This window comes from Marmota monax, unplaced genomic scaffold, assembly GCF_021218885.2.
Source record: "Marmota monax isolate L192 unplaced genomic scaffold, Marmota_monax_Labrador192_F-V1.1 WCK01_AAM20220418_F8-fsc00174, whole genome shotgun sequence".
NCBI lineage: Eukaryota > Metazoa > Chordata > Mammalia > Rodentia > Sciuridae > Marmota > Marmota monax.
In genome coordinates, this window is record NW_026694860.1 from 3,225,188 (window position 1) to 3,351,899 (window position 126,712).

Below are 126,712 nucleotides of genomic sequence, written 5' to 3' on the forward strand. Positions count from 1 at the left end.
CTTTTCGTGGCCTGCCTGGAGCTTCAAGTTCTAGACCCGACACTGTACACTGACTTTCACCTCTGGCCTTACACCCACGTGTTCACTCGCTCCCTCAGCCTGTTCTTCCCTAAGTCCTTGAACACCCTGCCGATTACTTACTTCTGTCCTCCAAGTTCTGCTTTTCCAAGTCGCACGGGTTCTCCAAGTGTTAGCCTAGATGCCACTTAGTGTGATGTCTTTTCTGGCAGACCCCCCCATCCCCACCCCGCCCCGTAGCCCCTTCACCATTCATCTAATTAGATTTCCCTAAATGTGCTACCAGAACACCCTTCGTGTCACTTAATGCCATTTGTGCTTGTCTTATCATTTTAAATGTCTGCAAGCGCCACCTGGACTTAGCACACTGCCTTAACTTTGAATAACTTTGAATGAAGGTAATGAATGAATGAATGAATAGGGAGACTTAAACTGGATTTTACTTGCCACCATCAACATCCTATCGTCAAACTATTTCAGGTGCTATCACTGGCATGCCACCCCCACAGAGTTGGCAAAGTCATGAAGGATAAGGGTCTCTGCTGCAGCGTCTGCCACGCACTCAGACACTGTGGAATATGACCGCACAACTAGGCTTTGGACTGGTCTTTCCACCTGGCGTTCTTCTGGTTCCCAGGTTCACGTGTGATGGAACAGGTGGAGCCCTGGCAAGGCCGGGGAGCGAAGAAGGGAGCTCCCCTGAGGGGAGCCCCGGTCCCGCCTCGGGTCACCGCCTGGGAATACGACTCCCTCTTCTGGGGGCCAAAGCGCAGAGCGGGGCGGGGCAGGGCGGGGCGGGACCGGAGACGCCCCCGCCCGACTGGGCGCTGGGCCGCCCCAATGGGATTCGGTGCCGGGCAGCGGCTGCGCCCCATCCAGGCGCCGCGCTGGGCCACGGAGGAGGCGGCCCGGCTGGGGCAGCGGCGGCGCAGGGCCCGTCGAAGGGAGGACGAGCCTGCCAAGCTGGCTCCCGGAGGGGCTATGGTACCCCGCGCCCGCGGCGGCGGCGGCACGCTGGCTGCGGCTCCAGGACCCGGCCTCCTGGCCCTGCTGCTCGCTGTCTGCGCCCCGCTCTGGCTGCGGGCGGAGGAGCTCGGTGAGTAGAGCGCATCTGGCGGACAGGGGGACCCTGGGCGCTGCGGGCGGGCTGCGGGGCAGGCCCGGCCCCAGAGACCCAGCGCGGGAGGAAGTCGGGCTGGCTGCCTACACTGTTGGCGCTGGCTCTGCCAGGCCGCGGCTCCGGGGTAAAATAAGTTACTGCATTCCGATCGCTCCCCCACAAACTCCTTCCTTCCCTACCAAACAAGAAAATCAACTTGGCGCCTCTCCACTTTCTCTTTCCTGTCTCCCAGCCTAGATCACAGTTTCCAGACTTTCTGACTCTGCCGGCCCGGTGAGAAGTGACATGGCCCAGGGGTCGCCTTAGGGGAGAGTCTGTGCAAGGGTCGGTTCTCTCCAGTCTCCTTTTGAACAACTGCTCAGGCTGGGCGACTGGGCCCTCCCAATGCCGCTCCTCCCGCGCGGCGCTGGAATCCTAGCGTGTGCATTTGTCTGCTCCTGCTGAAAGGTTGGGCAGGGTACCCCCCCACCCCGCCCCCAGGTAGACCTCCGATCAGGCAGCCAGACCGTTTCTCCTCACGAGTGTCCTGCTTGGCTCGGATCCTTCTAGGTTATTTGAGAGTGTCACCTCCTGACCAGACTACCTTTTCTCCAGACCTGACTTCAAATTGGAACTCATTAACCCACAACCGACTTTACCTTCTCTCTGTCTACCAGATTGAAGTCGGAAACTAGTTACCAGCCCTAGGTGACTCTACTTCATTAATCCTCCCTAATTAGTTCTTTTTTGATAGACAGCTTTCTGTCAGGTTTTTTTTTTTTTTTCAGCTTTTGTTCCTTTCCTCTCCTCCCCTGCTTTTGCCCCTGTATAACAGGTTATTTAGCAGCAGGTAGTCTATGTAGAATAGTTGACAGCTCCCGTCACCACTGTGCTTTTTGGTGAAACAAATTTCAAAGCTAAACCAAATGCTGGCACTTTTTCCACTAAATCATCCATCCATTCCAGTTGTTAGTGGTTCCTGAGTTTTCTTGCATACCTATTAGTCAAAAGACTAACCCCAAAGTTACTTTGTTGACAGTCATCATAACACTATACTAGCATGTGGTAAAATTTGTAATAAATATGTAAAGTTTTACTAAATATACAGGATTTTTACAATGGACGTTTGAACTATTAGAGGTTTTTTTTTTTTTTTTTTTCAGGTCACTGCTGGAAAATGCATCTTTTATACTGTACATTTTTACCAATTTATCCAAAAGTATGTCTCCACACTAATCTGGCCAAAGCTGTCACTTTTCTTTCCATGTGGCCATCCAGGCTGTTAAGTGGGCACAGGGTAGAATAGTTCTCTGGGAAGTGTGATTGTTTAGATTCTTACTGAGCTTTAAATTTGAGACTTTATTGTCAAAGATTGATGGAAGAGAATATTGTCTTTTGGGTTTTTGCAAAACATTCTATATAGTTAGGAATTTTTTTAAGACAGTAAAGATGGAGGTATGTAGTCACACACAAAAGGTAAAGTTAGGACTGAGGATGTACCTCAGTGGTAGAGCACCTGCTCAGTGTGCCAGGAACCCTGGGTCCCATCCTCAGCACCTTAAAAAAAAAAAAAAAAAAAAAAAGTAAAGCTTATATTTGGGTCCTTTACTGAAAAACATCTTCAGTATAGAAAGAAAAATCTCTTATTTAAGCAAAGAGGCATAGTCAGTGTTTTGTTGTTTGGGGTTTTGTTTGTTGTTTTGTTCTGTTTTTCTTTTTTTAATTTTATTTTTTACATCTGTGATTTTTCAGACTAGCACTTGGTCATGTAGTTTTCAAGTGTTCATAAGTTTAAGCATGCATACTCTAAAAGTTGAGGTATGCTCTTGGCGAGTAGTTGAATGGTGGTCATACATGATATCAGGTCTCTCATTGTTTAGAAGAGGGCAGCTTTAATGTAATAGCCTATTTCTTGTGAGAAAAAAACACAATATATATATATATATATATATATATATATATATTTTTTTTTTTTTTTTTTTTTTTTTTTTTTTTTTTTTGTATTTTACCTTTCTTATTCATGGATTCAACTTAATGTGAGGCTTCTTGGTTCTCCAGGCTCCCCAACCTATCTGATAATTAATCTCTCTGGAGGCTTTAAAAAGCCTCTGTCCCTTATTTTAAATCAGATTTCTAGAAGGTGGGGCTTGGGAATTTGCAATTTCACAAAGTTCCCCCAGGTAATTCTGATTCAAATCACCTTTGAGATGGTGGAAACAATTTCAAATGTTAGGGTTGGGCTGGCTGAAGGGCTACCATTTGTGTAATAGATAATATTAGACTTTTATTCATTTGTTATGTTTCAGGAAACAAATGTCATAATTTAACTCAAACATTTATAAGCCTAATCAATGAAATTATTTTGAATTTTTGCATGTTTGTTAGGGTCTGGTGACCCTATGAAGTTATGCTGGTTTCTTTGTGTGACTGCTGCTTGATATAGATCATGCTTTTGTTGAATTTATTTAAAAAGTGTCCATCCCTCCTGGTGTTCTCTGTCTGCTAAGCCCTAGGCACTTGGTGAACAATGTGGGCTGACTTCAGCTTAATCTTTCACACTGTTCTTCTGGACCCACTTAAGTAAAATTAGATATTTGCATAGACTATTTCTCGTGATTTTTGACCTTCCATAATATGACATGTAAATTGATCACTAGTTTTGATTCAATTTGTATAAATCCATAGGATTGGGTTTAGTCCTGCTTTACTACCTTCATGTAAGTTTTGTAGAATAAAATATCCTTAATTATTTTGTTGTATTTGCACAAACTAAAAATCTCTAATTTTTTCTTTACAAAAATATTTGCAAATGGGTACTAAGAATTTCCTTCTTTTGATTTAAGTAGTGGGGGAAAATAAAAATAATCAGTTGACCTCTGAAGAAACTTTTAAGTGTCAGTTGAAACCCTGGATGCTTACAATTGCTCATTTGTTACTCTTAGAAGGTCTGCTCTTCAGTCTTCAGTCATATATGTGTGGTTAGACATGGGTTCCACTGATATCTGCTGTTTTAGGTGAGTGGCTTTTTAAAAAGTAAGTACAAGTTTATTCTGGCACCTTCTACACTAGTGTATACACTCCCCCCAGACTTTCCCTGATCTTATCTGTCTAGGAAAAAGTCTGAGATTCAGTCAGCCCAGGAGTCTTCTGAGTTCCTGAGGGCAGTGACTGGGACTGTCATCTTTGTCTTTCTAGCATCTGACAGAGGCACTCAATAAATATTTCTTGAGTTGAACTGAACATCCTCTTTGTGTTCAGGAGATATTTTTAGACCATTTCCTAGTTAGTAGAAACTAAGTAGTAAAGAGCCTACCAAAGTTCTTTATGAAGGTATGTTTGCAGTGTCCACTAATTAATTTTTCAAGCCCAGCTCTCTTGCATGCTTATTTCTACATGTAAGGATGCCTTTTAAATGAAGTATAGCAGAAAGGAAAGAATGTGTCAGCAGGACAATATGTACCATGTCTCTTGGTTTTAGTAGACATAATTTGCAACACTCAGAAACATTAAGAAAGACATTATGTTAAAGGATTCAGTGAACAAGTCAAAGGAATTTTTTTGTTCATGGTATAAGGGGAAAAGGGAAGGAGAGAGGGAGAGATGTTATAGGGAAGCAAGAGAGCTCAAAGCATGTTATTAAAGCAGGATTTGAACTCTGAATCATGCCCTGTACTGAATTTACTAACTTTTCATCTCATAATTTAAGCCCTTTAACCTTGTAGTACTGAGACAGACTTGAAACTCTCCTGCCAGTGGGGGGAGTGGGGGGAGTGGGGGAGTGGGGGGGTGGGGGGGGTGGGAATCCCTACAATACTGGAAATAAGTAAAACTTCTGACATTTATGAGAAATTATGTTTTTATTTTTAAGATGCATGGGGAAGTTTAATTAATTGCAGACTATGACAAAGGTTTGATCAGGTTAAGGCAGAAAAATAAAAGAAAGCTTGGTCATGGCAGTACATCCTATAGAGTTTGGGATTTGTCTCTTTGTGTTTCCTAAAGCTTAGAGTGAACTCTATACATATTAGAATAATAGATTGTTTTCTTTGTTAAGGAAATATTGCACATAACCTGTCTGGTATTGCAATTAGTATATATTTAAAGCTCAAAAATTTCAGCTACCTTACTCAGCATTACTGTTTATTACTATTAGTTTAAAAAATATTAGGGCTTCTGCCTCCTCTGCCACCTCTCTTACCTTATTCCCTGCCATGCACCCACATATTCAGGACTGTCCAGCCATACTGGCTTTCTTGCTATTTCTCCAAGGTGTCAGGCACCCGTCTACCCTTGGGGTCTTTGCAGAGGTTGTTCCCTGTGCCTGAACCAGTCTTCCCCCAATATCCACATGGCTCCCTCCTCCTTGAGTCTTTGTCCATAAGTTGCCTCTTAGAGAGAACTTTCCTTAACCACATGAAACCTTCCATTCCCAGAACACCATCTTCCCCTTCTCTTCTTTCAGTTTTTTTTCTAGAGCACAAAACCTCTTCCAATAGACTATGTCATTTACACTTTCATTTGACTGTCTTCCCCCTACTAGAATATAAGGTCCACGAGGAGGTCTGTGCCTTGCTCCATTAAAGACTCAGACCTGACTCATTGAGAATTAAATCCTGGAAGCAGCAGAATAATGAAACTGTATCTAATTCAACTGTTGTTTGTAAGTAAAAGGACTGAAAGTAAGGATTTAAAATAGAGAAACTCATTCTGGTTGTATGAGAAGTCTGGCATTTGGGATGCAAAGAAAACTATTTTTTTAGAATTTCAGGTCTTCTTTCTTTCTTTCTTTCTTTCTTTCTCTCTCTCTCTTTCTTTCTTTTCCTCATTAAACTGTGAAGTAATTTTGTATTTTTGCAACTGAAGAGTCATGTCATTGTCATGTTCCAGATGTCCATTCTCTGCTTTGTATATATTTTTAAGAAGTAATTGTTTGCCTTGTGGGGTAGAGGAAACTTACTTGATTGGGGGTGGGGTGGAACATATGGTGATTTCTAACCCAATGTGAAAATGAAGTTGAAACTGTAAGCCCTGGTACACTGAACCAACTACCAAATTTGCCTTTTAGCAGGTTTGAAGAGGAGGGATTGTTTGGAGATTACAGAGGGATTGAGGGATTCTCTCAAATTCATGAGAGCAAAAGTGAGAAGAAGCCTCTTTTGGGGGGAAGGGAGGTACTGGGGATTGAATCCAGAAGCACTTAACCACTGAGCCACATTCCCAGCCCTTTTTGTATATTTTGTTTAGAGCCAAGGTCTTGCTGAGTTGCCTAGGGCCTTGCTAAATTGCTGAGGCTGGCTTTGAATTCTCATCCTCCTGTCTCAGCCTCCCAAGCTGCTGGGATCACAGGCATGCGCCACCATGTCCATCTGAGTAGGATTCTCTTACTTTACCACTAGCACCCAGTACAGTGCCTGGTGGAGAACAAGCTCCCAAAAGCTGTATCCTGAGTTAGCATTTGCTGAGGCAGTCATGTTTTGGCTGAGGTTTGAAAGAATGAGATAAAGGCTAATATACACTGTTCAATTTCAGCAGACATATTTAGGACTATTATGAAACCTCAGAGAACATTGCACATGTATTCAAGAAAATAACTGAATTCCAACTCTGAAAAGGGTTGAGAATCTCTGAAGTCTCTTTTGGGCATCAACTGCAAACTGCCATGAGTTAGGTTCTGGCAGTTGTGAGAATAAAAGAGCAGGTGGCACACTGATCTGGACCAGGTAATTCAGTGTACCCCTAAGATCTGCAGTGAGTATAGGACAGCAGGGACCTGTTTCACCTCAGTGATCATTTAGAGATACTATTTAAGCATTTGTGATGTTTGTACTGTGTTAACCCAAGTTGTCAGATATGTGTGCACACACTTATACACTGTTTATTGTCTACTATTTATTTTTATTAAATATCAGATAGACATGAAATTATTTATAAAGTATGTGTAAAATATAAACAACAGCCATAATACGTGGATACCCAATCTACTATATGCTCTGCACATTTTTTATCATATTTTTGTTTGGTATTATTTAATGAATTTGTTCATTAAATTATACAGGTGTACATGCTTTTATGCTCTGTTTCTTTCAAACTAACTTATAAAAAGATTCTAACCATAATATTTGGAAAAATTCTACAGATATTTATTTTTATAATTTGCTTTTAGCTAAACCAAAAGATTTATTTCAAAGTCATTTACTGCTTCCTACTAATATCCAATGGGAAAGGAGAATTTTCATCTTGACTGACACATCAGCTATGAATCTTGTCAAGAGTTTTATCTTTGTATTATACAAATAACTCTTCCTTATGAAATTAGAAGTAATTTGCTCATCCATACTTTGAGAAAAGTACATAACTTTAAATATATTAAGCATCAAAAAAAGGTAAGGTGTATTTCTTAATCCTTTTTAGATGAGATTCTTAATTTATATTAAAGGGGTTGAATGTCAAATATTAGACTATTTGAAGTCTGAGAACCACATTTGGTTTTATATTCAACATTTTCCAACTCAAATTATAACCACTATTATAGCCTTTTTATTCACTGCCTACCATATTTACATCTTACTGCAAGGAGAAAGAACACAGTCTTTGTTCTCTTTCATCACAAATGAAAATCCTTGCAAATTAGTATTATATGGCTCAATTTTGCAATTGAGCATGCTTAGTGGATGTACCTAAAACTTGTATGTAAATTACTTTTTATGAAGCACTGTATTTTTGAACCAAAAAAAAAAAGAGTTTTCATTATTATTTCTGATGAAGAACAAGAGAAAAGGATATTAAAACTTTAAAGTCCAGTTAAGTTTGAATTACCAGTGCATAAAATTTCCTACAGGGGAAATAGGCAAACAAATCTGTGTTTGCCATTTAATTTTTAAATGGTTGAGTGGATTTAATTCAGTCCTTTTATTGAGTCTCACAAAAGCAAGTTCAACTCAGATTGAAACATGGTTGATTTCAGTTCAAGGAGTAAACAGGGGAGACTTAATAGCCCGTGGGATCACCGGAACATGAGATTTATGTATTGAATTGCTCCTACTTCAGGGACTTTAGAATGGAGACTGCTTGTTATGAGAATAAAATGAACCGAGATTTGCCTTTTTTCAATTTTCTGCTAGCCCCTTGGAAAGCCAAAGAGTTAAATAGGAGATGACCTAAACCTATAGGTAGAGAAATGGCTCTGTACCTGCTGTCACAACTAGCTCAGCAGAGTCTAAAAAATCTTTCGGGACTTCAAAGTCTATTATGAAGAAACTAAAATTCTATGAAAAAATTTATAACATTTTTATCCTTTTTTTTTTTTCCTACAGTACTAGGGATCAAACCCAGGGACCCTCTACCACTGAGCTATATCCCCAGAACTTTTTATTTTTTACTTTGAGACAGGCTCTTACTAAGTTGCCCAAGCTAAGTAGCTGGGATGACAGGCATGTGCCTCTGTACCTGGCTCCTTAAATATTTCATTTACATCTTTAAACATTTTCTTACATGACTGCAATGCCATGAGCACACTGAAGAATACTGAATTTACATTATCTAATTGTCAAGTCCTATTCAAATTTCCCATTTCCTAAGCATCATCTTTTATACCTTTGATTTGTACAAGGAAGGTCTCAAATTGCAGTTAGTTATCCTATCTCTTGAATCATTTTCAGTCTTCCACTGACCCTCACCTGCATGTCCTTTCTTTTCCTGAGAGGAAGCCAGCTTCCCTGTCCTATGACACAGCTCACATTCTGATGGTACTGACTGCTTTCTTCTCATTGGTCATTATCCCCTATATTTTTTCTGAAAAACCTGAAGTTAGACTTAAAGTCTTAATTAGATTGAGGTAAACATACCAAGCACTTCTAATTAAAATAAGATGCACATATTATTTTTGTTGTTGTTGTCATATTTTTAATGATGCTGAGAATGATCCATGATTTTAGGAAGTGACAGTTTGATTCCTCCATTATATTGTTGCCTTTTCTCCTGAAGACCTGCAAATACTTTGTAGAATGATAGTCTTCTAGTTAAACTACTTCCCTATCAACCTTTCATTCAATGGCTTCAAGTGTGCAGTCACTTGTGATTGCTTGTCCCGTTGGCTTATCCATGGAGATACATTTTTTTAATCTTTATTTTATTTATTTACTTATTTTTATGTGGTGCTGAGAATCAAACCCAGTGCCTCATATGTTAGGCAAGCACTCAACCACTGAGCTACAACCCCAACCCATGGAATAAATTTTTAAACCCCTGTCTTCATATGCATCTAGATTTATTATGTGTGTGGTTTTTAAAAATATCTAATTTAGTCCCAGCAATTCTAAGAATATTAAGGGAACTGAGATCCAGAAAGCTTGAATCATTTCTCCCAGGCACATTCACTTCATGTGTGCAGGTGTGGACTCTGTGAATTTTAATTCTTAATATGGTCACTTGCTCATCACAGAAAGAAGCCTACTATATGCTCATGTCCAGGGGAGAGCAAGTTAAAGAAAAGAGGTTTTGTTGGAGATGTAGCTCAAAGATATGACATACCTGAAGCCCAGGGTTCCATCCCCAGCATTAATAAATAAATAAATAAATAGATATATAGTAAAATTAATTAACTAAAAGAAAGAAAACAAGTCTTGAAGGAACAGTGTCAGAGCATTATTTATGCAATAAAGTTGTTTTTGGTACCAGGGATTGAACCCCGGGGTGCTTAACCACTGAGCTATATCCTCAGCCCTTTTTATTTTTTATTTTGAGACAGAGTCTCACTGAGTTGCTTCAGGCTGCGCTAAGTTGCTGGGGCTGGCTTTGAACTTGTGATCCTCCTGCCTCATCCTCTCAAGTCACTGGGATTGTAGACATGTGCCATCTTGCCCAGCTTATGCAGTCAAGTTTTAAGTTAATAGTCTTTGGTTTTTCTCAGCAGTCATCACATTTGCTACAGAAACAATAACATATTTGAAACTTCCAATTGTAGCTAATTTATTTGCTTCTATCACATTGTAATAAATTCAGCAGGGTAGAATACAGAATGTGTTGTTTTCCAGGCTGTGGAATGTGATATGAGTTTTATTTAGTTTATTTTTTTCTTCTCAACTTGTATTTCATACCTTATTATATATGCTCTCTTTCCCTACTAAGATTTGCTATTTTCTGACTAGTAAATATTGATGACACTTTTCTTATTTATAGTACATACACTTATGTGCCTACAAACCTTCTTATTCCATTTCTTGGTGTATTTTCCACTGTACACTCAAGTAATTCCTTGAATTGACATTCTCGTCCAGGTGTCATAAATGCCACCCTTGTTTAAATATAGATCCTGGATCTTATTATTGCCTGATTTGGACTTATAAATGAAATCTAGAATGAAAATAAATATTGGAAAATTGAAAAGCAGATGTATTCCAATTTTAGGAAGAGATGTTAAAATATAAAACTGATATATCAAGGACATTTTACTTTTAAAAAGATTCACCTCAAGGGGCTGGGGCTGTGGCTCAGTGGGAGAGCGCTTGCCTAGCACGTATAGGCACTGGGTTCATTCCCCAGCATACATAAAAACACTAAATAAACAAAATAAAGGTATTGTGAACATCTACTAAAAATATAAAAAGTATAAAAATATGATGATCTACTCTCTCCCTTGTGAGTGTCTTTAAAAAAAAAAAGGTTCACCTCAAGATTCAAATCAATATTGAGGACTTTTTTAAGTTTTTTCCTACTCAGAGTATACCTTACAGGGACCAGCAGAATAGTAATTACCAAGAGCTTTTCAGAAATGCAGAATTTCCAGGCCCTGCATAAGATCTCAAGGTGCTCAGTGTGCAGAATGAAGTTTGGGAATCAGCACTTTGATCTACTGACAGCTTCATTTACAGAGCATCTTTTAGGAGCCACAGCAGTGCTAAGCAAAGTGAACAATCTTTGTTGGAGGTGAAACAGTCACCTCTCATTAGGCTGTTCCCTTAATAGTCTAGTGAAGAGTACTTAAATAATTAAAAAGACAGTGATGGGATTTCTCATATAAGTTTTATAAGAAACCTTGAATTAAACATGACTATTTTCCTCAAGTTAATTTTGAGATAAAAATTATATAACTGCAAATAATGAAATGTATTGTTGGCTTGAATACCAGTTGTGCTGCTCAGCAGAAATACAAGCTTGGGCAGTGCTCTAAATCTATCTGCCTCAGTTTCCTGACCTTTGAGCTGGGTGACTAAGGTAAAGATACCCTTAGAGTATAGTGATTCTGTCCCACTGTCTCTGAAGTCAGACCAGGCAGGCTCAGATCTCAGCTCAGCCACAAAGGCTGAGTTATTCTGCCTCTCAGAGCCTCCATTTCTTCACATGTAGAATAGGGAGACTCGGAGGGACACATGGTGAAGAAAGGGTGTGTAGGCTTCAATTTGTTGCATTGGAAATGTCCTGTCTTATAAGCTATAGGATATACACTTTGCTGTCCAAGATATCACTGTCTATATGTATGTATCTGTGTGTATATATATATGTGATATTTTTTAAAAAGTATCAATATCACCTGTCAATTATGATTATAAAGATCAAGATAACATAAAAAGCCTCCAGAATAATCTGTAGGTATTACCTTTTACAATAAATGCATGATAAATGCTAATTCTTGGCAAAGACCCTCTCAAAATTAATTTTATAATTTTCCTCCCATTCCACTAACTTTTTGGTTCTTAATGATTTTTTTAAACAATAAGTGTGAAAATGAAAACACATGTGTGTGAAGGGAAGATGTTTACCAACTTAATTTCTATAACTGATATAACTTGGTATTTAGTAAATTGTATTTTCTGACTTCAGACAGAAACAGTGTCAGTGTCTTTATCTGAGTATTGGTGGATCCATGTTTAACATGAAACCAAGATTAGAAAACACAACATGTTATAGAGTCAGGAAAGACTTCTGAATTTATCTTCAACTTAAGAATCAGCAGTTTGGACATTACGTCAATATCCTGACATTATTAGTAAAGGTCAGTGGCCACTTTTCTCTGACTTCCTTATTCTGAGCATCTATTCAACATAGTTGTCTTAGACATTTTTTTTTGCTGCATAAACAAGTTCTTTTTCCTAAATGTTTATCTGTGAAATTAAGAAACTTCTTTTTAACCAATGTGTCTAATTTGTTGTCAATGCCTCCAAAGCACTTGTCACCTAGTCACAGTGTGGAAACTCTTGCTTTTGAATATCAAATCACATAGTACAATTGCAATGTCATTTTTAGAACTCTAAAAGCTGAAGTCCACTTCTCCACGCTGGATCTAGAACCTCAGAAGCCCCATTCTGGGATCTCTCTGTGAGTCCCACTTGTCAGAGCCTAGTGCAGAAGTTCACCAATATGTTCCTACTCCCAGGAGATGCCTGATGAGGAAGGAGCCTCCTGGGAAATACTGCAAGCTGTCCTCCTCCCCTATTAGAGCTTCACTGTGCACTGCTAGGGCTTTGAGATGCACTGTGGTGGAGGAAACAGGTTTATTTATTTACCATACAGCTCCTTTTTGGGTAAAAGGGAACAACTTCCTTATACTTCTCAAGGACTTGTGGTACTAGTACTCAAGGATATGCTGACTAGCAGGAATTGGGCATTATATTACTGTTGGAGAATGCATTCTTATTAGACTTTTAGATTTTCTCAGCAGTTTAAAGCATTGAGCACTTCCAACCTCATTTATCTTTACCACACCCTGTTATGGTTGGTAATTTCAAAGATGAGGAAAATGGATAACAAACAAAATGGGTAACTTCTTAAGATCATACAACCAATGAATGATGGAATTTGGGCAAAATCAGCTAATTCAAAGCAAGAGTCTTTATATTCTAATATTTGTAGTATGTTGAAATAATACTAATAGCAATTTAAAATACATGAAATTCACCCAGCACAGTGGTGCATGCCTGTGATTTCAGCACTCAGGAGGCTGAGGCAGAAGGAAACAAGTTCAAGGTCAGCCTCAGCAACTTAACAAGCAACTTAGTGACACCTTGTCCAAAATTTAATAAATAAATAAATAAAGTTGGGGATGTGGCCAGTGGTTAAGCACCCCTGGGTTCAATCCCTGGTACAAACACACACACACACACACACACACACACAAATTAAATTCTTAACATATGGTTGTCTCTGCTCCTCTGTTTCTTTTAATGCCCATGATAATGCTATGAGTTGGGCACTTCCATGGTCTGCATAGTACACATGAAGTTAAAGCTTGGAGAAGTGAAAAGACTCACCTAAGGCCACCCAGTCAATATTGGGCAGCGCTGTGCCAGAACCAAGGATTGTAGTTCTCTGTCACCTCCCAAGCATAGGGAAATAATTTACAAAATAAGAAAATGATAGGTGTGCAGACACTCCCACAACATCCTTAATTTCTGGTGGAAGTCATGAAACTGGAGAATGACCAAGAACTACAGAATGTTCACTGATTGTACTTATAGTACCTTAAAGAGTAATACTGAATTAGGTTTTGATTTTTTTTAGTGATAAATATGGCTATAGGAAACATGGAATTGAGAATTTCCTTTGAAGAGACTTTTGACAAGTTTCTAGTGTTTCCTTTTACTTTCAAATGTCTTTTGTCTGCTCAGGCAAAATTATTATCATCTTCATTAGATCTTTAGTCATATCATTAGCATCTGTTTTATATGTAATAAGATTGAAAGAGATCACCAAATAGTTTTGCACAATTTAGCTGTGATTTATTTTCAGCATAGTAGTATTATGCCTTTTCCTTTTAGGAAAACTAAAGATTTTGAATAATTGTTCTGTTTTATCATCACGACTTTGTTTTACCTCTCTTTATTTTCACATAGCCACTGAGACCCTTCTGCCTTTCTTTTTCTATTTCTTCTGGCAACATCCAAAATATAAAGTTAAGCACAAATTGGAAAAGAGCAAAGTTTAGAGTATGGCTGGCAGTGAAATTAATAATACCTAGGGAAATCTGTCTGCCTTACCATCAGACAAAGACCTTTGTAATAATTGCAAGCTCGCCTTTGTGGTTGAAAAGATTATAGTCATCAAAAGCTCACTTGATCTTAGACATGGGAAGAAATTTTCTCACACCCACATATGGATGATTGTGTGTTTTCAGACCTGTTGTGACTTGAACTTTAGAAAAGCGAGGATGCAACTGTAATGAAATCATTTTTCTAAAAAAGGTTTCACTCTTATGATATTTTAGAGAGTGCTCTTTTCAAATTGCTGGTGGGAACCCAGTAGTAAATAATGAAATCAACTCATTAGGCACAACCAGTATTCTTTTAATAAACAATGAAATGGAATAAAAGAGAGAATATGACAGTGCCTCACATATAATAAAAGCATCGTATCATTAACTTTTATGTGTTGTTTATGCATGTGTATGCATATGTGTTTACTTGGTTATATGCTAACTATAGCTCATAATCCAAAAAGTTTGAAACTGCCGTCATAGTTTAGAGACTAGTTAGTAAACAATCGGAAAGATAATTTGGCAATATTCATTGTAGTTCACCCAAATCATTTTCTTACAAGTGCAAACTCAGTTTTCTTTTCAATCTTAAGTCATGCTTTCTAGTATTGCAGATCTGAGACCATACTAGGTATATCTTATTTTGCTTTTCTGTTAGTGGAACATGATTTCATATCAAAAGGAAATAGTCTTTTAAGGAAGTTATTGTTTTCCTTTCTTTGTGGGTTGAATTAGAGTAGACTAAATAAAAGGTCGGCTCATTCAGACAAGCATATAGGGTTCATTTTAAGCTTATTTAGAAAATAGTTTATATACCCATACCTCCTGAATTACTGATGTTAAAAGCTAATAGGTAGAGGCATATCCGCTATTTGGAGAATAGATGTTGAAGTCCATATCTCTGGCTTTGTGCCTGCCACTTTACTCTTGAGAATTATTTGTGAATATGTCTCTCATGACCATGGGCTCCTTGAAGTAAAAACTACCATTATCCTAAATTCTGAGCTGTTTGTTGCATGCATTTTTAATGACAGTTTAAGCATCCTGGTTTATGGAGCCTCTTTCCTGTCTGTATTACAAGACTAATGCTGAAAGTAGCTTTAATTGCTATAAAGAGCATTTGATGAATTTGGTGGTTTTAATAATATTTTTTTTTCTGATTTAGATGGATTCATATTATAGAAAATTTAGAAAATAAAAGTAATAAGATGAAAATTGCCTTTAAACTCAAACCATAGAAATAAAGTATTTATTAACTAAGCACTTTTATTACATATCCATGCATGTATTGTTTTAAATTTTAATATTTTTTCAAAATATGATGAATTTTCTTAATATCGCATTGCTTGGCGATATTATAGTTTGTTCTTTTCTAATGAAATTGCTTCCAAATGTTCAGAAATAAAATATTTAACTCTGTGTACAGATCACTTTGAGAGTTGTAAAATATTTATGAGTACTCACAGCTTTTTCCAAAACCTAAATTTTATACATCCAGTTTTATTTTTGTGAGTTGTAGGTGGTTGCTTAGACTCGAAGACCATCTACCCTCAGCAAATGCCAGAATGCAGGCCCATCATGGAGGGAGGGACCACCCTTGAAATATTCTGAAGCAGAGAGCTTTCAGTCTGGGGCAAGGAGGAAATGATACATAGTTTAGTCACCATGTGTTTTGGCAATTAAATTATAGTTCAAAGAAAGGAAAAGATAAACATTGTGTAGTAGTTGCTTTTGAAGAGCAGACAATTCCCTGTGGCGAAACTTCCTCCTTCCCTCTTCTCTCCCCAAATTCCCCCACCTTTTGATGTTAGGTAGGTAGGTGGCAGTTTAATCCAGCTGTCACTATGCACGACAGCATCACTGCAGTTTTCTGTCCACCAGTCTTCCTCCCTACACTGCATGAAACTTAAGCATAAAACCATGGCTTTATTTTTTTTCTTTAAAAATTGACTTTTATTACTTTTGAATTATAATTTCTTTTAGCACTGTGGCCACTCACCATGCAGCTATAGCAACCATCAACATGTCCCCATATCTTATTATTTATACTGTCTCTCCTCTTTTTTGCTAAGTATTTTAAGGCAAATCCCAGTACTCATGTAATTTCAGCCCTATATAACTCAGTAGACATCTGTTAAAATGACATTTTCTAACATAACCTCAATACTCTTGTCACAACTAATAAAATTAATTATTATTCCTGATGTTTTATTATTTAATATGCCAATTCTCTTTTTAAAGGTTTATAAGGTTAGTTTTTCAAGTTAGGACTCAAACAAGGTCCATTTGTTTATTGTGGCTCTTTAATCTCCTTTAATCTAAAATTAACACTTTGATAAGTGTGTTTCTTCATACAATTCAATATGGTGAAAACAATGTCAATTGCACCCAGAATGTCTATAGCCTGGATTCAACTAATGGCTTATTTGCTTATTTGTTTATTTAGACAGAATCTCACTGAATTGCCCCGACTGGCCTCACACTTGCATTTATTCTGCCTCAGCCTGCTTAGTCACTGGGATTAGAGACATGTGGTCCCATGCCTGGCTTTAATGGCATCCTTTTGGAATCAATAAATTTGTGCTTCTATCCCTTGTGTTTCCTGTAGACTGGAAAAAATCGATGAGATTCAAGATCAATTATTGTTGATTCACATGTTTTGCTTTTGGGCAGCAGTGCTTCATAGGTATTGATGTATATTTTATCCTCCAGGGAGACACATAATACGTCTCCTCACATGTAGTCACGCTGAGATCTGCGGGTGAGTTTAGATGATAGCAAGTGTCATCCCTCCATTTTTCAAGTTGTTCAACCTTCTACCAAATAGTTTTATTATCTATGGATAAGATTGCCAGAGTCAGTTACATCTCACTAGGAGCTATCCCTTTTAATGGAAGAATGTTGTAAAAATATCAAAAGGGATGGTCTGATAGGGCAGAAATTCAGGTGTTTTTCAAGATTTAACACAGAAACACAAGTGTTGTTCAATCAAATACAGCAGTGAGACTAAAATGTCTGAAAAACCCACCAGCTTTAAAGAAAGTCAATCTATCTTTTGTTTTCTCATCTATGAACTGGAACATGTATTGTGAGCCCTCTTCAGACAGAGGGCTTCATGCTCCTTAGACAAATGGAAGGAACTGGGATAATGGGTTTGGTATATAGAGGTTTTAGAATAAAATTGGCCTCCTTTATTGGTTCTCATTTCAAAAAGATCTCTTCAATACAAATTTGTATAAATGCTTCATTTAATGAAAGCAACTTAAATAGAAGAAACACAGGATAACAAGAAGCTCAAATAGTAAAGTATTAAAATAGAAATTAAAAGTCCCCTCACTTTTACCTCTACCAGCCAAACTTAAGTGGACTGACCAAAAAAATTAAGTACTATAGGCCCTGTCCTACTAAGCTACACCCGCAGCCCTGTTTTTAACTTTTTGTTTTCAGACAGGGTCTCATTAAGTTGATGAGGCTCGAACTTGCCATCTTCCTGCCATAGCCTCCCAAGTAGCAGGAATTCAGGCATGTGTCACTGTGCCCAGCTCAGATTTTTTTTTTTAACATGTATTTTTTAACCAGATTTTTTTCAGCATGTTATATTTTTTATTTTGAGATAATTATAGATCACATATAGTTGTAAGAACTAACACAGAAAGATGTTGTATACTCTTTTCTAGTTTTCCCAAATGGTAACATCTTGCAAACCATACTACAATATCACAACCAGAATGTTCACATTGATGTACAAAATAAGGAACTTGAGCTGATGGATTCTTAAATATCGTCTACTCCCTTGTCCATGATTCTGAATTAAAGAGTCTAACTGTGAGATTTAGGCTGCCTGAGTGTCAGGATCATATCATGGAAACAGTGCTTCTCTTGTTTTTTCATTTACATGTGTCTGTCTTATTCAGAACATGAAACAGTAGACATTTTCTCTCCCTACTTTTCATTTTCTCGTTTGGCATATTCTATCTAGTCCTGGGACATCATTAGAAGAAAAACTGGATGAAAATTCCTGATGCAGTAAGACCCACATTTAACTATATTGCATTAAAGCTTGTCACAGGAAACTCCATGGTCTATTTCCGTGAACAAGAGTGAAACTTTAATTTTTGATGACAGTTTTCCTTTTAATAAATTGGGACTCTACAGTTGCTTTTCAGTTTTTTGGCAGAACAAAGACTCATAGGGTTTCAGTCTGATAGTTAATGGAAAAGTGGAATTTTCCCAAGGAGCTCCAGGTCCCCAGGCAAAGGATAGGGATGTTAAGGATGGGGATGTCAAAGACAAACCTGCCTTCATCCTGCCAGCCTCTCTGGGTGACAAGCTTCCTCTTGGGTTTTAGAATAGAAGTTGTTGGAAAGAAATAGAATTATAGGATTGAATGAAAATGACACCCTGGGGTGTTCCTTTGTTGTGACATGTCACCCTTTAAAAAATAAAATTTAGAATACAAGAACCTCACACAGTTTGAGTCACATAATTGCTACTCATTTTATATTAGCTTGTGTATCTTTTAAAAAGTTTTCTTTTTCTTCTTTTATTGAGGAGAATTCTAATAGGAAAAAGGTGTTCAAATGTTCGGCCAGGCTCTATATTGGTGGCTTGGAGAAGTTATGTGTATGTTTATGTGCACAGTTGTTTGTACACTAGTTACCCCAGGGTTGCTTTCTCAGTGTGCTCAGTCCTACAGTGGTGGTGGGGCAAATGACAAGGATCCAGTGGGGAACTACCAGAACCAGTTTGTTTCCTTTAAAGGGGCATCCACCATCTCACTAGCACTGTGAGAATGTGATTGTCATGTCTTCCAGTTTCCAAGAGAAACTGTCAGTGCAATTTCTTTGATTTTTGGCTTTGTCTGTTTGTTTGGTACTGGGGATTGAGCCCAGAGATGCTCTACCACCAATTTACATCCCCAGCCCTTTTCATTCTTTTTTATTTTGAGACAGAGTCTCATTAAATTGCCAAGGCTGGCCTTGTGATCCCAACTGGGTTACAGGCATACATCACTGCACCTGACTTATTATTAAAGCTTTTAAAGGAAGGAAAATAATTCAAAATTTAAATCAATGCTCTATGCACTATGTGCTTCTACACAATATGCCTCTCTCTAGTGTAATATTCATTTAAGTCTCAACAATTTTGTGCTTACTGACAACTGCCCAAGAGCCCAGGGAATTTAGTTGTCACTTTAAACTTTACAACCAAGCTTACAACCTTTACCCCAGACTTGCTTCCTTTCTGGATTTACCTTCTTTTCTGTATTAGCATCAGTGCTCCAATCATTTTTCTTCACTCAAAACTTGGATTTTTTTTTCCTCTTGTCTTTCTCTATATAACCAGCCCAAGCTTGAGACTTGATTTTGTCTGTGAATTTCCCATTTTTCTTTCCTTTCCTCCCCACCTTGCCCACTCCCAGTCCTGCTGCTTTTCTAATAAAATTCTCTCTCCTTTCTAGTTCCTAGAGTATTATCCAACCAATTGATCATTTTTTTTTCTAATACCCTGTCCTTATCTCCCTATTGAGAAAATTCTGTAGGTCTTTATTGCCTACCATGTAACTTTCACAATTACTTCTTTAGATCTCAAGATTTCATGGTAGTTTTATCTTAGCTGTCTCTCCAATATTTTCTCCTGGCATTCCATTAGAACCAATTCTGCTTCCCCCACCCAGGAGCTGCCAAGAACCTTGTTCAAGTTTCTGGATAATGGGTGAATCTCTGTCCAAGTTTCTAGATGATGGGTGAATCCTTTTCCTCAGCTTTGGCTCCTGAGTTCAGATAGATTCTGGAGTTGTATAGCTGTTTTGACTATTTGACCTGTTTACCCTTTGGGCTAGAAGCCTCAGCAAGAAGGAAGTGGAATAGTGGAAAACTCCAAATGGGACCTCCTCTAGCTAGGGAAGAGGCAGGGCGGAATGAGATTCTTTGGGTCCTTCAGATTCCCAGTTATGGCTTCTTTGTGGCAGATCTTTGCATGGAGAGACCTTCTTGCATTACCTTAAAGAGATCCTTCTTCAACAGATTTCTGCTTTCCCTCACTCCTGCTGAGGTCAGAAATTCTTCCTCTGTTTTTGTGAAACCACACTAGCCGCAGGCTTTTTGTAATCTGGATGTTTGCAGCCCAGTGGGTTGTACATGTCATTAGATATTTGTGCGATTAACTTGATCACTAATCAACTGGAACAACTTGTTGGTTAATTGATGGACTTCCTTATTCAGAAAGTCTTAAAATAATTCTTGTTTTAGTGAAATACTAATAATTCACTGAAACAGAGTCTGTCTTGCTTTTTTCTTCTTTGTCCCCTTAGGCATTTTGTTTGATCCCTTGGTAGAGAGTGCATGGCATGTAAAATTAGTTATTCAAATGCATGACTATCATCCATTTTACTCAAGTCCATGGGGTAGCTTATGCTATTTTTGGGTCTCCAAAGTCAACGTGTGTCTAGAATGTGGCAAGTAGATTCTTGATATTTTCTAAGGATACATACTGAGTCTATCAGGAACATTCAAACCTGTGATTGTCATTAAATAAAACATAAATATGAAATGCCCAGTAGGCTCACTCTCCAGCTAAGTGACTTGCACCTAAACCAAGTCCTCTCGGTGTAAGCCTGGGATTCTACCAGGGGCATCACATATATATAATATTTCATTTATCAGCACAAGTGTCTGAGATTAGTAACTTTTTTTTCCTGCTTCAAATTATTTTATGACGTTGGTTTTTGGAGTGTTTTAACAAATGAGTCAATGTCAAGGGCCTACTGGACAAATTCAGATGGGTAGATATGTGATAAGAAAAAAAAATAGCTTTTCATTCTAATACACTGTATGAAGCATTTTGATCATCAGTGTTCAGAAGACTAAACTGGGAAGCAAGAAATGAAATAACCTAAAATGATAAATACTGTTTAATAATTCAATCTTCATTGATTAGCTTTTTCTTCTCTCAGAAAAATAAAGGAATAAAATCGTCATAAATAAATTCTGTCAGTTCTCAGAATTAATTGCATTTATGTCTTTTATCTTTTTTTTCTTTACCAGGTGATGGCTGTGGGCACATAGTGACCTATCAGGACAGTGGAACAATGACATCTAAGAATTATCCAGGAACTTACCCCAATCACACTGTTTGCGAAAAGACTATCACAGTCCCAAAAGGGAAGAGGCTAATTCTGAGGTTGGGAGATTTGGACATCGAATCCCAGACCTGTGCTTCTGACTATCTTCTCTTCACCAGTTCTTCAGATCAGTATGGTAAGAAAACAGACTTGGTGTTCCAGCATGGAACATTTGGGGAGAAGGGAATATAATGTGCTAATTAATAGTACAGCCTGGGAAGATAGAAAGAGAAACTTGCTTTTAGTAAACTCTTGGGATAAGTTAGTTGGATGTATTTGCTCATAAGCTCAAACAACAGTGGACATCCAATGAAGAGATGTGTATCTCAGAAGCTTCATTTGAGTTTCAGTCTTGCTGGAAAGAGAATTGGAGATGTGTGACATTTGGCTAAAATGTCTACAGTTCATTCATTCATTTTACCAATGTTTATCAAATAGTGACCATGTGTTTCAGACACTGTAAAGAAATGTAATGTAGCAGTTAAAAAATAAAGTTCTTCTCGTGAAGCTTATACTTGCAGCTAAAGGAAGGAAGGAAGGAAATAAATAAAAGCATCTATAATATGACAGGTGGAGAGAAAGAAAAACAGGGAGTAAGAAAAATAAGGCATCCTATGGTGATGTTGAGTCTGTCTGTTCTACATTAGAAGGCATGGTCACGAAGGTCACTCCAATAAGAGGACATTTGAGCAGAGTTTTGAATGAAGTGAAGGAATGAACTCCACAGGAGTTTTCTGGGAAAGGGAACAGAAAGTGCAAAAGATACTTTCCTAAGTAACTGTTGAAATTTAGCTTTTTGTGCTTCCAGATGTGTTGTAAGTGTATCAGAGTGTGAAATCACAAGTAACAGCAACCCTTTAATCCTAAGCTCCAGAAGATGGTTTGGAGTTAGACAACTGGAAAACAAAGACAAAATTCTATATATAGGTTCTTCTGCATTTAGGAATTTTTTTAAAATTCTGTATTCGTTCAACTCCAATCTGTCACCCATTAGCTCTACAGGTAGTTTCTCAAACACACTCAACTGTTCATCTATCTTCATCCTTTTTCCCAGTAGTTTCCTTGTTCTTAGTGCCTCCCTCACAGTCTAGAAACCCAGTCCAGCCCCAAGACAACTCAGAAGTCCAAACTTGTCTAGCCCACAAAGGTATAAACATCTAAGTTTTTTTTTAATCTTTTGGAATATTATTCCCATTTTAATGATGGTTGAATTATTCTGACAGAGTCAAGGTGGTGGTTTCATACAATTGGTTGTAACTTTTTAACTGGAGTTTGGCACAAATGTGAAAAATGACACTTGTGGGAATGTTGAAGTCCCCTGGAGACAATGATAATTCAGTAACCTCTGATAATCTAAAGTGAACTGGCTCAGGGAGGCACTTGCCAGGGAATTCCTTAGCCAGGGATTCCCTTCAGATGCCAAGGAGGGAGGGAGTGTCAGAGCTTCAGTGTAAAATATGAGACAGCTGCCGCAGGACCAAACATGACTTTCCTACACTGGCCTCTTTGGAGAAGCATCTCCTTGCCTGGAAAATAAATGAGCAGGTAATTCCACCTGCTGACAGAGCAGTGGAGGCTCATCCCTGTTGCCTTGGTGAGGTGGCAGCAGTACAGAGGGGAGCAAATCCTTCCAAAGCAGGACTTGGAAAATAAATGCAGCTTCCCACACCAGGAAGTTTCTCCATCAACTTTGAGGTGTATTCCCAAATATACAAAAAGGAGGAAAAGAATGAGATTAACTACTTCTGTAGTTACATAGGTGAGCTTGGCTTCAGGGTGCTGCACTCCGCATTTCTAGATTCTTGAGTTTTCAAGACATACTTTTCACTAGGAATTGCAATTCATTTGTAGCAGTAAAGCCAAGTAAATTTTTTATTTCTCTTTAAAGTTTTTCTGTATAAAGTTATATTTGTCTTTTAAAAACAGAGTATATGATCAAGGAAATAAATACACTCAGTCCCTATTATGCTGCTTGGCACACACTTGACCCTTTTATATATCTTCTAGAATCCCCCACATCCATCCTCAGGTAAATATTATTAACTTCTTTCTACAGATAAACTGAGGCACAAAGAGATTAGGTAACATGCCCAGGACCATATGGCTAGCTAGCTAAACTAAAGGCTAAAAGAAAGATTGATTTCTTTGTCTTTGTGGCTCTAAGACATTGCTCCCATCTCCCAGTTCTACCACCCAAAGAAAGCCATTGAATTATTACCTTCCAAGGTAGGCCAGCCCATTATTAAGTTATATAGCAATTTTGCCTAAATCACAAGGAGGAAGTAATTTTCTTAGTTGGGAGTGTTCTTAAGATAAAATGTTTAGTGGTACTCAGAATTCTCTCTTTTGTGGCTATTTTTAAGGTTTTCTTTTACCAAAAACACTAACCAGACATCTATTTTAACTGAGTTAAATAGTCCCTTGGTCAGTTTGAATTGCCCTAAGGAATGCAGAAGCGGGTGGAAGCAGAAGTGCTTTGTCTTTCTGTGGGTCCTGTGTGGCAGCTGCCCAGCTCCCTGGGAGGGTAGGATGGTAGAAGGATGGGAGGCACCTCTACATTGGAGAGGGAGGGTTTCACAGGATCAGCATGACTGCAGATGTCTGGCCCTGTGGCCAGCACGGGATCCCAGACATCCATAGCTGTATAGCCTGGGCCAGCAGTGGAGGGGATGCCCCTGAGTTATAGCAGTACATTCTGGAATAGCCTCTCAAATTTTTATATATGGCAGCTCTAACAGTTGTGTATATAGGGCTGAGCAGCTGATTAATTTTAGTTTATCCAGCTCGATAATTTTCATTAACCAACTAATTGTTAAAACCCACTGCCAAGGTATTTTAAGACTCATAGCTGTCAGAATTTTGAATGTAGAGTTAATGTTTTGAAAAAGAATAATGTTTTCTGGCATTAGTGTTTATGAGCTCCGCCAAGAGTGGACATACTTGGAATGTGATTACATTAATCATTGTGAATATGCTGCAGCTGTACAGTTTTATCACTGTGCAGTTAATTTTTAAAAGCTCATCCCCATGTCAATATTGTTTTAAAATGTTTGTTTCATATACTTTGGGCATTTTTAAGATCCACATTCTTGGTAACAAAATGAACTGTAAATAAGTGTCAACAGCCACAACAGCTTTCACAGTGCACTTGATTTCATCAGTGTTAAAAGGTCTGATACAGGGCTAGATGATAATATTACTCTCTTTGTTATGTATATTACAAATGTAGCTTATCTTTCAGGTTCCAGTATCCGTAGAAAGCATATATTTTTTATGAATATTTTAGTTGTAGTTGACATAATACCTTCATTTTATTTATTTATTATGTGGTGCTGAGGATTGAACCCAGCGCCTCCCACATGCTAGGTGAGTGTTCTACCACTGAGCCACAAACCCAGCCCAAGAATGTATTTTTATGTCTATGGCTGAGTGAAGAAACTGTCTCTTCAAAAATACCCTTGAAACACTCAAAAGACAGAAAAATTTATAATGTTAAATGTATCAACTTCATTTTAGAAAATATGTTAAGATTTTTATAGAAAAAACAAGTTATTGAGATATTATAAACATTAATTTCACTTTTCAATAAAAATTAATTTCACATTTCAATAAAAATTTAATTTCTGTGTCTCCATTTCCTCTTCTTTGGATAAGTTTTTTCAAGATTGTGTGTGCTATTATCTTAGCCAAAAAAAAAAAAAAAGTCTTTAAGAAGTATTATACTTTGCTTAGTAAACATTGTCTTTCCTAGTACCAAGGGAACTGTAGATTTTTATTTAAGAGACCAAACTAACTGAGATTTTCTTCAAAAGAAACACTAATGTCCCTTTTTTAGTCTAGGATCCAATTCAGGATTACAAAGCATTTATTTGCCATGCTTCTCAGTTTAACTGAGATTTCCTTCAAAAGAAACACTAATGTCCCTTTTTTGGTCTAGGATTCAATTCAGGATTACAAAGCATTTATTTGCCATGCTTCTCAGTCTCCTTTAATCTAGAATAGTTACTCAGTCTGTCTTTATCTTTTGTATGGTTTAAAGAGTGCTGACCAGTTAGTTTATAGAGTATCTATCAATTTAGGTTTGTTTGATGTGCCCTTATGGTTAAATTCAGATGATACATTCTGGCTAGCATAATATTATAACAATTTCCAATTTCCATTGAAAATTGTGAGGTCATAGATCCCTGCCCCACAAAATAAGAACTAAATCTGCATTAAATTTTCTTGTTTTCCTTTTCACTATCTTGTCAGGTGGACTCTTTTTGCACATTCAAAAATTGTATTGATTTTAGGTTCTGTCAAGCTCAAACATCTTCCTGAGTGGTTGTTTCTTTGTTCTTCAAATAGATCATTATGAGACTTCAACAGGACTCATTTATAAGGTGATTCTTTGTTTTTGGAACATAATTTTGGGAAACAAGTTTACCTTCTATTTGGACATGTAAAATAACAGAAACTTGATTAAGGTAGTAAATCTGTTCTAAGACTGAATACACTTACTTTTAAAGGTGGAGTTTGAAGTTTCAAACAAGTAACCTTTAGTTAAGTAGCCTTTCTTTTAATCCCCAACACCACCGCCAATGGCAGGTATTCCCTGAGCCAGAACTAGCTCTGTATATGGATATTCTCCATTTATCTTTGTGAAATGAGCAGAAAACACCTATTCATTAAATTTAAAATTGTGATGTAGGACTTTAAGAATGCTGCTTTTGTACTGCTTCGCATACCATCCCTCTCCCCACTTTTATGTTCATGATGTAAAATAGTAGGTTGGCTACATGAAACATTAAAATATCTTGGAGAAAAGGGACTGGGGATATAGCTCAGTTGGTAGAGTGCTTGCCTAGCATACACAAGGCCCTGGGTTCAATCCCCAGCTCCACCAAAAAAAAAAAAAAAAAATCTTGAAAAAAATGGGTGCTAACTCAGGCACCTAAATATAAAATGTCTAAGGTTGCTTTACAGAAGAGGAAAGACTGAGTTCATATGGGTGATCTTTATTCTTTTTTTTTTTTTTTTTTGGTACCAAGGGTAATCAACCACTGAGCCACATCCCCAGCCCTTTTTGTATTTTATTTGGAGACAGAGTCTCACCAAGTTGCTTAGGGCCTCGCTAAGTTGCTGATGCTGGCTTTGAACTTGCAATCCTCCTGCCTCAGCTTCCCAAGCCCTTGTACACCACCATGCCCAACAGGTGATCTTAATTCTTAACATTAAAATTTCACTTGCCTTCTGGCTAAGTTCTATCTCCAGTCTTGCTGACCAGAAGAGACCTAGGGATTTGAATTCACTTACAGGTACATTGTGCCACCACTGTCTTTGGGTACCCCAGAGGAACTATCATTTCCATTTTCCTGGTCTCTCAAGAGATTGACTCTTTTCCCTGAAAACTGACCTTTTCCCTATGGATGAAGTTTGGGTTGTTCCTTGACATCCTAAAATACTCCTGGAGAGGTCTTAGCAGGAACCAGATACTGGCCAGTTCTCATAGACCCTTACGACCTCAAAAGGACCTTGTTCAGGCTGGCCTTCAGCTTGGATTCAGTTTTTGTTTCTGACTAAATTTTTATACTTCTCACCACATATTTTTAACTTTGAACAAATTACTTAGCCTTTCTGTGTCTCCATTTCCTCATCTTTGAAATGAGCAAATTATAGTGTCTACCACTTATGGGTGATGGATGCATATGTGTGTACATTTAAAGAATGATGTCTGGCTCAGAATAAGCATTCAGTGACTGTTAGCCTCATCAGCTCTGTCCGTCCTCCCCCGCCCTCTCCTTCTCCCAGTAATCTTGCACATTATTATTCCTTGTCTTAAGATGCTCCTTGGTCCTTCCACCAAGCAGAGACTGAACGGCAATGGCATACCCTACTTTACTCCTGGTATGTTTCAGTGGCCTTAGAATTTGCTCAAATCATTCCAAGCCAATGGCAGGTGTTCCCTGAGCCAGAACTAGCTCTGTATATGGATATTCTCCATTTATCTTTGTGAAATGAGCAGAAAACACCTATTCATTAAGACTATTCATTACGACTATTCATTAAGTATGATTAGCCTGGCTTTTTAAGTTTTTTTTCACTGATAATACCAGGTCACATCTCTATATCTACAGGTTGAGCTTCCCTACTCCAAAATTCTGATATCCAAAATGCTCTAAAATGTAAAACTTGTTAAGCACTCATGACATTCAAAAAGTTTTGGATTTTAGAGCACTTTGGATTTCAAAACATGTTGGCTTTGGGTTTTTAGTTAAGGAAGTTCAGCTGGTAAAATTTTGGCAAATATTCCAAAATTCAAAAGCTTCAGGATCTGAAACACTCCTGGTCAGAGCATTTCAGATAAAGGGCACTAAACCTGTATTTCTTTATGAACAATCCTCCTGGTTTTCCTCTCTCCTCTTGCCAGTCTCCATTTCATCTAAGGTTATCTTGTTAAATATTGTGGTAATAATTCTTCGTTTCAAAAATTGTCAATTGTGCTTCTCTGGCTAAAGGAACTCTCTAGCATGATATCAAGACACTTCTTTCTCTCTTCTGTACTGTCCTTTCCAGCCTCATCTCTAAAACTGTTAACTTCGTGCCTCTTCCTAAATATATCTTACAGTTTCCTGTCCCGATATGTTTTTGCATTTGTTGATGTTTTTGCTCTCATGAGCTCTTTTTCTTCCTTCTCCTGCTTTTCCTGCTCCTTCTAACACACCCACCCACACACACACACACACACACACACACATATATTTCAAGTTCCAAAATCTAGGGCTCCCTGCCCTAGAAACTTCTCAAATGTCTGGCAATTTCAGTCACTATCTTCTTTGCCAATAACCTTTTCTAAACTTTCAGCAGAGTACCCATTTTCAGTTGAGATAATTATTTTGTCTTCTCTACCAGATACGGGGTTCCCTGAACCACAAAGTACCTTTTATTCATCCTTTTATTATCGCTTAATGCTTAGCATAGCCCTACAATTGCAGATGCTCAATCAACATCGGGTTGTACGTAGTTTGATTTTGACAAACATAATATAAAAGTCTGGATTTTTAGAAAAGATGTATTTATTCACACTGTAAGAAGACTCACAGTAAGATCTCTCTATCTATAGACATCTCTTCTGCATTAAAGGACCCAAATGTCCATAAAGTTTTAGGTCTACATTTATTATATGGAAAAACTTTGAAATCGTGTAGAAGGTGCCTGTGACTGAGCACTCAACCATGTGCTCAGTACCCTAGAGTTCCTGACTTATTTCACCCTCACAGTATCCCTGTGAGACAGGTCCTGTTACTAACCACTGTACACAAGGAAACTGAAGCTTAAAGAGGTCAAGAAATATGCTTAGATCACTTAGCAAGATACAAGTGCTCATTTGGCTCCAAAAAATCCACTCTTAAGCACCACACTGTCTGATCCCTTGGTTTGTGCTTTAGAAGACCCCTATTACAGTTCTTATTTATCACTTGCTGGAAGAAAGGGAAACTTCTCCAGGCCTCTCCACAGGTGTATCCTGAAAATAAGATGGGATTATGAGAAATCACTCACAGAATACTGGTATAAATTTAAAACTTAAAAAAAAAATGCTTTTTAGTTAAAATACTTAGAGGAGGCAGGTTGGCCAGGGAGATGAGGAATTGCTTCACTACAGGATCCTACGTGCAGTCAGTTACATTAATCATGTTCTGCTAAATGATTTGCACTGTAGGAAAATCAGGAAGTTCTCTTGCATTTCCTATACCTCCACCTCCAACCTCAATTTTTTAACCATTGTCAGTGACTTAGAAGTACAATGATGTGAAGTCAACTGTTGATGTTCGCACTAAAAAAAAAAAAAAAGAAATGGGGAAAGCAGGAAGCAATAGTAAGAGTTTTGACTCATAATCATAATATTTCTCTGATTATTTTTAGAATGATATATATCTGACATACTGCAATGAGATCTAATTGTAATGTCTCTTGATTTTTTAAAAGCCCAAAGAGGGGAAACAATACATCAGAAGCCTCTATTTTATAAGTAGTTTATGTCTCTCAGACGTATTATTCATTAGAATTATGAGTTTTAAAGATAAAACAAAACTTCAAAGAAATTTTCAACATATTAAAGGTCAAATCAGCTAGAATGTTCCACTCTAAATATTTCATTAACATGATCATATGTGTCCAGAAGAAAGAGCTTTTCCTTCCTCCCAAATACTTCCCAAGACAAACTGTGTCAGTAACTGTCATCTTTTGGGGGACAGCAATAAGCTCCAGTGCTAAGGCACTATTGACCTGGGTCCCTGAACCCCAAAGAAAGTTGCACCTTTGTCTAGGAACCCGCCTGTTCATTTGTCATCTGTCACTGATTTTTGTCTGGGAACCAGAGACCAAAACTCTCTAGGGATACCACTTACATTGTTACGTGACTATGGTTTTAATGGCACAGTCTAGGAATATCCCTTTTTAATGCTAATTTCTCTCCTTTTCAAAGAAAATGGCCCTGAAAATTCTGTAATTTTGCACAATGACTCTACTACAATTAGCAAGCAAGGACAGACCCTGCTCTTGGACTGCATTGAAAAAGCAAATGGAAAATGGACACAAATCTAATGTGTTTGCAGCTTCAGCATTACTGGAAGTTGTTTTATCAGCATGCCTCAAAGCCAGGCCAAGCCCAGAGCCACTTCTCTGGCAGCTGAGGGTGTGCCATGTAGCTGCCTCTGCCAGCGATACTCCCAGGCAAGGCCACTGAGGTCCACCAGGCACGTTCTTAGCTATTATGAAAAATCCATGTGTACTTCAGAAGGAGCTTTGTAAGACTGACCAGGGGTTTTAGGAGGCTGCTTTGTTCTTGTTCCTCTTAATTTATGACAACCCCCTCAGGAGTTAGGTATTTGACTTAGTGTTTCTGTTTCTTACCACTGACAGTGTGGTTATGGAGGGAGTGAGGTTTCTTTGTCTTTTTCTAATGATGTCATAGCACTTTAAAAAACATGTCTCTTTCACAGATGAAACAATAACATAGTTTCATCAATTTCAAGATCAAAACCACACATGGACCTGAATGAATAGCCTGGAACAGTTTTTAATCAAACTCCCATTGCTTCCTAATGCCCAGAGACTTGGGCAGACAGTTCATGGAAAATGCAGAAATGCTATAAATTGCTTCAGAGATTGTCAGAGAATCAAGAGGATTCTGGCCTTGGCAAGGAACAGGCAATTTATTCTTCCTTGTAGGACAGCTCTCTTTATTCATGAATGGAAAGATAAAGGGTTTTCCTCTCAGCTGCTAAGGGAACAGTAGCCCCAAACAGGGGATGTGCGGAGAGGAATGGGGCTACTGGGCTCAAAAGAAGGCAGCTCCTAGGGTTCTTGGCCCTTTATTCCTTTTGTCCAAGGAATCAGTCCATTGTCTACTAGGTCTTGGTCTCTCATGTCTGATGCCAAATGCCACAAAATGTGGTTGCATTTGGTATCACTGACAGTTCTTCCCACAATCCAGGGCTGCCAGTTACATTCCACAAAAGGTAAAAGTTAGATGGCAAGTCCCAGTGTAGTGTGGCCCTGCTGGTTGTAAAGCAAACATCCCTGGAAAGTGCCAGTCTTCTTTTTAGAGGGAACTATAAAAAGCTGCAGTCCATTCTCGCTTTGAATTGAGACAGGTTTGCAAATCCAGTAACGCTGCTTGGGCTAGAAAATATAACCATGGTCAAAATGAGAAATCACTAAGCTTTCATTTCCATTTAAGTTTATCCTTGTAAATGTTTACATACAGGTGTGAACCCTTCTTAAAAGTCAAGACAGAGCATAACAGTGAAGAGACCTGTCTCTACTGTCACTTAGCAATAGAGATAGATTCTGAGAAATGCCCTATTGGGCAACTTTGTCATTGTTCAAACATCAGACTATCGTCATGCAAACCTAGATGGGACAGATCAATCACTTTACACTGTCCTTGATGCAACCCATGATGTGGCAAGCATGAGACGTATGAAGCTGCTGCTGATATCATGTGGCTTACTCTTTAACTGTAAACTTTTTTTTATATATGAATAGAAGGAATACGCTCCAAAATAATGATAAAAATATAAGTAGATAAACCAGTACTATAATTATTTAACATTAGCAAGCATATGTACTGCACATGCTTGTATGCTCTGTACTTTTATACAATTAGTAGCCTAGGAAGTTAGTGTTACCATGTTGTGCTGACATAACAATGGCCACAGTGACACAAGGCAATAGGAATCCCAGCTCCATTACTATTGTATGGGACCACCAAAATGAAAATAGTCTGTCGTTGACCAGAATATTTTTATGCAGTAGATGACTTTACATCCTTTGGGCAGGAGTGGGCTGAGAAAGGCTTTCATAAGAAAAGATACCATCTGGTGAAAACAGAGAACATGGCTTAGGACAGACCAGGGCCTTTCAGTGGTTTCCCATGAATTATTTTTCTCTCTCACAGTCAGTCCCATTTTTCTGTTTTCATCTCTTTTCCCTTTTAATGCTAGGAATGTAGTTACTGATGTCTCGTCTCTAAGGAATCTGCATCTGTCAAGCCTTGAGATGGGATAATTTGGATGTTTTGCTACAGGCCACCCTGTAGCTGGGGCTTCCTCCTATGCCCATGCCAAGATCATTCCATCCTGCTGTTGTGATGGTGGCAATTGTGAGGAAACCATGAAAATGACTCTTGATCATGACATTTACACAAAGAGGGTGTATTCCACTCCCTCTAGGATTCAGTTACATTTTTGCAGCACATTTTTGGTAGATGTGAGAGGGATTGGTGTCTGGGGCATAAGGGTAATTACAGGAGAGTGTGTTTACCTTTTCTTTCTTTGAACTTCTTCCAGAAGTATTTACATGCCCATCATAACTTTGGGAGGATAAAACCAAATTAGAGTTTTACTGTATTACTGTATTTACTGTATTTTTGAGTCTAGGGAATCATATATATTGCACAACTTAGTGTGATAACATACACTTATCTGTGTAAAATGAATACAAGTTTGCAATCTTTCCTTTCAACTTTTCCATAAAAATCTAAACAAAACAAAAACAAAAAAGCAAACATTCCCATTGATAATTAAGTCAAATACATCAATGTAACTCAATTTAATCTTGTAAAAATGCTTGTCATTTGGTCTGGGGCTGGGGTTCAATGGTAGAGCGCTCGCCTGGCACACTTCAAGCACTGGGTTCGATCCTCAGCATCATATTAAAAAGAAAATAAAGGTATTGTGTCCACCTACAACAACAACAAAAAAATACATTAAAAAAATTTTTAAATGCTTGTCATTCAACCTCATTATATTAAAATAGATTTAGTCTCTATTGCTTATCTACAATATTTATGAGCAATATTAAAATGTAAAACATAAAAATCTATATTATCCATTACACTATTTTTTTTTCTTCTCTATTGTTTTCTTCTTGATTTTTCTGTGTTTTTATTTTTTTGGTACCAGGGATTGAACCCAAAGCGCTTAAACACTGAGCAACATCCCTAGCCCTTTATTTATTTATTTGTTTATTTGTTTGTTTGTTTATTTAGAGGCAGGATCTCACTAGGTTGCTTACAGCCTCACTAAGTTGCTGAGGCTGGCTTTGAACCTATGATTCTCCTGCCTCAACCTCTCAAGTCTTTGGGATTACAGGTGTGTATCACCACCTCTGGCTTTCCATGTTGTTTTAAAGTGACAAAATTAAAAATATTTTATTATCCTTTTATTTGGGTTTGGCTTTCATATACTGTTGTAAATAGAAGACCATTTGGATCAATTCAATCAAAACGATATTCGACAAACTGCACCTGCCAGGTGCAATCTGTTGGAGCCAAATGGATGGATATAAAACTTCCTTGCTCCCTGGAATGCAGTCTAAAGAGAAAATAGGCATTATTTGTTTGTTCATTTTTAATTTGTTCATTTATTTATTTAATAAGCATTTATATCGATCTCACTATGTTCTAGGTATACTATTTTAAGTAATTTGCAGCATTTAGTCTTTAATTATATGTGATGAAGTTTCTAAAGAAGGACATGGTCATTTTTTATTTGGAATTAACTATGACTCAATAATAAGGAACAGCAGAGATGCAGGGCATGCAGGTAAGCACCCAGCACGCTTATTCTGTCACATCTCCAGAATGTGAACCCTGGACAGGATAGGAGAGAGATCAAATCCTTCATAGCTGGAGAGAAAGGATTAGTTGATTCATGATCTCCTGGATGTTAAACAGTTCAGTCCCTTTGTTGGTTGTGGTTTGTGTAACAGTTTTATTCACACTGAGTGGAAGCGGTCATTTTTCTTCCTTTCCTTCTCTTTCATTAACTTGCTCATTGTTCTTGTTTTGAGAGAAGTTCATGAAGAATACCTCTCTTCCAAATTTGCATCCTAATCCCTATTTCATAGAGATTATTTTACCTACCTGACTTTTAAGGTGACACTTGCAAGCTAAACTTTTATTTGAATAGTCTTAAGAAAGGTTTTTGTTGTTGTTGTTGTTTGTTTTTTAAGCTCCAAATGTAATTTTGCTCTTGTAAAAGTTCATTGAGATTCTTATTGCTTTTCAAGCATTTTTTTTAAACTACATAATTTATACTATGGTATTACAAGACTTTGGAAATTTTTCTGCTTTTTGTAAACCTATTGTATCCATCAACATACACTGTATGGTTTAAGCAGAAGTTTCTATAAGACAGAGACAAACATGAACATTGTAAGATGAGTAAGATTTTCATCATGCATTGGGCAGTCTTCATTCTGGAATCTCAGAATTTATGAGTTTCTTTGAGCAAATTTAGAACAACCCTAGAATATCTTTCTTGTGATAATATTTTCTTTATTACCTAATGCATCTGTGTTTATTAGTCTTCTGTTTCCAAAATCAAAACCTATCCAGGTTGTTCATGATTAACTAACAACAGCCTGTTGCTTATTAAGGGTAAGCCACTTTACCCCTTAGCCTAGTATTCCTATTAAGTTCACAACTCAGTCACAAATTATCAATCTCCAGGTCAAACAAAATTCCAGAGGGGTAAGGATTAGAATTTTACCTATGTGTTATGTAGTAAATTTGACCCTTTAGGGAAGAAATAACACAAGCAATTTTTTCAGTTGGTGTAAATTTTGAAATGTGCCACAAGTATGCTTTGTTTTAGGTCCATATTGTGGAAGAATGACTGTTCCGAGAGAACTCTTGCTGAATACAAGTGAAGTAACTGTCCGTTTTGAGAGTGGATCCCACATTTCTGGTCGAGGTTTCTTGCTGACCTATGCCAGCAGCGACCATCCAGGTATAGCATAAGAATCAACACAAATCTGTAAATGCTATCTAAGACTTCCTCTCAGTACTTATCACCTTCTCTGGGCAGAATTGTGATCTGAAGTGCACAATTAAGATGTGAGGGAAGAGAAGAAAACAGTCTTCATAAGTAGAGGTGGTTAGATTTGAATGGAATCATTATGTCATAAATGGATCCGTTGACCTATGTGGCCTAAGGTGGATCTAATTTTTTCTAAAAGGCTTGGGTGATACTTCTTCAGGGCTCCCCTCCTGGCCCCGCTAAGGAAGGCCTGGTCTTCTCTGAGTTCTCCCCTAGCTTCCTTTCCTCAGGGGACAAGCCTTTGAACTGGTGACCCCATCTCTACCCTCAACATACCCTAGTGCACCAGCACAGGAGACACCCACAATTTAAGTAGTATGCAGAAGGTGCTGTCACATGGTGTCTTAACCTTGGAGCTAATCTTGAGTGAAAGAGAAGGGAAAGGAAACACAAAGTGAGGAGAGGGAAAAGTGTCTCCTCCTGTCCTGGCTCCTTGAACTCCAGAGTAATTACTATGCAGCCCACTTCACACCCTCCCAGGGTCACAGAGGTGCCCAAAAGTTCTGCCCTCAGTCCCCTCTGGCAGAAATATTCTGGGAAAGGGATGCGCTGTTCATTTCTTTCACAGCTAACTAGATCTGATGGGCCACATGGCCAGTGTTCACTGTATCTTGCTTCCTACGATTCTTGAAAAGGTTTATGAAAAAAAAAATTATTATAGCAAGAGTGGAATATTTAGGGCATTGAAGTAAGTTTATCTGAATTTGTTGAGATCCACATAGTATCTCTGGCTGTGGTGGTATCTCTAATACCAGCTACTTAGGAGCCTGAGGCAGGAGAATCATAAGTTCAAGGCCAGGCTGGGCAACTTACTGAGACCCTTCACAAAATAAAAAGGTCTGGAGGTATAACTCAGTAATAAGAGTGTCCATGGGTTCATTTACTTGTATCAGAAAGGGGAAAAAAATAGTGATTCATAGTATTTTAGCTTCCCAATTGCTGAATATTAGCTTAGTTATGTAAATAACACTAGAAAGCATACTCTTTTTTAAGTGCTTGACCCTAAATGATCAAAGCTGATATGCTGTTGGTGTTCTGGGTAAATACCTGCTTTTGTGTCACTGGAGGCCACTGACTAAATTGTTGATAAAATGTTCCTGGGAAACTGTAGGAACCATGCTGGGCTTTTGAAATTCTTTTCCTCCTGTCAGGGGAGTTATGCACAGGATCTGTGTAGGTATGTAGTGGATAATAACTAACTGGTGTTGGTTTTTCTGTTGAAAATAGATTCTCTTATCGTGCACTATATGATAACACTGAAAAACCTTCCCGGTGATAGAAAAAAGAAAGGAAAGGAATTGATTTCATACTAGAGATAATGTCCTCAGTTTTTGTTTATTTTTAAACAGGAAAATCCAGATAACTAGATAATGAATAAATGCTTTTTTTAAATTGTCTTTTTTATTTAAAAAGAAATCTTTAGAATATGAGTGCCTTAATTTCCACTTAGTTTACTAACTGCAATTATCTTTATTTATGACAGATTTAATTACATGTTTGGAACGAGGTAACCACTATTTGAAGACAGAATACAGGTAAATATAGGTGTCCCAACTGCACTTCAGCCATGTTGCTAGACATTGTTTTCTTTAATATGAAATCAGATAAAGTACTGTATTTGTACTTAAACCATTCATGGTTTAACTAATGCTGAATATTTTAAATGATTTTTAGGGCATTGAAGTAAGTTTATCTGAATTTGTTGAGATCCACATAGTATCTCTGGCTGTGGTGGTATCTCTAATACCACCTTCTTTTTGGACTGAACCCAGGGGCGCTTAACCACTGAGTCACTTCCCCAGCCCTTTTTTGTACTTTATTTAGAGACAGGGTCTCGCTGAGTTATTTAGGACTTTGTTGAGTTATTTAGGGCTTCGCTAAATTGTTGAGGCTGGCCTTGAACTCTGAAAACCTCCTGACTCAGCCTTCCAAGCCTCTGGGATTACAGGCATGTGCCACCGTACCCAACAAAAATAATTTTTTAATACAGCAGAGGTCAGCAAACTTTTTTTATCAAAGGCCAGATAGTAAATATTTTAGAATACATGGGATGGATTCATACAGCATCTTTTGCTATTGTAGTGAAAAAGCAAACATAGCTTAACATGTAAACAAATAAACATTGCTATGCTCCAAATTTTACCAAAATGAGAAGCGGGCCGAATTTGGCCCACGAGCTATAACTTGCTTATTGTTTTACCAAAGAGCCATAATTGAGTCTAGAGTACACATTTTTCCTGATCAGTATTTGGGAGTGACTTTTGTAATTCTTTCATAGGTGAGTGTTGGTAAGGAGGGCTTTATTTTGTCTTTCCCACTTAAAGAAAAGAAAAAGAATTTAAAAAAAAAAAAGCTACTGAGAATAAGGAGATGAAAATTATCATTCCCCGCTTTACTTTAACTGGAATGTCTTCTTAATCTCTTTGATACACATTTCCTCCTCTATAGAATGAAATGGTCTTTAGCAGGATTTTCAACCCCAGCACTGGTGATGCTTCAGGTTGACACTGTGTGGGGCTGTCCTGTGCATTGTTGCACCCCTGGCTTCTCCCCTCTACATGCCAACTGTGATATCCAAGATTGTCTCCAGACACTGTTAAAAGTCTTTCATGAGCAAAAGCACCCCCAACTGAGAACCGCTTGTCTAGAGATCACTGCCCACAAAAACTGTAGTGCTTTAGAGTGTTTCCTTAGTGGCTCTCCCTGCACTTAGCACAGGAATAATTCATGCGATTGTTCCTATAAGGTGTGTTCTTATTTATCCTGAAAATGAGGCACAGAGCAATTAAGTAACTTGCCTAGGCCCACACAGCTACTAAAGTATATCCCAGGGGAGAGGGTTTAACAACCTGTGCTTATAATATCTCAGACATTTGGACATTCTGAATGTGATTATTTTATGTTACAGAACCAACTCCAGGGTTAGTTAATACTGTATAGTAGAGGAAAGGGAAAACCAGAAATGAGTAACAATGCAGTGTTGCCTTGTAGTCTTGCCATTTATCCCACACCCACATACTCCAGCTTCTCTAAGGCTTTGCCAGCCATGCCTTCAAAGTGATAAGGCCTCTGGGCATCCGAGGTCATTTTCTATCCTAGAGATAGGAAAAATACTCAAGGCCACAGGGTGGCAATATGATGCCAGATGGTCTAAGCTGTAGGCCAGCCATTTTGTAGTGGGTTCATATCCCTCATGCATAATTCTGAAATATGAAAAACTTTGAAATCCTTTGCTACTTTGGTGACATTAATCTGATTGATGTGACTTTAAATTCATTTGACAGCAAAATTGGATTAGATTCACTCACATAAAGTTATTTAGTCTTTATATATTTTATTTAAAGTTGCTCTTCATGTGTTTGAAACAGAGCTATTACTGTTTTGACTCTACAGGGGTCTCACATTATATGTATCATTAGCACCTTTTAACTTTCCTAATATCCAAAACATTTTAAATGCGGACATGAAGAGAACTGACTCTTAAGAAATTGTGAACCTATAGTAAGATTCCCACTATTTTTGGTTGTTAATTCCTTGATTACTGCTTTTAATACCAGTACTCCAAAAGGTTACTGGGAAAGAATTATGAAACATTTATTTGGATAGTTGTGATAATTAGTTGTCATTACAGTACAATTGGCTTAGACAGCAAGGGAAAACTGAAAGGAAATGCAATAAAAACAGCTGTTATTTTGGAATGTGGTCTGGCACACTCTTTTTAAACAAACCAAGTAAACACTGTTAACTGGCATATATAGAAACTAGGGCACATGTCATTCATCTTCAAAGCTATTAATGTTCTCATAAGACTTAGCTTCCTTTTTTAATTTCATAAATGTAAATCACTCTCTATCATATCCTACTGATATGTTAATTCTTGAAGGAACTAAAGGTGAAAAAACTGAATGAAGAGGGAGTATATGCAGTATTAGGGTCACACAGCTAGCTAGGAGGTAAACATAGCCTGGTTACCCTGTCCATAGCACTAAGACCCTCAGCCACACTATATTTCATAATGTGCTTCTCGAAAGGTTCTTGAAAGATGGCTGTTCAGTAAACCAAACCCTAATTTTAAACATACATAGATGAGTACTACCCATTACAGTAACCACTGGTGACTTGTAGCTATCAAATGTTTGAACTGGGGGCAAGTTCAAATGGAGATGTGCTGACGGTGTAAAATATACACCAGTTACTGAGAACTAAGTTTAAAAAAATAAAAAGGAAAAAGAAGAAAGAAAGTAAAATATCTTCATTGATAGTTTTTTATGACATGTAAAAATGAACAAATTGGGATATATTATTAATTGTGCCTTTTACATTTTTAATTTGGCTACTAAAATATTTAAATTTGCATATGTAGCTTCCGTTCTGTTTCTATCAGTGCCAGCACAAAGATTGAAGATATTATGGTAAATATAGCATACAGAGTGAAAATTCCTTACAATTTTATTCTCAGAGAGAATTCAGGAGCATTCTTTTTTACCTTATTTTTATTCATAAAAAATAAATTGTCAGGGGCTGGGGTTGTGGCTCAGTGATAGAGTGTTTGCCTAGCATGTGTGAGCCATGGGGTTCAATTCCCCAGCATCACATAAACTAAATAAAATTAAAGGAATTGTGTCCATCTACAACTAAAAATATTTAAATAAATAAATTGTCAGGGGCTGGAGTGGTGGCTCAGTGGTAGAGCACTTGCCTAGCATGTGTGAGGCACTGGGTTGGTTCTCAGCACCATATGTAAATAAATAAAATAAAAGTCCATTGACAACTAAAAAAAAAATTTTTTTTGTGTGTGGTTCTGGGGATTGAACCCAGGGCCTTGTGCATGCAAGGCAGGCACTCTATCAACTGAGCTATATCTTCAGCCCTATAAACTATTTTTAAAATAAATAAATTGTTATACATTTTAAGCATTTGTTGTTATAAAAATGAGATTACACTATATAGATGAAAATTTTCTTTTACCTTAAAAATACTTCTTAGACATCTTAGAATCAAAATGCATTAGGAAAATGCATTGTTTAGTATAGAGTTTATGGTCAATCCTCATATAAAATAAATAATTACTGGGTAAAACTTGCTTTTAGATTAACATTTTACATCAACTTGTTTTCATGAGTCAGGTTTGTGATTTGTCATTAAAGCAAGTATCCCCTTCTATTCTATAAAAGAAAGTACTTTTAAATTTAAGTATAGTATAATATTTCTTCTGTTTCAGTATAATTTAATAAATACAAATTATTTTTCTTTTTCCAGCAAATTCTGCCCAGCTGGTTGTAGAGACATAGCAGGAGACATTTCTGGGAACATAATAGATGGCTATAGAGATGTGAGTAATTGAGGGTAATGGCAGAGAGGGAAGGAATTAAAAGAAATGTTGGTTGCTTTGTCTAAATTCATTTCAAAGTGAATTAATATATAAAACTCTAAATGGGTGCATGGTTCTCTCTTTTCTGAGACTAAATTAAATAAAACAATAAGTATAAAAACCAAGGTTATCTGTGCATGCATTAATTCCTATTTCTAGCATTTCCAATTATGCATATTATAAATGAAATGAAAAACAAAAACTTTTCAACACCAAGAGTTTTGTTAGTCAGATTTCTATTACTATAACAAATATCTGAGATAAATCTACTTAAAAAGAAGATAAGTTTATTTTTAGCTCACAGTTTTGGAGGTTTCAGTCCATGACCAATTGGCCCAGTTGCTTTTGGGCTTATGGAGAGGGCGTGCATCATGGGGGAGTATGTGGTAAGCAAGCTGCTCACCTAATAGCAGCTAAGAAGCAGAGAAGGGAATGGGAAGGGTCCTACAGTTTCCTTTGTGGGGCACACTCCCAGGAGTTTAACTTCTTCCCATTAAGCCCACATTATAAAGTTTATACCACATCCCAGTAGTGCCATGGTCTGGAGATCAAACCTTTAATACATGGTCCTTTGGAGGACATTCCAGATCCAAACACTAGCATCCATTTACTTTTTAAAAGAGGTTGTAGATTTGTATCCTTTTCTTATTATTTATTTCTTTAATATTTCAATTGGTTTCTATAATAGAGAAAATGACATGTATATTCACATCACAGAATAGTGAAATTGTATCTGAGCCCAGTAAAGCCATCTGCCCTCTGCTTGTAGATTACTCCCCTTTTCCCTCCCTCCCTGCACCCCCAGTTTTTGTGCCAAGTGGAACCATTTAGATTATATACATTATTTCAAGGCAAAATAAATTCCCAGGAGATCATTTTTCTAAGCTATATATCCTATCTACAGATACCTAATCCTTCATTTATTTTTATTTACAGATTTCTATGCTAGAAATCTGGTATCTAAGCTTTTAAAAATTAACATTACAATTTAAAATAGTTAGGTTTACAGCTTGGCTTTGGGGAATTGGTTTGAATGATTAGAAATTGAAAAATCTATATAGTGTTGGTACTATTCTTAAAGTTATTGATCTATGTCTTCAAGCATAGGGGGAAATACCCTTTTACATATTTTATTTTTTAGAGAGAGAGAGAGAGAAAGAGAGAGTTTTTTAATATTTATTTTTTAGTTATCGGCGGACACAACATCTTTGTTGGTATGTGGTGCTGAGGATCCAACCCGGGCCGCACGCATGCCAGACGAGCGCGCTACCGTTTGAGCCACATCCCCAGCCCATCTTTTAAACATTTTAAAGATTGACAACTTATCTCTGGCAGAGAGGAATAAAAACTTGACTTTGATATATATATATATATATATATTTTTTTTTTTACTTTTTAGTGGCAGATTTTACTATGTTGCTTTTTGTTTCCTTTTCCCTGTATTGCTTTTAGTTATAAGTTTGCTACAGGATATTCAGTTGACATGTAAATTATTTTAATCTCAAAATGATTTATACTTCTTAAATTTGAAGATTTACTTGGCACAAATGATCCCAGGAAATAAGCCCAAAGAATTAAAATGTTGAAGTACAGGATTTTTTTCCCTAACAATAGAAAATTTTATTTTCTGTTTTACTGTTTTATATAAGAAGCATTAAGAATTATGTACAATAAGAGAAAGAGCATAGGTTTTTCTTCTCCTGGGTGTTAATCTTGCTGCCTCTTGACAGCTATCTTTTTCAGTGACACAGGTAAATGGTTTCCTACATGGTGGATCTTGTACTTGATCTGCAAGTGCTGGCAAATAGATTTCCCATTGACTTACTGATTTGGCACCATTTGCTTTCAGAATGATTTTTATCTAAAGGGAAAATTTGTATTTTGAAAGCTAATCAATTTAAAGAAAAGTTGACTAGTATCTTTTTTGTATATGTCTATATTGTGGTAATATTAGATATTTATTGTAGCATAACAATATTACCATAAATTTAAGGCTTAAAACAACATGTATTTATTATCTCTCATTTTCTGTGGGTTAGGAATCTGGGTGTGGCTTCACTGGCTTTCTACTTTAGGATCTCACAAGGGTTCACCCAAGGTGTCAGCCAGGGCTCGGGTCTTCCCAGGCTCAGCTAGACATAGATGTGCTTTCAAAGTTTACATGGTGTTTGCAGCATTTGGTTACTTGGGATTTGTTGCCTTAGTTTCTTCATGGACTGGGGCTAAGCTGTCCTCAGCTGGTATCATGTGGGCCTTCCCACCATGGCCATTTGCTTCCTCAAAGCCACTACAGGAGAATTTTCTAGTAAAAGAGTCTCCTAGTAAAATAGATTACAGTCTTATGTAATACTTTCACAGGGATGGTATCCCCCTCCTTTGCCATATGTTATGAATTAAAAGAATGTCACAACTCCAGCCACAGACTAGGGTACAAGGCGGGTATCTGGAGGCAGGGATCATAGGCATTGTCTTAGAGTTTGCTCCAGATGGCATCTTAATCTTGGGAAATGTGTTCAGTTGTAACAAGTCTTTCTTGGAAGAGTCTTTGCAAAACCAAAGCATGTCCTATGTTAGGATGACAGAATCTGTAAAGCAAAACACTAGAGGAGCCACTGAAGAAGCAGGTGCTATATTTCAGGAGAGAATATGTTGTTTTAAAGAACTGTTATAGCAAAGACATTGTTTCATTCTATGTGGATCCAAATGGCAAAACTAGAATCAGTGGATAAAATTTATAGGGAGACCAATTTCAGGTGCATGTAATAAATAATTGAACAATGCAAAATGGGATAAGGATGGCTGGAAAAACTCATGTAGACATTGCAAAAATTTGTTGGCCATAGTTTGGTGCAGAGGGATACAATGGTGTGGAGATGGGGGATGATCTGTCGGGAGGAAAGAAATGACAACTTTAAATGGTCTTTTTCTGGATTCTATCTCCTTAGAATTCAGGCATCTGCATTGGTGTCTGCTTCCAATGTCAGCAAGGCAAGCAGTGTGGGTTTCTCTTTAAGACCTGCTTACCTGCCTCCAGAACAGTCTTTCTCTTGGCACCTGTAAGCCTGCTGATTATACCTACTGCTTTTAAGTGGAAAACATTGCTTAGTTAGTTCATCTTGGTAATGCTCCCTCTCAAAAAACAATCAAGAAGTAATATAAAATAAAGTCCATATAGTGTGTTCCTAGTTCAAGTGGGAAAGAAGAGAAACCAGGCCTCATGTATACACTCATGGAAAGTCTCAGGGACTCAGGGAGATACAGTGTATTGTGAATGATTATCTCTGAGTGATAATGATTTTATTGTTTTTTATATTTTCCAACATTTCTATAATAATGTGTTTCTTTCATAAAGAAAATATTGATATGGGCTGGGGATGTGGCTTAAGTGGTAGCGTGCTTGCCTGGCATGCGTGCGGCCTAGGTTAGATCCTCAGCACCACATACAAATAATGATGTTGTGTCCGCCGAAAACTAAAAAATAAATATTAAAAATTCTCTCTCTCTCAAAAAGAAAAGAAAATATTGATATAATAATTATGAAGGTATTGATATAATTATGTGTGTACTTATATTATTATAATTATTATGTATACAAATTTATGTTTATGTATGTGTGTATATATATATTTTTTAACCTCCCCCTCCCAGTGCTGGAGATCCAACCAAGGGCCTCACACATACTAGAACAGGCATCTACATCCCCAGCCCTAGAATATATTTATAATTTACCATCATTCCACCAACATTTTGAAGTCTGTTCTTTATTCCAACTTACTGTTTTTGGTTCATGCTTATTAAACACAATCTAAAATGTTGACTTTTATATTCAATTCTTTTTAATGCATTGTCCACACTTTTTTTTTTTTTTTTTTTTTGGTACCTGGGATTAAATCCAGGGTTGTTTAACCACTGAGCCTTGTCCAGCTCATTTTAATTTTTATTTTGAGACAGGGCCTCACTAAGTTGCTAAGGCTAGCTTTGAACTTGGTATCCTCCTGCCTCATCCTTCCAAGTCCCTGGGATTACAGGCATGTGCCACTGCATGCAGCCCTATCAATACTTTTTTAAAACAAGTTGGATTTTCCTAAGGAAAGACTTAAGAAAATGCTTCAATTGTGGTGTGATTTGACAATTGCTTTACTCTTATCTCATGCTAATCTGTTTGACCATCTTTTGTGGCTTAGTGAGCTTCAAAAATGTTTAGTGTAGATGACGTGGTCTATCTTCAACTGCAGGTGTTCTCCTCCCATTTCTGAGGAATTATTATACTTAAATTACTTCATTTGGGTTAATAAATATTGTTTAAAGTAAATCAATAATTAACACAGGCCAATGATATAGCTCTCCTATATTTACATTTGAGTGAGAGTTAAGACTCCAAATGTAGCTAGATAATCACAGTATAAATTATAACTCTACTCAAAAGGGAATTTTTTTAAGAAATCAGATTCAATGAAGGTGAATTTTTAAAATTGATGCCAAAAAGATACACTAAAATAGACATCAATCAATTTTGTTTAAGTTGGATGGGCAAGGGGATGATTTTTTTTTTTTTGGCAGTACTGGGTATCAAACTAGTGCTTTACACATGCTAGACAAGCACCCTACCATTGAACTATATGTTTCCAGCCCGGTGAACTATTTTTTAAAGGAAATAATCATGGAAAAGGCTGGTAATTTTACAGTGATATGACAGGCAGATCTGGTGGCTCTTCTCTTGGAGATTTATCCTATGGCCTACATTAAATATCAGGGGAAAAATAAAAGTTGCAATTAGATAAATTCCATACGAAGGGCATAAGCCTTTGGATTTCTTCAGTAGTGGGTATTGTAGGAAATGAGAATATCTGTTGGACAAAGATGATGGGAGGTTCTGCTGCTTGTTGACCTGTGAATCTGCACTCTTGTAACCAGTGAGAGCTCTGCATAGGGCAGGGTTCTTGGGATAAAGACCCACCCATCCTGAGGCAGAATTCTGAGGAAAACATGATCCTAAGGATGGTCAAAATAGCTGCTCAACAGACTGGTGGTCTGATTTGCTTTTCATTCTTTAGAGAAGCAGACATATATGGACCTTACAAAAAGTACACTGGGTACTCTTAAGAATCACAGGGTGACAGGACCTCAGAATAGACACTACATAAGATCTAGTCCTTTTCATAGCCCAGATGAGTTGGGAAGCCGGGTCAAGAGCATAGAAATGACTCAGTTTATCTAGTGGGGTTAGAGTCAGAACCAGATGACAAACTTAATTGCTAAATTTAAATTCAGCACTTTTATTTATTTATTTATTTTTTACAACTGGCTTCTCCATTTTATACTCTAAGAATCTAAGCCAGTGATAGGATATTTTCTTTTAAATGAAAGCAAATTCAGAAAAAAAAATGAAATCTGCCCTACCCAACCCCCGCAGTCAGGAAACATCTGCCTCTGGGTCTCAGCATTCTCGTTTTCTTTTCTGTCATGAAGTCTTCCCTCTCTTTGGCTATGATAGCAGTTAGTGCAAAACTGACTTTCTATGCAAATCTAGTCTAGTTTAGAAAATATGAAGTGTCTAAATTGAAGACTACAAAAGTTCTCAAATTTATTTATTTTTTATACTTACAAAATGTGACTTGTCTCATTGGTCCTGCTAATATGTAACTTAAATTCCTTAGATTTAAGGGAAATTTTCTATTACAAGGAAGGTAAATAGCACTCCTTACCACAGAGTAACTCCTAAGGTCAATTATTGATATTCATAACTTCATGAGCTGCTATTCTCTCTTTGGGCATTAGCTATCAGGGGAAAGTGGAACATAGCTGAAGTTTATTTAGAAAATGATTGTCTCAGCTCTTCAATCCTGGGCCTGTCTGCCATATTACTTTCCCACATAGGTCTGTGTTCAGAACCTGGGCGCCCCACAGGAAAGTTCTAGTCAGGCTGAAGACCCATTTTCCAAAAGACCCAAATCCCATCACTGTGTATCAACGAGAGCCAGTGAGTTGTTCCTGCTTCAGTTTGCCAGAACATCCTGCAGCCTGCCGAAGGCAGGGCTGGGCAGGCACCTGCTGGCTGACTTTGTCTCTGAAGGCATTCAGAAAATCAGATAAGGCTGTGGACTGTGATGTTTTCATCATTTCTCCAAGATCCACATTGAATTTTCTGTTCCATTTTGTGTTCTTTGGCTGTTGCTACCATTATGGTTTTGAAGCCTTGCTGAATCTCTAAATTAATAAATGAGACTCTGGTATGGAGAGTTCACCTTCTCAACACCTAGTATGTGTTTCTGGCAAACCAGGTCTAAATCAGGTCCATTATCTTTTTTTAATTTTTATTTTTATTGGTACTGGGGATTGAACTCGGGCACTGGACCACTGAGCCACATCTCCAGCCCTATTTTGTAGTTTATTTAGAGACAGGATCTCGCTGAGTTGTTTATTAGCACCTCGCTCTTGCTGAGGTTGGCTTTGAACTTGTGATCCTTCTTTCTTAGCCTCCTGAGCTCTTGGGATTACTCGTGCACCCGATTTCTTTATCTTTTTATGCATAGCAAGTCACCTCAAAACTTAATAGCTTGAAATAACCACCATTTTATTTGCAGATGAGTTTGCAAGTTTGCTAGTGTTTGGGTAGATCATTCTTTATCTCCCTTAGCATTGGAATTGCTCATGTGGCAGATCAACTGGAGCTTTAGAGACCAAAGGTGACTTTCTTCACATGTGTAGGTTGGCAGATCCACACAATTTGCCCCAGAACAAAACAAGCTCCAGGAGCCAGTTCAGAGTGCTTGTGGGAATTGACTGCATAAAGCCATGGCCACCAGAATGCATTATTCTTTGTGGAGGGAAGGGCATTATTGTAAATTACCACATAATAAAAATGGAAAGCTCCAATCAAATCTTAAGTGCGTTCTTCGGTAAGCTCTGAACAATGATTCTGCTGTGTTTCAGACCTCTTTATTGTGTAAAGCTGCTATCCACGCAGGAATAATTGCAGATGAACTGGGTGGCCGGATCAGTGTGCTTCTGCGCAAAGGGATAAGCCGCTATGAAGGCATCCTGGCCAATGGTGTGCTCTCAAGGATGTAAGTACTTTACTTTTTGTTCTAAGCGGAAACTAGTACTGAGGCCATAATTAATCAGCTCACAGCTTTGAAAGGGCAGCAGGGATGTGATACCAAGCATTTGCCAGCTGGGATAAATAAGTGTGAGTGCTTAAGCAGCATTTATAGTCTCTGTGTGGAAGATAAATGTAGTAATAAAAAAAGCCCACTCATTAGGCTGACATGTAAATTAAAATGGCCCACATCTGAAGCCTCGTAGTAGAGGAGTATTTCTACTCTCAGGTGCTTTAGTGGGAGAGAATAAAGGCTTATTCTTTTTTTGATTTTATAGTTTCAGTAAATTACTAGCTATCTATGATTTTACTTAAGATACTGAAGGGGACAGGAAACTGGAATAAACCCTTATAGAACCACTGAGATTCCCAGAAGTTTCCTAGAGATAGTCTCTTAATGATGAGTAGTAGTGAAGAAAAGGAAGTTAAAAAAAATGACTTTTGTTAATGTTGTTAGGATCTTGACTTGGTGTTATCTTCTCCTTTTACTTCATAAGGAAACAGTATGTCAGTTGCTTTAAACATTTTAACCTACGTGCTGCATACTTTCAGATTTCCTGGGAGTCCAGACATAGAACACAAGAGCTGTGTGGAACCCACTGTAGGCTTGCTTTGTGCTGCAGATGTCTGCATATGCGAATAGGCAGCTTGGAATGGTGGAGAAGGAGGTTCTTCTAGGACCGATAACTAGTGAGGGAGCCCCCAGATTTCTCTTTAATTTCCTCACTCTCCATGTGCTCCTGGAAATGTCTTTTTGTACTTCAGCTCTGTCTTTTTGGACAGGTTTCTACATAGTTTTAGTCCCAGTGATAAGGCACAAGACAGAGAGTATAGGCATTTGGGGATCCAAAAGTGGGAAAAAATAAGTCAGTGTCGTGAGCAGTGCTTTAATAATTACTTGGAGGCGGATTGTCTTTGAATGCAAGCGTATATATGATCACACTAATTGTCAAAAGCCGTTAACTCAATTGACAGTAATTAAACACAGCAAACACAACATAAAATCCCAGGGCAACCACAAGCCCCAAACTACCTCCGATGCCACTAGCCGAAGATTAAATGTCATTGCCAGCTAGTTCTCTCCAGCCGACAGTTGGACATCAGGGAATGGTGAAGTCAGTCCAGGGAGCAAGGCAGCCAGTCTCACGCAAGTCCTTGAAGCAAATCTCTCTGATGTCTCAGTACAGGAGGTTTATATACAGTTCCAAGTTTATATACAGTTCCAAGTGCTCATTGTTATTACGCTCCAGCGTTGTTCTGTCTGTCTCTAGATGATGGTCCTTATCAGTTGCGTCCAGACATGACTAAGTATGCCTGTGGCTGCTCTTCCTTAAAGCCAGCAACTTAGTGAGTCCCAGCATGTCTATGGCAGATGCTGCTTACAGGAACCTTGTCTTCCTGCCAGTCACCAGGCGGTGTAAAGATCTCCAACCTCACTGTCTGGCCCCCCGGGTAAAAATCACCTTATGGGTGGTAACTAGGTTCCCAAGTAAGCATTGAATGTGGCGAGAATATTACACAATTTTCCTCTTGTCTACTTTTTTTTTTAATGTATTACAACATAGCAATGTCATGAGTCAAATAGTGATCCTGACCATAGGTGATAAATGTTTTTATACTAAAATGTATTCTAAATTCCAAAAAGAGACATAATGAAGTCACAAGTAAATTTTGGGACTAAAACCGATTTCAATATGGGATGTTGGCCCAGGCTCATAGGAGAGGGGTTTGGAAGTTGATTAGGTCACTATCATGAAGGGGGTGAGCCTTGGGTTTGATGTGAGGCAGGAACAAGGCCTAGGAAGAATACCCTGATAGAGTCAAGGTCTGAGGAGGGACGCCAGAGGGGATTTGTGTTGTCCTCATGCTCCTGGCCAGCAGGAGGCTGATGGGTGACCAAGGAGAAACAGCAGAACTCTGGCAACTCCCAGTCTGGTTTAGGAGTGGGCATAACCTGCAAGTGTGATCCAATCTAACTCATTCATCAGCTCTACTGGTGTAATCCACAAAGGTTGTCATACCTTAAGGACAGGGAATGTGTTACACATTGGACATGCAGAGTTACCCCGCCCCCCCCCCCCATGGGGGTGTTTTCTACCTATACAACTTTCTATTTACTTTCCTCTTCTGGATAGGATTTCTGGTTATGAAAGGCCACAAAGTCTTCTTTCCATACTATCTGAACAATCAGAGATAAATTAGTCTTTAAATTTGTGCCAAAGTTGAAGATATAACAGCTTAGTAACAGGATGCCTTTAGAAAATTAAAATCTTCATTCAAATAAATAAAATCATACACACACACACACACACACACACACATTTTTTTTTCACATATGAAAAAACTTGAGTTTCCAAACTTTTGGAACATTAACATTTAGACCTTGATTTATAGTAAAAGTGATTGCTTATGCACTGTGAGTCTTTTGGTCCACTTGATCATGACTTCTGAGAATTTCTCTCTTTTTAGTCTTTTGATGGTTTCTTCTATTGACACTAGTATGCTATTGCAGGAAGATATGAGGCCCCAGGGTAGATCTGTTGGGTACTGCTGTCTCCAAATAGGAATGAAGACTTGGTGTTGGGATTCAAATCTCTTGCCTATGTTTGTATACAATCAGATGCTTCTTTTGTTTAAAAAAAAAAAAGGTAAAGGTTAACTCATACTGCTTGGATTTTATTTTATGTTTGAAGAAAAGTTATTAAAATTATTGGAGCTAGGTGTGGTGGCGCATGCCTATAATCCCACTGGCTTGGGAGGCTGAGACAAGAGGATAGCAAATTCAAAGCCAGCCTCAGCAAAAAGCGAAATGCTAAGCAACTCAGTGAGACCCTGTCTCTAAATAAAATATAAAATAGGGCTGAGGATGTGGCTAAGTGTCAAGTACCCCTGAGTTCAATCCCTGGTCCCTGTCCCCCACAAAAAAAAATTATTAGATAAAAAACTAGCCTTCACTCTTTCTATGATTTCTGTATCAATTGGACTTAATACATGTAGATAACTTTTATGTAATTTGAAATTAAATGTCCATGCCCCCCCACCAAAAAAAAAACACCACATAAATTTAAACCATTAAAGAACTGGAAAAAGGTTTGCTCTATATTGCACATAGTTATTTAAAATAATTGTCTGATTTTTATTTTGGTGGGATTTCATAGCCCAGAATTATATCAAGGTCTCTTCTTCCTTCTAGTTCTGTGACTTTTGCTCTGAGTCACGAGTAAACTGTATGTTAATACAGTCACTTCCACTCACTTGGACTCCCAAATCTTCAGGGAACAGTTGTTTTTATCCGTGTTGTTTTGCTGTTGGGAAGCCACTGTACATGCGGTCATTGAACTTCTGTTCCCACACATGATTGTTTGGCGTTCAGGAAAAAACAGAGAAGGAAGCACTGCAGCTGAGGAAGAAGGAGTCCCTTAAGTAAATATCCAGGGTTCTGGGATTCATCCCCGGGTCAGGCCATTTCCTTGATCCGAGGAGACCAGAATGGAATCAGGAAGAGGGACTGACCTCATACAGAGGATGAGGGCTCTGGCCATCCGCAGGGAAAGCCTTTCTTTGTGTTTACATCAGATTATTCTTGCTTGCTTCTGTAGCCTCTGGGAGTCTCCTCATTCCTATAATCTGAATTCATTCACCCCAGTGTGCCGGAACCTCTGAACTGCCTCCCACTCCCCAGGGCTGTTTTCTTTTTTCAAAGAGAAAGAAGGCTTAGTTACCTATAGCATTCTCTAGGTAGTCACTTTTGGCTACTTCAGTAGAACAAAAGAGAAAAAGATATTACAGCTGAAACAGGAAGAAAGCTTGACAGACCTGTTAGGAGCAGAGCCTTGCCTGCTGTCTTCTTCTCTCATGCCAAAGTTATCCCTCTATCCACATGCATTCTCTTTGGTCATCAAGAAGTAAAAATAAACATTTTACTCTTTCATTGCAGTGGGAGAGAACATAGGCTTTCATGGTCACAGCAGTATGTTCAGGCCAAATTTCAAGTGTAAGACTCAGTACAGGAACATTAGAGAAAATGGGAAAATCAGAGAAAAGGGATTCTCAAAAATTTTAAATTTATTTGCAACAATGTGCACCTTCTTTTAAGTGTGATGAGAGCTAGGTCTTGGTCCCAGCATCGTCGTTAATGCTGAATGTAGGCAGGTCTCATGGCCCATATGGTCTAAGTTTTCTCACAGGAGAGATGATTGGCACCTGCATTATATTCAGTGCAGAGATTATAATAGAACCTTTATGTGGAAGTCCAGGATTTGTGGAGGCTGTTCTTAAGAGTAGACAAAGAATGTGAAGGAGAAAATCTATTACAGAGCCTTGTTACCTGACACTTCTCAAGAGAGCCTTTGATGGGAAGGTCCTTACTTTGGTCCTTACATTCTTAAACAGATTATTTTGGATTCTTTATGGGTTTTATGTTTTCGTTCTTGTCTCTCCTCCCCTCCCCTCCCCTTCCCTCCCCTCCCCTCCCTTCTCTCTCTCTCTCTCTCTCTCTCTCTCTCTCCCTCCCTCCCTCCCTCCCTCCCTCCCTCCATTATTCCCATAAAGTATATAATTCAGAATTAAGCAGAATTGTAAGAAATATTCTCAGAATGTGAAATAATTGAACGCAGCCACGGTGTATTACTTTTTAGGTTTATTTCCAGTATCTAGTATAGTAAGTACTACACAAGAGAGTAACACTGAGGATTCCAGAATTTCTATTCATTCTATGTAGTTTTCACATCACTGACTTGCTGAGGATTTTTGTTTGTTTTAAGGTAGAGATGGTCTTGGGCTTTAGCATCTCTTCACTGAAGGAGACAACCATAGAACTAGGCTGATTTGGTAAGCTCTCCTATACGGGTAATATAAGCTGGAGAGCTACAGGGGCCAAAAGGCCAGAGGATGGGTGTCAGGAGGGCAGGAAGAGTGTCTGGTAGCAGGAGGAGTGCTCCAGCCAAGTCACTCAGATGTCGTGAGTTCTCTCCAGCTTTTCTGCCTTTTTGTGCAGAAGCAGGACATAGTTCGTGGCTTGGTGCTGGTTGCCAGAGTAGGTAGAAGTGTGGTTGTGGAAAGGGAGATAGGGCTGAGGCCATCAGTCCCCAGAGCAGTGCTCGTTAGGGAAACAGTAGAGCAGTCTGTAGAAAGGGCGGCTGCACATACCCTGCTCGTTCTTATAAAAATGACTGGGCTTCTTCATTTCTTTCCATGGTCCTTGATTGTTGACAATGAGTATGAGGCTTTTAAGGTGATTGCTGAAACGAAGGGAGATTTCAGGGGAGTAGTCCTTTCTGTCTCTGTCACCGTGTATTAATTGGGATTTATGATTGTTTTTGAGACTATATTTCTGTACATTCCTTCTCTATTAGGAAGGCCATTTGTTAATGTGGCATGAGGGAAACAGTACAGGATTTTGACTCAAAAGCAATGTCTCAGAATCCTGGTCTTCGTCACCTGCATGAATTTTTGAAAGTGTCTCAGCTCCATAGGCCTGAGTTTCCTGATCCATAAAATACGATGATGAAGATAACAGCAGTGGGCCCCGCAGGGTGTGGCAGAGATTACCGAGGCAGCATCTGTGGGAAGGCTCTGTGAGCCCTGGGACTAGGCCCTGTATGGGTCACTCAGATCTATGAAGCCACTCACTCCTCATATCTGTCTTTATTCTTTCAGTGGTTCCCTGTCAGAAAAGCGATTTCTGTTTACCTCCACTGGTAAGGATCACGGTTTCCCTAAGAATTTGATCATTTAAAATTTCTCCAGTGATAGTTTATTCCTACAAACCCCACAAGATCATATAGTTTAAAGCATTTTCTTTTTTCCACAGGTCACATAGCACCAAATTTTCTGTGACTTAAAAATATGCAAGACAGTAAGTCCCCTTAGCATTAAGTAGAAAAAGGTTTTTCTTCACGAGCTAACATCTCTCAAACTTCTGTCAGAAAGAAGGAAAAACAGAATGACATTGATTTTATTCAGATAATTCCTTTATGTTCAGTTTTAAGAAGAGAAGCTTTTAAAGATTATATTTAAATCTGGCTTATCTTGAATAAGGTGATTGAACATGAGTATATAAAATAAACTTTTTATTTCACCCATCATGAAATATAATCCACATAAATATTCTCCCTCAGCATAAAATAAATTATTTTAAGGAAAACAATATGAATGTGTCTTTGCCCCAAAAGAGGAATCTGGCCTTTATTTGCTACATCCCACATTGTCTGCTACCTGTCCAAGAAGAGTTAAGGTCCTATGACACTACAGTGTGTTGAAATCAGGGTCAATTTAGGTTAGAAAAGAAAATCTATGGTGGTAGGACTCATGACGAGTCAGTGAGTTAGATTCTTGTCATCCCCTTCACACATCATTGTTACTCATGTGGTTTCTCCAACACCCTTCTTTCCCAGAGAATGACTCACTGGTGTGGCACAAAACAATTTCAAACACTGATGTTTCAACCGAGAGAGATGACAAGACAATCACAAAGCCCATCCCCTCAGAAGACATGCCCACAGGTAGAGAAGCTACGGTTTCATGGTTTCATAAAGAGTGTTGTAACTGGTACCCCACAAGATTTAGCATAATAGTTTTAACAGAATTTATTTTTCTATCATATAAATGCTGGAAAAGATAGTCCAGTGGTATTTGCACGTAAGTAAAATGATATCTCTCTGTTTACAACTATTTGATGTAATCTTGGGAGTAGAAAAACTTGTTTGTCCTTTAAACAGTCAGGTCATATTTTATGGAAAACTATACTAGCAAATCTGTATAATGGAATACTCTGCAGCCATGAAAAAGAATGTGTTAGTAATATGGAAAGTTGTCTGAGATACACTGGCAACTTACATAAGTTATGGAACAATCTATATGGTCATTTGTATAAAAGGGGGAATAAAGAGAATACATGTATTCATTCCCATATCTTTAGAAGAATGTCAAAAAACACAATTTGGATTCTAATAGAAGAGGAACAGAGAGGGAGAGAGAAGTCATTTTGTTCCCCATACCTTCTCATACTTTTTGAATTCTGAACATGTAATTGTATTTTCAAGTAATGTACATTGAAAGTGCTTTATTTTCCCCAGAATATAATTTGTATATCAACATTAGAAAATTTGGAATGATTAGAAAAATATAAATAAGAAGCTAAAGGTGAACCATAAATCAGCATCTATAGATAATTACCATATTCCATTGTATTAAGTCAACTGTATTTATATTTTTTACTACAAAATAGTAGCATGTCATACATTCTGTTTTGTTGCATATATTTTCATTTGACATATCATGAGACTCTTCTAATGTTATTACATAGTTAAAAACAATTATTAATATCTTTATGGTATTTTTTTCAATGGATATACCATTATTTAGTTAACTATTCCCCTTACTGGTCCTTTATGTTGTAACATGGTGGCTTTCCCCTTCTCTAGGAATAAACATTACAACTGTGGCGATTCCATTGGTGCTACTTGTCGCCCTTCTGCTGGCTGGAATGGGGGTCTTTGCCGCCCTTAGAAAGTATGTGACTTTACATTTTTAGATTTCTCCTCTAATTATGTAAGCAATTATAAACCCAAAATGTTTACTTTTTGGATATTCATATGTAGAAAGCAGCATGACTGCTTTCAAGATAAAATAATAATCTGTATTTTAAAAACAAGTTAGATAGAAGTAAAAATTCTGATGTCTTATGAAAGGCAGTATTGTCCTTTGATAAAGGCTTAACCAGTGAGCACTGTTGAGGAGAGTCTGGGCACTGACACATTCTTTTTGAGGTGTCCTCTCTCCCACCTGTACAGTAGGAAGATTTATTAAATGGAAATAAGGAGGCCCATGTTATGATCCCATCCCAGTCTCTCCAAGCCCCAATTTTCTCATGTATAAAATAAAGGAGCTTATTCCATATTTATTATAACATATTTCAGGAGTTAGATTTTTTTAAATGAAAATCATTCTGAAGTCTTCTTTCTACCTTTTAAACAGCTTCAGAATGTATCAATGTGTATAATAGTGCAAACAGAATGAAGAATTTTACTAACATGAGCAAGGGCATAGAATTCTAAGCTTCAGGAAGATATTTGTGACTCTTAGCTTAACATGTTTGAGTTAAATTCTTTTTTTAAAGACACCGACAATTTTGTACTTTACTGTAGAAAACAGAGATGAAGTGAGAGCACATGGTCATGAGGAATTTCTTCAGGATTTATGGACTGTATGAGCTAATGTGAAAATAGAAATAATAAGGCATTACTTTCTGATATACAAAAAAATAGTACACATCCTTTAGTGAAAATATTGTGACCATTATTATAAGTGAGATAAATTTATATATAACCCTATTTTCATATGACTTTGTGAGCACATGGCAGCTGCTCTCTCATTTAATCCTCACATCAGCTCTATGAGGTAACTACTATTATGAACCTTATGTTATGCAAGGAGACAGAGGTAGATATATTTGCTTTTAATTATTAAATAGGATTTTTTGTCTTGACAGGAGGAAGAAGAAAGGAAATCCATATATATCAGCTGAGGCCCAGAAAACAGGTTGGTTAAATCTGTTCTTCATCTGCAATTTTATTCTGTCTTTGAGGAAGTAACAGGATTTGCTGATTGAAAACATAAGGAGCCCAGTGGCTCATAATTATACCACAGTCCCCCTTTATCTGTGGGGGACTCTCAGTGAATGCCAGAAATTATGGATAGTGCTGAGCTTTATACATACTATGTTTTTCTCTACATATGCATTCCTATAATAAAATTTAATTTATACATTAGGTTAGTAAGAAATCGATAATAATAACTAACAATAAAAAAGAACAACTATAATAAAATACAGAAATAAAATTGCTAGTATCACAGTGTTTGCATTTGGGAGCCATTATTAAGTAAATAAGGTTCACACAAGCATTGTGATACTGCAACAGTCAATCTGATCACTGTGACTGCTATTAAGTGGCTAAAGGGAAGGTAGTGGGTAGCATATACACAGTGGATATTCTACACAAGTGATGAATCATAGCCTCGGCAGGAACAGTGCAAGATTTCATCATGCTTCTCAGAACAGCATAGAATTTAAAACTTGTAATTTTTTTCTGGAATTTTCCATTTAATATTTTTGTTTCATGTTGACTGGGGTCCTTTTTTTTGGAAAACAAAACTATGGATGGGGGGAAACTATTTTTTTTTTATTAAGCTCTAGTAACCTTTAAATTAACAGGGTAATTAAATTTCTGCAAAGTAGAAATTTTATTGTGTGTAGTCTCTTTCTGAATATGTTTTGAGACAGGGTCTTGCTAAGTTTCCCAGGCAGGTCTGGAACTTACAAACCTCCTGCTTTAGCCTCCCGAGTAGCTGAGATTTTACAAGCATGCACCATCATGCGGGACTTGCTTGCCTCTGTATTTTAATTCAGAATTTTCATGGCCACTTAAATGTTCAATATTATCCCTATTATTCATAAGTTTTTTTTTTTTTTTTTTTTTTTGCCATGGAGTTGAAGTCACTACACTGTCATGAAGGAGAAGTTACAACAGCCCCATCATTTAGGTAGTCCAGCACTCTAAGCATCTTCAGGTCTCTCTCTGGACCCCAGCTAATTCATTGCTTGGGAAATATGTGTCCTAAGGGTACTCTGAAACCTGCACCTGATCCCTATCTGGTCCTTTCCTCATTTTACCAGAAAATACAGTGAAGGCCTGAAGATGCTGAGTCTGAATGCCAGCTGTGCTGTCCCTTCTGGGTCATGAGTGCTGTGTTAGTGTGGATGACAGAGAACCATGTCCAGATGGTTCACACAGGGATAATCTGGGACACAATCAGTACAAAAATACTTTTAAAACCAGTGGAAACATCCTTGTAGCAGTGTTTGCTATTGTCATCGAGTATTGGCCTTAGTATGCTATTCTCATCATTCGTACCTGAGGCATTCTGGCTGTGCATTTGTCACTGTCAGTCACCAAGCCACAGCCTGACCTCTGATTCATTAAGGAACACATTTTAGAGTACATGGATTACATTTCTGACATCAGTTTGCTTCACATGATCTTTATTTCAGGTTGTTGGAAGCAGATTAAATATCCCTTTGCCAGACATCAATCAGCTGAGTTTACCATCACCTATGACAATGAGAAGGAGATGACACAAAAGTTAGATCTCATCACAAGTGATATGGCAGGTAAGTGTCACACCTCCAGGACAATGCTAGCAGATAGCTGCTGCCCAGCAGGAAGGGGAGACAGGATGGAAATAACACTATAATCCTTTAAAAAAGTGGAAATATGTTATTTTTTTCCTGCACTCTGTACGGTTTAAACCAACACCAAAATATACCCAGCAGCTCCACTCAGCTGAGTCTCTTACGCCTGTGGGTCACATAATGAGATTCATTGTGATGGCCCAAAGTAACATTAGTAAGGAAAGGCCTTAATCTACTTTTGTTACCAAGGTTTTGACTAAGACACTGGAAAAGAGGGACTAGAAAGATGAATTAAATACAGCTCCTGCCCTCCACCAGGAGCTATATGGAGGAACTCTTCCAGTGTTAGGGACAGTGTTCCTAAGAAGCCATCTATGTGTCATCTCTCTTTGCTACTTCTCATTTTTTTATCTTTCCTTCTTCAGTCTGCCTTCAGAGTTACTTCTAATTGTGCCGGTGTGTAGGTTTCTACAGAATTAAACCAAACTTCCTATCAAGGCACTCAGCACATCCCAAGATCTAACAGATGGTTAACAGCAAGCACTTGTAATGTGGGTTTGAATCATGCTAGCCAAGTGATCTGGGAAAAGTTAACATAGTCTTGCTCTGTTTTCTTACTTGTAAAACAAAGTAATAATTCCTACCAGAGGATTATTTTTAAAGATTTACGTTGTGAATATCTTGCTATCTTAGAATAGTGCCTGGCACAGTTAGGCTCAACAAATGTGATCTCTTTCATTATTCTCACCATCATCATTAGCTCCGGACCGGCTTTGTTCTTCATTTCCATTAAACAAACTAATCAGCATCCCTCATTCTTGGCCATATCAAACTCTCTTTTCATGGTTGTTCTCTTTTTCTTCAGGGTTATCTCCACCTCTCTAAAATTGAGCATCTCGAGAAGCAGCTTATTTTCCCTCTACCTCAGGTGCAACTTACTGTCTCCATTCCCTAGATTGCTATGGCCCTTTGAGGCTTCCTGAAGCAGGCAGTGTGGTTGTAGAGTCCCTGCTTGTTATCTATGACTCGCTTGTGGTCTTTCCCACAGAGCCTGGGACACATTAGGTAGGCACTCAGTGAAGAGTTGAGTGGAGGGGAAAGCAGAGCATCCCCAAGCGACAGGCAGCTGGCTTGTCCTTGTACCTACATGATGCACAAACTCTGTGCCTTTTATTCGCTTGGTTTCAGATTACCAGCAGCCTCTCATGATTGGAACCGGGACAGTCGCCAGGAAGGGCTCCACCTTCCGGCCCATAGACACTGACGCCGACGAGGCCGGGACGGGCGCCGAGGCCAGCAGCCACTACGACTGCCCCCAGCGCGCTGGCTGCCACGAGTACGCGCTGCCCTTGACCCACGCGGAGCCCGAGTACGCCACGCCCATCGTGGAGCGGCACCTGCCGCGGGCCCACACCTTCTCGGCCCAGAGTGGCTACCACGTTCCCGGGCCCAGGCCGGCTCACAAACATTCCCTTTCTTCCGGCAGCTTCTCCCCTGAGGCAGGGGCCACCAAGAGCGGAGACTATCAGTTGCCACAAAGCCCCAAGCCTGCGGACAGGGGCTACGACAAGCCCAAAGCCAGCAGCAGCTTCGCTGCAGAGAACAGAAACTCCGCCTCTCAGAAGCCAGAGACGAATCTCGGGGTGAATGATGGTTATTCAGCCCCCAGAGACTGCCTCACCCCCCTCAACCAGACAGCCGTGACCGCTCTTCTGTGAACACAATGTGAAAGAAACCTGCTGTGGTACTGAGCGTGCGGCTGTGGCCAGTCACTGGAAGATGGGAGAGTGCTGTTCAAGTTGTGTGCGCGTGCACGTGACTCAATAGGATCCTAGAGAGAACTTCTCATACTGTTTACAAAACTCTGCAGCCGGTTTTACCCTTAGGCGAGAGCCTGTTGGTTTTTGTTGGACTAGAAAAATGGGGGGAGGGGGGGAATTCTGATGGCATTTTCATTTCTCTAACTGTGATATTGAGCTGCTTTCTTGCAAAATGTGCAATCTGTACAGAGTTGTATTTAACAAGAATTAAAGTAACTTAAGTTTGCTTTGTCAGATTTTAGTTCTGCGCAGAGGTTAAGTGAAAAATGCAGCGGTTGCAAAAACAAATAGTAGTAGGATGTGTTCACTTTTTTCAAAGTTTGATTATCTGATACTGTGTTAACAGCAGGTCTGTTTAAACTTGATCTTGTTTTTGTGGCTCATTTCCTTTCCTTTGATAACTACAATTAAAAGCATTTTTAACATTCTTCTCCTGGAAGAAATGGAATTACTTGAAGTATGAAAACCACACCAGGGTGGTTCCTCGTTTGGAATCATAATTGTAGATTGAATAAGACATACACCACCTCAACAGCTGCTTGTTTCCTTATGCTCCATTTCAGATGCAGATGTGAAGTGGCCTGCCACAGAAGCCCATTATCCTCTGACCCTCAGGTACTCCAGCTGCTCTAGGGCCGGAGGCAATGGACTCTGAGGAACTGCATAAATGTTATGAAGCCTTCATATGCAAATCTGCCTTTTTAAACTGCAAAGCCAAATGCTGAGACTTAAAAGCAACCCAAACTGTTCTTTCCACAAATTGTAATGAGGTGGCACAGCAATTACAGCTTGAATTACTGTCAGTTGTTTCTGTACCTCAGATTAAAAATATTGCTGAAGACAGAAACTCACACTTTTCGTGACCTTCATAAAAGGTGCATGCTGGTAACTTCCATTGTTCCCTAAACCGAATAAAATTGTTTGAAATGTATTCCAATGAAAGTGACTGAGGTTGTCTAAAAAGAGCTTTAATTTACCCCAAAGTGTCTACATTTCTGGAGTAGTCCAGATCTCAGCTATACCTCATGTTCAGTGATTTTTTATCTGAGTTTGCTGTGTAGAATTAACTGTGGGGATTTAACCTCTTTTGCCAAAGAGTAGAGTGTTTCATTTTTTAATGGACAATATGAACCAAAATTTTTTCCTCTAAAAAAAACGTATTTATAACCCTTTTGTATGGTTATCACTTTCTGTGAAATGTATATAAAGTAGCAAGGGTGCTGGAAGATAAAGGGAGACTCTCTGTTGGTTACTGTGGAGGATAAACCATTTTTTGGAGTTTACATAGTTTCATGTGCATACTGACTGTAATAAACTATGCCAAATCAGAGTACCCCTGACTCTCATTGGTGCCCTGTTTGCTGGGCTGTTGAGAGGCTCACTCTGAAACCAATTTCCCATAATGAAATTAAAAAAAAAAAAAAATCCCTTCCTAGTTAAAATTAAAATCAAAGGGCACATTTTTCTTTTCTGAAACTCATTCATAGGAAACCTGAATAGACTGATGCTAGCTTTACTATAGATAATACCTCTGATGAATGGTCACCTTAGTTTAAATTGCTTTTTAAAAAATGGTATTTGGAGAAAGCCTTGTCTGGCTCACATTTGTTGAAGCCAGGGGGCCCCAACCTGAACCTGCAAAAGTGTCCAATGGGTGACCTTTTGATGCCGGAGAACCAAAATCTCCATCATCATACCATTTTCTAAACATGCACCCTGTAGAGAGCCATGAAGATTGTTTTTGCACGTGCAGATCACCAATTACCTTACATATCTTACCTCCAAACACCTTTCCCCACACCTCATTGTTTTTTCATCCCATAAATAACCCTAAACTCAGGGAGACAGATTTAAGTTCAAGAGCTCTCACTTCTGACTCTTGGCCACTTCATGAATTAAATTATTTCTCATTTGAGTTGGGAGACTGGTTCAGCAACAATCCTCAATAATTAAGGGCAGGTGGTACAATGAAGAACACGGCCTTGGTGACAGGTGGGTGTTGGTTCTACACAGATTGGCCATGAAATAGTTGAGAATTTTTGGCTAGTTATGTAACATTGAACCTTGGTTTCCTCATGATGGAAAATGGTGTTAACGTGTCCTCTTCCTCCAAAGATTACTGGTAAGAATCAGTTGGGACATTTATTAAAGTTCCTGTTCTATAAATGGGCCTTTATTTCTAATCTAGGTCATCTGTGGCTATATATAGCATTTTAACTTGAAAATATTAGTCCACAAGAATGAAGTTGGATCTGCAGCCCTTTTTTACAATAGAGGTGTTTTCCACCCATCACATTTCTTCCCCATACTTGTGATCCAATTGTGAAAAAAGCAAGAACTTTGTTCAGGAGCAGTACTTCCTCAGGGTGGGCTCTGTAGACTAAGGTGTATGAGTGGAAAGGTCTGATAAACCCTATGCAGCCAAGCCTAAACTAGCAGATAAGAGCATGTATCTTTTTCAGTGTGAATGAGGAATAGATCATTCTAATTGTCTGGTTTTCTTCTAAGCTATCAAATCCTACCAAAAAGCCAAGATTACTTCTTGTCACTTCTTAAAACTGTGGCTGAAACACATCTGCCTTGACAAGCAAGACTTCACTGGCTAGAGGCTGCTGAAACTTTGCTCCGGGTTTTATTATTGTAATCAACCTAAAAATATCCAGAAAGGATGTGAGGGGTTGTTTGATTTTTATTTCACACTGCTTGGGATTCTTAGCAGAAAATCAAATCACATTTTTATTGCAGACACAATCAAAAATAACTTTCCTAAATCTATCAGTTCACCCTGACCAATCACAGCAGTCCAAGTGGGCCCACCAGATTGGCCTCTATTCCTGAAATTCTCATCATGCATCCATTCATGCCCCAAATAGTTATCAACATTTTGAGAGCTGTATTTGAAAGACAGAATGCCCAGGATCTCTCCAGGCCCTGGAAGGAGCTTAATCTTGTTAATGGGATGCTAAAATTGAACACAATCACCTGCACCTACCTGCTAGCATTTCCTGTCCCCAGTCTATCCAGTCACCCACTATTTCCTTGCACTTACACACTGCTGTATCCACAGCACATGACAGATCTCATTTCCCCACTACTGATCACATTCCCTGACAATCTGCTCCTGGAATAAACTCCCCTAGATACTTTTTGTTCAGCCTTCAGTATTCTGCAATTTTACTACTGTGTTTGCCTATGAATTAATTTGCATTCACATTGCTTGAAATTTGGATGTCTTTAATCATCTTCATCAGCTATGAAATTTTTTCAGCCATCTTTTTACTGTTTTCTTTCATCTCCCCTTCTGGAATTCCTATTGGATGTCCATTAGAGCTTTTAATTCTATCTCTCATGTCTCTTAATCCCTCTTATTTCCTTTTTATCTTTCTGTGCTGCATTCTGGGTAAATTCCTAAAAGACAATATGGCATGGTGGTTGAATACACAGATTTTAGATTGCCTGACAAGGATCTGAAACGGTTTGGTGCCTGGCAGAAAAACAAGGGTACCTATTATGGCTGTCAGAAAACTAAGTGAAGCATTTATTTATTTTTAAAAATCTACAAATATAGTTTATTTTCAAATTTTACAAGAAATTGTCACTTCCCAATGCTATTGATGCAGTTAAGCTAGAATATTGTTTCTTTTTCTTTTCATTTCACTGTGTAAAAACACACAAGCTGGGCGCAGTGGCGCAGGCCTGTAATCTCAGTGGCCTGGGAAGCCGAGGCAGGAGGACCGCAAGTTCAAAACCAGCCTTAGCATCAGCAAGGTGCAACTCAGTGAGACCCTGTCTCTAAATAAAATGCAAAATAGGGCTGGGGATGTGTCCCAGGGGTTGAGTGCCTCTGAGTTCAATCCACAGTACTCCCCCCAATTAAAAAAAAAAAAAAAAAAACATGGGCATAAAGTTCCATCCTAGCACTAGTGACCACCCATAGAGTAGAATGAGGTATGCAAATGGATAAACAAGAATTACTATATTTCTCGAATAAGGTAATGCATATAACCTAGGAAGTTTATATAGATATAATAGCCAAATACAATCAGTCACAGGTATTTCCAACTAAATACTCAATAATTGCATGTTAGGAAAACACGGTTGATAAAAAAAGCTGGACAAAATGTACTATGACTAGGAGTGGATAAAAAACATTCAGATGCACATCAAAGATGTAGTCCTACTCCATATCATAGTCTCTGCTCTGTCCTTTCACTACTCATTAGAGATGACACATTAAAGTTGATATCAGAAGACCAACACCTACACGATCCTTGAATGCAACCCATAGGAGCTTTATTGTCTCAAAAAATCCAATGCCCAGCACCAAACCAAATATTTTAGTAGATAGAGTCAAATACTTAATAGGACCAAGAAAACAGTGTCATCTCTGGCCCACTGGTCCTTTATCTGCTTCCAGTAATGGAAGTTTCTATAAATTCTTTGGAGAAAAGTGAACAGGAAGAGCATCTGCCAGGCAGCAAACTCGAAGTCCATCTACTGAAACTGAAAAAGCCTTCTGAGGTATTTGTAGCATTTGCTCTAGACACGTGTCTTGCTGCATCCTAGAATTCAAGACTCTGTTCCCCTGCACTGTAGAATTCACCGAAGTATCTGGTGACATCTTCCTACATGGAAGAAAAAATTCTTTTACACATAGTATTAAGAAATGTTTGGCTACTCAAGTTATTTGACAAGAAGGTCACCTTACAATTTCTCTTCCACCCTTCAGAATGGTCAGGGATCAAAAGCAAATGGTGTTGGTGCTGAGGCTTATCTAGAGGCTGGAGAATTGCTGCCTGTACTTCAGACAAGGGCAACGCCACATCCTTAGACCCATCTCATAAGACGTGTGCAGGGCCTTCTGTTTCCCACACTTCACCTCACCCAATCCTCAGACAGCCATGCCAGATAGCTAATGTTAGTAGAGGGAGGGAAGAGGAGGCACTGGGAAGGGAAGTGACTTTCCTTTGAGCACAAAAACTGTGATAGAGCCAAAATCGGAACTCAGATTCTGTATTCTTAGCCACCACGTCCTTAGTTGAAGCCAATTAAAAAGCATTTTCACTCAAGTCCATCAGCATACGGACAGATAAGTCTTTGTTCATCAGAATGCAACATAAAATCAAAGTAAAACTCCAATCCCTAGTTCTACCTCCAGGACAGTTCAGCAGGAGGAATGACAATGTAGGGGAACAGTCCAGTCTGAAGCTCAATCAGGCCACTGATCCACCCCATGCCTAGCAGTCCTGTTTCCCATTTCACTCCACCTAGCCCCTCACCTGGCTCAACTGTTCCCCATCAACCCAGCCAGTTACATTTGAGATAAAATACTTCAAGTAGCTCCATACTCACCATGATGCTAGTTTTGGAGTAGACACACACACATTACTCTAAGACATGTTACCAAGTTAAGAAACCATCCGTTTTATCTTTTCCCCCCCCATTCACCAAGAATGTATGTTAAATACCGAACAGTACCTTTTCAGCATTTGGAATCAGAAGCAAATGATTTCCCCCCATAAGGACCCCTCCAAGACCCATCGTAGGATTAATTACATCACTAGATGCCCTAATATTAAAAAACTTGGTTACAATAGATGAATCTATTAACATGTTGCCAAATCCATACTGATCTTTGCAACAATATTCTTCTGCCAATTAGGTCTTTTGTTTTCTTTGAAAAGAAAACATGATCAGACTTAGAAATTTAGAAAATTTCTTCTGTCAATTCTTCTTTTGCTAGGCATTGAAATTACCTGCTCCTTCACTGGTAATGCCATTAAGACCATATATTCTGGTAAGATGTGGGAGAGGTGCTTTGACAGCTTTTTGCTATTTTTCTTCCCTAAAAAAAATTGAAATTTAAAATTTCACTGGAGTCAATTTGGTTACATTACACCTTCCTAGAAAAGTTTTCACATTTATTCCTATATAATGGAACAATATACTGTCTCTTAGTTGCTATTGCTTTTTCTCCCTTAATTTTTATTTTGTGTATTTGCATTTATTCTTTTTTATGACTCAGTCAACAGTTAATTTTATTGTCTTTTTCCTCTGAAAAATCATTTTATTTTTAAAATTAGTTTTACTACTTTTGTGCTCTCAGAAGCAAACAACCCACTCAATATAACTTAGACAGAGCTAAAAATTCCCTCAACAATAATGACAGTAGGGAGCATCTAGTGAAGATAACAAAAATATCACGAATATTATAAAAAATATGACAGTGGGCACACAAGAAGAGATAATTCCATTCCCTAAGTATTTGTTCGCGGGGAGGAGGGAAATGCTTTAATCACAAGGATCTAGGAGGTTTAAGAATTTTTCTTGCATTCTATATTTACTTAACTGCAACAAAGGTATTTCTCATGAAATTTAAATCCATCTCACTTATTATTTTAAAAATAAAAACTTAGGCTCCACCAAACCTTGTACCATTTAAGAAAAATGAAAATAATCAGCTGGGGAGAAAGACTGAAAAGCCTGTAATTTCATGTATCTTTTTCCTTCTTAGTAGCCTATTAAGGTAAAATTGAGAGGAATTTGAGTCCTTATTCTAATGCTTACTACTGGTGTAACTCTAAATAAATAATATAACTTCTCCAGTCTTCAACTTATTCATCCTAACAATATTTTAATACTTTTCAAAAAGCCTTTCATGATCCAACATGGCGGCGGGCACAGAGAGATCAAGTCTCTGACCTCTTCAGCTGCATGGGCATAGGGAGTCGTAAACCGTCTAAATGGTGTTTGCTCAGGATCACTAGGCAATGCTGAGCTGACATGGATCTGGGGCGAACAGTCTGGGCCTCTCAGAACACACACCGAGCCCTGATCGGCTGAATTCAAGCTCCCGTTCGCCTGCTTCTCGCAGACAAACTGCTGTGACTCAGCACTAAACAATCCCGCTGAAACAACTGGTCAGCCCTTTTGAACCTACGGAAGTTAATGCCAACCGAGCCTTCATAGGCAGTGGCCACAGGATTGAAACGGGGCTTGGGAGAGACAGTCAGGACCCACCCGTTGCATTGGTCACCCAGCAAAGGGAACGAATTGTCACCATTTGCATGGGATACCACCATGGCAGAGACCTGACGTCACCAGAATGCAGCGGAGGAGATAACTCCATTGAAACCGGCGGCGACAGCATCAAATAAATTTATAGGAGTAAACAGTAACTCAGCAGTCAAACAGAACAAGAAGTAACATGAGCAGCATGAAAAAGCAAGGAAAAAAAAGGAGTACGAACAATGCAGGACAGCCTAAATATTCAGGAGGACCTAGAGGCATCAGAAAAATGGTCAAATAAAGAACTCAAGGATTACCTTAGACAGATGGAATGGAACCTTAAAGAGGATATGAGACAGCAAATTCAAACAGTGAAAGAACACATTAAAAATGAATTACATAAACAGATAAAAGAAGAAATTAAGCATCTTTATCAGGAGATAGAGATTATAAAAAAATCAAACAATAATTCTAGAAATGAGGGAAACTATAAACCAAATTAAAAATTCAAATGAGAGTATCACTAACAGAGTGGAGCAAGTAGAAGCCAGAACGTCAGATAATGAAGACAAAATATATCATCTTGAAAAGAGTCTAGCCAACTCAGAAAGGCTGGTAAAAAATCACGAGGAAAACATCCAAGAGATATGGGATAACATAAAAAAAACAAACTTAAGAGTCATCGGGATAGAGGAAGGTATAGAGGTTCAAACCAAGGGAATGAGCAACCTGCTGAATGAAATAATTATAGAAAACTTTCCAGAAATAAAAAAGGAAACGGATATACAAATTGTAGATGCATACAGGACACCGAGCATACAAAATCACAGTAGACCAACACCAAGACACATTGTTATGAAGATATCCAATATACAGAACAAAGAGAAAATATTAAAAGCTACAAGAGAAAGGAGGCAGATTACATTCAGGGGTAAACCAATAAGGTTAACATCGGATTTTTCATCACAGATGCTGAAAGCGAGAAGATCCTGGAACAACGTATTTCAAACACTGAAAGACAATGGATGCCAACCAAGAATTTTGTATCCAGCAAAATTAAGCTTCAGGTATGACAACAAAATAAAAATCTTTCATGATAAACAAAAGTTAAAAGAATTTACAGCCAGAAAACCAGCATTGCAAAGCATCTTGAGCAAAACACTACAAGAGGAAGAAATGAAAAACAATAACGAAAACCATCAGTGGGAAGTGCCTCAGTAAAGTCAGAGGGCGGGGGAAAGCTAATCATGGAGAAACAAACCAAATTAAAAAAAAAAAAGATAAATAATCAAACATGGCTGGAAGTACAAACTATCTATCAATAGTAACTCTAAACATTAATGGCCTAAACTCTCCAATAAAGCGACATAGGCTGGTAACATGGATTAAAAAAACAAATCCAACAATATGCTGCCTCCAGGAGACACATCTGATTGGAAAAGACATACACAGGCTGAAGGTGAAAGGTTGGGAAAAAATATACCACGCACACGGTCCTCGTAAGCAAGCAGGGGTGGCCATCCTCATATCGAATAAAATCGACTTCAAGACTAAGTTAATCAAAAGGGATAAGGAAGGACATTATATAATGTTAAAAGGAACCATTCACCAACAAGACATAACAATTATCAATATTTATGCACCAAATAATGGTGCTGTGACGTTCATAAAACAAATTCTCCTCAAGTTCCAGAATCAAATAGACCACAACACAATAATTATGGGTGACTTCAACACACCTCTCTCACCATTGGACAGATCCTCCAAACAAAAGTTGAATAAAGAAACTATAGAACTCAATATCACAATCAATAACCTAGACTTAACTGACATATATAGAATATATCAACCATCATCAAGTGGATATAGCTTTTTCTCAGCAGTACATGGATCCTTCTCAAAAATAGACCATATATTATGCCATAGGGCAACCCTCAGTAAATATAAAGGGGTGGAGATAATACCATGCATTTTATCTGATCATAATGGAATGAAACTGGAAATCAATGATAAAAGAAGGAACGAAAAATCCTACATCACCTGGAAAATGAACAATATGTTACTGAATGATCAATGGGTTACAGAAGACATAAAGGAGGAAATCAAAAAATTCTTAGAGATAAATGAAAATACAGACACAACATATCGGAATCTATGGGACACAATGAAAGCAGTTTTAAGAGGGGATTTCATCGCCTGGAGGTCAATCCTCAAAAAAAGAAAAAAACAACAAATAAATGAGCTCACACTTCATCTCAAAGCCCTAGAAAAGGAAGAGCAAAACAACAGCAAATGTAGCAGAAGGCAAGAAATAATTAAAATCACAGCGGAAATCAACGAAATGGAAACAAAAGAAACTATTGAAAAAATTGACAAAACTAAAAGTTGGTTCTTCGAAAAAATAAATAAGATCGACAGACCCTTAGCCATGCTAACGAAGAGAAGAAGAGAGAGAACTCAAATTACTAACATACGGGATGAAAAAGGCAACATCACAACAGACACTACAGAAATACAGAAGATAATTAGGAATTATTTTGAAAACCTATATTCCAATAAAATAGAAGATAGTGAACACATCGATAAATTTCTTAAGTCATATGATTTGCCCAGACTGAGTCAGGAGGATACACACAATTTGAACAGACCGATAACAAAGGAGGAAATAGAAGAAGCCATCAAAAGACTACCAACCAAGAAAAGCCCAGGACCGGATGGGTATACAGCAGAGTTTTACAAAACCTTTAAAGAAAAATTAATACCAATACTTTTCAAGTTATTTCAGGAAATAGAAAAAGAGGGAGCTCTGCCAAATTCATTCTATGAGGCCAACATCACCCTGATTCCAAAACCAGACAAAGACACCTCAAAGAAAGAAAACTACAGACCAATATCTCTAATGAACCTAGATGCAAAAATCCTCAATAAAATTCTGGCGAATCGGATAAAAAAACACATCAAAAAAATTGTGCACCATGATCAAGTAGGATTCATTCCTGGGATGCAAGGATGGTTCAATATACGGGAATCAATAAATGTTATTCACCACATCAATAGACTTAAAGATAAGAACCATATGATCATCTCGATAGACGCAGAAAAAGCATTCGACAAAGTACAGCATCCCTTTATGTTCAAAACTCTACAAAAACTAGGGATAACAGGAACTTACCTCAACATTGTAAAAGCTATCTATGCTAAGCCTCAGGCTAGCATCACTCTGAATGGAGAAAAATTGAAGGCATTCCCTCTAAAATCTGGAACAAGACAGGGATGCCCTCTCTCTCCACTTCTGTTCAACATAGTTCTCGAAACACTGGCCAGAGCAATTAGACAGACGAAAGAAATTAAAGGCATAAAAATAGGAAAAGAAGAACTTAAAATATCACTATTTGCAGATGATATGATTCTATACCTAGAAGACCCAAAAGGGTCTACAAAAAAACTACTAGAACTAATAAATGAATTCAGCAAAGTGGCAGGATATAAAATCAACACGCATAAATCAAAGGCATTTCTGTATATCAGTGACAAAACTTCTGAAACGGAAATGAGGAAAAACACCCCATTCACAATATCCTCAAAAAAATAAAATAAAATACTTGGGAATCAACCTAACAAAAGAGGTGAAAGATTTATACAATGAAAACTACAGAACCCTAAAGAGAGAAATAGAAGAAGATCTTAGAAGATGGAAAAATATACCCTGTTCATGGATAGGCAGAACTAACATCATCAAAATGGAGATATTACCAAAAGTTCTCTATAGGTTTAATGCAATGCCAATCAAAATCCCATCGGCATTTCTTGTAGAAATAGAGAAAGCAATCATGAAATTCATATGGAAAAATAAAAGACCCAGAATAGCAAAAGCAACTCTAAGCAGGAAGTGTGAATCAGGCGGTATAGCGATACCAGGTTTCAAACTATATTACAGAGCAATAGTAACAAAAGCAGCATGGTACTAGTACCAAAACAGGCGGGTGGACCAATGGTACAGAATAGAGGACACAGAGACTAATCCACAAAGTTACAACTATCTTATATTTGATAAAGGGGCTAAAAGCGTGCAATGGAGGAAGGATAGCATCTTCAACAAATGGTGCTGGGAAAACTGGAAATCCATATGCAACAAAATGAAACTGAATCCCCTCCTCTCGCCATGCACAAAAGTTAACACAAAATGGATCAAGGAGCCTAATATCAAATCAGAGTCTCTGCGTCTGATAGAAGAAAAAGTTGGCTCCGATCTGCATATTGTGGGGTCGGGCTCCAAATTCCTTAATAGGACACCCATAGCATAAGAGTTAATAACAAGAATCAACAAATGGGACTTACTTAAACTAAAAAGTTTTTTCTCAGCAAGAGAAACAATAAGAGAGGTAAATAGGGAGCCTACATCATGGGAACAAATTTTTACTCCTCACACTTCAAATAGAGCCCTAATATCCACAGTATACAAAGAACTCAAAAAATGAAACAATAAGATAACAAATAACCAATCAACAAATGGGCCAAGGACCTGAACAGACACTTCTCAGAGGAGGACATACAATCAATCAACAAGTACATGAAAAAATGCTCACCATCTCTAGCAGTCAGAGAAATGCAAATCAAAACCACCCTAAGATACCATCTCACTCCAGTAAGATTGGCAGCCATTATGAAGTCAAACAACAACAAGTGCTGGTGAGGATGTGAGGAAAAGGGTACTCTTGTACATTGCTGGTGGGACTGCAAACTGGTGCGGCCAATTTGGAAATCAGTATGGAGATTCCTGGGAAAGCTGGGAATGGAACCACCATTTGACCCAGCTATTGCCCTTCTCGGACTATTCCCTGAAAACCTTAAAAGAGCGTACTACAGGGATACTGCCACATCGATGTTCATAGCAGCACAATTCACAATAGCTAGACTGTGGAACCAACCCAGATGCCCTTCAATAGATGAATGGATTAAAAAATGTGGCATTTATACACCATGGAGTATTACACAGCACTAAAAAATGACAAAATCATGGAATTTGCAGGGAAATGGATGGTACTAGAGCAGATTATGCTAAGTGAACCTAGCCAATCCCTAAAAAACAAATGCCAAATGTCTTCTTTGATATAATGACAGCAACTAAGAACAGAGCAGGGAGGAAGAGCAGGAGGAAAAGATTAACATTAAACAGAGACATGAGGTGGGAGGGAAAGGTAGAGAAAAGGGAAATTGCATCGAAATGGAAGGAGACGCTCATTGTTATACAAAATTACATATAAGAGGTTATGAGGGGAATTGGAAAAAAAACAAGGAGAGAAATGAATTACAGTAGATGGGGTAGAGAGAGGGGAGGGGAGGGGAGGGGGGATAGTAGAGGATAGGAAAGGTAGTAGAATACAACAGTTACTAATACGGCATTATGTAAAAATGTGGATGTGTAACCGATGTGATTCTGCAATCTGTATTTGGGGGTAAAATGGGAGTTCATAACCCACTTGAATCTAATGTATGAAATATGATATGTCAAGAGTTTTGTAATGTTTTGAACAACCAATAAAAAAAAAAAAAAAAAAAAAAAGCCTTTCAGTTGTAGCAGACTAAATTAACATCACATTTTGAATCTGCTTCCCCCTGCTGGCAATTCAACAAATTGCAAGTTCTGCCTTTCCAAAGCAAGAATCCCAGTTCCAGGGGTTTACATTTGTTTATATAATTGTCCTTGGTATAGTTTGTTCCTACTTAGAAGCCAGAGGTCCTTCCTTTACAAATATTACACTCTTAACTTGAACTATAAAACAATATTTTGCTGTTCAAATTTTCCTTTTTCATATCATTTTCAAAATATTATAATCTCCCCCTGTGAGATTTTTGGTTTTCTTGTTCAATTTTTTCTTTCTGCATTTTGAAGCTATTTTATTTTAAATATCATGTACAAGATTAGAACTATTTTGACTTTATAGTAAATTAAGTAATCTTTGCCAGGATATGCTAGCTAATTCTTAAATTTTTAGTGCATATCTCCTTTTTCCTTTAGCATATCCAGGCAGGCTTTGCCAGACTTTATTACTACTATAAGTCAGGTAGAAGAGAGTATGTGGGGGTGCCAGAGTCTTGGAGGGAAGGGATTAGGAGCAGGATCTCTGAGCATCTTGTAGCACAGAGGAGGTGCTAGGTCTTATTAGGGCGAGTGGGTAACTTCTGTAAGATAAGGGATCAGGTAGGAACAGCAGAGTCAGTATCCTCAGGGGTATCCATCCATATAGATGCTTTGACTTTCACAAAACAGGTCTTGGCAAAGCATTCAAGCTTCCAAAACTCTGCAATTTTAACAATTAAGATGTTTGGCCTGAAATTCAGTTGTTTTCATCCTTCCATTGCAGGAAGGCCTCTTTGAAATGCTCTCCATCAACAAGGACCTCTGGCTCTCACATTTAGGCATTAACAGCTTGATCACACTATCATTATCTTTCTGTAGGTCACTAATACAACCTAGTAGTAATCAGTCAACTCTGCTCTCTTCCAGACATTGTTCTTCCCACATTATTCAAATACCTGCATTATGGAAACTCCTTGAAAATTCCTCTCTTTAGGGACATTTTCCCCCAATTATAGACTGTGTCTGGGGTCTCCAAGGCCACCCTCAAATTGCATGATTTGCTAAAAGGGCCAACAGGACTAAGCAAAGGATCATACGCACAATTATGAGTTATTATAGATAAGAACACAAACCAAAATCAGTAAAGGGAAAAGGCACATGTGCAAAATTAACAATAAATTAGGCACAAACTCTTAAGTCTTCTCCCAGTGGAGCAAACAGGATTGCCTAATGCGTCCAGCAATGATGGGTAACAATACATATAAAGTGTTGTTCACCAGGGAAGCTGGTCTGACTGAGCCCACTCATCAAGATTTTATAAGGGTCAGTCACATAGGCACCCTCTGCCTAGTATGTACCAAAATTCTAGATTCCCCAGTGGGAAAACAGGTGTTCAACAAAAATCTTACTGTTTTTACAAACATTTCAGGCATAGTAAGTCACCTATGTTAAGTTGGTGAATGGGAAATCCAAGTTGCTAGACACTAGCCAAGGACCAACATAAGCAGGCCTTTCGAAAGACAACAGGTCCATGACTGCTGTTAACTCTTCTGTAAATCTTCTACAAAATACTAAACAACTAAAAATATTTAGCACCATAACCTTGTGCCATATACTATATATACTCCACTTACCTGCCAAAATGTCATCCTCTTTACTCTTTGTAGCAAAGTGGATGAGCCAGCTCTTAAATCCCAGTTTATTACCTATTTCCTCAAATCTCACTCTTGGATAACTTGTTTTCATCAGAGTTCCCCTAAAAGCAGACACCAACACCAGAAAGGGATCTGATGTGCAACAGATTTATTAGTGGCAATTCTGGTGAGGAAAAACAGGTAGGGCGCTTGGAGACAACCAAACCACAATGCAGGTGAATAAAGAGGGAAGGTTGTTTGAAAGCAATTTAGACTACAATGTAATACTTAAAGGAGTTTGGCAAAACTTTCAGGGAGTCCTCCAGTCAACATCCAGGAGACATAGTATCCCTGTGATGATCAGTCATTGGCTGGCAGCAGCATGAAGAATGATAGTCTCAACCTGAACACAGGGACAGTTTCAGAGCAAGGAAGCTGAGTCTGTAGACAGCTATGCTCTCTCCTGCTGGAGATACGACAGATGCAATCTCATGGCTGCCGCCATGGTGGGTATGGCTCTCAAAATACACCTGGAAAAGATTTATTATCAAACAAAATATTTAGCACCAGTAGCACATAGTAATTTGCAGTACTTAAGTTTTCTTTTTGTAAAGTTAGTTATAAACCCTTAATATAGAACACTGATTAACAATGAAACTGCAAATCATCTTTTAAATCTTATAAACTGCACAATATCCCATGAGAATGAGTTCTGGACATAGACTTCTTTTCCAAACAACAGGAATTGGAAGCTTAAGCCAACACACAGAAAACATATAAGTTTTAGAATGAAATCAAATTTGTTGATAACAAAAGAGCAAATATTTCTAAATGTACATAATAAATTCAACACATTTTCTAAAATATGATTTATATCCATTATCAATGTTTTCTAAAAAATATTTTGGAAATAACTTGGATACGTCTAAATTATGTATACTTAGATTCTAAAATGAAAGACTATCCTCTTAAATATTGACAGATTTAAGTTACTCTAATTTTTATCAATGCTATCCTCATAAATAACATTAACTGCCAATATTTATACCACAAAACTAAACCAAAGACAAGGGTTTTTGTTGTCTGCTAACTTTCAGCAGAAAACTGGTCCCACAATTGCTCAGATAGTTCTTTCCAACCAAAATGCTTTTAATTAATTCAGATTAAATGACTACTGAGATTAAACAGTTTCTTCCTATTCCAAACTAATTTGTTCTACCACTCCAACTAGGTTCAGCCTTTGTGTAGATTTTGACATGCTAGCACAAATAATAGAATCTACTTAAAATAAATAATAAACCAAAATATTTGTTTGAAAGAAACATATAGTGTTTATTTTCTTTTAATGAAGTCAAGGGCCGGGGGTGTGGTGTAGTGAAAAAGCACTTCTCAAGCATGCTCAAGGTCCTGGGTTTGACCAACAGCACTGCAAAAAATAAATAAATAAAAATGAGATCAATAGCATTTTAATGTAGGAGATGCTATCTTTATTTACAGGCTAATAAAAATATTTAACTCAACTAGATATAACACATTTGTCATAAATCCTATAGATTTGAGGCTGACCCTAAGTGAAAGGCTAGATAGGTAGAATACTGGACTCCATAATAAAGATGTCAAATAATGTACAACTTACATGTGAATCAATGTATTTCTTGCTTTTAAATATGAAACAAAATAGGTCTACTGTGGAAAAGAAAAACCAGCACCATGGACAAATTGCATTAACTTTTGGCAACTGTTTAGTTATAATTATCAAGACCCACAAAATTGTCATCATCTTAAATCTAAACAATAGTCCTATAATCCAAATGTTGTTTCGATCATATTCATAACAGAGATACTATAGAAGAGAATTTCAGAGGTTAAAAGTCTAAATACACACATACATATAACCCTCATATTCTACTGAACAATTTTTTTTTTTTAATTACTGTTTTTGTACACATGTATTTTGTTTTCTCTTTTCACTTTTCCACTGTGATGGCTTCGCAGCAGATCCCTTCTTATCCATTTGGCTTTGTCACAGAAGCTTTAGTATTGCATGGATTTCCTTTTATAAATGTAAACACACAAAAACTGGTTCTCACTCAGTCCTTTGGGGGGAAAGCCTGAAACTCAGATCACCCACAAAGACCATATATTCTAAAATGAACTTTCAACCAGGTACCTTCTGACCACTATGAGGAAGCTCACAGAAGCATCTAAACAACTGTGCCCTCATGTATGCCTGCAAACTATAATGAAGCAGGATGAAAAAGAAACTGACCTGTGAAATCTTAAAGCTACTTGGAAAACTTTTTATTCTGTTTAAAAAGAATTTATATCATAGCCATACAATCCTTCAAATTATATGCAAAACTACCAAAGTTTAAAAAAAAAAAAAACTCTTTAGATATGTATTTCTTAAAAATGGAAGGATTATAGCTTGCATTTCCTATGGATTCAGTCATCGTAAAAAAAAAGGATATTCTCTGAAAAAATGCCACGGTCATTCCATCCAGGCCATGTTTTAAGAAGATAATAATAACATGGTTTCATGTCACAGCAAAACTTTTAGATCTGCCACACAGAATTTTTTTTTTTTTTAACTAAATGAATAAACTGGCTAAAATCCAGTTTGCAGATCTTATCATAGGTGTATGGGTTTGGCATAGAGGGAATGCATGATGAAAAATCAATCCTTTTCTTTTAAGAGGCCCAGCGTGTCAGGAGCAAACAATAATATGTAACTTGCTTATTCATTTGTACATTTAAATACTAACTTTTGCTCAGAAGCAATGTTAATGCTACCAAAGCATATTAATATCAGTAACAATATACACTATGAAGTGCACTTCTAGTTACAAATTAACATGGTGATTTACAGATGAACATAACCACCCCAAACAAACCATAAATGAGCAACAGTTACAACATTAAATTTATAAATAGTAAAATCACAAATAAAGTATATACATTTTATAGATTTAACTTTCAACAAACATATAGTACATTTGGAAAAGACAAGAAAATGAGTCTTATCAACATCTGAATACTAGAAATAAAGATACTGGTAATATTTTAAAAGCGTTGTAAGCTTTCTTCCATTTAATATTCCCTTAAGTGTATATCCTTTAAAACAATGACATTCACAAAAACCAACACTTTTTTAAATACAATTTTGCCCAGAAAGTAACAATGGCCTGCAGAATAGTAAATAATAAAAGAGGCCTAGCTATGCTTAATCCTGGGACAAAAGAACTAGCAAATCCCAATTTTGAATATGAAAATTGCTTTAGTAAAACATATTGGTATGAAAATCAAATCAATTAACGTATTAAAATCTCTTCACCTCATCTTGCCTACCTTAGCCTCCAACTTTTGGATGAATGGCAAATCAGGTACTTAGATAAAACCGTTGTTTGAATGCAATATATTTCAAGACACAGTAATAAATTTGAGCCTTTCCTGCCAGAAAAATTTATCTTTAAGTGCCAGAACTATCACAAGACAAATTTTATGAACAACTCAAAATGTATAAAACTGTCTTTCATGGATCCCATAAACATTTAAGACAAAACATTAATAGTGTAATGTTCCAATACCATGTACACAGATCAACATAATTGAGAACAGGTATTTTACACTCATTTCATTTCTTTTAAAAACCAAAAGTAAAATATACAGTAACTTTTCAGAAACTATTTCTAGTGCAGCATTGATTGATAAAGGATAGCTTAAAGAAAACTACTTTGTACTGCATTGAAAAAGCTGGAAGGAAAACTCATAATAAATGATCATGAAGAACTAATTTAGACATCAGGATGCACAATATATATTTTTTAAACCCTAAAACCATTCTTTTGGTTAAAAAAAAACTTAAGTCAAGGCTACATTTCTTCAATTCACTGAGTGAAGTTCTCCTTTGAAACACTACAGTTAACATTCTGGAATGTCCAATATGAATTAATTTACTCTCTTGTATTTAAAGGTTATTTTTTTAAAATAAAATTCCAGTTAACATTGTCCTTCTACTAAACAGGAAAAGAACCAAATAAAATAGTAGCACTTCATTTGGTACTTATGAGCCTAGTAAAATCCCTTTGGGAAACACATGCTTTGGTGCTTACAATTTCAAGAAAATCAAAATTGCTTTACATGCAATAGCTAATTATGGTATAACACAGAAAACCGAGTTTTATGCATTTAGAATTGTTCACACGAAGCCCTGAGGTACCCGCCTTTCCTTAGGCAACAAACAGCCTCCCTTCATCTTGTGTAGTCTTTGTCACCATCTTCCCTAGTGCCCCAAATTCAAAATAGTCTGATTAACAATCTTGTCTGGAGATACAGTCAATTTAATAAGATTTTTTATGATACAGACTGTGCAGATCATCTAATTTTGAAGCACTGTCATCTTGCAGCGTTTCATTTGAAGTTCCCATGTCTCCATTTTCATGCGCATCATTTACTGCCTTCTTATTATATCCTAAAAGAAAAGAAAATAATAAAAGCAGATACTTTCTGATCTAAAAAAACACTGAGTTTTTTAATTTTATTGCACAAAAAAACAAAAGAATGCCCAATATAATAACCAGATCTCAGAGTAATCAAGTTAGCGATTCCTAAACAAAAGAATTTTTCTTTCTTATGGTAGATAGCAAACACTATGCAGATTTTAAAGTATTACCTATTGGGCCCTACCTAAAAATCATATAAAATTTCTTATTAAGTGTTCTATGAAACTTAGAATTGACACACACAATTGTAAAATTTAGTCAACTGGATATCAGTACAAATACCTACAGAATTGTGAATTATATTTTTATTTTACATTTTGGCTTTCATTTTATTGAAATTAACTTCAGTTAACTGAAGTACATACAAGTTGTTTGCTAAAAATCATTTGTTGGCAAGATCATATCTAGTTAAACATTAACACTAATTTTGCTTACTCTACAAAATAAAGAGACTTGTAAACAAATAAGAGTTAACTACAGCATCTAGTGAGCTATGAAGTATAGCTAAGTGCCAAACAATAAGCAAAGACACATTTTTGTGTGTACAAAAAAATATTGTGCATAGGTTACAATGATAAATTGTAAGTATAAATTTTTGATTATTTGAGACACAATGTAAGTGTCTTCAATTTGCAAGGTGTCAGAGAAGTGGCCTCAGCTAAAAAAGGAATAAACCTAAAAGAATGAATGATAATGAGACCATGGGGGAATCAGCTGAACAGTGTAAAGTTTGAACATATTACCACAATAGTTTTGTTTAAGAGGCACGCAGAGAACAGTAATTGCTACTGATGCCTTTGTGTACACAATCAACAACATACAGGTTTACCAAACAGGCAACGGAGTTCATCAGTTTATCATAATACTCTATGCATTGAGTTCTCTACCTGTTGGTCTCAGAATGCTTTCATATATTTAATAAGCACTAAATTAAACCCTAAAACCATTCTTTTGGTTAAAAAAAACTTAAGACTACATTTCTTCAATTTACTGAGTGAAGTTCTCCTTTGAAACACTACAGTTAACATTCTGGAATGCAGAATATGAATTAATTTACTCTGTTCTGTTTACATGAATTTCAGATACTGATGTTTACCATATTAGTAATTAAAACTGAGAAAGCTAAAAAATTGCATTACTTCTTTAAAAATGACAAGAATAAATGCAATATGTTAACATAAACAACATATGTTTAATGACAACTCTACATTCCAAACAAAAAAAAATTTTAGTCAGAACAGCACAGTTTTCCAATTTTGCCATTCTCCTTAGTATATGACTTTACAAAAAGCCATTCATATGCATAGAAAGTAGCTGGGTAGATTCTCATTTCTGCTTCTGCTCAATTTGTTACAAGTAAATGAAGAAAGTCCAGTCCCTCAGGAATAAACAGCAAAGTAAGAGTATTTTAATAGTCTTTTCAAATAAATGTCAATATTATTCTTTGATATAATACCAAAACTTGACAATGTAAAAATTGAAAATTTATCAATAAAGAATCTGCTACTAAAATCCATTTGCCTTATTTGCATTTTAACCCATACACAATTTGGCAATATTATATTCTGTCAGTTCAAAAGTACTGCACCACTGAGTTATGCAGGAATTTCAAAAATTGACACATTTCATTTTACTACAACAAAAAATTGCATTCAGGGACTAGGGACATAACTCAGTACTAGAGTGCTTGCTTAGTGGGCTACAGGCCTTGGGTTCAACTCCCAGCACTGTAAAAACAAAACAAAACAAACAAACAAAAAACTTTAAAAAACCTCACATTCATTAATATCAGAATCAATCAAAATTTAAAAATAGTCAGTGGTGTATAAGCAAGGGAAAGTTCTAAGTGTTGGGAAGCTGTCAAGCTCACGGTGACTGATGCATCTTTTATAAAACTCTATAAAAACTGCTAGTTGTCTTCTTTGAAGTTATAAACCAATTTTGTTTATTTTTAAAATAATGGCTGCCAAACAGTCTAACAACCATACATTGTCAGTAATTCTTTCAAGTAAAAATTATCTTCCATGAAAAAAATATCTAGTTCAGATAGTAGATCAGGTTAGTATTTTCCTTTGAGGCCAGGTTCTTTGTGCATTATGCAGGATAAGTGCTTTATGTGTACTTTCATCTCATCATACAGATTATTACAAAGCAACATACTCAAGGGTCAACATTTAAGAAAATGAAGAGTTTTTATGGTTTCATTTCAAAATATCAATTTCACTTACAAATAAGGTTCTTACTATTTCATCAAGAATGTTTAAATGAAACAATCATTTTATTCTTCACTTTAACTGAGTGAATGGCAAGGAAGAAAACAATGATTTCTAGTATCGCTGGATGCTACTGCCTTGATTCATGCTAGCAGTCACCAGCAGTTTTACCTCAATTGCTTTTATATGATCAATACAAATATCAAAAGACAGATGACATCTTGGTATTATTATGAAAAGCTTTGACCTACCTCATGGACCTCCCCCCTCACTCCTGAAAGATCTTAAGGCTCTAGAGATCCATGGATCATAATTTCAGAACCATTGCTCTATAAGAAAGTGCTAGAATTTTTCCTTAAAATGTGTAAATGATAGCAATGGAAGTAAACCCAGAAAGAGCTGGAATTTTTCCTTAAAAAGTGTAAATGATAATGGTGGAACTAAACCAAAGATCCTCAGGATCACATGTCCTGATTCAAATAATAATCATAAGACAACAATCTAAAAGCTTACTCATCATATAAATTATATATAATGTACATTACATGTATTATGAGAAGAATTTGCATTAAGAGAGACTATATATTAATATATATCTACTCTAAAAGGTATGTTGACTTTGTTTCAGAGCCTAGAAAACTTGAATTTTCTTCACCATTCAAGGATATTAAAAGTCTTATGATGAATCTAAGAAACATACACGTAAATAAAATTTAAGAATAGTCAGTGGTGTACAAGCAAGGGAAAGCTATTTATTGCTTTGGTTTCCTCATCATTATAAATATTACTAAAGAACAGAGGGTTTTACACTTTTAAAATGTATTAACAATAAATTTAGGCATAATAATTTTTAGAGTGATTTTTACCTTGTAACACTTTGATTTCCCCACCTGCATCTTTGCAACTAGCACCAGGATTACCACTTCCCTCTAATTCATCAAGGTACAAACGGTAACGATGTCCACTCTCGTCTTCATACTCTACATTTTCATCATCAGAATCCACTTCAGGAGCCACATAAACTACTTCAAACTCAATCTCTCCTCTCTAAAATAGAGGATGAAAATGAGAAAGCCAAATTACTGCAACTTAATTCAAAATGGATTTCCAAAATCTTTGGGGTGGGGACACTTCAGATATAGCTCCTTTCCAGACAACAAAAAAGAAACTCTAGAACTTCAAGAAGTTAAAGGAGTCTGAGAGAACATGATGTCGAAACACTATGATCCTTTTCTACATGAAATTTCCTTTTAATATTATAGTAGCTCTTTCTACGAATCATAATATTTTTAGTATCAGATTTAAAAAAAAAAAACTTAACTATTAAATTTTCAGACTTTTAGGCTGGGATGGAAGCATGCTTGCCTCACATGTATGAGGGTTCGATCCTCAGCACTACGCTAAAAATAAATAAATAAAATAAAGGTACTGTGTCCATCAAAACTAAAAATTTTTTTTTAATTTTTCAGATTTTTGGAACAAATGTTCAATTTAAAAGTCATTTTGCAGGGCTGAGGCTGTAGCTCAATGGCAGAGCGCCCACCTCACACATGTGAGGCACTGGGTTCGATCCTCAGCACCACATAAAAATAAAAATAAACAAAATAAAGATATTGCGTCCATCTATAACTAAAAAAATATTTTTTAAAAAAGGCATTTTGCCAGTTTGTATTTTACACAGCAATTCCACAAATCCATCATAGGTATTAAACAAACTTGCATGTAAGGGTATCACACAAACTTTTCCTTTAGTTCAAGAAACCCTTACACGATTCGTTGTTTCTTAATGCATAAATCTTGAATCTTCTCAACTTTCACTGCGTACCAGACATAGTATCAATCAAGGTATTCTGTCTAGTAATAACAGTAATTACTATATTTATTATGCAAAATTATAGTCTTCAATCCTCAGACTACTGTAACCCCATTGTAGTCTCTTTTTTTTTTTCATGAATGAGAAACCCAAGTACTCATGCAATGAGCAGATAACATTCTCAATAAGAGGAACAAAAACAGCATACACAAAAACAGTTCCAAAGTTCCTGCTCTTTTTATTATGCAAGATGAAATGTACACTATTTGTATTGTTATTAGTCAATAACTTATGTTAAAGTACAAAGTTATAAATCACTTAAGGTTTAAAAATTCCAAGCTAGAGTTGTCATTTAATAAGAGACTATGATCACTACATACAAGTCTGGTGTTTGCAACTCTGAAAATTATGGTCTGCCTTTGTTGAAAAGAGAAAGCATGTCATTTTTAACTGCTACTCACTAAGTGAGTTTCTCTGGTGCTCTTTATTCCCAGACTAAACTGTTAGGAAAGTTATACCTGATAATTTTAATATGTGCTTAGCATTTCGTTACACATTATGATGGCCTATTTGTAGCTCCTTTACCAGTTTCCATTCATCCCATTCTTTGTGCTTCTGTCTGACAGTCAAATTGGGTTGAGGAATCACTAACTTAAGAGGCTACAGTAGCATTCTTAGATCTCTCTCATCAGATACATTACAATGTAAACTGGAGCTGGGTGTGGTAGCACATGCCTGTAATCCCAGGGACTTGGGAGAGTGAGGCAGGAGGATTCCAAGTTCAAAGCCAGCTTCAGCAAATTAGCAAGACCCTAAGCAACTTAGTGAAACACTATCTCAAAATTAAAAATTAAAAAGGGCTCAAGATATAGCACCACTGGGTACCAAACAAAAAAAAAAAAAACAAAAAAAAAAAAAAAAAGGAGGAAGAGGGCTGCAGATACAGCTGAGTCGTACAGTACTACTGGTTTAATCCCTAGTACTACAAATAAATAAATAAATAAAATATAGTACTGTATTTTATTTAATATATTTGTAATAAAAAATATACATATTTACTATATAGTACTATGGAATGGAATGGACTGTGAGTCTTCCCTTTAATGCAGTATATAAGTAGTTATATTGCAGAGGCGATTTATACATGATATGGAGCTGAACCAATGAGCTATAAATTCACATTCAACTAAGATTCAATTTTTCACAGGCATACTATACTGATGATCCCAGAAACATCTAAACATACTAACAACATCTCTGAAATTCCCTGAATCCTATTCTCAAAAAAAAAAAAAAAAAAAAAGACAACCACCCCTGGGCGGGGGGGGGGGGGAATATTTTCAAATACACCGGATAACAATACAACTCTTGGATACAAATTCCAATTCTGTAATGTATTTGTTCTGCAACCTTAAGCAATTTTTTTAATCTTGAAGAAGATAAGTTTACTCTTTTTAAATAACAGAATTGGGCTAAATGTTTTCTAAGGATTCTTTCAGTTCAATATTCTATTTTAAAATCTATTCTAAAATAAATCTACTTCAAGTATTGTCTTCTCTGTAACATTTTACATTTGTATCATGATCCTGTTATTAAGGATGCTGCTTTCTAACTACCATATCATATTCTGAGTGTTAACACACTCCCTATAGCTCTATTTTAAAACCTACTACACAGAGACAAGAAGACTGTAGCACAAAGGACTTAAGTAACTTGTTCAAAATTGTGTAGGCAAGGAAATGGTCCTTTTTCAGTAAACCGGACTAAATGACATTTGTAAAAGTCCCAAATCAAAAGAAACAAATGTGTACCCATAACACTTCAATAGATTCAAAAGGAACCAAGTGATAGATCCAATTTTAATTACATAAAAGGAATTTACCTGCTGGGAAAGTATGGTTACAGCTTCTTTATGTTTTGTGTCCCTTAGGTTAACTCCATTGACGGCCAAAATAGCATCCCCAACATGTAGCCCTCCACATCTATCAGCAGGTTGCCCTGGATGGATCTCAGAGATAAGGATTGGAACACCATGTTCTTTCCCGCCCTGACAACAAAAAGGCAGTAAATTAGTTTACACTTTGTAAATTGTAGTTACAGACTATTCTAGAGATAAAATATTTTCTTAAAAATACCTTTCATAAAGCATCTCTACCACCTCTGTAAACACTGGGTGAAACTTTGTTACTTAGATAATGATAAATAAATTATTATAAGTATCATGTAAAATGATTAATAACATGTGTCAGAGCCAAAACACCAAAATGCAAAAAAAAAACACAAAAACACAATAGACTAAACTCTAAAACATAAATTAAAATATTTATGTACTAGTATTTCATTTATTTTATCAAATCTAAATTGCTAAGTATGAAAAGGATACTGATTTTATGTACCACAAAAATAACTAAGATCATAAGCTGCATCTCAATTTCGGAAATGTTTAAAAAAGTGGAAAAAATATGCAATGTAGAATTGAAATACAATAACTAGTATCTCTCACTTTCTAGCTCATACCAAAGTGTGTACATATTACTCTCCTACTAAAGTTTATGAACTTTGAGGGAACTGTATTTTAAAAGGGAGATACTTAATAAACAGATGAGATGAACTTTTTATTATAAGAAATGTTTCTACATTAAGCAACACTAGGTGGGAAAAATGAACTTACACGTGCCTAAGTATTATTAGATGAAAAACTACTCTACTCAGTAAAGCACCAAGACTAAAACAAAAGGACTCCATATAGACTGTTCTCAGGAATGATGTCCAAGACAACTGAAGGCATCAAATTAACAAAAGAATATGTATAATTTAGTCCCTAAACCTAGTGCAATCAGACAGCAAAGAATGAGACAAAAAAAGAGAACACATACTGGAAAGAAAACAACACAATCTGGAGCCAATAGAAGAAAACACCCACCTCTAATTCCAAAGGCTCCTACAGGCATCACAGTACATGATACAGATCTATAACTTCAGTCATAATAAAAATGTTACACTATGCTTCCTAAAGGCACACTTAGCAGTTGTTAAGATTTACATACAAGAAAAAATATCAACACCGGGGGCCGGAGTTGTGGCTCAGACATAGAGCACTTGCCTAGCACGTGTGAAGCACTGGGTTAGATTTTCAGCACCGTATAAAAACAAATAAAATAAAGATATTGTGTCCATCTACAACTAAAAAAAAATATATTGGAAAAAAATATCAACATCAAAGTTACTGTGCCCAAATGTTGGATATATTTATTTAAAAATATATCCAGAATATTTTGTCCTCCAAATAAAGTCCAACAAATGAGCATGATTATACTAGATAATTGCACAAAAGAAAACTGGAAGCACTACTTCTTACTGTAATTGAAATGCCAAGTCCTTCATGATCTTCCTTGAGGAGGAGAACTTTCCTAATTGGACCAACTCCTTGGCTTTTCTTCAAGGAGTCTTGATCCTTATCAGGAGGAAAACAAAAAAGAGTATCACTGAAATAATATTCTAAGTAGGATAAATTCACATTACATAACTCACCTTTAGAAATCTTTATTGATTTTCTGGTAAAGACACACACTGTAGTGTTAAGAAAGTAATTAAGAAGTAAAAGAAAAAAAATGTTATATTAATTTACAGATGGTTTTCTCACCCTTTTGTCAATTTTTTAAAATACTGATACATCTCTTTTAAAACTGTAGGACATTAAAAAAGAAATTACTGTCAGTAATTAATCAATGTCTAAATATCTTCAAGAAATCCAAGTGATAACTATATCTTTCTTCACTGAAAAATATCTTGACGATTTCAATTTCTTTCAAATACATTTCAACTTACTTAATTTCAACTTGAAATTTATAAAATAAAAATAAATTTCCAATTTGATCATTTTCTTTTTCATTCCCTGGTGCTCTACAGTTTACCTCTTAAAGGACTTTGCTCCATTAACAATTTTTTCTCTTGTACATTTCTACTTTCTACTAAACTTCTTCCCTACCCAGAAGACAAATTCTAAGCACCTTTCAGCTAAAATACTGACCATGCAACCATGCACCTTTGTCTTCCCTAAACCTCCACATAAAGTTCATATGCACTGTATAATTTCCCTGTCTCCCACATTCAGTACTCTAATCACTGTAATGAAGGTTCTACTCCTAAACTCAACAGCTGAAATTTTCTTCTCTAAATATTCCTACATCCAATTAGCACATTTTATTCACTACCATTCCTCAAGCCTGCAGAAATTGATCCTGTTTACTAACTCTTCTTGACATCTGCTTTTTTCCCTTGCTTTCTATCAATACCACTTTCCTGATGGCCCTGTATCTGACAGCTCCATCTCAACCCTCCTCGTTTGGTAATCCATTTTCTTCCTTCATGCCATAACTCAAGATTTTTCTCCTGAATCCAATCATACAGACAATTGAACAGACATCTTGGATGTCCCACCGGCATCTTAAATGTTGTATTCTAAAACTGCTACCGTCTTTCTCCCTGAAACTTCCTTTCCTCTATATCTCCTTGAAAAAAGCCAGATCACAAAACCCAAACCCAAAACCTAGACTCTTTCCTTCTTACTCACCTACTTAATCAACAGCAGTCAAGGACTTAACCAGTCAAGTCCTTCTAATTTTAATTCTCCCAAAGCTGTGCTTCTTCTCAAATGCCTTTTCCCCTGCCTTCACCACTGTCTCCTTCAATTACCATAATATATTTCTGACTGAATTAAGTGGTCACAATACCATAATATTATATCCACTATTTTATTTAAATATATGAGGATCCCATGATACTCAGGTTAAAATAAAAATGCCTTTATGTAGTATAAAATAACTTCTCTCATCTGACCACTACAAAAACTTCAGCTTTATATTTAGCCACTTTCACAAGTATGCTTTTATCACGCAGACAGGCAAGACACTAACTACTTTCCTAATCTCTCCATTTCCCAAATCTACTGAACCTAGAAGTTAATGGGTACCACCAGTGTCCTAGAGAAAACAATAATGTAAGTGTGTATTGCAATCCCCCATTCCTATTTCACTCACTGTAGGTACATAACAATTTTTCTTACAGTAATTTTTGTAGAAGCAACAAATTATTTTTTACTATTTAAGGTAATATTTTATCTCTTAATAAAAAATGTGAGCCACTGGGTAAGAGTTTAGACATGTTTTCATATATTAAGGTGTGTATTATCAAACATCTGTTATAATAAAATTACATAATAAAAATTTACGTAGAAAGGAAAATTCCTATAAAATGATGGCTATGAAAACAACAATTGGACACATTATCTCAAATTCCACCTCACTCCAAGACCAAATGGGTATAAATGTTAGTTCAAAATCTACACTTGTATTTAACTACTAAAAACTGCCTTAATGAACTTCTATCCAGTACTTGCTATCAAGTACTGGATAGAAGTTCAAACCAAGCACACGCACTGAACTAAGCTTAAAACAAATTTAAGCATGCCCAATCATCAGCCAGGAAATTTTGAGATGTGATGCAAAGTATGCTAGTGCAAAATATGCTTGCTAGCAATGGCTCACAATCTGCAGAGAGATCACTCTCAGGGCATTTAGTTAGTCTGTTAAGAACTGACTGAATTAAGTGGTCACGATACCATAATATTATATCCACTATTTTATAGTATATACATCCAAAAAAAATTCTCTGGGTTACCAAAACTTTAAATATGCATCTATTTTAAATATGTTGAATACCATTTTCACTCTTTAAATAAAGGTTTCAAACTACTAGAAAAACAGAAAAGACTTGTGCTTAAAGCAAGGCAGAGGTTGTATGGGAAGCAGCAGCAAAGCAACGTACATGGCCTGGTGGTGCTTGCATGGGTCGTTTCAAGTCATTACGTCCTCTACAGGCTCTGATAACAGTTTTGTGACGATGCAAATGTATTTCAGCTTCTAACTGGTTCCACAGTTTATCATGAGCAGGTCCTTTCATATCTCGTCCTAGTAACTGTATTTGTTGGACCCTTCATGTTGAGAAAAGAGTTTAATTAGTCTTTTATTATACTTACTGGAGAGATTCAGAAGAATTACTGAACACAAGTAGCTTTTGCATAAATCTCAACTGATAACAAAACAAATACTCAGGAATTTCTTGATGTCATTCAGGTTTATAAAGACATGAGAACTCTGAAAAGGACAATCATTTTCAAGAAGAAAAAAAAATAGTGGAAAAAAATTTTTTTTGAAGAGATGAATAGCCAGGCATGGTGATGTACACCTGTAATTCCAGCTCAGGAGGCTGAGGCAGGAGGATCACAAGTTCAAAGCCAGCCTCAGCAACTTAGCGAGGCCCTGAGCAACTTAGTGAGATCCTGTCTCAAAATAAAAAGTAAAAAATGGGCTGTGGATGTGACTCAGTGTTGGCTGAACACCCCTGGGTTCAATCCCTGGTACCAAAAGACCAAAAAAAAAGGAGAGAGAAAATTCCTTTAGTCATATACTTAATTCAAAATTCAAAATATCTAAAAAACAATTTATGAGTTTAATGTCAAATAAAATGTTTTAGGCCTTGCATATAATCAAAGTAATTAATTGAACTCAACTAAACAGTATTAAATATTAGCTTTTAGATGACACTGACTGTATAAAAAATTCCTTTTAATGATAGTTTCTTCCAACAAAATGAATACTTTAAATGTGGTAAAAAGTTATTAGAAAATTTGTACTTCAAGATGACAGAAATTGGGCTGGGGCTGTAGCTCAGTGGTAGAGCGTTTACCTAGCATGCGTGAGGCACTGGGTTCAATCCTCAGCACCACACCAAAATAAACAAATAAAATAAAGACATTCTGAACACCTACAACTAAAAAAAAAAAAAAAAATTAAGATAGAAATTCTTTTTCAATGCTTCACATCAGTTCTCAATGTAACAATAAAACAATAAGTATAAAAGGACTTAGTACTAATAATAAATCACCAAAGGTCATAAATGATTTACCTTCAAAAATTAATGGCAGAGGAATTAATTTTTTTATTGATAATTCCAACTTTTTTATTTTATTTATTTATTTATTTTTTTTTTTTTTTTTTGAGGGGGCAATGTGAACATCACCTGCTATGTTGTCAAGGCAGGAAGTAGACGGAATATGATCCTCCGCAAAGTTGTCAGCATTTCACAATAAGTTGTATTATGGTTTGGACATGAGGTGTCCCCCCAAAAGCTCATGTTAGACAATACATCAATGTCCAGAACTGAAAGGATCATGAGAACTATAATCTAATCGGTAGACTGATCTGATGGGTTAATCACCTGAATGGATTATTGGGTAGTAACTGTAAGAAGGTATGGCATGGCTGGAGGAAGTAGGTCACTGGAGGCAAGCTCCTCTCACACTCACCCCCAGCTCTCTCTCTCTTTCTGGCTGCCATGAATTAAGCAGTTTTCCTCTGCCAGGCCCCTTCCATCATGTTCTGCCTCACCTTGAGCCTAGAGCAATCGAGCCAATCAACCATGGACTGAAACCTCTGAAACTGAGTCCAAAATAAACTTTTTCTCCTCTAGTTTCTTCTTGTCAGGTATTTTGGTCACAGGACAAAAAGCTGACTATTACTATCTGTGTTAATGTGTCTGTATGTATGCTTAAACATACATGCAATATATAATATTATCGATATCAATTTAACAATAATAAGACATAAAAAACTACAAAATAATTCTAGGGATAAAAATTATTTCATTTATAACAAGTAGAGTCAATCTCATTAAATATCCAATGTCACCTAAGAATACAAGTATGCCCATTTTTTTTACACACCTTCCTGCCAGTTCCTTATCCAAGTATTTGGCAGCCAATCTTGCCCCATAAACTTCAGCCTGGAGAACGGCTATATGTCTACGAAGGGCCTCATTCTCTTTTCTCAATAATTTCACTTCAGCTTCAAGTTGAGCTTCTTTCACCTTTTCTTTTTTGTTTGCTTCAAGCTCTCTTTCCTAGTGTAATTTTTTAAAAAATATAAATTAATAAAAATTCCTATGACTCTAAGCAGTAGACCATGTTCCTTAAAATACACATCAGCACACAGTCTATAATACCAACAATGATATGATAAAAATTGCCACTTCATTTCTATGTAATAGAACACAAAGGTTTGAATTTGATTCTTTTTGAGAATTTTTTTTTTTGGTAGTGCTGTGAATCAAACCCAGGGCCTTATACTTGCTAGGCAAGCAATCTACCACTGAGAGCTATATCCCCAGCCCACCTGGTTTGTTTTAAATTTGTACCATATGTCTTGTAGATTAGATAACTGTAGGTGATAAAGCACCCTGATATTGAGGATAGTAAAAGAAGCAGTTTCTCTAAGTAGATAATGAAATCTGCAACTTACTTCCTAAAAATTACTTAAGAAACTAGACTAATATAATCACTATTTTTTCTAACAATTAATTTTAATGCAACAATGCTATATAAGACAAGTCAAAATCAGTTACACGGAGATTCATTTTATAACTAAATTTAACTTGGAGGACTTTAAGAAACAAAATGCTTACATTAAAAGAATTATTATAATTTTCGCCCCCAGTACTGGGAATAGAACCCAGGACCTAGCCCATGTATGCCAGGCAAGCACTCTACCACTGAGCTACATACTCAGCCCATTATTCTAATATTTAAAAAAAAACAAAAACATTTTACACATTAAAAATTTCTATGGATAAGTACATCTTTGGTGTAGATTATCACTAAACTTTGGGATCTGGCTCATCTATTTGTCTATGTTAAAGTGGATGTAGAACTGTTTTCTGAAGAAAACACTGGCCTCCCTTTGTCTCAGCTTTCATAAAAGGATGCCCTCCAATGCTACACTAGGTAGGTAGTCCATCTATGTGAATCTATACATGTGAGCCAAAATGTATAACCCACAAGGTCTTTGCTATCAAGTTTTTAATCACAGGTTCATATGTGAGAAATAATATTCAATTCACCTTAAAAGCATAAAGTACAGACAATATATTCCCAAAGATCAGGGATTATAAATATAAATGCCTTCAGGGTTACAAATGACCCAAACACAGAACAGACAGGTAGCTTCAAGACAAAGGAGAATGAAGAACAGAAGGTTCAAAGTCCTGCTCAAAGGCAGGCAAATTCAAAATCAAATATACATAGTGTAAAGTCAAACAAAACCTTTCTCAGCGTTAAATGTAGGCCCTAGTAGGTGCTTTAAATGCTATTTAGAATGAAGAAAACCACCCAAAAACTTGCACTTATCCTGAACAAAACTGCTTTTACTGACTTCTGATTTACAGAATCCACAAATGCTACAAAAAGGTGATACATGCTCATCAGATGTGTAAGACATTGTTTACTAATACCACCACATCCTCTTATGAAAACTTCAATAAAAATCTGTCTTAGTATCAGGAAAAAACTTTCTTTTGAGGAAATGGCAAATGATATTGTTTCTATTGTATGGGCATAGACTACATAATTATTTACATTTTTATTCTCAATACTGAGATGCTAAAAACAAATTTAAACAAATTTTTAGCAATTCCTGGAATGTATTTTGGTACTGCTTCAATTGTCTGTTTTGGTCTACTGTTTTGACTAACATAAAAAATATGATATATTAAAATTCAAGGAACATGTACATCATAATATTAAAAATATACATTTTCCTAAATATGTGTATGTTTTAAGCAAATACACATACATACATACACACATAGAAGCTAAAATTGATGAAAACTACAAAATTCTGGATGCATTTATCATTTTGTTTCAAAATATTTGTTACATATATATGATATAAGGAAGATTAGCAAACTTTTTCAACTTCTGTAAAAAAAAAACATATATATATATATATACACACACACACACACACACAACCTTTAGAACACAACTCTAGATATTTTTTGTTGGTTTGTTTTGCAGTGGTGGGGACTGTCCACATTATTTTTAAAGAGTATGAAAAACTAATAATCTAAAATTCTCTTTTGTAATAAATTTGGAATTATTAACATCACAATTTATTTCAGAACTTATTTCCTGAAAGGGGAGGTATCTTTCCTCCCCCCACCACATAAAGACAGTTTGAATAATATGAACAAAAATCATTTTATGACAATTATTAAAGTTGGTGCCCTTTCAGAAAAAATATTCGTAAAAGATCAAGATTTCTTTGGTCCACAGTGACTTTCAATTACTTTAATGAGCTATTTATACTATATTAATGAAATCTGAGAAACATTAACTACCACTTTGCATTAATGATTCAAACCCCTAAGGAATCTGACAAACTCTGAGAGCTGAAATTAATAGATAAAAGAATAAGATTAAGTTAACTAAAAGAAATTACTTTCAGAATTCAAGATAAATTTGCTGTTTTTTTATTTAATCTGCTTGTTATTAGGTAATAAACAAGAGGGTTTTTTTTATTTATTATCCAAAGAATAAATTTTCAAAAGATGTAAAGTCATAAGATAAACTAAAACCTCATTAGGTTGATACAAAAATTTTATACTTTGTTATTTTCAAATTAATTTCTGGTAAAAGATTTTCAAAATCTAATTGTTTAAAAAGCCACACAATTTTTCTCAAGACAGCTGAAAAAATGTAACACATGCAGTGGATAACCAAGAAATCAACATGCATCATCTTTTTCTGGGAATAAATTCAAATAGAAACTTAACAGGGCTAAATAGTAGGCTACTTAATATATTTTTAATACCCTTGTGTGGTGAAACCAATTACTCTTTTAAGTAGAGTTCTGAACAAGCCACAGGCTATGCAGGTTGTCAAACACTGATGGGCTCTGCAAATAATGACTATAAATCACAAACAAAAGAAAAAGTTTAACAACATGCAGTGAGAAAAGTACAAAGGGCCATCCATTGAACTTTTCAGGTATTTGAAAATTTAAAAATTGCTACTGTTAACACAGTTTTCAAATACAAAGAGTGACAACATGTACTATGCAAATAAAACAAAAGGAACACTTCAGCATGACATATTAAAGCAAAACAGAAACAACATACTTACCAGCTCCTCCACAGAGGGGACAGACTTAAGATACAAGAAAAAAGTTTTACAATTAGAAAACCATCAAACAAATGAATTTACCTAGTGGTATAATCATTATAAAGAAAATTTCTATATGTTGAATATTATTTGGGTAAAGTTCATAAGAACAAATATATTTGCAAATCTATAAACAATAATACCATACAGTACTAAATTAAAATTTTTTGTTTTATTAAACACATACAATTGGTTCAGTGTTCTTTCCTCTATAGTACCATATTTCAGATCTAATGTTAAAATTTCAGTTAAATTCTTTCCTTCCTTGTGAAATATGTAGATTATTTTTCAATGTTATTATCAAATACCTCAAAGAAGTAGTTATGATCTGACCTTTATTCAGTTAGATAAACCACTACTAACTTAAATTCACAGAATTTCATAATTTAAGGACTTTAGAATATATTCATTTAAATAAATTCTAACATATCAGTACAAGAAACCAATTAAAATAGCTGGAAACAATTAAAACTTCAAAACACATTACTTTCATCATATCAAGCATCACTGCATGTTCTGTCTCTCCAAAGTTATGTATGTCTATTTATCACTATGTCTCCACAGAGTTAATAAAATGTCTGGTACATAGCATACACACAGTACATGAGGTTAAATTAAAATGAGATTTCAAATTTTTTCCCATTAATTAAGAGACTAATTGAATTAGAGTAAATTCATACAATGAAGTAACATGCAGACATTGCAAAGAGTTCAATAGCAGGAAAAGATGCTTATAATAAACTAAAAGCAAAAGAATGACAAATTCCTGCAAAGACCATGTGCTACTCTATGGCATCCAATTCCACTTTCCCCTTCCTTATTAATAGAACTCCAACAGCATTGAAAGTGGCCTTGAAACCAACTAAGAAACTGGCATGCAGCTAGGGATAGCCAGTGAGATGACGGCTGAAATTACTAAGGAGAATTTGATGAAAAATTCTTGAAAGAGATTAACACAGGTGAAAAGCATCTTTTTGCCCTTTCCTTAAGATTCTTCCTTCTTTCTGCCTGGAGTGCAGACAGAAGAAATCCTGAGTATGGAAACAATGAGCTAAAACTGGCATAGCACTACAAAAGAGGGAAACTGGGTCCTTGTATCTATGGAGCTGCCCTAACAACTCAGAGTTCTTTTGAGAGAAAAATAACTACTATTTAAGAATAATCCCAATGTCAGTGGAGTTTTAATTATATGCTGCAGAACTTAATCCTGATATAGTAAAAAATTGTTTTTAATATAATAATCACAAATTCTTTTAAACATTTTTAAATAGGAAAAAATTCTATTCTAGCTATCAGATGGTTATTGATATTATCATTAATTATCTCTTGATCGGTGAGATTGTAGACAAAAAAGATGATTACAATCTTTGTATTTCCTGTATCCTAAATTTTCCACAACAAGCACATTTGATGTTTTATAATTGAAATGTCTAATTAAAAATTATCCTCTATACCTTCTGAAATACATGTCACTCTTTAAATACTTACCAACTTTGCTTTAATGGTACCAGAATCAACACTTTGACCAGTTTTAGCATGAAGCTGAAGCTGAACAGAGTGCAACTGTAAAAGCTGATCATGCACTTCCTTCTCCAATACAACTTTCTCTGCTTGGGTCTCTGTCAATTCAGATCTTAGATCCACCAATTGTGCCTTATAAAACAATAAAAAAAAAATTAAGGATGCTTAAATTTTCTTTACTTATTTTATATTTATTCTTATAATCATTATTCAAGAATGACAAAGACTCTTTAACATGAATACATGAATACTAGAAGACTATTAACTGACCAAGATACCCATCTAAACTGACATGAAATCAACAGTACACATGAGATACCTGAGTGGAAAGAAAGTCCTGCTATAAATAATATCTTCTAATAACCCAGAATGCCACTTCCATTTTAAATAGCTCATATTAAAATGCCTTTTCATTATTTCACCTTCACCTTTAAAGCTAATAAAAACATACAAGCACAGGACAGCTCATCAAAGACCACAGAATTTCTAAAGATCAGAATTAACTCTTAAGTTTTCAGTTATAGTGTAACAAAACAATTCAACCTACCCATTCAATTAAAAATGTTTTAAATTTTTGCACAACTCATAATATATTGTTTTACCACTATATAGAAGATGTGCCCTTTGTGTTTATTCTTCCCAACCAGTCAGCAGATCAAAGATCAACACAACATCTTTGTTTTCTATTCAACTCAATATAATTTTACTAAGAATCAAAGGACTAAGAACTATGCTGGCATAATAAGGAAAAAAACTGTAGACAGCACTTTAAAAATTATAGATGACCAGATGTAGTGGCACATGCCTGCAATCCCAATGACTCGGGAGGCTGAGGAGAGAGGATAGCAAATTCAAGACCAATCTCAGCAACTTAGTGAGGCCCTAAGCAATACAATCTCAAAATAAAAAAAAATATAAAGGTGCTGGAGGTATAAGTCAGTGGTTAAGTGCCCCAGGGTTCATTCCTCAATACAAAAAAAAAAGTAAGCCAGTCAGTCTGTCTGTCTGTCTATCTATCTATCTATCTGTGTGTATGTGTGTGTGTGTGTGTGTGTGTGTGTATACACACATGAGAGAGACAGACAGAGAGAGAAATAGTATATTTATGCCTTTGAGAAGCTTTCATATCAACTAGGGTGAAAAATATGCACATAACCAACTAAACAACAACAAAAAAAAAAAATGTTGCAAGTTACAGATTATATAGAGAAAATAGGACCAGTCTCCAGGAATGCAAAGTAAAGGAAAGTTTAAAAAGGCAATAAGGAAAAACTTATACTCCAGAGTAAGTTAGAAAATTTAAGGAAAACAAAAACATGGACAAAATATAAGCAGTGACAAAATCTAGAGATGGGAATAAGACTAGCAAAGGCAAAAAGGCAGAGAGACACTAGAAGCATCTTAGGTAAATACTCTGACTCAAGGACCAGAGGGACTGGAATATCTCTCTATATACCAATGGCAAGAAAAAGTTTCTAGAATATAAAAGATATTCAATGAGGATCTATTAAGTTGAAATGATTCCTAATACTAACCTTGTGGCTCTGAATATTGTCTCCATTCAAGTTTCCTCAATTTTAAAGTAGGAATAATTTCTATGGTTTTGACTAGTTTCATAAATTTATTAATATTTGATACAAAAGCACTTATTAGAATATGAAAATGATATTTTCAAGAGGATAAGACCATCCAGAGGGACTGCATACTGACATACTATATAGGACTACATAGGAAAGGTGAGGCTGGATATAATGAATGGCTTGGATGATAAACTATTTAATCTGATAGGACACCATTAATGAGTCAATGATATTTTTGTTTTTATATCTAATAATGCCTTCATTGAAATATAATTCAAGACCATAAAATCCATTCTTTTTTTGGGTAGCATGGGGAGTTACTGGGTGGTTTTTAGTATACTCATACACTAGTGCAAACATTGTCTCTATATCATTTTGAAACATTATTCTCACTGACATTTTAATAACATGCTATTTTCAGGTAAGGAGGCAAAGACAAGGACACAGTAGCAACCCCTATTACAGCTTTCTAAACAATAGGTTATCAAGGTAATTTTGTAAGCAGAACTAAGATTTTGCAATGCTAAAAAAAAATGTTACCAACATTTGCGTTGTCTAGTACAGTGAATGTCCAGTGGAAAACTGGGTTTAATAATAACTAATATATTTCAAGTTTAGAGAAGAGTAAAAGCCATTGATAGAAACAGATTAGATAGAATAGTAGCTTACTTGGACATAAGGGAGGAAGAAAGATATTGTTTGAAATTTTAGACATGCTGATCTCTGTATAAACGATGATATAAATAATAAACAGGAACTATCCCACCAGAATGCTAGAAATAAACAAGTAAAAAGCTGAGGCTTAGATCTGGGACCAGAAATAGAGATGTGGATTAATACTCTAAGACAGAGTTATAGGGAGAAGAGAATATCAAGGACTGGGGAAATAATCAATTAAGGATGACCTGAGAGATAGAAGTAAAAAGGTGACATACTAAAAACTGAATCATAACATGGCATAACAGAAATACTGTGATACTTCCTGTTTTGTTTTCCTTTATGAAACTTCCTAGAAATCACTTCATATCAGGAGAGTTTTCTCATTTCATTTTTGTAACTTTTTTATTCATGTACAAACTTACATAAGTACACAAATAATTAAAACAACTAAACATACTAATTTAACTACCACCCAGATATTTTTATACAATAAGGGTGCCAGACACAGTGAAACAGACCTGGAATCCCAGTGACTGGCAAGGCTAAGGCAGGAGGAGAGCCAATTCAAGGCCAGCCTGGGCAACTTAGCAAGATTGTCTCTAAATAAAAAATAAAGGAACTGGGAATATAGCTTAGTGGTAGATCAGTCCTAGGTTCAATCCCCAGCACCAGGGGAAAAAAAAAAAAAAGGCAATATTAGAACCCCAGGCCCCTTCCTGTAAACTCCTCTCAATCACTACCTCCACCTCATCCACAAAGGTAACTATCAGAGTAATACCCTGACTTCCAACATTACTGATAGTTTTTCTGTTTTTAAATGCTATCTAAATGAAATTATATAGTGTACATTCATTATGTTTGGCTTGTTGCTTCAAGAGTATGAGATTCATTTATGCTGTACTTCATTCATTTTCATTTTTATATGGTATGCAACTAACAAATTTCATTTACTTTTTTTTTGAAGAGAGAGAGAATTTGAATAACTGACATACCCACAGAGTTGTACAACAACTCTGACAGCTTCACATCCTTGCCTTCACTTGACAATGCCAATCTTTTTAATGTTAACCATTCTAGCAGGAATGTACTGGCATTTTACTGTTGTTTTAATTAATCCTTCCTGATTGCTCATAAGATGGATCACCTTTTCATTTATTTATTGACTATTTGAGTATTTTCTTTGTGAAGTATTTGTAAGAGGCCTTCCCCCCACACGCACACATACACACACATACACATGCACGTGAGTTACAAATATCTTCTTTTCACTTTATTCAAGTTGTCTTTTAAGGAACAAATTGCTTCAATTTTTTTAACTGGGGATTGAACCCAGGGGCGTTTACCACTAAGCTACTTCCCCAGGGATGCAGGTATTAAAATTCAAAGTCCAATTTTCTTCTTTTGAAATAAGTGTTTCAAGTTTACTCTTCACTGAGTAATATTTAAGTCAAATATATTTAGATAATAAAACTAAGGCCCATCAAACCTGTTTACTTTCTAGGATTACCCAGTTGGTCAGTGGCAAAAGAGCACTTGAATCCCATTCTTCTGACCCCCAGGACAGAAGTGAAAGTATTATCAAGAAGCCAAAGGAAAAATTCATTTCTATAGCTACAGTAAACATGATTAACTTAGAATACTCACACTACCACAAGGCAAGCATTTACCATATGGCAGGGATACACACTCTCCACATTATCTCTAATTCTTATCATACTCTTCTCAATATTTTTTTTTAACAGTTAAGGAAACTGGAAGTCATGATTTAAACAACTTACCTGAGATCACACAACTAGTAAATAACAGACCATAGTTGCAGCATTAAAAAAAAAAAAAAATGCCTGGACATCTTTCACCTCATTTTTACCTAGACTATACTTTAGTGAAGGGTGAAAGTTAAAGAGAAACAGCTAATTTCAACTTCCAGCCTAACTTAAAATTTTGAGTGATGCCCAAATAAATGTTTTAAAGGAAAAAAAAATTAGAAATTATATTACATACAGATTTTATTTGGTAGACAATCTTTTCACTTTCTTATATTTGATCAAAAGGTTAATTTACAGAATAAATAAAACAAAACTGCCCTTCAAGACAGTCTTCCTAGAACTCATCAAAGAGGAAATAATCTCATCCTAGGAAAAGTTTCTAGGCCTTAAAATCCTGGTCTTCACTTCCCCCAAGACACTAAATCAACCACAGGTAAGATTTTCTAAGGTAGTGATTTCTCAAAACATGGTCCCTGGATTACCAGTATAAATTGGAATTGAATCAGGGATAGATAAAAATTCAAGGCCAATGTCACCAAGCTTTGCCCCTGTGATTTCTTCTCATAGTCTCATAATTCCAGGTCTTACATTAAGTCTTTGAACCATTCTGAGTTGATTTTTATATATAGTAAGAGATAAAAGGATCAATTTCATTTTGCATATAGACATCCAGTTTTCCCAGCACCATTTATTGAAGAGACTGCCTTTTCCCCATTGTGTGTACTTGCCATCTTTGTTAAAAATCAGTTTGCTATGGATGGGTGGACTAATTTGGGGGCTCCCTGTTTGTTTCCTTGGTCTATGTGTCTATTTTTATGCCAGTACCATATTATCTGGGTTACTATAGCTCTGTAGTATATTCTGAAGTCAAACAGTGTAATGCCTCTAGCTTTGGCTTATTCGGAGTCTTCTGTGGTTCCATGCAAATTTTAGGATTGTTTTCTCTACTGCCGCAGTCTGGCTGGGCACAATCAGGAGCCACTTGTCAAAAGAAACTAACTTTATTTTTAGAACCACACACGCCAAACAAAACAGCCTCTCAGGAAAAACCCTCAGAGCCTCAACTGCCACCACCGGCTTTCCACAAGCCTCTCCCTCCCTCACAAGCTTCTCTCCACCTCCCACAATCCTCCTGCTCTTGAGGCCGATTGGCTGGGTCACGTGGGCGGAGCAAAAAAAGTCCCCCAATGAGCAGCTCCGTGGTTTGAAAGGGCAGGGAAACAGCCCAATGAGCATCACCACAGAGGAGCCAACCAGCTAGATGTTGCTGGGGCCAAGGAGCCAATCAGCTAGATGTTGCTGGGGCCGCTGTGAGCCAATCATCAGCCGGCAGCTGGAAGTTTGCTGGCAGCTGGAAGTTTGCTGGGGCCCCTTCAGCTGTGGCTCTCAACATCTCCCCCTCTCTGTTTAAAACAACAAGCATGTGGCTTAGGGACCGTGCCTGCCTTAGGTTGTCCAATAGTACATATGGTCCTTAGGTTGGTACCATTGCAATTGGATCTTACCCGTCACTGACTACCGGTCCAGTATACAGCCAGACCTGTGGAGAGGTCTTTGTACCAGCGGGGGGGTGAGGTTCTTTGCCTCACCTCTGTTGGCCCCCAAATTTTAGCTGGACAATCATGACAAGCAGAAGGGAGGAAGATACACCAAGCCAATTGACGGCTCCTTTTGGAAAAATTGTACCACCAATGACATCATCAGCAAAAATACCCCAACACTACCACAAGTCGCTGCACCAACAGATAGTTCACAATGCATACAGGTGAGCTCACAATGTGTCCAGGCAAGTTCTGCAAGCAGTTCAGTGATGGCTATTGTAGAAGCTGTAGATTGGTTTTATCTTTGACTTCACCAGCACTGGGATGAAGATAGGAATTCTGGCAATAATGGCTAAAGAAAAAATTATGTAACATTACAGAAGGCACTAAAAGAAAACAATTTTCTTAACAATTTACATTGTCTTTACCGGCACTGGGATGAAGATAGGAATTCTGCCAATAATGGCTAAAGAAAAAATTATGTAACATTACAGAAGGCACTAAAAGAAAACAATTTTCTTAACAATTTACATTATCTTTAAGAGAATTATTAAATATAATGAAAAGGAAAGGTGAAAGTAAACAAACAGATCTGTTAACCTTCTTTTTTGTTTACATATTAAAACAATCCTCAACAGTTGTTTACCCAATTTAAACCATATAAATCACGTGAAAAAAAATATTTGGATCCATTTTATCATGAGCGCTCATCATATATGATATATGGACATACGTACATTCAAACATATAACACAAAACACAAGTGTGCACACATAATATAATACATACAACACATAACATTATAGTAAAGGCCTTATAACTTTTTACAGGTGAAATCTCCATTGCAATGTTTAAAAACTCTATAGTCAAAAAATAGAACTGATCAGCAAAAAATTAACCTAGGTCTGTATGAGCTCAAAAAACAAAATAGAACTTCATGATATGGCAAAGGGCAATAATAAAATAGATATTGAAAAAAGCATCGTGGTTCTGTTGCAGATGTAAGAATAGCCAAACTGGAGTTTTGGATATCAGTTGTTATGGATTTGAGCCAAATCATCTTCTTTTTGGTCTATAGAAATCGCTTTAGTTAATCTTTCTGGAATCCAAATCGGCTGCTGTTCTCCCTGTGGAAACACATAAACAGACCCCCGACTCCAGACAATCACTGGGTCAGGACCTTGGTTAATCTCTCTGGAATCCAAATCGGCTGCTGTTCTCCCTGTGGAAACACACAAACAGACCCCCGACTCCAGACAATTACTGGGTCAGGACCTTTCCATTGTCCTGTTAGAATATCCTTCCAAAGTACCTTGGGCTTATGCACATTTTTTGGACACATATGCCTTTCCGCAGCACTAAGTCCTGATGAATCCAAATTTAAAAAGTTTAGAGTAAAAAGGGTTATTTTAAGTTTATCTTTGGGGAATATATACCCCTTCCCAATTCCTTCTTTTTGCTTTAATAAGTACATTTTAATAGTTTGATGAGCTCTTTCAACTATGCCTTGTCCCTGTGGATTGTATGGGATTCCTGTTATATGAGTAATGCCAAATGTTGAGCAAAATTGTTTAAAAGAGGTAGAAGTATAACCAGGGGCATTATCTGTTTTTAACTGTTTTGGAACACCCACAGTGGCAAAATTTTGTAAGCAATGAGCTATAACATCTTTAGTTTTTTCTCCGGCATGAAGGGAGCCCATCAAAAATCCAGAAGAAGTATCAACTGTAACATGCAAATATTTTAATTTTCCAAAATCTGGCAAGTGTGTGACGTCCATCTGCCAAATATGGTTAGGTATCAATCCTCTAGGATTGACTCCAAGATTAACTTGTGGTAAAAAGGTCACACAATTTTGACATTGTTTTATTATTTGTCTAGCTTGTTCCTTAGTTATTTTAAAACGCTTTTGTAAAGTATTAGCATTGACATGGAACTTTTTATGAAAATTTATAGCTTCTTCTAGTGTAGAGAAAATATGTATGTCATGTGTAGTTTTATCTGCTAAATCATTGCCCAAACTAAGGGCTCCAGGCAATCCTGTATGTGCCCTGATATGTCCTATAAAGAATGGATCTTTTCTGTCCCAGATTAGACTTTGTATAGTGGAAAGCAAAGAGAAAACAATAGAAGAAGGGGAAATCCTACCAGCATCTTCAAGAGATACTATAGCATTAACTACATACTGACTATCAGAAAATAAATTAAATACAGAATCTTTAAACATCACAAAAGCTTGTAAAACTGCATTAAGCTCTACCTTTTGAGCTGATTGTTTGGGTACTAAAAATGTAAAAGTTTGATCAGGGGTAACTACTGCTGCTGTACCATTATTTGACCCATCAGTGAATATATTTGGAGCATTCATGATAGGTGTTTTTCTTGTCATTTTTGGAAAAATTACAGGATGCAATGACCAAAAAGACAATAAAGGATTAGATGGTAAGTGGTTATCAAATGAAACATTAGATTTGCACATGATTATTGCCCAACTATTTAACTCATTAGCTAACTCATCAATTTGATTCATAGTATATGGAGTAATAATTTTATTGGGAGAAATTCCAAACACTCCCTTTGCTGCTTTTATTCCTTTGAGTATTAATTGTCCTACAGCCTCAGGATACCTAGTAAGAATAGTGTTAGGAGAATAAGATAAATGTATCCATAATAATGGACCTTCTTGCCAAAATACTCCTGTAGGAATATTTTTTGTTGGTAGTACAATAAATAATAAAGGCAAACTTATATCAATTCTATCCAAATGCATATTTTCCATATATGTTTCAATGATTTTTAATGCCTTTCTTGCTTCAGGCGTTAACATTCGGGGTGAATTTGGATCTGATGGACCTTTTAGGATATCAAATAAAGGTCCCAACTCTCCTGTTGGTATACCTAAATAAGGCCTTATCCAATTTATGTCTCCTAATAACTTCTGAAAGTCATTAAGTGATTTGAGTTGATCTACTCGTATTTGAATTTTTGGTGGACGGACCATGGTTGAGGATAATAGAACTCCTAAATAATTAATTGGAAAATTTAATTGTACTTTATCTATTGCTATCTCTAGATTATAATTTTTTAATAAGTTTGTAAGTGTGGCATAACATTCTAGCAACGTGTTTTTATCTTTGTGTGCTAATAATACATCATCCATATAGTGAAATATTTGTAGTTCAGGATTTTGATTTCTAAGTGGCTGGATTACTTTGTTAACATAAATTTGACACATAGTTGGGCTGTTAGCCATCCCTTGAGGGAGTATTTTCCATTCATATCTCTGATCAGGACCTTCATGATTCAGTGCAGGGATAGTAAATGCAAAACGTGGACTATCCTCAGGATGAATTGGAATTGAAAAAAAACAATCTTTAATATCTATAACTAAAACATACCAGGTTTTTGGCAAAGCAGACAACTGAGGAATCCCTGACTGAGCAGGTCCCATAATAACCATCTCATTATTAATGGCTCTTAAATCTTGCAATAATCTCCATTTACCAGATTTCTTTTTGATGACAAAAATGGGAGTATTATGGGGAGATACAGAAGGTTGTATATGTCCTTCCGCTAATTGTTGTTTGACCAGGTCATGGGCTGCTTGTATTTTTTCTTTAGTCAGGGGCCACTGAGGAACCCATACTGGTCTTTCTGATTTCCAAGTAATTTTTATTGTCTCAGTGGCCCTTTCTGAAAATCCAACCCATGTCTTTCTGTTCCTTGATCTATTTGTATTGGTGCTGCTATACCTTGTTCTTGTTTTTCTAATCTTTTTCCTTTCCTAAAACCTTGTCTAGTCATAATAGTGGGTGCATTTTGGTTGATGTTATTTGTTAATGTCAAACCTAATTGATCTAGGACATCTCGTCCCCATAAATTTACGGGAAGATGATCCAATACATATGGCTGTATAGTTCCTTCACATCCTTCAGGATCCTTCCAATCTAATACATTGCACTTCTATGGGGATTAGTCGCCACTCCTAGGCCTTGAAGTGTTTGAGTGGCTTGTTGTAATGGCCAATGTTTTGGCCATTCTTGACGAGAGATGATGCTAAGGTCTGCACCTGTATCCAGTAGGCCATTAAATTCATGTCCTTGAATATTTAGTTTTAGCATGGGGCGAGAATCTAAATTTAAAGAAAGCATAGCCCAATCTACACCTGTGGAGCCTAATCCCTTGGAACCTCTTTCTACAGTACGACTGGAAAATTTATCATGTAGGCTGGGTATTATTAGTAACTGTGCTATTCTATCTCCTGGTGAAATTACTGATATACCCTTTGGAGAACTGGCTATAATTTTTATTTCACCTTCATAATCGGGATCAATTACCCCAGGACTTATCATAAGTCCTTTTAGAGTAGAAGAGCTGCGTCCCAATAATAAGCCTACTGTTCCTTTGGGAAGAGGTCCTTTCACCCCTGTGGGAATGATTTGAACTCCCATCTCTGGAGTTAGTACTGCTCTGGCGGAGGCGCAGATGTCCAACCCTGCGCTCCCTCTGGTTTGTCTGATGAGGGATCTGATGGACAATGTGTCCTGGGCACTATCCTGATGGGGTTGCTGGGTTCCTCCAGTGCTCCGTATATTTGTGGTTTGGGGCCCCGGAGCATTGGGCCCCCCTGTCCATTTTTTGGCAATGGAGCCCGATGCCTTTCTCCACGATATCGTGGATAAACACCTGGTCCTTGTTCGTTTTTTGATAATGGAGTACCCTCTATGGTGGTTTGAGAACGGCATTCATTAGCCCAATGTCTCCCTCTACGGCACCATGGGCAAATACCTGGTATTCTACTCCTTTGATACCTAGTTTTGTTAAACCCTCCTCCAATGGGGCAATTCCTTTTAAAATGTCCTGTTTGTTCACAATTGTAGCATGTTCTTGGCCTGGCATCTAAAGCCTGTTTTACTGCAGCTGCCACAATTTGCCCTTGTTCATTAATGTCTCTGGCATCTAAAGCCTGTTTTACTGCAGCTGCCACGACTTGCTCTTGTTCATTAATGTCTCTACATAATTTAATATATGTGTTTAAATCTTCATGTTTCCATGGTCTAATGATATCTCTGCACCAACGATTTGCTTGCTCATAAGCCAGGTGTTTTAGTAATGGCATTGCTTGTTCTGTATTCCCAAAAACTCTGGTAGCTGTTTGAATAAGCCTATCTACAAATTCAGCATAAGGTTCATTAGCTCCTTGTATTACCTTAGATAATTGACCTTGTAAACCTCCATGTCCTTGTAAAGTCTTCCATGCCTTAATTGCATCTGCAGCAATTTGTGCGTATACGCCAGGATCATATGCAATTTGTTGCTGCTGATCCTCATAAGGTCCCTTTCCTAACAACATATCTAGATTTCTCTGAGGATAACCAGCTGCTGCATTTCGCCTAGCCGTCTCCTTGCAAAATTCCTCATTGGCAACCTTCCATAACAGGTATTGTCCTCCATTTAGCACAGCTTTACACATATTAGCCCAATCTGCTGGCGTCATGTTCAAGTTGTTAATGGATTCGACCATGCTTACAGTGAAGGGTGCTTGAGGACCATAGGTTGTTACAGCTTCTTTTAGCTGCTTCACTGTTTTGAAATTTAAAACTTGGTAAAATCGCTGCCCTCCTGCCTCAAATACAGGGCATGTTAATATTTGAGATCTTGTCTCAGGATCCCAACTATCAACTGTGGGGGTTGGGGACCTCCCAGCATATGGAGGTGGCCTTGTTAGTTGGACACTTACGTCCTCTGGTGATAGAAAGGTGTTAGTAGCAGTCTCCTGTTGTAACTTTCCCCCTGATGGCTTTTTCTGTTTTACACTTTCTTTCTCTGTCTGACTAGCTTGAGAGGCCTTCTCTTTTACTTGAATCTTTTCCTCTGTCTGACTAACTTGAGAGACCTTCTCTTTTACTTGAATCATTATGTCTTCTTCTTCCTCTACCATTGTCTGAACTGAAGGCTTTGGACTAAGCAAACAAGATATGAACGTCCACAATGGCAATGTGCCAACTGGCAGAGTCCCTGGGCTTTTCTTTTCTATTCTTTTTAAATCTTCACCATGATGGTTCCATTGTGATATATTTAACAACTCCTCCTTAAAAAGCCATGGGCTACATTTTTGTATTGTATCAACGTATGCCCTGACTGCTCTTGATTTTACTGAGATGCCTCCTTCCTCTAACAATTTACTTAACACTCTTTCAGTTTGTTTTTTTACTAATTTCTGATCCCGTATTTCTACTATAATACAACCCAACAAGATAACGCCTAACAAAACTGAAACTGAGTGAAACAAAATTAGAACAACACAAAATCATTATAATAGCCTCCTGAAATGTCCATCCGTCCTTTCTCCCTATCTGTTCCTCAGATGTGAGCGGTTTTTCTTCCATCTTACACATCTCCAGGGACAGGCAACTTAAAACAAAAGTGAAACAAAATAACAAAAGAAGAATCTTAAAATGGCTACCCATCCTCTCGCCCTGCCCTCAGGGGCGAGCAGTTCACTTACCCTCAGTCGCTCCCCGTGCGAGCCACCAAATGACGCAGTTTGGCTGGGCACAATCAGGAGCCACTTGTCAAAAGAAACTAACTTTATTTTTAGAACCACACACGCCAAACAAAACAGCCTCTCAGGAAAAACCCTCAGAGCCTCAACTGCCACCACCGGCTTTCCACAAGCCTCTCCCTCCCTCACAAGCTTCTCTCCACCTCCCACAATCCTCCTGCTCTTGAGGCCGATTGGCTGGGTCACGTGGGCGGAGCCAAAAAAGTCCCCCAATGAGCAGCTCCGTGGTCTGAAAGGGCAGGGAAACAGCCCAATGAGCATCACCGCAGAGGAGCCAATCAGGTAGATGTTGCTGGGGCCGAGGAGCCAATCAGCTAGATGTTGCTGGGGCCGCTGTGAGCCAATCATCAGCCGGCAGCTGGAAGTTTGCTGGCAGCTGGAAGTTTGCTGGGGCCCCTTCGGCTGTGGCTCTCAACACTCTCCTTTTGTGAAGAATGTCATTAGCATTTTGACAGGGATTACTCTCAACCTGTAGATGGCTTTGAGTAATAAGGGTAACAATATTATATTTTCTAATGCATAAATATCAGTTTCTTTGTTGTGTCCTCTTCAATTTCTTCAATTATCAATGTTTTATGATTTGGAGTAAAACCTCAAAAGCATAGGCAGAAAAGCAAATAAAGACAGGGACATCAAATTAAAAAGCTTCTGCACACAAAGGAAACAACAAAGCAGAGATAAACTACACAATGGAAAACTATCTTTACAAAGTAGAGATCTGATAGGAGGTTAACATCCAAAATACATAAAGAACTCAAAAAACTCAAAAGAACCAAACAACTCAATTAAAAGTGGACAAAAGAACTGAATAGACATTTCTCAAAGGACATACAAATGGTCAACAGGTATATGAAAAAGTGCTCAGTATCAATAACCATTAGGGAAACAGTACAAATCAAAACTACAACAAAATATGTCACTCTAATTATAATGAGTATTAAAAAAAAGATAAGGATATGGAGGAAAAATAATCCAAATTAGCATAGCCATTATAGAAAACAGTATGGCATTTCCATTAAAAAAAACTACAAATTGAATTACTGTAAGACTCAGCAATCCTACAACTGTATATATACCCAAAGGAAATGAAATCAATACATCGAAAAATACCTGTACTCCATGTTTAGTGCAGCACTACTCACATTAGCCATGATATGGAAGCAACTTCATAGGTGTCCATTGATGGATGAATGGATAAAGAAAATGTAATGGATGTATATACAATAAAATACTGTTCAATCATTTAAAAAAATGATGTCATTTGTGGCAACATGGATGAACCAGGGGAACATTTTATCAAATGAAATAAACCAGGAATAGAAAGACAAATGCTACATGATCTCACTCATATGTGGTATCTAAATAAAACCATTTTCATTGAAGTAGAGAGCACAATAATGGTTACTAGGGTGAGAGCGGGGTAAGGTAGATGAGGAGAGATTAATCAATGGGTACAATTACAATTATGAAGAATAAATTCTGGTGTTCTATTGCATGGTAGAGGGATTAGAATTAACAATAATGTATATTTCACAATACTAGAAGAGTGGATTTCCATTATAAAGAAACGATAAATGTTTAGGGCAATGGATATGCTAATTATCCCAACTTGATCATTACACAATGTATACATGTACTGAAACATCCATGCTATATGTAAAATTATTACATGTTCATAAATTTAAAAATTCAAGGTATACTGCACAAAGTAGAAATGAATTACCAGAAATGGAAAAGAAAGAGAAGCATTTTACCTAAGTAGCATTTCAGGACTGTCATCACTATTCATTAGTATTTAGAAGTCATTAGTATTCTATTTCTCATCACATACTCTCTTCAAAGCATCCAAACTTTTCTATGAAGATAATTCCTTCCTAATATAATTCTTAACTACTAGATTCGAATATGTAGCACCAAAATCAAAATAATTGTTTCATTCAGAATTAGCTATTATTCCACTTTATCTAGACCTAAATCCTCTGCCTATATAATCTTTAAAAATACATAACAGCTGCACTTTTCTTTCCAAACATAATTTTATTCCAAACATAGATTTTATTTCTAAACCATTGTATAGATAAAAATACTGATTATTTTACTTTAAGCACCCCCTTAAAAATCTCTTGGTTTGTGGGAGAATCAAATTAGAACCAGAAATTAGCAAAGATCAAGTTGCACAGCAGGGAAATTGGATCCAGCACATTCCCTAATTTTAATATATAAACTTTTGATAAGATTTTAGAAGGTCCAAAATAAAAAGATCTTAAAAATATGATAAAGCATCCTAATTTTGCACATGTAGGAACTGAGGGCAAAGAGCTTATTATGTGAATTGCCCCAAATTACAAACTACGTTGGATTAAAACTTATCTTGTGACATCTTTTGTAGTTCCAGCAATAACAAGAGAACTGATGAAGCAGTCCATGAGTTCCAAATGAGATCACGTTCCCAAATCTCAGAACTATACTAAGCAAGGGGCTGAGGATATAGCTCAGTTAGTAGAGTGCTTGCCTTCCATGCACAAGGCCCTGGGTTCGATCCCCAGCACCAAAAAACAAAACAAACAAATTAATATCTAAGCAAAAATTCTGAAACCTTCCCCAATATATACACCATACCTCGCATGCACACTGACCAAGCACTGGAACATATATTCTTGTCACATGAACCCACACAGACACACATGCAGGCATGCAAACAGGCACAAACATGCCTGCACATAAAAGGACACATTTTCCTAATCTGTTCAGAATTTTAAAAAATGTTGACTCCAAATAGCAGTTTAACTATTAAACTATGGCAAAGAAAGATGCTGATAAAAAATATACATATATATGTGTGTGTGTGTGTGTGTGTCTATACACATACACACACACACACATATATACACAAAATCTCACATCTACCTATAATTACTTCTACACCTTTTGTCTTAAAGAATGTGTATAAATGTGATTACCAGAAAAGAAACTAATGCTTTTAAAAGTGCTGTTTACATTTGAAAATACAATTTAAGATGAAAAGTATGAATGGGTATTTAAATCTCTAGCAATTGTGCTCTTTAATCCAGCATCTAAAATTTATCATGTACGCACATACTTTTCAAAATGCTTTATAGCCCAGATAGTCAATACAACAAACGTAAAAAATAAAAATCAGAGATTGCAACACATCACTATAAAAATACCTCTTACAACTTATTGATTACTAAATTTAATAGTGACCTTCCAACTAATAAGAGATCTTTACAGATTACCTATTTCTCCTCTCATTAAAGGAAGCAAGGCCATTTTATCTGGCAAGACTGTCCTTTTTCCTAGAACTAAACTTTTAAAAGAATATATCATAAGATTCTTATATAAAGGATCCCAAACTATCTGACAGCTAGTGGAAGTTGAACTATTCTTCACAAGATCTTTTATTCTGTGACAAAAGTCAAGGGAAGAATGTAACTAATGAGAAAATTTCCATCCATTCTTTTTTTCTTCTATCCATTCAAAATATTTAATTTAACGCATTCATTTTAAAAAATAATTTTCCTCTATTTTTTCTCCCTGTGTCTGCGGTGCTGTGTTGTTCCTACTATTCAAAAATTACAGAAAACCAATGAGTACTATTCTAAAATACAAGACTAACACTACATATTCAAAAGTCAGATTTGAAAATCTCTGCCATCTCCCAAGTTAGAAAATAATACCCTCCTTATTCCAAGTCTGAATAGGCTTCAGAAATAGTCTGTTCATTAGCTTATGAAAGTTCTGAGAAAATTTTACCTAGGCACTTTACTTTTTTTTCTATCCAATCATAATGAACACTAATTTTATCTGTCATTCTTTCTCCCTAAACTGTTCTGCAGTCTATACAAGCAAACATTTTTATTTTCAGTCTTCCACATCATCACAATTACACTCATTCAACCAGTATTTACTATACTACAGCCATATACCAAACACTGGGTTGGGTTCTGAGGAAACATAGGTGAAGAAAATAAATGTGGATCTTGCCCTTAAAGAGGTTTGGTACATAGGGCAGCCCACTAAGAAAATGAATTGTGTAAGAATATAATATTAGCTAATGCCACACTTTTTTTTTTTTTTTTCGTTTTTTGGTACCAGAAATTTAACCCAGGGGTACTTAACAACTGAGCCACATCCCCAGCCCTTTTTATTTTTATTTTTTTTAAGACAGGGTCTCCTTAAAGTGCTTAGGGCCTCACTGAGACAGGCCTTGAACTTGTAATCCTCCTGCCTCAGCCTTCAGAGTCTCTGGAGTCACTGGCATGGCCACAATGCCCAGCTGGCATTATTTTAAATACTTATATTTTAATTGTCTTAAGTCTTACATTAATCCTGATGTGCATATTTTGTGCAGGGAAGGAAACTGAAGCACAGATATTAGGTAATCTGTCCAAGGTCATTACAGAGCTGGTTAAATAATAAATTATAAGCTTTATGAAAGAAACTAAAAGAAGAGAATTAGTGAGACAGGGATGCATGGTTATTCCTCTGGGAAGAGTTTCAATCATTATCAGAACACCAGTGGAAAGAACACATTTGGGAAATTCTGTAGGACTCTTCCAGTGGATCTGTGAAGTCAAAACTACTTTTGTAATAATAAAACATATTAGACTTTTTCACTGTTTATACTGAGGTACAACAGCAATGATGAGTAAAAGGCTGGCAGGTGAGTGCAAATTAAATCAGGAGCTCCAAACTCTACCAGTCACTGCTATGCAACTACATTTGAGAAGTTCACTTAATGACATCCTTCATTAAGTAGTAAAAATTATTAATTTTTAAAAACTACAATCCTTTTGAGTACATGTTTTTTTAACCTTCTAAGTGATGAAATGTAAAGTATTCATATAACATTCCTACTATATACAAGCTATGTTCTCTCAAAAAAAAGTACCTAGACAATTGCCTGAGTTGCAAATTAAACATTTTTTTCTTAATAAAGGAATAGGACTTTCACTTGAATGAAGGACAAACAACAGTTATTCAGATTAAAATAGTTGCAAGACACATTCTTAGGAATGAATAAAGCAAACTTGTTACTTAAAAAAAAACAAAAACAAAAGAAAAAAGAAAAAAGGAAGGAAGGGAAAGAAAGTCAAGTGTATGTGTTACCAAAGATAAACATTGAACTTTCAAGTGAAAATTAAAATTTTGGAAAACCATAATCCATTGTCAGAGTTGGAAAATTTCCCAACACTTAAAAGATTTTCCTGATGAGACTGAAGATATTAACAAATGTGATTTTTAAAAATATTGTACGAGATGTGCCAACGTTTGGAAGACCTGCAAAACTCAGTAAACCACTTCAAAACGATCCATGTGTGATGTTATAAAATCATGCCTGGGTAAAATATCCACTCAAATTCTCAATTAAACAGTGTATGAAAAATTCATTTATATAGTTTCAGACACCACATTTAAGGAACCACCTCTTGTACACTTTTACTATCAAAAAAGAACATCAACAATTATCTGAAAAGGCTATGAAAACATCCCTTTCTCCTCCAAATACCAATCTCTCAAAGATCACATATTCTTCCTATAGTTTAAATAAAACAACACAGCACAATAGATTGAATATAAAAAACATGTGAAAATCCAACAGTCTTCTATTAAACCAGATATTTAAAGTATTTGAAAGAATATAAACTGACATAACTTTCCTCACTAATTTAGTTTGGTTTTAGAAAATAGTTATTTTAAATTTAAAATGATATTAAAATGCAATGGGCTTGGCCTGGCATCATGGTGCATGCCTGTAATTCCTGTGACTCTGAAGGCTAAGGCAGAGGATCTCAAGTTCAAAAGCCAGTCTCAACAACTTAATGAAGCCCTAAGCAACCTAGGGAAGCCCTAAGCAATCTAGTGAGAACTTGTCTCAAAATAAAAAATAAAAAAGAGGTTGGGAATATGGTTCAGCAGTTAAGCACCCCTGGATTCAATCCCTGATACCAAAGTAAAAAAGAAAAAAAAAAGGAATGGGCTTATTTTTGCTATTTTAAAATTATGTAATAAATATTTAAAGTTTCTCAGATCTTATTTCTAACACAGCAATTACCAGTACATGTATCCCAAATTTTAAAAATGAAATCAAAAACTTTGCCTATCTTATCTCAGAGATTCTGCAAGGAGACCTGTGTGGCTGGGTAATATAGGTTAAAAAGAAAGAATGGATGGTAAGATATGTCGCTGGAGGAATATTCAGAGATCAGACTGTGCAGAGCTTGCCATGACCATCTTCATTTCAATAATATTGTTGTCTACATAACAACTCGTACTCCTACTCCACATCCAAAAGCAAAAATGGGATCCTAATTAGAATAAGTTATTCTCTATGTATGTATATGTCAAAACTCTATTGTCATGCATATCTAAAAAGAACAAAAAAGAAGAAAGAAAACCGCCTTTGCTACAACATTGGAGGAACCCAAATATCACTCTCATTACTGTGCCTGTAGGGTAAATATTGCTGGAGAAAGTCACACCACAGGGCAGACTGCATGCAGCATGAATTTAAGAAAACTAGTCCCAGGTATGCATTTAATCCTACCTGGCAATCATTCTATCTCTCTGGCCAACTGGCTTTCTCACTCTTCCACAAGTATTCAAACCACTTCTATCATCCTCAAGCCTTTTCTCTCACCCACTTTCAGCAGCTGGCCTAGGCTCCTATTTTATAGAAATAGGAGAAGGAAGGAAGGAAGGAAGGAAGGAAGGAAGGAAGGAAGGAAGGAAGGAAGGAAGGAAGGAAGGACGGAAGGAAGGAAGGAAGGAAAGAAGGAAGGAAGGAAGGAAGGAAGGAAGGGGGGAGGGAGGGAGAAAGGGAGGGAGGGAAGAAAAGCCGGGCGGTGGCACATGCATGTAATCCCAGAAGTTTGAGAGGCTGAGGCAGGAGGATGGCACGTTCAAAGTCAGCCTCAGTAATTTAGCAAGGTCCTAAGCAACTCAGTGAGACCTATCTCAAAATATAAATAAATGAATGAATAAACAAGGGGATGGAAATGTGGCTCAGTGGTTAAGCACTCCTGGTTAAAAGAGAGAGAAAGAGAGAGAGAGAAAGTGCCAACCCACAAAAATTCCCCACAACCTCATCATCTCTCCCTTTCCCTCTAATAACTGTCCTTCTTTCAATATAAGACTATTCTTTTTACTTGTACTTTCTATCTCCTCTTCACACAGAATCTTACTAATATTATCCTTTTTTCTATAATATTCAGTTTTTCTCTCAACTTGATGCTTCTTAGAAACATGTTCAAAATTAATTTTCATTTATAACCTAAATGAGATACCCCTCCCTTGAACACCACATTCTCCCTTCTAAGTTTTCTATGCAGACACACTCATTTTCTGCCTACTTTCTATCCACCTTCCTTGTCCCCCACCAGTAATAAATGTGTCTTTATACAGAAATTCATTTCCCAGGCTCTGTAGCCTCAGGACCCTTACTTAATCCCATAAGATGGGAATAACTATACTAAAAACCTGTCTCATGGGGCTGTTATGAGAATTAGATGAATCAATACACGTAAAAAATTCAGGACCAAATCTGGCCCATAGGCATTGACCAATAAGAGTTAGCAATATCATTATTGCCAATAATATCTCATATCCATCTACCTGGCAATCAGCTGCAAGACTGTCATGATGGAGTTACCCTGCATTCTCTCATCCCTCCATTTCAATCCATCTCAAGATGGACTGTTGTTTTTTTACCTCTCAAGTCACTCTGGTTCTGAACACTTTCCTCCCTTGCCACTTCTTACACCACACTGTCACATGGATAATGATAAGAACCTCCTAAATGATTTTCTGCATTTATTTTTATTCTTCCAAACTTTCTCCATACCATAGCCGGAATGACCATCTGGTGACCATCTGGTTACCATCTGGTTTAAAACACTTTCCACTGCTATGAAAGTATCAATGTACTGCATAGCCTGTAAAACCACTTAAGATTTGGTCTGTACTTCCATGTTAAAACTATCTCATCTCTCACTTCTTTTGCCTAACACCTATGGAGTCTCTTTCTTATCTTTAAGTGCACTATGCTCTTGTTCATTCTACTGCTTTCCACTTTGTAGCCCCTCTACTCCAATATGGAATGATATTCCTACTTCTCCAAGTCTAATTAATTCCTACTCATTTTTTATGTCTTAGCTTAATGGTAGCTTCCTCAGGGAGCCTTTCTTGACTCTCCAGAATCAGTTCTCATTTATTCCATGTATCTTTCATTATTCTTATGAAAGCTGCAATTTCTCATTTATGGTATTATTTCTCCAACAAATTCCCCCAATAGAATCCAAGCTTCACAACAGCAATGATTATATCTCTTTTTGTTTTCTATTTTATCCCAAGTGCCCAATAAACACGTGGCATGTAACTAGGTTGAATTAATATATACTGGATCAACATTAAACTTCAACTTCAAAGTTGCAAAATAGCCTATTCTAATAATGGACAGATTTAAAAGAGTACAAGGACAAGCATATCACCAGTTCATTATCTGTGTGGCTCTTGACCAAAGTTAAAAGATTCTCTATTGTTTAAAGTTAATCACTTAAAAATGATTCTAATTAAGCAATTACATAGGGAAAGGAAGAGGCAATAAGAAGGCTGTTGTTTGGCTATTATTTTAAAGGAGTGAACAAGCAGAAAATTGTATTTCACAGCAGAGGTGAGTTTTTTTACAGTACTGGTTCAAGCCTTTGTTCTATTCCAACAAACCTTCTACGACTGCTGCCACTGCTACTACTATTACTACTACTACTACTCCCACCACCACCACCACCCCAATCAGGGCCGATGACTCCAGCTCATCCATCACCAAGTGGCTCACAACAGAAAGAATTCTCAAGCAGGTGGGAAGTTTCAAAGATAGATAAGAATCTGAAATGGCACTCCTCTGGTATTCTCTGCCTTCCCCTTCCCTTTATTGATGTTTCCTCCCCCAAATTATTTATGGCAGAAACAGTCATATGGAGGGCTGGGGGTGTAGCTCAAGCGGTAGCGCGCTCGCCTGGCATGCGTGCATCCCGGGTTCGATCCTCAGCACCACATACCAACAAAGATGTTGTGTCCGCCGAAAATTAAACAATAAAAATAAATAAAAATTAAAAAAAAAAAAAAAAGAAAAGAAACAGTCATATGGAGGTAATTCGTATTTAATTTACAAATGTAACTTAAGGGCCCCTGTGCCTAGCAAAAGTGTTTTTCTAACTACCAAATTAAGTGTAGTGTTACCTAAACACATAAGTCTTGGGTAAGAAGAAGTGGTAATTGAGGAGGACATACAAGACCAATTTAAATGTTATATGTTATCCACACCCTGGAGGAATCTGTTTGGTAATATAAAACTATTTTATTATGACAACAAGGTTTAAAATATTAATCTCTAAAAACACAGAACTTGTGGTTCTACTGCTGCTACTACTACTATCACTACTATTACTACTAATACTACCACCACCACCACCAAAATCAGGGCCTGTGACTCCAGCTCAGCCATCACCAAGTGGCTCACAACAGAAAGAATTCTCAAGCAGGTGGGAAGTTTCAAAGACAGTAATCTGAAATGGCACTACCTATAGTACTGGCCTAAAATATCTTAATATCCATGTAATTATAACAATAAAACTAATTCAACTGCTTAATAAGAAATTAAGTAAGAAAGTAATCTTTATTCCTTTAAGATTTCAAGACCTCTGAAAATTAATAAGTTTATGGAGCAACTCTCAAAATTCTGCAGATAGTATATCCACAGGTCTATTTTGAAACGAATTACTGACAATGAGCCTTTCCACAGCAATATATAAGTGATTCCATGAAAATTGTGTAAGATGCTATATATGTAGAGGTTAACACCAAAGACAGATGAATCAGCTATAACTGAAAATACACACAAACAAAAAAATAATTAAATCTATATGTCTCCTCACCATTTTCTAAGATCTACCAGGGCTTTATGCCCATTAAAAAAACCATGCTCACATTGTGATATGCTAGCATTTCTTATTTTGAGAAATGCTGCTACCACCTAAGCTAGGACATGGAATCAGAACATGCAATTATAATTTCTGAAAAAAGAACATGCCTAATTTATTATAACTCTGAATACTCAACTAAATATTTAAAGATTTTTTAAAAAGGGGATACTACCTCCTACTCATAGAATGAGACTTTCTTCAAAATTAGATTTTATAGCTGACATCAAAAACATGAGTTTATTTCCCTTAATTTACTTAAAAAATAAATTAGACTTTGTTTCTTTTTTAAAAAACTATTTACCCCAATAAATACTCAAATCTGTAAATAACATGAAAGTTCTCATGTGGTTAAAAAAAAAAAAAAAACTACTCTTGATCTTTGTTCTTTAAAGCTAAAGTATTAGTTTTAGAAATCATCAAATGCAATTCAATATCTGATAAAATGACTACCTTCTAGAATTTATCACTAATTTATCACTACAAGAGACATATTAATTTATCCACAATAAGTGACTGCCTTCATATCAGCACTTTAGTTCCAATCTTTTCCAAAATGATGGAAGAAATAAACAGTCCTCTCAGTGGAAAAGGCCACAAAATCAGGGCTATGTAAATCTATGCTAATCAGTGGTTAATTATACATTTTTCACAGATACTAAAGAAGAACACTGACCACTATGCCAGGAGAGAATGTGTATCTGACTTACATATTAATTTGGATACAATGGACATTCTCAATTAATTACAACAAGTAGAAATGATAATTTTTCTTAAGAAAGCCAATGCTCAAAAAAATAAAATAAAATAAAAAAAATTTAAAAAAAAAGAAAGCCAATGCTCAAAGAGCTTTGCACAACACTGATTATCCCATTTTTATGTGCGTTAAAACGGAAAAATTCTCTTATTTAAATTGCCTAGTTGAAAAGCGCTCTTTATGTAATAATGTTAATTAATCATGATTACTAAATATTGTAATAATGCCCTGATTTAATTTTCTGCACAATGTGGTAGGATGTTTTGTTGTCTGTTTTGTAATCACCAATTCTCCACCCACATTCACACCCAGAGACTAAAGCAAATTATCATTCTTTAAATACTCTCAAATATAAAGCCAGACTTCAGGAAATACAGAATGAACACATAAGCCTCAATGTTAAAAGTTATTTGAATAATTACAAGGATCTCTGTAGATATCTGCTTGTCATTTAAGAACCAACTGTGGACGTCAACCAAGAAAGACAACGACACTATTCAATATATATTCCATTGAATTTTCCTAAAAGTTTTGATTAGGTCCCCCTAAATAGTTCATGCATGTCTCTGTGTGCAATCACACACGTTGATCTGCGATAGTTAAAAATGAAAATGATCAAAGTTCTGCTTGTCTAAAAATACACCAATCTGGTTTATCAATTTGTAAAAGCAAATCTGCAAAACTCAAATGTCAAAAGGTGGGCTAAGGTATCAAGACAGAGAATCTGATAGGTTCCTTAAGGTAACACCAAAAGGGAGTCTAATCGTTCTCTCCTGGGAGAGATACTTAAGAAGGTGGATGACAGGACTCCGCGACACCCACACGTCGGTCACATCGTTTTCTCCCCCAACCTCACCTCACTCTTTCCTTCACACATATACACTCACTCTCCCATCACATTCGATGCCCAAGTGCCCCAGTGGGCAGTTTTCTAGGGTCGTTTCACTGGTGCGTTAAATGGGATCTAACGCCCCCCAGTAGCCTGGGATTGAATGCCATCGCTGCCAGCCCCCAGGACTCACCTCTAGCTTGTGATTGATTTGGGACACAGTCTGGGCTTTGTGGCAAAGCTGCGCAAAGCAGGAGCTCAAGCTGGTCATCTTCTGTCGCCCCTCATAAGTGATGTCTGCTTGGTCAGGATCGATCTCTCCCAGAAGCAGATCCACATCCACAAAGGCCTTGTCGAACTCCTTCTCCAGCACCTCCAGCCACCGGAACATGGATACCCCGCCGGGAGAGACCCCAACAGCGCAGGAGGCGCCCCCTGGGCCCCCTCCGGCTCCTGCCGGGCATGGGCCGCCCGCCGACATGGCGCCGTCTAAGGCCTCCCCAGACTGCTGCTGACCCTCGCCAGCCACACACCACGCGAGGGGAACTGCTGGGACTACCGGGACCCCAGCGCGCGAACACACGCTCCGTCAGTCCCTCCTTTCCTCTCGCGCCGCTAACGCCGGCAATGCAGTCCCACGGTGGCAGGAGCAGCGAGGACAGGGCAGCCGCGGCCGCACACGGAAGACTCGGGCCGTCCCACCTCCCGGCCCGCCCCCGCTGCGCATGCGTAGAGAAGAGCCTGGCGGGCGGAGACCGGAGGGATGAAGTGGGCGGAGCCGAGAAGCGACCTTGGCCTATGACAGGATTCGGCCCGGGACCAGTCTGTCAGCGGCCATATTGACAACTGGCAAACCCTCGCTCGATTCCCACAGAAACGGAGGCGCATGGTGTCTGCTTCCAAGTTGGAAAGACCCGAAGGAGAGAACCGTGTCCACGTCGCAGAAACGAATGGCTTTCGCCAGTTTGACTTCACAGTGGGCGGGAGCGGTTCCAAAGCCTCCCGGGAAAGTTGCTGCAGTGGCGTCCAGGGGCAGAAAAGGGAGAACAGAGAAGGGCGGTGTGAGCATGCGCTGAGAGCCACGTTTTACCTTTTCCATTCCAGTTCCTGTTTAGGGTGGGGTGGGTGGATATCCAGGCTCTTCTCGGCAAGCCGCGCTCTACATTCCAGTTAGGGACTTCCTAAAACTGCCGGTTGAAGCTGGCTCACCAGGTTTTGCTGATTAAAGAGTCATAAAGGCCTGGGTTGAAGTTTTACACCCCATCACGTAGTAGTTTCCACACCTAAGTTGTATTATTTAACCTGTAATCCTAGTTTCCAAAATTTATTTCATTCAACACAAAGGTAAAATGTTCAGCTTCGTTGCTTGGCAGATGGTATTAATCTTATTAACACCATCGGTTACACATTTCTAAAGCAACTACTTTACATGGCGTAATTATTTTTTAAACTAGGTACACTGTTCCCATTAGTGACATTTCAGAAAAACAAATGTATGTGGACAAAGAGGAAACACTTGGAAATGATATTGGCCAAATTATTATATTTTGTGCGTGCAAGACTATGTAACAACAAAATCCACCATTATGTTTATAATGCACCAATAAAATACGGAAAAAATATGAAGACTCATATATTCATAAATATATTGAATACAGACCCCAGTTGAGGCATTAAGGACACAAAAACTAATGAAACATGACCTTTACTCAAACTGAGCTCAGGCTAGTGAGGGAGGCTCTCACAACAACTTTAAATTTTGCATGTATTTAGGAGCATGGAGCAACTGCTCTTTGCATTCCACCTACTCTCTCAACCCTCTTACAGTCCAAGAGTACAAAGTGTTGGAAAGGGAAGGAGAAACCAGTCTGATTAGAGTAGGCTGGTAGAAATTGTCTTTCCTGCATTGCCTAGGGGAGTATTTAGGGACTGAGTACAGAATCTTCTGTGATCCGTTCTTGGGACAGACCCTTCTATAATTAATCATCAACCAAAGCTTGTACTGTGTGCCCCTCGCCAACGCAGCACCAAAGAGAAACAAGAAATCATAGCTTCAGTTTGCACTTTGATTACTTCAGCTGCTGGTTAGCATCAAGCAATAAACTTCTTTGGCTTCAGCAAACTTAGTTTAGCAAAACTAACCATAAGATCCTTTCCTTGAGCTTCACACAGGTCTTAATACACTAGGAACAATATAAAATTAAATTTTACATCTCACCCCGTTTTCTTCCAAAATTAGCTTTATTTTCATCTGCAGTGTTTGCAAGAATCATTGCTAGAGGTACCAGACTCCCCACTTTCTCTACACTTAGCAATGCATTTTCAGGAACTTGAAGTAAAAAGTTAAAAATTTGTGGGAAAGGGAGGGAAATTAAAGGGAACCTTAATAATAACAACTTTCAATTATTGGGTATGTAATATGTGTTAGGCATTGTCCTAAATGCTTTACTTTGATCCTCACAAAATCCTGTCAGGTGGATATCATCACTTTTTTAATAGATGAATCACAGAGAGCTTAAGTATCTTGGTAAGGTCACACAGCTAGAAAGTTCAGTCTAGGAAATTTTTACTCTAAAATCTTTGCTGTTAACCATGGGATACAGAGAACTGAGGGAATCCATTTCTTCTTGCATGAGTTTCCAGTATAATAAATTAGCAAGTGAGTTCCAAAGATTTTTTCAAAAAAGTTCTTCCCAGTTATAAGCTATATACAAATCTAATAACATATAAGAAATATTAATAAAGAGTAATTGGATACCCATTTTCTATTGCTCATGACTCTCTGTAGTTTACATAGCCCACACTTGAATATAATCTTTAAATATATATATCATTCAACTTCCAACTATATTGTGTGGGTGCAGCTGAGCTACACTTTAAGTATTTATGTGTCCAGTGCTCTGATGGTTGAGGCATACCCCTATTTTCAGAATTGCAGAACCCAACTCCACTTCTGTTACAATCTCACAAGTCACACCCTCTATGTTTCAAAATAATGTCTTGTCATTATCCTTTATGCATAGCAGCTGCTGTATTCTTCTGTGCTTGCCATCTTGTTACTACTTGACCATTTCAAATGTTCATGAGATGCTTTAATATGATTTTTTGCCCACAGAAATTGTGGTTTTGCAATTCTGCAAGTCACAGCAGAACAGAGAAATGGAAAAGAGGGCTTGGTATTCAAGTGCTGCCATCTGTTGTCAGTGTACTCTATCTACATTTGTTGTCTTCACCTTAGAAATTTGGAATTGTACTTAATCTCTGTACTTGTGTAATTTGATTTCCAACAGATTAAAAAAAATCTTGACACTTATATTTGCAGTTGGAGTGGCATAAACTTCCAAAAGCTGTTTCATAAATTATGCTTTTGTGATTTAAAACAATCTAATATAACTAAAATATGACAATCTTATCCCTACACAGTTTTGCCATTAAGAACAAATAGGACCTGGCATGGTGGCTAATGCCACCACTCAGGAGGCTGAGGCAGAAGGATTGCAGGTTCAAAGCCAGCCTTAGCAATTTAGTGAGACTGTAAGCAACCTAGTGAGACCCTGTCTCAAAAATAAAAAATAAAAAGGGCTGGGATGTGGCTCAGTGGTTAAGCACCTTTGAGTTCAATCCCTGGCACCAGGAAAAATTTTTAAAAGGAACAAATAGGGTGGGAGACTGAGGAAAATGGGGAAATAGAGAAGATACTAACAGTTTCTTTGATGGGCGTTGGTCATTAGTTGTTGAGATATAAAGATACTTGTAGAGCACCATTAACTTCAAAGACACCATAAACAACATATACCCACCTTGGACAGGAGAGGGAGACTATCTATTTATTCACCTCTTCTATGTTCCAGGTACTATGCTAAGCTTCACTTGTTTCAATTAATTTCCAGTAACTCTAAAAGAAAAAGGAAAAGCAGTTATTAAGTGTTATTGGTGGTTATAAAAAGATGTATGATGAACGACTATAGTCAAGAAAATCCACTGCCACTTTACTTGAACAATGTGGGACAATCTTGGAATATTATGCTTATATGTATTATTTATATTTATTAAATTTATTATTTATGTTTGCAAACAATTTGAAAGAATCATGCTAAAGAAGTAAATTTGAGCGTTCTAAAGTGATTTATTATCCTCATTCTCCTTGTTATTTTTAATATAATGGGATAATTGTTTGTTCCCTGGTTTATAAAACTTGAGAATTTTCGTGGAATGATTTAAGAGTAGCTTAGATACCTTCTTATTTCTCATGTGAAGCTATGGACTACATCACTATTTAGTTTTTTGCAAATATCTGCTGTAGCAATTATCATATTCTTTTGGAGCCCCATAGACTGCAAGCCCCTTACTTACCTGTATCTTGCTTATCTTGGAACCTTAAGTGCTAACACAGGATCTGGAATGTGGCAGGAATGTTATAACTGTGGAATAACTTCAGTAATGAGATTTTCCAGCAATATATGTAGGAAATTCTACAGTCGCTTTTTAAGACATACTTTAGATACATGCTAGAGAACATAGCAATGTAGACTTTGATATTGTCTTGGGGGTTAGGGATATCTATAAAATACTCATCAATTTCTAAAATTCAAGGAATATTTTTCTCAACCAAAAAAGGCTTACTTTAACAATGATCTGGCTTATTTGACTAACAAGTCAAATATAATTTAGATATCAAAAATTATTTTACCTATTTCATAGTTAAAACAGATACTACATTTTCATAGTTAAAACAGATACTACATTTTTGACTATTTCATAGTCAAACCTAAAAACAAAACTATTTTAATCCCTGTTACTACAGTTGTATTACTTTACAAGATTAAAGATAGACTCTAACTGCTTTTCCACTGTTGCTTGATCTACATTCACATTTATCCTTTCCCACAGCTCCAGATTTGATTCAGCATTATTGAGAAACACCTTTTATCAACAACGATATTAAAGTTTACTACTTATTGATTCTTCTTCTTTCACCTACTGCCAAGTCATTGTTTATTTCTCAGATTGTCAGATTTTACAGATCAAACACATACACCCCCACTAGCCTTTGTCAATTATGGTTTTTATAGATTAGTCCTACAAGGACCTCCCAAATAGGTTCATTCTAAGCCCTCTCAACATTAATTATCTTTTCTTTGCACTTTTATAAAAAAAATATAAGAATAAATTATCTGGTTAGAATTTGTATAGTCTTCTAAATTAGCAAGTTAGAAAAATTATAGTGAAACAGTTACACAAAAAGTCACGCCACAACAGTTGTTGGAAATATATTTGTTTTGTCTCTAGTTGATTGTAACTTACTAAAAATTTGTTTGGTTTTTGTGGCCTTGGCGAGCAGAGTGAATGAAGGCAAAAAGACTTCTCTAATGAAAATTTGTCACTACATATGGGGACTGTCTATATTTGAACTCCCTTCCTCTGAGTAGGGAATTTCCTACCTTGTTTATCTCCTTGGTAGGAGATAGAGCCCTTCCATAATGAACAGGAAATGTAAATCCCTTTTCCAGCTCTGTGACAGCTGGACCAAGGCTCAGCTAACTAGAATCATCTACCTGAAGTTTTAACATGGAGTTAATGAAGTAGGGATCAGGAGAATTATCCTTGATAGGGAGTAGAGAGGAAAGTGGAGATAGAGACATCCAATTTAATCAGTTCTACTAATGAGGGTTTTCAATTTCTGGTTATGGTAGAGACTGGGTGACCAATATTCTGTCCTAGCAGTAGCAATGGTATCCTCACTTGACTGAGGTGCAATTTTGCTTGTGATTCAGCTATGTAGACTTCCTTTTATTCTTGCCCATTCCCAAATCTGGTTCCCAGACTTTCCCACAATCCCATGTACTACACAGTTTTCTCCCAGTATTTCCTTTTCTGCTTAATTGACCAAAATTTGTTTTTGTTGCAACCAATAAGCCAAATGGATACAACTATAGTTTCTTCTTTTTGCCCATGGATTTGACAAGCCTTGGACCATTTCATCTTTTCCTTTCTGTAAAATGGAAATTATTTCCCTTGTTTTTATCTGTGTTTGATAAGAGATAGAAATGAAGCTTAGTGGGTTTAAGTAGTAGAAGCATTTATTTTTCTATTTTACTTTAAACTTACACTTTCCATGCAACATGCTCCAGAATAAGCAAATACCTTTAAGAAGAATCATCTGTACTTTATTCACTATTTTTTCTTTTATCTGAGGGAGGATTTAATTTTTTAAAGCCTTCTGTTTAGCTTTTCACTGATCCGTTTTATTGTCAGAATCATGAGCTGGTGATTCTAGTCTCAGGTCAGGAAGAATTTGAATTAGTCACTTTCCTTCCTGGAATCAAATTTCCTATTGACAGTAGGAAAAAAGGTATTGATTTAGATGATCTCTAAGGTTCCTGTCAGTGCTAACATTCTATGAAACTAATAAAAATTCATCAACATCCAGGAAAAAAAGGTTAAATCTTCCTTGTAAGAACAACAGGAATATTCCTTAAAAAATTGAGATTTCTGCAGATTTTTTAAAATTCTGGTATAATATACTTTCACTAATAGCTCCCAAAATACTACTACACCTGAGATATTAGGTAGCTTCAAGTTTTAGGTCAATTATTTCTTGCCTTCTTTTGCTTTTAATAAACAAGGAAAAGTCAATATCTATTTCGTAGAGGTATATGCATTGTGCTCATCTCAGTTTCTTAACAATGGCACTATTTCAAAAATATTTGTTAGGGGGGCTATCCTATGCATTTAAGGGTGTTTCAGCACCCCTAGAGAACAACAGAATGACTCCCCTTCACTTACGTTTTTATGACAATCAAAACTGTTTCTAGGGAAAGTGGGAGAATAAAGTCCAAGAAAACCTTGGTTTAAGAATCTGAACTGAGAATCCAGTTCAAATGCAAATTCAAATCATACTGCTTGAAATTGCGATCTTTCTTGTATTGAAAGATTAAACTTAGATTCTGGGCTAATTTTGAACAGAGTTGCTGGTTGATTCACTGAATTTCCATGCTTGAGAAAGACATCCATGTTCTTTTATTTGCCTTCTTACCCAAAGGAACCAAATAAAAATGGATCAGATTAGGTTTTGTTAAAACTCTTAGAGGAAAGAATTGCATGCCTTATGCTTTTGAGCTCAAGAGCTAGAAGCCTGAACTTTATACCCTTGGCCCTTAATCAGCATGTAAAACTCCAAAAATCAGCAGAAAGTAAGCTAGAAGCTGAGCAATAGTGGCGGCTTCTATAGCTTACTTCCTAGTACAGTAAACAGGCAAAGGAGCCTGTCAACTTTAGAGCAGATACAACAAAACATGCAAGTCCTTCAAGAACTCAGGCTGCACGTCTATATTATGTTTTCTCTGCAGTGTATAGTATCAATAAAACTTTTCCTTCTTCCTGAAAAAAAAAAAAAGGCTGAATTCTCAACCTAAATAAAGAAGTGCAATCTGGGAAGCAAACAGTTCTTTTATCCATCAGAGAATTCCCAAAATTTGTTTGATCAATGTTATTTACATTTTCAATAGCAAAATTGGGAAACAACCTAAAAATCTAACAGTTAAAAATTAAATTAAAAATTAAAATAGTCTTTAAAAAATTTTTTTAATTTTAGTTGTCAATGTACTTTCTTTTATTTATTTATGTGCGGTGCTGAGAATAGAACCCAGTGCCTCACACAGGCTAGGCAAGCGCTCTACCACTGAGCCACAATCCCAGCCCCTGGACAATTGTCTTGATGGAGAACTATTTAGACATTCAAGTTTATGAAGACTATGAAATAACATGAAAAATATTATAAATGAGTGTCCACAACCTGATTAGATAAAGCTATTCATAGTTTAATATTAGAAATAATGCCAAAATTATAATAAAGCTAACGGAATTACCATAAAAATAAGAACAAATTATACAGTATAAGGCTCAAAGAGAATCCAATTGTCACCAACAAAGAATAGAAAATAGAACTCACTGCTATGCTACATAACAAAAACTTGTTGTCATTGACAGCAGATGAGAGGATAAGATTTTACAGCCACTTTATTTCATGTAACTTGTGAATTTGCCTTTTTAGCAACACACAAAAACATATTCAGAGACTGGGCATAGAAAAGAAATACAAATAGAATGTTTGCCTTTGGATAAGACTAAAGGTATTATTTTTTCTTCCTTGCCATTTTTTTCCAAATTTTCTTTTATTAAGCATTATTTGATACTTGAAAATTCTAAAAATTAAAAGAATTATGAAATAAAGAGTAATTTAAAACAAGATTGTAAAAAGTCAGACTATTGACAGAAAAGAAACATCATTACCACTCCATTTCTCTGATAGTTAATGGAAAAAGCATCAGAAAGAGGAAGTAGACAAGTTTTTTGGGAAAAAACACATAAAACTTTACTTTAGAAATGAAATGAATTGATTATCACATCAAAGAAACTTTGGCTTTAAATGACAATTGTAGCAGTGGTTGAATAGAAGACTAAAGAAGTTTTTCAATGCTAAAAAGCACTTTGTTTCTTTGGAGCAACCAGCTGAGGCTCATTAACAGGAAGACATTTAGTTCTTTTGTTTAAGGGGTTCTCTACATAATCTTTTGCTTAAAATGCTTTTTTTTAAAACAATTTTTTTAAAGCAACTATTAAAATGCTTTCC

General features: G+C 36.8%; 2 protein-coding genes and 1 pseudogene across 3 annotated transcripts; 1 reads left to right on the forward strand and 2 right to left on the reverse strand.

The window, feature by feature from the left end:
• The first annotated feature begins 910 nt into the window (after nt 1–910).
• On the forward strand, nt 911–60,002 carry Dcbld1 (discoidin, CUB and LCCL domain containing 1). Its single transcript, XM_046426432.2, has 12 exons — nt 911–1,114; nt 21,131–21,343; nt 34,350–34,484; nt 36,058–36,109; nt 39,834–39,906; nt 46,879–47,012; nt 52,703–52,743; nt 53,440–53,547; nt 54,469–54,556; nt 55,536–55,585; nt 57,096–57,215; nt 58,425–60,002. Exons 1-12 carry the CDS (start codon nt 1,000–1,002, stop codon nt 58,952–58,954), a joined length of 1,659 nt encoding a protein of 552 aa, XP_046282388.1. The 5' UTR covers nt 911–999; the 3' UTR covers nt 58,955–60,002.
• A 566-nt stretch (nt 60,003–60,568) lies between these two features.
• Nucleotides 60,569–66,515, reverse strand: LOC131423489 (protein unc-50 homolog; annotated as a pseudogene).
• Nucleotides 66,516–73,431: 6,916 nt separating this feature from the next.
• On the reverse strand, nt 73,432–118,712 carry Gopc (golgi associated PDZ and coiled-coil motif containing). 2 transcript variants are annotated; one of them, XM_046426418.2, is made up of 9 exons: nt 118,274–118,712; nt 94,352–94,516; nt 92,825–92,848; nt 89,591–89,766; nt 87,634–87,799; nt 85,166–85,261; nt 83,690–83,854; nt 80,861–81,041; nt 73,432–77,750 (listed from the first exon to the last, which is right to left on the reverse strand). In XM_046426418.2, exons 1-9 carry the CDS (start codon nt 118,559–118,561, stop codon nt 77,620–77,622), a joined length of 1,392 nt encoding a protein of 463 aa, XP_046282374.1. In that variant the 5' UTR covers nt 118,562–118,712; the 3' UTR covers nt 73,432–77,619. The 2 variants fall into 2 exon arrangements, with proteins under 2 accessions (XP_046282374.1, XP_046282375.1); XM_046426419.2 differs by lacking the exon at nt 92,825–92,848 and having other exon boundaries at nt 118,274–118,709.
• Between the last annotated feature and the right edge of the window lie 8,000 nt (nt 118,713–126,712).

Excerpts from the sequence above, each read along its gene's own strand:
- Dcbld1 (XM_046426432.2), top strand. The coding sequence starts at position 1,000 with ATGGTACCCCGCGCCCGCGGCGGCGGCGGCACGCTGGCTGCGGCTCCA. Across the intron at positions 53,548-54,468 it reads CTCAGAAGACATGCCCACAG|GAATAAACATTACAACTGTG; the intron begins GTAGAGAAGCTA and ends CCCCTTCTCTAG. Across the intron at positions 57,216-58,424 it reads CATCACAAGTGATATGGCAG|ATTACCAGCAGCCTCTCATG; the intron begins GTAAGTGTCACA and ends GCTTGGTTTCAG.
- Gopc (XM_046426418.2), bottom strand. The coding sequence starts at position 118,561 with ATGTCGGCGGGCGGCCCATGCCCGGCAGGAGCCGGAGGGGGCCCAGGG. Across the intron at positions 94,517-118,273 it reads AAATCAATCACAAGCTAGAG|GCACAATTGGTGGATCTAAG; the intron begins GTGAGTCCTGGG and ends TTGTTTTATAAG. Across the intron at positions 85,262-87,633 it reads TGCAAGCACCACCAGGCCAT|GATCAAGACTCCTTGAAGAA; the intron begins GTACGTTGCTTT and ends CCTCCTGATAAG.